The following is a 132,572-nucleotide window of genomic DNA, read 5'->3' on the forward strand; positions in this document are numbered from 1 at the left end:
AAGGACTTTGCCATCCTGCGCTTCCATGCCGGACCACCCTACGAGGACATTGCCTTCAAGATCGTCAACAGGGAGTGGGAGTATTCCCACCGCCACGGCTTCCGCTGCCAGTTTGCCAATGGCATCTTCCAGCTCTGGTTCCACTTCAAGCGGTACCGGTACCGCCGGTGAGGGCTCAGCGCCCTCGGACTTCTGTCAGGGGCTCCCATGCCACGGCACAGACACTGTTCTATGCATGGCCCCAAGGCCTGGCCCAGCACTGGGCATGTTCCTGAGGCTTTTCTCTGTCCTTGCATTTATCATGAAGGACCCTGAGACTTTGGTATAAATAAAATAAGGGTTGTTTTAGGCACGAGATCCTGGGCATGGGCACCCCCACTGCTCCTGTGTGACATCACCATCCATTACCATCCACACTGGCCGGCGCTGGGAACTCCCCTGGGGATTGCATAGTGCTTGGGCTGGGTGTCCTTACCCCATCCCCACAGAGTCAGCCCCATGTATTCCTTGCCCCACTCCAGCCTCCTCCCACTCCCAACATCTCCCCTTACCAGTGTCAGACCAGTCCAGCTGCTGCTCCCCAGCTGGAGTCACAAGGCCTTTGACTGCACCAGCTCAGCACTGCCTTCATAGAGGGGCCCCTCACCCTCCCCCAGGCCCCATTCCTGGCACGTCCTCCCATGGGATCTGGCTTCCCCAGCCTGGGAGCACTGCCATATCCCTCAATCCTGGCTGGGGCATGGGAGGCTTTAGTGCTGCAAGGCGCCTGCTCTGGTGGAGCAGAGAGGGATGCTGGTTGAGATATTTCCTTACAGGGGAAAATCCGGATTCCAGAGCCTGCAGTCCCTCCCACACCATGCCTCTGAGGCTCTCCCTGCCCTGGGCAAGAAGCAGTTGCTCTCCCCAGTATCCTGTTGATGAAGTGAGGGTTCCTGAGGGCCTCTAGTGCTGTTCAGATGGGTTTTGGGCACCTTAGGGGCACTTGAGCGTTGAGCTGGGACTGGCTGGTGTTGGTCCCACCACATGATGACCAAGGGCGCAGCCACTCTCCTCTGGGATCACCCACCATGGCTCCATCCCCCCCAAGCCCCAGGCTATGCCTGTTCAGGCAGGATGAGGGGTTGATTAGTGCCCAGGGGTGCAGGAAACCTCTGCCCTGGCTTCACCAAGAGACCATTTCCTACCTGCATCCACTCTCTCCCCAGTAGAGGCCCATGGTGCAGGGACTTAGGGGTCTGCCCAGCACTAAAACAGAGGCAAGCCTGCTGTGCAGGGGCCTCCAAGCCCTTGGGGGCTGCCCCACGGCTCAGGGAAGTTGTCTTGTCCTGCTCCTGACTCTGCTGGCAGGATCCAGCTGCAGAGCCACCATGGGAGCTGGTGCTCAGGAGGCTCCCATTCCTGTGGGGCTTGGTCTGCCTGCACATGGGGGTGGGGGACCCCAACTGCCGTGGTCCTCCATGTGGGTACCCCCTCCCCATCCCTCCGGACATCCCCGGGGCCAGCAGCTGCACCGGACACATTCCCTGGCCTCTCCTTCCTGGCAGTTATTTCCTGCTGCTGCCTGTGCTGGAGGTTTCGGGGCTCAGCGCAGGAAGTGAGTGAAGGCTGGGTCAGGGAGGAGGAAACGGGGAAAAAACCCAAACCCCAAAGCTGGTGGTTGGTGCCCTCCCTGATCAGCTGCCAGGCAGAGCCTCCATCCCCACAGCCCGTCCCTTTCCCTCCTGGGCACACAGAGAGGTGGGGGAGCTCCCCCAAAAACGTCCCACTGTATCTCCAGCCGGAGCAGGGCCCATGTCCTCTTCCAGGCAGCGCGTTTCCCTGCACGTCTGACTGCAGGGCTGAGCCCCGAGAGCTCCTCCAGGCTTGTGCCAGGGCCAGATCAGGGTCTGGATCCGGCTGAAGCCCCTGACGGCTTTCCCTGACCTGGCTGCTCTCAGTGCTCCTCCTAGTGCCCATCTCCCCGACGTTTCGGGCCAAGCTGGCACGGCGCAGCCCTGAGCTGTGCAGGGGACAGCGGCTGGGCCGGGTCGTGCCCGGGCGGGGCAGTCGGTGGAGCTGCCCCGTGCCCCATCATCCGTGATGGGCTCAGCTGCTCCCGGGCACACCCCGGCCCCACCCGGGACAGCAGCGGCTGCCGAGCCCCGCGCATTCCGCTGCCGGTGGGGCCCGTGCTGCTCCCGGCGCTCGGGGCTCCGCGGGCTGGCCCTGCCTTCCCCCGCGGCTTTCGCTGCCGCAGTCTTTGCTCCAGCCCAAGGGATAGCGCGATGGTGGGCTCTGCAGCCCCTCGCTGCCAAGCCGGTGCCAGGAAAACCTGCCTGGGCATCCACCCGAGCGCCGAGCCGCTGTGCCCCCTGCTCGCCTTGACGGGACGGCCCCGCGGGCCCCGCGGGCTCAGGCGCGCCCGGAGCCGGGGTCTGCCCTCCTCGGCGGAGCGCGAGCAGCCGGACGGAGGCTATGGCTCCTGAGACCATGGGAGGAACACTGCCCGGGGACGTGTCACCCCAGCTGATCTCGCCTTTGGACAGCGCAGCGACATCCCGAGCTCGGAGCCCCGGGCTGGGAAACCCCCGGGAGGCGAATCCCCCGGGCGGGACGGCCGGGGCTGCGGGAGCACCCAGGGACCCACCCCAGCCCTCGGCCAGAGCCGCAGCTGCCGCTCCCTCTCCCCTCTCCGGTCCCGGGGTCGCTGCGGGGCTCGGCGGGGACGCCCGCGCTGCTGGACCCGCCTCAAGCCTGCCCGGGTTATTGTCAGGGAGTTTTACTCGAGTAAACGAGCGAGTAACGGGGCGGGAGCGCAGCCCCGAACGGCCGGGGGGGCTTTGGGCTCCGGCACCGCGGGGGCTGCACCGAGAGACGCTCTCGGATCCCCGGGGAGCTGCCCGGACCGGGGGCGGTGGGGCCGGGGGCCGCCCCCGCCTGAAGGCCCGTCCCGAGCCGGGAGGGAGCGAAGCGGGACGGGGCCGGTTCCGGGGGGCGCGGCGAGCCCGGCCCTTCCCCCGCCCCGCGGCGGAGCCGAGCCGAGCCGGGCTGAGCAGAGCCGAGCCGGGCTGAGCCGAGCGGGCTGAGCCGAGCCGAGCCGAGCGGAGCCGGGTAGCGAGGTAGGGCTCGGGTCTGCGCGGGGAGGGAGGCGTAGAGAGGGGCGAGAGATAGGGGGCCAAGGGACAAAGAGCGCGGAAGGCTGGGACGGACGGAGACGGGATGGGCGGACAGACCGCCGGGCTGGCTGTGCGGGGCTCCCGGGGCTGTGCAGGGCGGCCGGGTCTCCAGCTGCTCCCGGGGCTCTCGGGGCGCTCCCGGCCGGCTCAGCCGCCGGGCTCGCACGCAGCCCCGAGGACCGGGGGCGTTTCGAGGGAGGGGAAGCGGAGACCCCATGGTGGGGGACGGACACATGGTGTCCCCGCTCCCCCCACTGTCTGTCTGTCCCCGGGACCGAGGGTCCGTGACAGGCGTATCTTCGGCCTCCCGTCGGAAGCAGGATTTGCTTTCGGGGCTCCCCGCCGGGACCGGTCCCAGCCTGTGCCGCTGGCTCCTCTGGGAAGAGCCGGAGAAGGACGAGGAAAGGCTCGGGAGAGGGCCGGGAAAGGAAGGGTCTATTTCGAGCTGTCGGAGTGGGCGGCCCAGCAGCCTTGAAGCCCTCGAGATGCCGCGACGCTACGGGCGGAGGCAGCCAGGGCGGGGGGCCCTGGTGCCCCAGGGCTGCCGAGCCCCAGCTTCTGCACTCCAGGACACCAGGCTGCTCCTCCAGCCACCACCTGCCCGGCCCCGGGTCATGGAGATTGGAATGGGGATGGTGCCAGCTGTTTCCCAGTCAGGCAGGGGACCTCTGCCCTGGGCCACAGCAGGAACAGGGAAAACCCCGGCGAGGACAGTTACCATGCCTGGCAGGACCCATCCCGTGTGTCACTGCTTCCCAGAAGTGTCCTCTGTCCTGGGTGTCCTTGGGATGTCTCTGCTCTAGGCCAGGCCAACTTCTTCAGGAGCAGGTCCTTGTGATGGTTGTGGGTCCAGGGAGGAACTGATGCTCTGCCAAGTCTCATCCCCATGGCCTATCCTGTCCTGGCTGATGACCTGGACCTGATTTGATACCCCCGAGCCCCAGGCTGGAGGCAGGTGGCAGTGGGACCACACCCATCCCTGAGAGGTGACACTGTCCTGTGGGACACCTGCACCAGGGGCATCAGGCTGTGGAACAGAAGGGACCATGCAGGAAGGTCATTGTCCTGGAGAGCTCCAGTGAGTGGAGAGGGATAAACACAAACACAAGGGGTGAATGCAAACGCCCTGCAGCCTCCTCTGCACGGCTGCCCTGTGGCTGAGCACCACACCCAGGGGCAGACCCCACTCGAGGGTACCATGGGGTGTGGGGGGAGTCACTGCTGTCTGGTTTGGGGGTCCCTTTGCAGGTGTGTGGTGCCTCTCCCAGGCCCCACCCCGGCCTGATGTTGCCAGCCCTGTCCAGGCCCCATGCCCAGTCCTGCCTGGGGCAGCCTGGGGAAGCAGCAGGCTGGGGCAGAAGCTGATAAGGAGCAGCCTCCAGCACTCCCCATCTGCCTTTCCCTCCCTGCCCTCGGATGTGGCCAGGGCAGGAAGCAGTGCCCAGCAGAGGCAGGGCAGCCTTGGTGTGTCTGCAGCAGGACCCAAACCTGCGGTGCTGCCAGGAGCCCCCCACCCCACTGCCAGTGCCCCACAGGACGTTTTAGAGCTAGCTCCTCTCCTCTGGGATTTTACCCCAGCACCTTGCCAAACGTTGCTCCCACAGCATGTCCATTTTTCTGGGTCCAGACCCCCAAACTCGAGCACAGGGGGTCAGTGGGGGCAGTCCCTGGGCTCAGGATTTCTCTTCTGTAGGACCTGCTGTCCCCACACCCATCCTCCTGCAGTGGCTGCCTGTGATGGGCAAGTGGGGACCTCCTACCCCCGACAGGAGCCCCTTCCTGGGGGCAGCACTGGTGTGTTCTGGCACAGAAGGGGTTCCCTCACTCCCAGCCCTGCAGCTGCTGAGTGGCCCCTTGTAAATATTTGACTCCCTCTAAGTGTTGTTCCCGGCTGAGGCAGCTCTGCCCAGGGGGGTCCCAGCTGCTCAGCCCCCGAGCCCAGAGTCCTCCGAGCCCCGGGGTCCCTGTCCAGGCTGCAGAGGGCACTGAGGGCCAGGCTGTGCTTTTGTCAGGGCAGGAGGTGAAGGGAGGACGGGGAGGGGATGTAGGTAATGGTGGGATTTGGGGCTTCTGGGGCTGCTGCCTCCAAGGTGCCAGGAGGGCAGGGAGACCCCCCTGCCACTGGACACTGTAGAGAGGGGTCACACCCTGCCACAGTGAGCCAGAGGCAGCCAGGAGCACCCTGAGCACCCAGGTGACAGAGACAGCAGGGCAGCATTGCCCCGGGGGCTCTTGGACCCCAGGGAGCAGAGGGAGCACCCTGAGAGCAAGGGAACATGTTTGGGGACAGCACCCTGGGCACTGTGGGCAGGTACCTGGCAAGGGACAGCTGGAGTGGGACTGGCACACCAGGCACTCCTGTGGCACCACGGTGGGGCAGGGGTGACTTTGTCACCTCTCAGAGGACATGGCAAAGGCTGGTGGCTCCTCGGGGTCTCAGAATGTCACGCTGAGGCCTCAGCCCGTGTCTGCAGGGCCGCGGCCTCTGGGGCTGAGGCGGTCCCTGGGGGACCAGTGAGAACAAACAGCGGCGAGTTTTCACTCTCGGCTCATGGAAAAACCAGGCCCACCCTCGCAGTGATTCACCAGCGTGCTCCGCCAGCCCCCCACACGGCACGGGAGAGGGACGGGGCCGAGCACCACCGCCATCCCGGCCCTGCCCCGCTCCCGGGGCCCCGGGCACGGGCAGGGAGCCGGCCCTGGCCCCGGGCGGCACCGGGACGGGGCCCCAGAGGATGTCGCAATGCCGGGCCCCATGCCAGCCCCCCGGGCTGTGGGATCAGGGTGTGTGTCACCCTCGCTCCAGGGCCAGAGAGGGGCTGGCACTGAGGGGTGTCTGGCTGAGGGACACGGCGTGGGGACCCAGAGCCAGGGCTGGCAATGATCAGAGCTGCTGTGAGGTTTAACTTCCATGGGGGACAAAAGACAGGTGGCAGTGCCACCCTGCACAAGGGAGGAGCACCGCAGTGGGGACTTTGCAGGGATGGCGTGTTGGGGTAGGGCTGGGCATCCCACTGGGCATTCTAGTGGGGCACTGGGCTGAGGACCATGTCAGCCAGGAAGGTGGGCTGGGGCAAGTGGGGTGGCAAGAACATCCACAGCCTGGAGAAATGGGGCCCAGGAGGAGAGGAGGGGTGTGGTCCCTGTGGGGGTCTGTGTCCCAGGCTGTCCAGTCCCCACTATTGCCGTGCCTCTGTCCTGTCCCACATCATCCCCTCTGCAGCCTCGACTAATTTGCAGTGGAGGGCCATGTAGGAGCTGGACTTGATGAACCTTGTGGGTGCCTTCCAACTCAGGGTATCCCATGATTCTATGATTTCCAGATGCTTCTCGGCCCAAGCAAGGCAGAGTGGCACTGACCAGGCTGTCCACCACCACAGCCATCCCTGTCACACCCTGTCCTGGTGACAAACCCACAGCTCCCACTGTGAGGGCTGCCAGGAAGGCAGAGCAGGTCGGTCACCCACACTGGCTGTGGTCTGGCCACAGTGCCAGGGTTGAGGCACAGTCTCAAACCTGTACCTCAGGTTTCAACAGCACACTGGAGCAATGGGGCATCTTTACAATGAGCCAGGGGTTTACACTCAGGGACAGGCAGTGTCAGGATCATGCCCTGGTGCTGCCACTCTGTGCCTGCATCCTTCAGAGTGTGTCCCCCGCCGTGATGGAGGCTGATGGCCCAGGGATCTCTGGCTATGGAGGAGGATCTCTGGATCTTTGGCAGGAGGGAGCCAGGCTGTCAAAGCTGAGTTTCCCCCAGCACCCGCTGTGCTGCGATTCAGGCTCGAGGCTGCAGCCCCACGTGGCTCCTGGCCCGGGACAGTTAATCCCGGCAGCTGTAGGGCTGCAGCCCTTGGCACCCTCTGCAGCTGCACCTCGGGGCGGCACCAGCCGGGCCCCACCCTGGTGTCCCTCTCCGTGGGCTGGGGTCCCACACCAGTGTCCCCCTCCATGGGCTGAGGTCCCACCCTGGTGTCCCTCTCCGTGGGCTGGGGTCCCACCCTGGTGTCCCTCTCCATGGGCTGGGGTCCCACCCTGGTGTCCCTCTCCATGGGCTGGGGTCCCACCCTGGTGTCCCTCTCCACAGCCCCTGGAGGAGCCCGTGTCTGCAGGCTCAGGATGGATGATGGGTGGGCCTGGCCACAGGGAGCAGCTCTAAATTCCCTGTGTTGCCCCTGCAGGCCGAGGTGGGATTGGTGCGGCAGCGGCGGGAGCTGCAGCCATGGAGCAGAGCCAGGCGGGTGCCTGAGGCTGCTGGAAGGAGCAGGAGGGGATGCAGGGGGTGCGGGACATGGAGCCCCCCAACAGCAGCACGGCCGGGCAGGACTCGTGCTTCGGGGTGTTCAATGCCAGCGATGGCCGTGCCAGCGCACAGAACAGCATCGCCTCGCCCTGGTTCTCCACGGCCTTCGGCCTCATCGGCCTCTGTTCCAACCTCTTTGCCCTCTGCGTCCTGGTCAGCTCCTCCCGCAAGCTCTCCAGCCAGGCCCGCTCCTCCTTCCTCATCTTCCTCTGCGGGCTGGTGGTCACAGACTTCATGGGGCTGCTGGTGACAGCCTCGGTCATCATCCCCTACCACTTCATCAAGTTCTCCTGGGCCAAGGTCGACCCTGGCTGCCACCTCTGCAACTTCCTCGGCTTCTCCATGGTCTTCTTCGGGCAGTGCCCACTGCTGCTGGGGGCCACCATGGCCGGGGAGCGCTTCTTGGGCATCAACCGCCCCTTCTCCCGCTCCACCAGCCTCTCCAAGCGCCGCGCCTGGGCCATCGTGGGGCTGGTGTGGGGCTTCTCCTGCTTTCTGGGACTGCTGCCGGTGTTCGGGCTGGGGCGCTACACGCTGCAGTTCCCCGGCTCCTGGTGCTTCCTCACCCTCCTGCCCAACACTGGCGACGTCGTCTTCTGCCTGCTCTTTGCACTGCTGGGCATCCTCTCCGTGCTGCTCTCCTTCGTCCTCAACACCGTCAGTGTGGTCACACTCTGCCGCGTCTACCACGACCGCGAGTCGGTGCAGCGGCGCCGCGACAGCGAGGTGGAGATGATGGTGCAGCTCGTGGGCATCATGATCATCGCCACCATCTGCTGGATGCCCCTCCTGGTGAGGCCTTTGTCCTGGTGTGCCTCATCACCACCCCTCTGTGTCTGTCCTGTTCCTCCTTGTGAGGGTCTTTGTGTCACCTGTTCCCCCTTGTGGGGTCTCAGTCTTGGTGTGTTCCCCCCACCTCCCTCCAGTGTCCCTCCTGGGGCTTGGTGTCCCCCACCCTTCACAGTGAGGTCCCAGCTTTCATTGTGTCCCCTCCATGTCCCTGCTAGTGAGGTCCCAGGTTTGAGGGTGTCCCCTTGGTAAGACTTCCCCTGCTGCTGTCCCCCTGCCACCTCTCTGCAGCCCGAGGTGGCCCCTGGTGACAGGCAGAGCAGTGCCCCGAACCGGGCCAGGGCTCCTCCCAGGGGCTCAGTGCCTTGACCTTCATCACTTCCCCATCCTGGGGCAGCTCACAGATCCTCCACTGACACTTTTTTCTCCTTTCTCCCCAGATCTTCATTGTCCAGATGGTCCTGCAGCAGCTGCCTGGCCAGGCCCAGGTGCTGCCCACGGACACGCAGGAGATGCTGCTGATCTACATCCGCATGGTCACCTGGAACCAGATCCTGGACCCCTGGGTGTACATCCTGTTCCGCCGGGCCGTGCTGCAGCGCGTGTACCCCCGGCTGCCCCCCCGGCCCTCCATCGTCTCCCTCAGCCCCTCCCTGCCCCGCAAGCTCACCGCCGGCTCCGTCCTGCAGTAGCACCCTGGGGACGGGCACTGGGCAGGGGGACACGGCCATGCCCCACTCACCCACGCTGGATCCTCATCACCTGCATCCAGGGGCTTCCCCCCTCACAAGCCCCGTAGCCAAGGGGCTGTCAGGGGGCACAGGGCTGCTTCCCCCTCCCCGTCCCCAATAAAGCACAGCTGGTGCAGCTCTTGGTGCCTGCTGGTGACCACCCGAGGGGGGCCCAGGGAGGGCACCTGGGGGGAACCCACACTGCTGACAATCAGAGCGGCAGCCCTTCTCCTCCTGTCTCTCTTTTAATGAGCCACAGCTGCTGCCCACCACATCTGGGGGGTGTGCAAGGGGGATCCTCAGGAAGGTGGGTGGGTTGGGTACCTTCTGCCCTCCATGCCAAGGGACAGATCTAGGTGCTGCTCAGGAGGGTGTGGGGGACAGGATGGGGACCCCCACCAGCACCTCAGCCCCAGATGGGGGGGGGGGTGAGGTGGGGGCATGGGGAGGGAACAAAAGTGAGGGGAAACACCTGCCCCCCCAGCTACTCCTTATCCCCCTTGGCATGGCAGACAGCTGCCCACACCTCGGCCACGAACTCCTGGGGGAAGGCGAACTCGCCCAGCACCGAGTCCAGCCCCTGGGCAAGCTGGGCCACGCTAGGGCTGCCCTTGGCTGCCTCCACCATCGTCGAGGCTGTCGGGGAGAAGAGGGAGGTCAGGGCAGTGTGAGGGGCTGGGACAGGAGCAGGGGCTGAGTCGGGGTCTGGGGCAGGAGCAGGGGAAGAGGCAGGAGCTGGGGCAGGAGGAGGAGCTGGGGCAGGGCAGGAGCTGGGGAAGGGGCAGGGGCTAGGGCAGGGTTGGGGTGGGGGTGAGGGTCAGGGCAGGTCAGTGGTAGGGGCAGGGTCAGCTCTGGGTCGGGGTCCAGGCCCCTCCTCACCCAGCTCGCTGTCACGGATGCCCATGTAGCTCTCCAGCAGATCATCCACCCGCCGGGCCGCTTCTTCCTCGGGGGGGCTGGGCTGGGGGCGAGGCGCGGGGTGAGTGCCGGGCAGCACGGGGAGCACCCAGGGCCACGGGGATGCTGATCCCCACCCTGGCACAGGGTGAGCAGCCAGACGCTCAGAGTGGGGGACTCGGGGTGGGCCTTACCCCCTCCTCCAGCACGGCCGGACCCTGCGTCCGCAGCCGCAGCGTTTCCTTCCCGCTGGCCGCTCTGCCTTCGCCCGGGGATTTGCCTGTCCGCGTCCGCTGCCCGATCATGTCTGTGCCCCGGGGCGGGGGGTGAGGGCACAGGCAGGGCCGGGCATCCCCACCCCTCGCTGCTCAGTGCCCGGCCATCTCCCAGCCCCCCGGGGGCACTGCAGGGTGAGCCGTGGGTGCGATGGGGGGGGTGTCAGGGACACCCAGGGGTGCAGGGTGGGCATGCTCGTGGTTATGGGGTGCTCACAGATGCTCGGGACAACACTCACAGAGCAAGGGGGTGCCCATGGGGGTACGAGCAGGTGTGGGAACCCCCCCGTGGGTGCCCCAGGGCTGTGGGGTACACACACATAGTGGGGATGCAGAAGGGTGCACACAGGGGGCAGTGAACCCTGGCAGGCACCCGGTCACTGGGGAGGGACTGCAGGGCCTCAGGGGGCTGGGGATGATCCCGGGGTCCCCAGGGCAGGAGCAGGGGGACCTTCCCAACTCACCAAAGGCCTTTTTTGGCTGGACCAGGCGGAGGGTGAAGGGCTGAGCCCGCGGCAGCTCCCGCAGCATCCGGGCCACCTCATAGTGCCGGCAGCCCACGATGGTGTGGTCATTGATGGCCTCGATGCTGTCCCCCACACACACTGTCTGCAGCCGGTTGATGATGCTCCCCTCCTTGATCCTCTGGGGACCACGGCGGGACAGGGACACAGCGACCACACGGCACAATGGGGCAGTCAGACACAGCCCCCATCCCGACCCACACACAACCACCTCAGTGGTCCCACACCCTCTGGTAGCCGGGTCAGGCAGGGAAGCCCCCCCAAACATCCCCAGGGCAGGGGAGATCCCCGGGGCCAGGATGGCCCAGGGAAGGACTGATGTGGGGAGTCAGGGAGGAGCCTGGTGCCGGGGGGATGTGCAGGGCATGTCACCTGCAGGCCACGGTCCCCAGGGCTGCCCCAGCCCCAGGCTGCTCCCCAGGGGTTCACCTTGATGAAGGCGTAGCCAGCCCCGTTGTCTGTGATGGTGAGGCCAAGCGCGTCCTCTGTCTTGGTCACCTCCACCTCCTTGGTCTCGCCCCGGACGTGGGCGAAGATGAAATCCTCCAGGCCAATCTGTCCCCCCAGCAGCTTCTGCATGTCCACTTTGTGCGTGTTGAGGGTGCAGAAGAGGATCTGCCCCGGGGAACCCCGTCAGCAGGGACTGGGGATGCCCCAGTAGGGCAAGAGGTGTCAGGGGAGCCACGGCCAGTGCAGGGAGATTTGGTCAGATCTGGGCACTGCTAGAACAGGGGCCCAGGGACCCCCAGCCTGCCTGGGACACTGCACTGCCCCATCCCTGCCCACCTTCCCCCAGCTCCAGCAGCTGAAATCAGCCAGGAACTGGCAGCCATGGCTCCCTGCCACATACAGAGGGTAAACTGAAGCACAGAGCCCCCAAACCCTCCCCAGAGGAGCCAATACGACCCTGAGGCCATAACACTCTTGCAGAAAATTTTGGGGACTACATTTGCAAGCATCTGGGGACTTGGGGGAGCACAGGCCACAGACAGTGCCTGAGGGTGGGTGTCCCTGCCTGGGGCACGAAGACCCCACCCCGGGCCGCAGCCCCTCACCTCGGTGGGCGAGATGTCAAAGACCTCGGCGATTTTGGCGTAGAGCTCCTTGACGTTGGTGAAGCCCTCGATGCGCCCCGTGGGGCTGCCGTGGGCCAGCTGCGTGTGGAACACCAGCCGGGGCCGGCTGCGGGGGGCCCGGGGGGCGGCGGGGCCGGGCGGCTCGGGGGTCCCCGGCTCCTGCCCCACGCCGTTCTCCATGGGGCCGCCCTCGGGGGGCTGCCGGCCGTGCCTGCCCGCCCGCTGCATCCCTGCGGCGCTGCTGAATTATGGATGGGGCTGGCTCCCCGCCGGCCGTAAGGTGAGCCCCGCAGCCGGGAACCTGAGCCGGTGGCGCAGGGCAGCCGCGGGGATCGGGTGAGCTCTGCCAGACGGGAGGAGCCCGCCCCGAGCAGCACCAGCGCAGGCCGGGGCTGGGGGCTGCAGTGATGGGCTCAGGGCCGTCACCCACCGATCCACCCCACAAGCAAGCCCGGGATCAGCTCCAGAGCCCCCGCTGAGCACAGACACACAGAGACCAGAGCGGTTTTCTCCCACATTTATTTGCTCCCATCTCCATCCCCAGCCCAGCGGCAGCAGGAGATGGCAAATGGCAGATGCACAGCGCAGGCCCGGCAAGCGAGGGAGGGGTGGGAACACCCCGGCCCCCGGCCCATGTAGTGCTAAGTAAGAAAATAAGACACTCTCTAATTACACAGTCTGAGATTAATGACAGGCAGCCCCGGGGACACCAAGCCCGACCCCGGCTGCCAGCACAGTGGTCCCACAAGAGCAGGGGGGCTCAGGCAAAAGGGGCAGGAGGCAAAAGCCAGTGCAGCACACCCAGGGTCCCTACAAGCAGGAAGGGGTTGGTCACAGCTCCCCTGCTACAGGGTCCATGGCAGGGGGTCAGTCCCAGCTCTCCCCTGCTCCCTTCCCTAGGAGGGGGTCACAGTTCCAGCTCCCCTCTGGCCCAAAGAGTTTTATTGCTGTCAGGAGCTCGCTGCCTGGTCCCATATACAGAGGGGAAGGAGGGGAGCCAAGCAGGGTGACAGGGGCAGGGGCTGAAGGCACACATCAAATAAAAGCTGAGGCAGGTAGGGGGAAGGAACTGCCCTCATGTCCTTGCAGGGATGGGACCAAGAGGCTCCCAAGCTGGCCAGGGGACAGGAGGCAGCACCAGGACCAAGGGGTCCCCCCACTGCCCCCATTCCCCACAGCCCCAGTTCACCCTGAAGGGCTGTGTTCACTCCAGACCCAAACCCACCAGCGCCTCCCCTGCCCCAGTCAGGCTTCAGGGAGCCCCTGGTTGGCAAGGCAGGGCTAGGGGCCCAGGGGAGAGCGAGGGGGGCTCATGCCAATGCTGACCCTCTGCCCCAGCTGGGCTCTCAGCCCTGTCACCACCTGTCCCCCAAAGCTCAAGGTCCCTGGAGTTGGTGCAGCCGTGGGTTAGGTGGTCTGGGCTGGGGGTCCCGGCTGCAGGAAGGTGCAAGGGGCAGGGGGAGCAGCCAGAGCCTCTGCAGAGACTGTCCCTTGAGTGAGCTCAAGGGACAGGCACGGGGTCCAGCCAGGTCCGGGGTCTGGAAGGACTGGTCCTCTCACAAGTGTTCACTGAGGAGGGAGAAAAGCACAGCTGAGTTACAGAATCCCACAATGGTCTGGATTGGAAAGAGTCCTAAAGTTCATCCAGCTCCTCCCTCTGCCATGGCAGGGACACCTCCCACTGTCCCAGGCTGCTCCCAGCCCTGCCCAGCCTGGCCTTGGGCACTGCCAGGGATCCAGGGGCAGCCACAGCTGCTCTGGGCACCCCAAGCCAGGGCCTGCCCACCCTGCCAGGGAACAATTCCTGCCCAATCTCCCATCCAGCCCTGCCCTCTGCCACTGGCAGCCATTCCCTGGCTCCTGTCCCTGCAGGCCTTGTCCCCAGTCCCTCTGCAGCTCTCCTGGAGCCCCTTCAGGCCCTGCCAGGGGCTCTGAGCTCTGCCTGGAGCCTTCTCTTGTCCAGGGGAGCAGCCCCAGCTCTGCCAGCCTGGCTCAGAGCAGAGGGGCTCCAGCCCCAGAGCATCTCTGTGGGCTTCCCTGTACTTGCTCCAACAGAGCAGCATCTTTGGACATGGAGACACTTCCTGAATTCAGGGACTGGGCTGCACTCTCCCACAGCTCCCTGGAGCAGCTGCACCATCTCTGCCCATTGCTGTCCGCACCTTTCCTGCTCAGCTCCCATCACCACCAGCTGGAGCTCAGCCTGGCAGTGCCATGGGGACACCTGTGCCACGCTCCCAGCCCTGCGCTCACCTGGCAATCCGGGACAGGATCTCCTTGACACGCAGCACCAGCGGCTCGTGCTGCAGGGGGTTGCTCTCAATGGCACTGTGCAGTTTGGCCATGTAGAAGTCCAGGGTGCTCAGCGTGGGGGTCTCCCCAGTGCCTGTGAGGTGACAGCCCAGTGAGCAGGACTAGCAGGTCCCCACCCCACCATGCTCATGTGCTGGGGACTACAGAAGGATCCCAGCACTAGATGCCACCTCCTGGAGTGGCACAAGCCCAGGAACACAAGGATTTGGGCCAATCTGGGGTGCAGCTGTGAATGTGACCCCACAGAAGGAGGGATCCCAGCCTGCCCTGTCCCAGGACAGGGAAGCCAGCTGGCTGTCACATCCCTGGGCTTCCCGGACAGCTCCCCATGTGCTGCAGGATGCCACCCCAGCAGCAGATGGGCACTTACCACCACCCCACTGCCCCAGTGCTCCCCTGCATGAGATGGGGGTCCCCCTCAGTGCCCCTCTGCCCAGGCAGGGGTCCCAGCAGCTCGGGGGCCCCACAGCTGCTCCCAACTCACCAGGGATGGGCAGGGAGGCGAAGCTGGCAGTGAGGGCCTGCCGCACAGACTGGAGCTGCTGCTGCAGGGCCAGGGTCTGCCGCTCCTCCTGCACCAGCTCCTGCTCCAGCTTCTCCTTGGCGCAGTTCATGCTCTCCGTGTGCTTCTGCAGGATGGCGTTCTGCTCCTCGAACTCCGTGTTCATCTTGCGCAGGCGTCGCAGCTCGGCCTCCCGGGCTGCGGGACAGCCCCGTGTGTGGGGACAGACGCTGCACAGCCCCTCCACCCAAACCCCGGCCCACACACGGCTCTCCCCAGCCGCTCTGTGTCACCAATGCCCAGGCCCCAGCCAGGACCTGGTCCCTCCCCACGAGCTTCCCAAGGACCCTCCAGAGCCCCTACCCTTGTTTTGGTCCAAGAACTCCTCGGTGAAGATGGGCACATCAAAGGTGGAGAAGGTGTCGCTGCACTCACCAGCCTGAGGGATGAGAGGGAGGGGTTGGGCAGGGCTGAGCCCACCAGAGGGAACCCCAACACCTTGGGCCAGGCTGATGAGGGCACCGGGACAGGGTGAGGGCTGGCCCTGTCTGGCAATGGGGTGGGAGGAGGGCTATGCTCTGTCTCCCACCCCTCCAGGAACCTGGGACTCACAGCCCCAGACTCCCTCTGCCCACCCACACCTGCAGCCAGCCCAGCAGTGTGACGTGCCTCAGTTTCCCCACACACAAGCAGATCTGACAGGGCCTTACCTTGTGCGGGTGCCCGTTGAGTAGGGTGTTCACGGCCACTGCACCCACATCCTCTGCAGGGGAGGAAGGAGGTCACCCAGGGCCCAGCCTCATGTCCCCGAAAGGCTCTGGCAGCACCTGGCTGGATCCTGCAGCCATTGCTCCCACAACCCACCTTTTTTGATCTTTTTCTCCTGGATCTTCTCCGTGCACATTTTGTAGGCCTCTGACTGCTGGTACTCCCGCAGCTCCTTCATGTACTGCTGCTTCTCCCGCTCCGCCTCGTCCAGGTACCGCTGGGGGGTCACAGAGGGCCTCAGCCTCCTGCCCAGCTCCCACTCCCCAGCACCTTTCTTGGAGCAAGCTCAGGGGTTTGGGGAGCAGGCTCTGGAGCTGCCCAGCCCTGGGGGGTCTCCCCTGGGGGCCAGTACCTGCTTCTCTGAGAGCTGCAGCTTGCTCCACTCCGCTCCCAGCATCTTTGTGATCTCTGGGAAGGGCAGGTCGGGATGCTGCGTGCGGATCTGCTCGCGCCGCTCGTTCAGGAAGCGCACGTAGCCCGTCACGGGGGCTTTAGGGCCGTTGGGAAGGATCTTCTTCCTCTTCTTGCCCTTGGGCCAGCCCCTCTTCTTCACCGGCTGGCACCCATGGGGGAGGGACAGCCCGTCAGGGATCAGAGCCATCACATCAGTGGGACACAGAGCAGCCCCAGGCCCACCTGGGCCATGCAGCCCTCAAGGCAAAGTCTGAGCCATTCCCTGCCTGCGGCCACAGCACAGACTCACGTGGGCTGGTGCAGGGCAAGCGGAGGGGCAGGGACAGCCCCAGGCAGGGCACCTTGGGCCCCACTCCCAGGGACAGTGTGAGAAGGGACACAGGCTCTGGGACTCACCTCCTCCTCCGGCTTCTCACCGCCCACCCGCGCCGACTCTCCCTTCTCCTGTTTGATGGCCACCAGGAAGTTCCCATGCTGAGCCTTGCCTGTGGCATGTCTGCAGCCAGAGAGCACCATCAGAGAGGGCTGGGACACCATGGGGACCAACAGTGACACATCCCCCAGCAGCATGAGCTCACACTCACCAGATTCCCCAAACCCCCTGACTCAAAGAGCCCCGAACCCAGCACCAGCCACAGAGCCCTTGCTCCCATGAGGGGAGGCTGCAGCAGAGATGGCACTGAAGCAGAGCCCAGCACTGTGAGCAGGGCAGCCCTGCACACTAAAGCCACCCTGAGGTCTGGTGGCAGCCCTGGGACTCCTCAAGGACATTTGGATGGAGCTTGGCTCTTGGGGTCAGGTAACATTGACAGTCACACCCCTGCCTGTCACCTGGGCTTGGGACACACCTTGGTGGGGAGTCCCAAGGGACTCTGCAAGGGAGCAGGAGCTGCAGGGGTTTGGATCCTGGTGCCAGGGGCACCACCTGGAAGCATCACCCCCACCCCAGGAGCCCTGGAGGCAGAGGGTGAGGGCAGGGTGCTGCTTGAGCTGCTCCAGCCACAACCACCCCAGCAGGTTGTGCTGCCTGGGACACCTCCCCAACACCTCGAGTGGCTGCACTGCGGGGCCCAGCCCTGTCCCCAGGTCACTGCCACGGCTTCATGGATCAGCAGCTGCTTCACGCAGAGCCTCCCTGCCCCACCGAGCACCCCGGGTGGGTAGAGCCTCCATGTTCCACCACAGCATCACCCTGGGGCTCCCCAAGCCCCCCAGCAACTCCTTCAGCTGGCTCCATCCCCCAGCCCTGTGCCATTCACACCCCAGGGTCCTCAAAGCAGCTCCTGCTCTGCTGGAAATGTCTCACCACGTCAGGGGAGCCACAAAGGGCTCCTGAGTATCACCAAGTGATGCTCGCTTGGGCTCCAAGCAGGTCCCCAGACCTGGGAACCAGTCCAGGCCCAAACACAAGCCCTGCCTCAGACATGTGCCAAAGCCACAGCGACCCCAACCTGCTCAGGATGCACCTTGGGATTTCCCTTGTGTTTGCCACATCATTCACCTGGAGCAAATCCCAATCCCTGAAGAGACCCCAAGCTATGGCTCTCCATTTATCACCCAGACAAGCCGTCCTTGCAGTTATTTCAGGAGGCCCCTTCTGTAAGCCCCCAGCACAGAGCCTGCCACTGCAGTGGCTCTTGAAGAAAAAATGGGACAAGTCCCTCCACCAGCACCAGAGGCAACCAGTGCCCTAACCCCCACGTTCACAAAAAGCCCTACAGGAAGGTGTGAGACCACCTCTTCTTCCAGCTCCCGGGGAAAAAGAACCCTCTGAGGCTGTGCAGGGTCATGGCCAGCCTTTGGCTTTATCAGCTGCAAGAGCAATGTTCCCAGTGATGTGCACAGCATCATCATGTTCACCAGGAACACTGTGACACTCTCCAGCACCAGACAGATCACCCTCCCCCCTTGTGATCCGAATTCCTCAAATGCCTAAGGATGCTTTAAAAAGTAATCTCAGGCAAGATTCCTCCTCAGCCAGTTCACTCTGGCATTCACCTCCCTCCACCTCTGAGGCGCTTCCCCACCCACCAGCCCCTGCATCAGAAGGGCCAAGGACAACTCAGGACAGCACAAATCTCAGAGGAATTCAGCCCTTGCTGCTTCTGATCTCCCAATATGCTTAGAATCACAGAACCATGACATACCCAGAGCTGGAAGGGACCCTCAGCCCAGCCCCTGTCCCTGCACAGCCACCCCAACAGCCCCACCCTGAGCAGCCCTGGCAGCGCTGTCCAAACGCTCCTGGAGCTCTGGCAGCCTTGGGGCCGGGACCATTCCCTGGGCAGCCTGGGCAGTGCCAGCACCCTCGGAGTTTCTGCTGCTCTTTCACCAGGGGCACTGACACACAACAGGGTGGCCAGAGGAGGTGGTGGCAGGTGGTGGCACTTACAGCAGGGCGGCAGACGGCTGCTTGGTGCTGTGGGCCATGGGCAGGGCTCTCGGTCAGCACGCTGTGGGCAGAGCACAGTTGGCACTGTCATCAGGTGGTGGTGCCCCTGCCAAACCCCCCTCAGAGGTGTCTCCCTCGTGGGGAAATCACAGGACCCCTCCCCGAACAGCATCTCCTCCCTAACCAGCCCCTCCCTGGCCTCTCCACCTGCCCCAGCCCCCAGGACCCCGGCACAAGCTCCAGCCTGCTCCCACTGACCCACCCCTCCCTGGGCTGCCATCGCAGCTCCCACGGGCTCCTCCCCCGGCCCCCTGAGCCCTGCCCGGCAGAGCCCCCCTCCCCGAGACCCACGGCAGCCCAACAGCTGCACCCCACAACACTCGGCGCCCCTCGCACCCCCAGGGCCCGCCCTCCCTGCTGGGGTCCCATCGCAGCGCCCCAAGGGCTCCCTCCCATAACCCGCCCTCCACCCCCGACTCCCCGAGCCCCCAGGAGCGCCCCTCACACAGGATCCCCACATACACATCCTCACACATCATATCCCCACAGGATCCCCACACAGGATCCCCTCAGGAGCGCCCCTCCCACAGGATATCCCCACAGGATTCCCTCCCGAAGGATCCCCCCCAGAGGAGCAGCCCTCCCACAGGATCCCCCACAGGATCCCCCCAGGAACGCCCCTCCCGAAGGATCCCCCCCAGGATATCCCCACACAGGATCCCCTCCCGAAGGATCCCCCACAGGATCCCCCCACAGGATATCCCCACACAGGATCCCCTCCCCTCACAGGATCCCGGTCCGGACCCGCCGCCGCCGCCGCTCACCTGACCACGCCCCTCTATTATTATGCAAACGAGGCTCCCGCCGCACGGCCCGCGATTGGCCGCTCGGCGCCGACTCGCGGAGGGCAGCCGGACGCGGGTTGGCTGGGTGTGATGACGTCAGAGGGAAGCGGCGGAAGGGGGGTCGGCGCTGACGGGCGCGGCGCGCGCGCGCTGCGGGCGGCCCGACCAATCAGCAGCCAGCGTGGGGACGAGGAAGTGTTGTGGCTAGGGCAGCATCTTAAAGGGGCAACCACAAAGCGGCGGGGCCTCATCAACAGCGCCTTAAAGGGGCAACGTGACGGCGGGTCCCGGCGCCGCCCCATCCCAGTGACCCCAGTGCGTTCCCATCGCCCCCAGGAACCGCAGTGCCACCCCAGGGCTGACCCTCTGGCTCAGCTAGCCTGCTCCCAGCAGCCCCCGTACCCGCCCAGCAGGGGGTACCCGTGACACCAGTACTTATCCTAGAGTCCCAGTGACCCCAGCACTGCTTCCAGTCACCCCAGTACAGCCCATACTGGTTCCAGTGACTCCATTAAATACACAAGGAGAGGTCTCTCGCGACCTCCAGTCTGCTCCCAGCCTCTCCAGTATTCACACAGCTGGGGATCCCCATGATGCCTGTAGTCACCACAGAGTCCCAGTGACCCTCACACTCCTCCCCAGAGGGTCTCAGTGCCCCCAGTAGTGCTCATACTGGTCCCAGTCACAACAGCACCTACTCAACAGGAGCTCCCAGGTGCCCAAGGAAGCCCACACTAGTCCCAGTGACACCAGTACTCACGCAGGAGGGGGTGTCCCATGACTCCAGTAGCCACCCCAGAGTCCCAGTGACCCCAGTACTCCCCGCACACTGTCCCCAGCCCCCCCAGTGGGGCCCATTGTTGTAAATGAGAAGCTTGACTAGGCCAATATTCAAGCAGCAATCAATTTATTAATTAATATGGTAAAGTATGAGCAATACAGCACCGGGTACAGTGGGGGGAATTTTCCCTCCACCTGCACAACAACAGTTGGGGCTTACAGGTATTTATAGGGGTACTCATAAGCTTTCTCAGCAATTTCTATTCCAAATTTTTACATCACAATTCTATACACTATTGTGATTTAGTTTTTCTCAGGATGTATCCCAGAAAGGAGTATCCCCACATGGTGGGGTCCGGCTTCCAAAAGAAGAAAGAAATTTCCCAGTTGGTGAGATCCAGATTACAGATGTGGGTCCACCTTTTAATTGTAAGGACTGTAAATCTCATACCAGTGATGTCCAGCTTCCCTTGGTTGAAACTATCAATCCTTGAGTTGATCCTCCTTTCTCAAGCTGCTTTTCACTGTTTGTTAGCGCGTTGAGATAAGCATGTTTCCTTTTTATATATTGTAAAGCTACAGTTTCAAAGATCCTTACTACAAGCAATATTCTAAAATGATACTTCAAAAGGTTATTATTGCAAAACTCTTTTTAGCTAGAAGCAGAAAGTTCCTGTCAAACAGCAACATCCTTAAAGCTTTAATTCAAATGCTCCTAAATCAACTTAAGACTTATAAAGGTTAATTGCAAACAAAGAATAGGTTCAAAGGCCTTCTTCCATGCTTTACTCCCTCAGTTATTTATTAGAATTGTCCTTGTGACTGTCCCACGGTCAGTTTCCACACATATCCCAATCACAGATACACAGGTTGCCTGCATGTACCTGACACGAAACACAGCTTTGCATTTCACACCATCACGACCCAGAAGGTCCCAGTCACCCCCACCAAGTCCTACTGACCCCAGAGCCCATCCAAGCAGGGGTTCCCCCACATCTGCAGCCCGATGACCAGCGGGTGAGCAGCATCCCAGTGACTCCACAACCCCTGTACCCTCACTCCTGCAGTCTGACACTCCCCACTGGTGCACACTGGGGCGTTGGGGTGACTGGGAGCAGTGTACTGGGATCACTGGAACTCAGGCAGCTGCAGGCATCATGGGCACCCCGGCATTGAACACCGGCACTGCTGGGAGCAGCGAGGGTGTACTGGTGTCACTGGGATTCTGGGGTGCCTACTGGCAGCATGGGCACCATCGCCTTGCTAGGGTGGGTACTGGGGTCACTGGGAGCACTGGGGAGGTACTGGAGTGACTGGGACATTCCCTTGTGGGCAGTGGGACTGTTACAGGCAGCACTGGTGTACTGGGAGCTGTGTGGGAGCTCTGGGGTCTGCGGGACTGCTGTGGGCAAGGCAGGAGTGGCTGGAAGTGGGGGAGTAATACTGGGATCACTGGGGACAGCACTGGTGTGACTGGGAGCAGTATGGGACCAGCACTGGTGTGACTGGGAGCAGTACAGGACCAGCACTGGTGTGACTGGGAGCAGTAGGGGACCAGTACTGGTGGGACTGGGAGCAGTACAGGGCCGCCACTGGTGTGACTGGGAGCAGTGCCGTGGCACTGGTGTGACTGGGAGCAGTACGGGACCAGCACTGGTGTGACTGGGAGCAGTGCTGTGGCACTGGTGGGACTGGGAGCAGTACGGGACCAGCACTGGTGGGACTGGGAGCAGTACAGGACCAGTACTGGTGGGACTGGGAGCAGTACAGGACCAGTACTGGTGGGACTGGGAGCAGTAGGGGACCAGCACTGGTGTGACTGGAGCAGTACAGGACCAGGGCTGGTGTTGCTGGGAGCAGCGTGGGGCAGTGTGATGTGTCTGGGAGCGGTGCGGGACAGCAGCGGAGCCCCGCGGGGCCGGAGCGGGGCCAGCCCGGGGCAGCCGGGCGCTCCGGTGCCGCCCCCCGCTCTCCCCGCCCAGGACGGCTCCGGGGCCGCGGGGAGCAGCGGAGCGGGCCGGTCCCTCCCTGTCCCTGCCACCTCCTCCCTCCTCCCGCCGCGTCCCTCCCCGTCCCCTCCCATTCCCGGGGAGCCTCCCGCGGGCCGTGCCGCGCTGTCCCGCGGGCTCGGCCGGGCCATGGCGGAGCCCCCGCAGTCCCCGCAGCCCCCGGGCCCGGCGCTGCCGCTGCGGGCGCGGCTCAGCTTCGCGTGCGGGCACTTCCTGAACGACGCGTGCTCGGCGCTCTGGTTCACCTACCTGCTGCCCTTCCTGCACGCTGTGCTGGGCTACGGGCACGGCGCGGCCGGCGGGCTGCTGCTGGCCGGCCAGGCGGCCGACGGGCTCTGCACGCCGCTGCTCGGCTTCGAGGCCGACCGGGCCCACGGCTGCGGCCGCTGCGGGCGCAGGAAGGGCTGGCACCTGGCCGGTGGGTGCAGAGGGACGGCCGGGCGGGGGCTGCGGGCACCGGGAGCTCCGGGGGGAGCCGGGGGGAGAGGGCTGAGCCCGGAGCGCCGGTCTGGGGTGCGCTGAGTGCCCGACATCCGAGGGGGGAACTTTGCTGGGATGCCGTAAGTAGACAGGCATGACCCTGGGGGAGCTTTGCGTGTGTCGGTGTTGCGGAACAACCAGCAGAGCCTTTCTGGGATGCTCTGAGTGAAGAGGGATGGCCCCAGGGGAGACTTTCTGGGGTGTCTCTGTTGGGGGACGTCCAGAGGCCTTCTAGGACGCTCTGAGTGCAGAGGGGTGGCCCCGAGGGACCCTTCTGTGTTGTTCTGTGTTGAGGAACCTTGCGGGGCCCAAGGGTGCCTATCCCGGGTGTCTCGGGTGAAAATGGGTCGCCCAGAGTGGCCTTTCTGCAGCGGCCCGGATGGAAGTGAATGGCCATAGGGAGCCTTTCTGGGGTGCCTGGGGTGGAACGCACTGCTGGGGTGCCAGAGATAAGGGACGGGTGACCCTGAGGAGCTTTGGTTAGGGGAGGGGAGGAGTGTGGCTGTGAGGGAGACTCCTGCGTGCTCTGGGTTCGGGGTCACCCGGGGGAGCCTTTCTGGGGTGCTCTAAGTGGAGAGGATGGCTCTGGGGGACCTTTCTGGGGTGTCCTGAGGGAGTGACCGAGGGTGCCTATCCAAGGTGACATGTGAGAATGGCTGACCCTGGGGGAGCTTTTCTGGGGTTCCGAGGGTGGGACACCCTCCTGGGGTGCCCAGAAGGGAGAAGGGTGGCCCCGAGGAGCCTTTCTGAGGTGCCCTGAGTGGGAGGAACACAGGAGAACCTTTCTAGCATGCCCAGGGTGGGGGACAGTGGGGATGCTGGGTGGGGGGGTTTGGCCCCAACCAGCTCTGTTGGAGGGGCACAGGTGGGGGACACTCTGTGGGGACATAGGGGAGCCTCTCTGGGGTGCAGGATCAGCTCCAGGATACCTTCCAGGGGTGCCCTGGAAGAGGGGGAATAAGACCAAGGGTGCCTTTCTGGGTTGGGGGATCAGCCTTGGGGGTTTCCTAGGGTGGGGAGGAATTGGGGTGCCTTGTGGCATGGAGGTCTCCCTGAAGATGTGGGAGCCTTTCTGGGGAGGGGGACCATCATGTGGCAGTGAGGTGGGGACAGGATCCCCCCAGCTGGAGAGGGGCAGCCCCAGGGGTGAGCAGATTGTGTGCCCTGGGGTGGAAGGGAGCAGCTCCATGGAAGGGAGGGCTGCCCTGGAGGTTTTTTGGGGTGCCCTGTGGAAGGTGAAGGGGCTCTGGTGTGTTGGCAGTGCCCTGGGTGACAGGAGATGGGTCTGGGGTGCTTTGTGAGGAGGGGATATCCTGGGAGGTGCCTTTCTGGGATCCCCTGCAGCAGCGAGGTGGGGACAGAGCTGCTCCATGTGTAGGGGACAGTGGGGTGCTGAGCCTGGATGGGGAAGGGGCACCATCCCACCCCGGGGGGCACCCCGCTGTCCCTCAGGCTTTGTGTGTGTGGGTGGCAGCGAGCGGGGCTGAGAACCACGTGCTCAGACCTTGGAGCTGCAGCAAAACCAAGACCATCAGTAAAATCTGGGCTTTCCCAAAAGCCCAGGTGCTTCCTGAGAGCTCTCAGTGTCCCCGGGGGGGCCCTGTGGCGTGGGGCCCTTGGCTGTGCTGTGCTGTGCACCCCGGGGCCAGCAGTGGGGTACAGCCATGGGATGCACAGGAGGCTCTGGCTCAAGGAATTACTGACGGGTTGTCTTGCATTCTGCCCTGGGTAAAAAAAGGCAGCAGAGTGCAGGGGGACTCATCTGTCGAGGTCCCTCTCTGAGGGGCCACTGTGCTGTAGAGAGGGGTTCTTGGTTCCCTCTCTGAGGGGACAGTGTGATAGGGAGAGCAGTGTGGGTAGGAGTGGGGTCCTTGGTCCCTCTCTGAGGGGACAGCGTGGCCTGAAGGGGGGTCCTTGGTGCTGTGGCTGGTGCAGGAGCCGGCACATCCTGCTTGGCTGACGGGGCAGTTGGTGGAAGAAATGCCATTGATAACAACCCTCGGTAACGACCTGCCTCGCCCAGAGCAGACCCGCGGGGAGGGGAGGACGGTTGCAGTGTAGGTCCTCTTATCTTGATCCCAAATTTATCTCGACCGATGCTTTGTGCAATCCAACGGCAACCTGATAAGGCGTCTGACCTCGCCGGAGCTTGGCTTGGTGAGTCAGGGAGAGTGCTGGAGGGGCAGCTTCACCCCTGCCCAGCCTCAGTGGCCTCGGCGCCCTGGATTTAGGGAAGTGGCCGGAGCTGTTTCCTCCCGCTGCTGCAGCCGGGTGCTGCCCGGCGAGCACAGAGGGGAAATGCTAACTCAGGCCTTGCAGGAGCAGAGCACAGCCCGGGCAGGCTGCAGCAGGGACGCAGACTGTTTTCCAGGCTGCAGCGTGGGTCATTGCCAAGGCGGGGGCTTCCCCGGCGCCCACCTCGGCTGACCACAGAGTGACCATTGGTGGTGGCAAACCCACCGGATCCGGCCGTGCCGGGGCTGCCGGCTTCCCTCGATCACGCTGCAGCGAGAGATGTTGTGTGGGAGCGGGGTGTCTCGTCCGGTGGCAAACCCGTGCTCAGATCAGAGGAAACGCTGTGAAACCGCAGCCTCGGGGCGGGGGAGACACCACGAGTTGCTATCGTGGCATCTTCCCACCGCGGCCGCAGCCCCGGGTGCTCCCACGGGCGCCCCGGGTGTCCCTGCCTGCTCGCCAGCTCTTTTATGGGCTCCAGCTTCCCGACGCAGTGGGGAGGAAGGCTGAGAGTCTCTTTGCTGCCTGTCTCAGCCTGTCTGGCAGTGCTGGCCCAGAATCCCTGCCCCAGGCGCCTGTGCTGGAGCAGCCCGGCGTGCTCGTGATCTGCCCCGCGGGGCCAGAGATGAGCAGCTGGGCCTTTGCAGCCATGGGGCTGCAGGCGTGGGCAGAATGGTCTGGGGTGAGCTCCCATGGCCCCGCTGGGGAGAGCACGGAGTCCCCAGCACCCCTCTGACTCAGTGCAGTCACCCCTGGGCACTTGGGGTACGTGGCTGTTGGGGTGCAGCCCTGTGTCAGATGGGCACAGCTCCACGGGGTGGCCAGTGGGGTGACCCTGGTGTGGACACTGCCTGCCCCAGGGGGTCACAAGGAGGGGGTGACACTCCTGTGGTTGTGTGGGTGGCGATGGCTCATGGGTGGGCACAGGAGCTGCTCTGGGGCTGCAGCAGCCAGGTCCCACAGCTCCTGCCCCAGTGCTCTCCTCAGAGCCCTCACAGCCCAACAGGGCTGCAGAGCCTGACCCTGTGGGGCCCTGGGAGCCTCACGCCTCATCTGGGCCCCCTTAAAACCCAGGGAACAGAGAGGATCTGGGCTGGTTTGAGCCTTCATGGACCTTCCCGTGCCTGTAGTTTGTCTGGGGCACAGAGTCCCTCTGTCCCTCAGAGGTCCTGGAGCACCAGAGCTGAGCACTGTGAGCCAGTGTGAGGACCCAGCACCCCTTGGGGATGGATGGGGCTGGGCTGGCGTGGTCACTGCTACCCTTGGCTTTGCCCTTGGCTTTGTCCTGGCATGCACGGCTGTGCTGTGCAGGAGCAAGGAGGAGGAGGAGGAGGAGGAAATCTCCTTCATGGGTGGGAGGAAGAGGAATCACTCATGAGGAAGAGAGGTTCTTGCAAAGTGGAGAGGGTACCTTGGGGACCTGGCCAAGTAGGCTCCCCTCAGCTGTAGGAACAGCTCTTCATCAGCACACAGTGAAGCTGGGAACATGTAAGACAGTACAGGGGGACATGTGGGACAGAGCACCAGGCTCTGTGTCGGGGCCTGGCGGTCTGTGGAGCTGTTGGCAGATAGGCTCTGTAACTCTGGGAAAGGGGAGGGCGAGGCCAGGCTGGCCTGTGTGCCCCACGCAGGGTCCCTGTATGCAGCGTCCCCACGCTGAGTCCCTGTGCTGTCCTGCCACAGCAGAGGGAGGAGCCTGGCTCTGGCGTCCCTGACTCAGCGGGCCCTTCCCGGAGCCCCCATGGCTCTGTGTCACCCTGTCACACTGCGGGTGATGTCTGAGCGTGGTGGAAGCATGGCTGTCTCTGCCAGCCCCACGGGAGAGGGACGTGGAGACAGACGGGGTGCCAGTGCCCGTGGCACAGCCAGAGCCCTCCCTAGGGTGCCATATCACCATGGGCAGCAGCAGGGAGGGGTTATCTGACTGGATATCTGCACCTGGGGACAACAAACCTGCTGGTGCCTGTGGGTGTGACACTGAGGGTCTGTCATGGTATCTTGAGGGGACAGAGCAGTGCTGGGGAAGGACCTTGACCTGGGGGGTGTCTGTCTGTGCTGGGTGCCAGAGGGAAGGACATTCCCTGTGCAGGATGGGCTGAAGGAATGTCTGGAGCTCCACGTGTCCCATCTGGCTGGGGAAGGAGCCCCAGGGTAGAAGGGGTAGAACCTGTCCTGGCGAGGGCTGTGTGTGTCACGTTGGAGTCCCAGCCTCTCACTGCTCCACTTTCTCTGCAGGCACCACCTGTGTCCTTGTGTCCTTTCCCTTTGTCTTCAGCCCCTGCCTGGCCTGCAGGGAAAGCACTCCACAGTGGGCAGCCTTCATCTACTACCTCCCCTTCATCATCATCTTCCAGTTTGGCTGGGCAGCCACGCAGGTGTCCCACCTGGCCCTCATCCCCGAGCTGGTCAGCAGTGACCATGGGAAGGTGGAGCTCACGGCTTTCAGGTGAGCACAGCCACACCTGGGCTTGGGGGAGCTGCCCTGGGTCCCATCACCGTGTGACACGAGGTCCCTGGGTGCTGTGGCACACCAGACACCTTGGCATGGCAGGACAAGGACTGGGCCATGTGGGTGTCCTGTGGGATGTGCCAAAGGACTCTGGTCCTGGGTTGGTGGCCCAAAGCCTTTGCTGCCAGGGGGAATGTCTTGATGCCAGGCATGTCAGTGTCACAGCCTGTGGGACACTTCCCTGAGCTGGGGACACTTCTCCTTTGGGAATGGACCGTGGCATTTAGGGGAGGGACTGTCCCTCCCAGATGCCCTCAAGGAGAGCTGGACACGGCTCTGGAGGTGAGATGTCTCCAGGGCCAGGTGGGCAGTGCACTTGGCTCATCCCTGTCAGGGTCAGGACGTGGGATGGGATGTTTATTCCATGGAGCAGGATGTTTATTCCATGGAGCAGGGAGGATGTGGGGTAACTGTGGGTCCAAGTGGTCCCACTCGGGGGGTACCAGGTCAGGCAGCTCCTGGCATTCTTGAAGCAGAGGTGAGCTGTGTCTGGAGGGGGAACAGACTCAGACTGACCTGTAGGGATGTTGATTTCCTCCTAGTCATGCCCCGAGGCTTGGACTGGGCACACTGGGAGTGGCAGCAGTAAGGCTGAGGCCTGGCCAGGTGCCTTGTGCCCTCAGAGGTGTCACCTCAGCCATGACTCTGGGGTGCAGAGGCCGTAGCACATCTGGCTTGGAGGGCAGCCGTGGGCAGAGGTGTCCTGCTGTGCTGTCCCCCTGCTTGTCCCTCTGCATGGCCCCAAGGTTTCCTTCTGCTCAGGTATGCCTTCACTGTCATGGCAAACATCACCGTGTACGGCCTGACCTGGCTCCTGCTGAACTTCCAGACGGACCAGCCCGACCGCATGGAGCACCTGGGCCCTCAGGACATCCCTGTGTTTCGGGTGAGTGGCAAGGCACAGTCCCTGGGGTTCCCTCTTCTCATGGCTCAGCTGGGGAGGTACTGGAGGGAGTCAGGGAGCAGTGCCCTAAAACCTCACCAACTGGGCCAGAGCCACATGAGCCCTCCGTGGGGTTTGGGCACCCCTCCTTACCCTCCAGACTGCTGGGGGCTGATGGTGAGGTGCCCCCACTGCTGTGCTCACCCCCATTGCCTCACCAGAACTTGGCCCTCATCGTGGTGGGGCTGGGGGCCGTGTTCTCCCTCATCTTCCACCTGGGCACCAAGGAGAAGCCGTACCCAGCCGGGGTGCTGCCCGAGCCAGAGGAGAGCACCCCGCTGCTGCACAAGGAGCCCCCGGGCCCCCCGCGCCCGCTGCTGCTCTGGAAGGACTGGCTGCTGGAGCCCTCCTTCTACCAGGTACGGCTGGGCAGGGCCCCCCTGGCCTGGGCTGGCTGCTGGAGCCCTCCTTCTACCAGGAACAGCTGGGCAGGACTCCCCTGGCCTGGGCTGCTGCCACGGGGCTTGCCTAGGAGCGGATGGGGATGGAGAGGGGAGCTCGTCTGGGCACCCATCCACCCTCTCAGAGGGGCCATCCCCTTCCTGCTGGGCACCTATGCCATGACAGCTGGGCAGGGCAGGTCCTTCCCACAGGCTGAGCGGTGATGCCCTGGCCCTGTCCCCTCCCAGGTCGCAGTGCTCTACATGGCCACCCGCCTCATCGTCAACCTGTCCCAGACCTACATCGCCATGTACCTGACCAACTCGCTGCTGCTCTCCAAGGTGGGTGCAGGGCAGGTCTGGGGCCACGTGGGAAGGTGTCCTGATGTGGCCTGGGGCTCATCTCCCTGTCCTTGTCCCTTGCAGAAGTACATTGCCACCATTCCCCTAGTGATGTACGTCAGTGGGTTCCTCTCCTCATTCCTCATGAAGCCTGTGAACAAATGGATTGGTCGGAATGTGAGTCCAGAAGAGGTTGGAGTTTGACCCCAGGAAAGGACCAGGGGTCTAATCCTGCCTGTGAGCAAAGCTCCTGGCACACCTGAGCTGGAGAGCAGGGACCCCTCACGGACCCTCTGCCAGCAACCACCCACTGCAGCATGGGTCCTGCTGGGACTGGGTGGTGGGCAGGTTTGGGGATCTGGGTCCTGCTGGGACTGGGGGGGTGGGCAGGGATGGTGGCAGGAGCCTGTCTTGTACATCTCTCAGGCTGGGGAAGGCAATGCTGGCCCAGAGTTACCATGTCCATGCAGGCCTGACTGGGCTGCAGAGCCCTGTGGTGCCCATCAGGGGCAGAGGGGAAGTCTGGTCACACTGGCCTGGGTGGGCACACGGTCTGCAATGCCAGCAGGAGGGACCTGCTCCCCCAGAGTGTCCCCTCTGTGCTGTTGGGTACCAGTGGAGTGTTCCTCCCTCACAGACACGCTCCCACAACTCCCCTTGGGGCTCAACCCTTGGGCTGCAGAACAGCCTGGAACCCAGCAAGGACCTGCTTTTGGGGTCTCCTTGTTTAAATACAGCTTGGACAGAGCCAGGGCTGTCCCTCATGGCTCCTGGGCAATGCTGGCCTCATGCCCTGCCTGCTCCTGCTTGCTCCTCCCTCACCAAGTGCCAGCTGATGTCTGAACTCCCCCTTCTGCCTGTCCCCATCACAGCTGACTTACTTTGTGGGCATCCTGGTGGTCCTGGCCTTTGCCTCCTGGGTGGCCCTGGCCAGGCAAGTAGGAGACGAGATCTACGGGCTGGCAGTGCTGCTGGGGGCCGGCTCAGCCACCATCCTGGTCACCTCCCTGTCTATGACTGCAGATCTCATCGGCACCAACACGGTACGGCCGCTGCTGGGATGGGGCGGGGGCCACGGTGGGCACAGAACCCACGGGCTGGAGCGGGCACTGCTCAGGGTTAGGGGGTGGAGGCGCTGGGAGGGGGCTCTGCTGGGCCCCCGTGCCCTGCTGCTCTGCTGCAGTGAGGGCTCTGCCCATCAGAGGGCACACGGGGCTGCCTGGCCCAGCACGGCACAGGTTCCCTCTCCTCCCGCAGCACAGCAGCGCGTTTGTCTACGGTGCCATGAGCTTCACAGACAAGATGGCCAATGGCCTGGCTGTGATGATGATCCAGAACCTGCACCCCTGCCCGTAAGTGTCTCTGCAGAGCTGGGACCCCCTTGCCTGGGGGCCATGAGGGAACATTTCAGAGTTGGAGCAGGAGACATGGAAGGGAACCAGCTTAGATTTGTAGAATCACACAATGGTTTGGATTGCAAGGGAGCCTAAAGCTCATCTCCTTCCACCCCCTGCCATGGGCAGGGACACTTTTCACTACACCAGGTTGCTCCAAACCCTGTCCAACTTGGACTGGCACACTTCCAGGGATAGGGCAGCCACAGCTGCTCTGGGCACCCTCCCAGGGAACAATTCCTGCCCAATATTCCATCCAGCCCTGCCCTCTAGCAGTGGAAGCCATTCCCTGTGTCCTGTCCCTCCATCCCTTGTCTCAAGTCCTTCTCCAGCCCTCCTGGAGCCCCTTTAGGCACTGGAAGGGGCTCTGAGCTCTCCCTGGAGCCTTCTCTTGTCCAGCTCTGATTTGTCTTAAAGTCTTCTTCATCTTCTCTCCCAGCCGTGGGGGGACCCAATCTGTACCTGGGGATATCTTTGCCCTGGGCCTTTCCCTCCCACCCCAGTGCAAACCAGTCCTGACTCTGATGTGAGGACATGGGACCACTGCCTGTAGCCTGGGACCTCTGTCCCGGCCTCCAAGCACATTCCTGCCTGTCCTCACAGGACCGAGCTCTGCTGCCCTGCCTGTGTCGACTTCTACCGCTGGGTGATGGTGCTGGTCACCGGCGGCATCGCCGTGGCCGCTGTCACCACGCTGTGCTCCATCATGGTGTGGCCCATCCGGATCCGCTGCCGTGAGTGGGGCTGGGGGCTTGGGGGCAGCCCAGTGTGGGGCTGGGGGCACTGGGAGCCCTGCTCAGTGCCAGCCTGGGCTAAAGGCACAGTCTGTGCAGTGGGGGAGCGGTGGGAGCACTGTCAGTACTGGGCTGGCTTGCAGCCATGCTTGCAGGGGAGCCCTCATGGCAGGACACAGGGCAGGGCCGTTGTCCAACTTCCCTGCTGCCCCCAGAGAGGGGCTGTGTTTGCTTGCTGTGCCCTTCTGGGGGGCAACATCCCCCTGGCCCAGTCATGGCCATGCTGGTCTCAGGGCTCCAAGGGGTGTCAGGGTGTGGCAGCAAATATGGCAGCAAATGTGGGGATGGTGGGGAGCCAGCACCTCTGTTCAGTGCCTGTTCTGCCTCTTGGGGTGCCAGTGCCTTGCTGTGGGGTGGGGGAACAGGACAGACCCCTCGTGCTGCTGGGGGCCCTGCTGGGTCAGGCCCCTGGTGCTACAGAAGAGTCCAGGAGGGCCAGGCCAGCACTTGAGGGTCACCCACACTGCCATCTCTCCTGACCTGTCCCTTCCTCCTCTTCCTCCAGGTGCTGTGGGCCTGGAGGGGCTGATCAGCACAAGGACCCCTGAAAGCGTCACTGCGAGCACTGAGGGAGAGAGCCAGACCGTCAACTGAGTGGGGCTGTGTCCTCGGCCTCCGTGTCCCCAGGGCTGTCTCCTCAGGGCTGTGTCCTCGGCCCCGCGGTGCCACACTCTGAGTCTGGAGGGTGCCCGCACTGGGGGCCACTGGGCTCTGGCGAGGGGGTGACCCCAGCCTGTCTCCTTGCACTGGACTCTATTCCCACCCTGACCTCACGTCCCCATCCCGGACTCCGGTGTCCCCGGCCCCGCCGGGCCCATGAAGGCTGTCCCCGGTGCGGTGTCACGGTGCAGGGCCACCTGTCACCTCTCACCTGCACAATGAACACTAAACGGGCCTAGGCCAGGCCGGGGCGGCCCCAGAAGAGGGGAGCGCTCGGCCCGAGGTTTTACCTGCTTTTGTAAGGTCAATACGTACAGACGGCACTTTATAAAGGAGGAGAAAAAGGAGAGAAATAAACCAACCGCAGCGCTGACGGCCCGGGATGGGGGTGGGCTCCGCTCTGGGGTGCGGGAGCCGCAGCTGGGGTTGGAGCAGGTCTGGGGGGTTCGGGCACAGGAGCGGCCTGAGGGGGCCCGGCCCCTCAGCGGCCATGGCGGCCCCGCGCGCGGCGCTGCGGGCAAGGGATTGGTCCGTGCGCGGGGCCCCGCCCCCGGGGCGGGACAGCCAATGGGGGCGGCCCGTGCGCGGAGGGGGCGGGGACTGGGAGAGTGTGAATGGGAGAGTGTGAGAGTGTGTGAGTGTGTGTGAGTGTGTGTGATGTGAGAGGGGGGGTGGGGGGGGTGTGTGAGTGTGTGTGACCGTGTGTGTGTGACCGTGTGTGTGTGTGTGTGTGTGTGTGAGTGTGTGAGTGTGAATGGGAGAGTGTGAGTGATTGTGTGTGTGAGTGTGTGTGTGTGTGTGAGTGTGTGTGATGTGAGAGTGTGTGTGTGTGTGACCGTGTGTGTGTGTGTGTGTGTGAGTGTGTGTGAGTGTGTGTGTGAGTGTGTGTGTGTGTGTGAGTGTGTGTGAGTGTGTGTGTGTGTGAGTGTGAGTGTGAGAGTGTGAGTGAGAGTGTGAGTGTGTGTGTGTGAGTGTGTCTGTGTGTGTGTGACCGTATGTGAGAGTGTGTGACCGTGTGTGTGTGTGTGTGTGTGAGAGTGGGTGTGTGAGTGTGTGTGTGAGTGTGTGTGAGCGTGTGCGTGGGAGTGTGCGTGTGTGTGTGTGAGAGTGTGTGTCCGTGTGTGTGTGTGTGTGTGTGAGAGTGGGTGTGTGAGTGTGTGTGTGAGTGTGTGTGAGCGTGTGCGTGGGAGTGTGCGTGTGTGTGTGTGAGAGTGTGTGTCCGTGTGTGTGTGTGTGTGTGTGAGAGTGGGTGTGTGAGTGTGTGTGTGAGTGTGTGTGAGCGTGTGCGTGGGAGTGTGCGTGTGTGTGTGTGAGAGTGTGTGTCCGTGTGTGTGTGTGTGTGTGTGAGAGTGGGTGTGTGAGTGTGTGTGTGAGTGTGTGTGAGCGTGTGCGTGGGAGTGTGCGTGTGTGTGTGTGAGAGTGTGTGTCCGTGTGTGTGTGTGTGTGTGTGAGAGTGGGTGTGTGAGTGTGTGTGTGAGTGTGTGTGAGCGTGTGCGTGGGAGTGTGCGTGTGTGTGTGTGAGAGTGTGTGTCCGTGTGTGTGTGTGTGTGTGTGAGAGTGGGTGTGTGAGTGTGTGTGTGAGTGTGTGTGAGCGTGTGCGTGGGAGTGTGCGTGTGTGTGTGTGAGAGTGTGTGTCCGTGTGTGTGTGTGTGTGTGTGAGAGTGGGTGTGTGAGTGTGTGTGTGAGTGTGTGTGAGCGTGTGCGTGGGAGTGTGCGTGTGTGTGTGTGAGAGTGTGTGTCCGTGTGTGTGTGTGTGTGTGTGAGAGTGGGTGTGTGAGTGTGTGTGTGAGTGTGTGTGAGCGTGTGCGTGGGAGTGTGCGTGTGTGTGTGTGAGAGTGTGTGTCCGTGTGTGTGTGTGTGTGTGTGAGAGTGGGTGTGTGAGTGTGTGTGTGAGTGTGTGTGAGCGTGTGCGTGGGAGTGTGCGTGTGTGTGTGTGAGAGTGTGTGTCCGTGTGTGTGTGTGTGTGTGTGAGAGTGGGTGTGTGAGTGTGTGTGTGAGTGTGTGTGAGCGTGTGCGTGGGAGTGTGCGTGTGTGTGTGTGAGAGTGTGTGTCCGTGTGTGTGTGTGTGTGTGTGAGAGTGGGTGTGTGAGTGTGTGTGTGAGTGTGTGTGAGCGTGTGCGTGGGAGTGTGCGTGTGTGTGTGTGAGAGTGTGTGTCCGTGTGTGTGTGTGTGTGTGTGAGAGTGGGTGTGTGAGTGTGTGTGTGAGTGTGTGTGAGCGTGTGCGTGGGAGTGTGCGTGTGTGTGTGTGAGAGTGTGTGTCCGTGTGTGTGTGTGTGTGTGTGAGAGTGGGTGTGTGAGTGTGTGTGTGAGTGTGTGTGTATGAGTGTGTGAGTGTGTGTGTGACTGTGTGTGACTGTGTGTGTGTGTGAGTGTGTGTGTGTGACCTCACATGTGTGCTCTGTGTGTACCCTGCGTGTCCCTGTGTGTGTGACCACGCGTGTGTCCGTAGCTGACAGGTGCACGATGCTGTGTTTGTGTGTGTGTGTGTCCGTACCTGAGCGTGCCCGACGCGTGTGCAGGGCTGTGCTGTGCACACACCGGCTGTGAGCAGGAGCGTGCCGGGGGTTTCTCCATAACCCCTGGGATGGTTTGGGCTGGGTGGGACCTCAGAGCCCACCCAGTGCCACCCTGCCATGGCAGGGACACCTCCCACTGTCCCAGGCTGCTCCCAGCCCTGTCCAGCCTGGCCTTGGGCACTGCCAGGGATCCAGGGGCAGCCACAGCTGCTCTGGGCACCCCAAGCCAGGGCCTGCCCACCCTGCCAGGGAACAATTCCTGCCCAATCTCCCACCCAGCCCTGCCCTGTGGCACTGGCAGCCATTCCCTGGCTCCTGTCCCTGCAGGCCTTGTCCCCAGTCCCTCTGCAGCTCTCCTGGAGCCCCTTCAGGCCCTGCCAGGGGCTCTGAGCTCTGCCTGGAGCCTTCTCTTGTCCAGGGGAGCAGCCCCAGCTCTGCCAGCCCGGCTCCATGGCAGGGTTCTCCCGGCCCCGGTCCGTGCCCTGCTCCGCACGCTCAGCCCGGTGTGTGCCCAGAGGACTCGAGCGTGGGTCAGGGGGCTGCAGGGGGCCGGGGGAGTGACAGGGCGAGGCCACGGGCAGGGGGGACTCCCCGAGTGCGGGGGAATGGAAGGGGATCCAGGCGGGAGCCCGGGCGTGCGGGGTGCAGCGAGGTGTCCCGCCTCGGCCCGGCCCGGCCCGGCCCGGCTTTACGGCGTTTCCCCGCTGCGTTATCAGCCCCGGTCCAGAGAGCAGGGGCCGAGCCGGGCTGGGCCCGCGGCCTTCGCACCTGCCCAGGGCCCGCGGTCCCGGCTCTGCCCAGCGCCCCCCGCCCGCCTGTGCCCCCTCGGGCGCCAGGGCAGAGCCCCCGGCCGGGGCGGGCGCTGCCGTGCGGTGTCCGGCACTGCGGGGTGTGCCGGGTTTGCGGGGTGCCCATGGATTGCGGGGTGCCCATGGACTGCGGGGTGTGCCGGGTTTGCGGGGTGCCCGCTGTGAAATGCCACAGGATCGCAGAGTGCCGCGGGCTGGGCTGTGCCGCTCCGGTTGTCAGCACTGCTGCAGTTTGCAGCTGGTTTGGGGGCAGCTGGCTGGTCCCGCACCCCCGGGGCCGGGCTGGGGCTCACCCCGGGCTGTCTCGGGCTGGGGCTGCCCCGGCCGCTCCCTGCGAACCTGCCGCGGCCGCCCGGCCCCGCCCGCTGCCCTTCCTCGGGAGGAGGAGGAGGAGGAGGAAGAGGAGGAGGAGGTGGCAGCGGAGCAGGAGCGGCGCTGGAAGCAGTGGGAGCGGGACAGATCCGCCGGGACGGGGCCCGGCTGTGCCCCCCAGCAGGTACCGCGCGGGGCCCGCCCGGGACGGGGGTCTGGGGCCGCAGCCGCCTTCCCGTCCCCTCTGGAGCCAGACCGGCCGCCACCCGCGCCGGCACCCCCGGCTGGGGCTCGCTGTCCCCGCCACCCGCCGGTACAGGGGTCACCCTTCCCCGTCACCCCGCTGCCCACGGGGGTCGCAGCCAGCACATGATGCCATGGGACAGGCAGAGGGGTCATGAGGCCGGGTGAGCTCTGTTGTCCCGGTCCCGGGTGGCCTGAGCCGTGTCTCTGTGTCCTCCTCGGTGGAGTGACACGTTGGTGACACTGGGATCAGGTGCTGCAGGAATAGACCGTCCCCACAACGTGCCTCCTCTGCCCCGGCTGTCGCACCCATCCCTCATGCCGGGGAAGCTGAGGCGCAGCAGGCGGGAGGTGCTGGGGGAGAAGCAGTGGCGCAGCCTGGAGGAGAGGGGAGGTGCCCAGCTGGAGCAGCCCAAGCTCACCAGGTGGGTGCTGCCCCTCGTGGGGTCACATCCCGCACCCCAGCCCCCCATCCCACCTGTGCCCCTCGAGTCACCCCCTCCGATGCCTCCTTCCAGATCCAGGACCTATGAGTCCCCCTGCAGGGAGACAGAGCAGGCGGCCGCGGGCAGGCAGGGACCCCCATCCCCCTCGGTGAGTCTTGGGGTACCGCAGCTGAGGAGGAGGACCCCAGCCCCAGTCCCAGCCCCGTGGGCTCGGCTGGACGCTCTCTTGGGGCGGGGACCGAGGGAGGGCTCGTCCCGGTACCGTGGCAGGCGGGGCTGGAGCAAGGGGCTGCAGGATGCCCGCGGCCCCCAGCACCGACCCCAGCCCTCCCGCAGCTGAGCAAGCAGGACAGCAGCTACCGCCGGGCCTTCGGGGAGCTCGCCGAGCAGGACGTGCTGCTGGGCTGCTTCTCATGCGCCTGGCAGAGAGAAATGCCCTACCACGGCCGCCTGTACGTGTCCTCCCGCCACATCTGCTTCCACTCCAACCTCCTGCTCAAGGACATCAAGGTGGGGCTGGAGCGGGCGTGGGGCCGGCGGCGCAGGCAGGGGCACAGGTGGCAGTGGGGAACACGGTGACACAGCCTGTCCCCCCTGGCACAGGCCGTGGTCCCTGTCGCTTCCATCTCAGCCCTCAAAAAGACCAACACGGCGCTGCTGGTGCCCAACGCAATCAGCATCCGCACGGCCAAGGGGGAGAAGGTGAGAGCGGGGACAGTGCTGGGCAGCCTCAGCCGGGGCTGTCTCGAGTGCCTCGCTCCCCGCGGGCTCTGGGCCGGGACCGAGGGGGCAGCTCTGGCACAAATCCACAAATCCCCTTCTCGCTCCCCCGCAGTTCCTCTTTGTGTCGCTGCGCCAGCGAGAGGCCACGTACCAGCTCCTGAGGTCGGTGTGCAAACACCTGCAGGTACGCGGGGTCTGGATGTGGAGGAGACTCCATCCATCCATCGCACGGCACCTCCCTTCATCTCTCCTTGTCCAGGGCAGCGGCCAGAGCCCTCGAGACTCTGTGAGATATGAGAAAACTCTTGGAAAGTCTCAGGTAAGGCAGGGAATGGAGGGCAGGCGGGTACAACAGGAGGAGGGGTGGTCCCAGCCCCCTGGATGGGGTGGGCTGGGTGCAGTGGCTGGGAAGATGTGTGTGGGGGGGGAACATGAAAAGCCCCAGCCCGAGGCAGCACAGACCCCAGGACCCTCCCTTCTGTGGGTGACACAGGTCCCGTCAGGTCCTCCCATGTCCCCGCGGCAGTGGGGCAGGTACCTCGGGGACACACGTCATGACTGGGGCTTGTCCTCTTCCAGATCTCGAGCCAGTCAGCCCTGGAGCAGAGCACCCCGGAGCCCAACAGCCTCCCCGAGCCCCTGGGTGAGCGGCCCCGGTGCCCTCCTCGCCTGCCCACAGCCCTGCCCGCGTCCCGCCCGCATCCGTGCCCGCTGGCAGCTCTGGGCTCTGCTCCTCCCCAGACACGCAGGGTCTGGGGGGACCACGCGGCCTTCAGCCCCCCAGCCAGCATCTCCCACAGCTCCAGGGAGTGCAGGATCAGCACTTTGTGGCCCCGTGTGCCCCAGGACACACAGACCCCTCGCTGGGGCATTCATCGAGTGTCTCTGGTCACCTGCAGATGAACCAAAGCCGGGATCAAGGCAGGCAGAGGACGAGGATGGCGAGGTGGCTCGGCTGGTTCCCAGCAGCAGCAAATGGGTGCCCTCAGCAGAGAGACGTGGCCTCTGGGGTGGGTCAGGGGGCTCGGCATGGGGGGGATGGTCTGGGGGTTTACACCCTGGCAGAGCTGAGCATGGACTCTCAGTGCCACTAACACTGCCTTGTCCTGGCAGGGAGGCCCCACGCCGTGCTCTGGGCCTGGGCCACTGCACTTTGGTCCCGGATAAACCCCCAGCTGAGCTCTGTCAACATCATCATCATCATCTACCTGCTGATGTGAGTCCCCAGCACCTGCTCCCAGCCCCGGTCCCCATCCCTACTGACACGGGGTGGCCCTGGCAGGCCAGGGTTCCTACGTGACCCCAGGGTGAGCACACAGTGCCCGTGGCACTGCTCCTTGCCCCCTGTGCCACCCTGTGCCCCTGGCTGACGCCGGCCTGTCCCCAGCATGGTGGCCCTGCTGCTGTCCTCGGGGTACATCGGGCTGCGCATCGCCGAGCTGGAGCAGCAGCTGTCCTTCGCGGGGGCTGGGCCAGGCCTCAACCTGTCACTGCAGTGAGTGGGGGGCGTGGGGGGCTCTGTCCCCAGCAGGGACTCCTCCTCACCCTGCCTCCCCCCAGGTACCAGACGTGAGGCCACTGAGGACCACCACCAGCGCTCCAGCCGGGGCTCAGGGGCTGCTCTGAGCCCTGCCTTGGCCTCTCGGGGGGCTCCGTCACCAAGTGCCTTCCAGCTCCCCACCATGCCCGGGAAGCCCACGGGCTGAGAGGCTCCATCTCTCCCTGTCTGCCCACCCTGAGCAGCAGCAGAAGAGACCCAGGGAGCTCCCAGAGGCGCAGAAAGCAGGGAAGGGGGGCTGGAGTCAGCAGCAACCCCCAGCCAGCCCTCCCTGCCCAGAGGGAGCAGGCAGAGGGGGCCAAGCCCCCGGCAAGGCAGGGGCACAGAGAACAGAATATTCTATTAATAAAGATTAATAAAATCTGTATTATATTAATATTTATTATTTGCTGGGCCAGATGCCACAGGATGAGCATGAACAGTCCCCCATGCACCCCGTTTCCCAGGACACACCAGGACACAGCAGGACCAGGGGCTTTGATTCTGACTGGTGTGGGGAGGCAGCTCCAGGTGCTGATGGCCCAGGGGTCCAGGGAGCAGCAGAAGACCCTGAGCAGCTCCCCGGGGCCCTGGTTGCTGCTGACAGTGGGAGACAGAGGGGAAAGGGGTGGTGAGGGGGGCACCAGGGAGCCCCAGGGCCTGGCCAGCTGCAGGCCCTGGCTCTTACCCTGCTCCTTCCCTGGGATGGGGCTCACCCGACAGGAAGGTGTAGGGTCACAGGTACACAGCGGGGACAATGGGTTCCCACAGGTTCTGAGCATAAACTGGGGGTGGGAGCAGAGCTGGGGGCACAGCAGAACTTGCATCCCACAGAAGGATCCACCCAGCCCAAAGCCCTGGAGCTTAATCCCTTCCTAGGCCAGTTAAGGGACCCTGGGTGTTTCCCCAAGAACCAAGATGGGGAATGCAGGCACTGGCAGCTCCTTTCTCTCCCCACAGAAGGACCCACCCAGCCCAAAGCCCTGGAACTTAATCCCTTTCTAGGCCAGTTAAGGGACCCTGGGTCCCCAAGAACCAAGATGGGGAATGCAGGCACTGGCAGCTCCTTTCTCTATGCCATTTCCTGGGCCATCCCTTCCTCAGATCCACAGCTCAGCTCCGTGCCTGGGGCAGCAGCAGTGGGGGATGCCAAGGTCAGGGATCCTCCCTCTCCTCGTCCTGCTGCTCAGCCCCATGGAGCAGCTCTGCCCCACACCACCCAGCCCGGGGGTCTCCAGCAGCAGGCCTGGTCCCTGCAGCCTCAGTCCCTGGGGGAGGGAGCTGCCAGGGTTCCACGTCCCTCCCAAGGGCTGGAATGAGGCACAGGGCTGTACCCCACTGGAGAGGTGCCCAGGGAGGGGGTGCCCCCCCGTGAGGGTCCCACCTGCATGGGGACAGCAGGACTGAGGGGCTGTGCACCCCCAGCCCCACTGCAGCTACACCCCAGCAGCTGCCCCACGGCAAGGAGGGGCCGTGCCAGGCCAGGGACCCCTTTTCCTCCTTCCTGCCATGCCAAGGGGCACATGGCAGGGCAGGGATGGGGCTGTGCCCTTTCCCCGCAGCACGAAAGCAAACAGGAGCGGGAGGCTGGGAGCAATAAACTGCAGGTGAGATCTGTGCCAAGAAAGCTGGTACCCGGCAGATGTGGGGTGGGGACTCTGGTGACTTGCTGCACCCTTTGCTGTGGAGAAGCAAAGTGGAGCCATGGAGACCAATCCCAGTAAATTCACAACCTGTTTAATGCCAGTTCAATTGCTTTACATGAAAAAGTTACAGCGTGCTCCACGTTTGTTTTCCATCACATGACACCTGGGATACAACGATGCCACAGACTTTGTCACCCAGCTCTGGGAGGATCCTGTGCCCCAGCCAGTGCCCACGGGTCACACACACTGACACATCACCCCAGATCTGCCCTTTTCTCTCTTGAGCAGCCAGTGACAGTGACAGGAGCACCCTGAGACACTTGCACACACCCACCTCCACACGGATACAACTGGGAGCCCCTGCCTGGCAGCAGGGCAGAGAAGGTGACAGGGCTGACAGCAAGGTCAGGGGGAGCAGCCTGTTCCTGCCATGCTCTGTCACCAACACGTGTGGCCACAGAACAGCCCTGGCCTGGCAATCACTAACCCTGGCCTGGCAATCACCAGCCTCCCTGCCAAGTGCAGTAAGGGAAGATACCATGAGCCAACCTTCTACCAAAGCAGACAGAAAAGCGAGATGTGGACACGAGATGCAGTTTGGGAAAGTCCTTGGCAAGAAGGGACAGTGGTAGGGGACAGAGCAATGAGGAGCTATCCCTGCTCTGGGAACACCAGGCAGCAGCTGCAATGCCCACCTGGCACTGCCCACCCCACATCACTGCCACTCCCCCCAGCAACTTCTGGGACTCCTTAAGGAAGTTCTCCCAGCACAGGGGGAGAGGCAATTCCACTCTCCAGTGGAGCCCCAGGGCACTGAGGAGCCCAACCATACACTCCAGCTGGCTGTCCTGCTCCAGAATGGGCTGAGACCTCCTGTGCACCCCCAGCCCAGGCACCCACACCCTCCCAGAGGAGAAAGCCGTGTGTCCTGGGGGTCTGCACAGTGATATTAGCAGGAGGCAATCCACAACAGGAAAAGCCAGAGCACTGCCACCAGCCTCGCCAGCCCCCTGAACAGCCCTTTCCCCAGGTGATGACACCCCCAACAGACCACCTCTTCCTTTACTTCAAACAGATCACCCTTTACTTCAAACCCATTCCCCAGCTGAATGATCCTCCTCAACACCTCCTGGGTGCTTTGGGGTGCTCCCAACCCACGGTGATGTGGAACAGTGCCCACAAGTGGAACAAACAACACAAGACAGGCCGGGGGGCGACTTCAAACCATGCCTCACATCCCACGGCCACAGCTGCACTAAAGCAGTTGCACTCAAACAGTGTTTCAGAAACTCCATGGAAATTCCATTTTGGTGGCAAGTGAGACTGTGAGATGACAAAGTGGCCTGTGGGCCTGGGAGACTCGGAGCTGCCAGGGGGCTCCCAGCACCAGCTCCTCACCAGGGACTCCCAGAATGTGTGACACAGGCACAGCACCACCAGCCTGATCCAGGCACTGGTGTGATGGCACGTGTGGTCAAGGCTGTATTGGCCTTCTCACACCCTGGCTCACCCTAAGGATACTGGTGGTACTGGGGACAGGCAATCATATTCCTACCACCTGGTTTTAGAGAAAGAAGGGAGAGCAGACAAAACAACAAAGAAAAAAAAAGAAAGGGAAAGCATTACCTATGCAATCTACAGAGAGAAGACAAGTCTATATACACAGCCAGGGAATTCCACACGGGAACAGGAAGCAACGCTAGGAGAGGGCAGGAGGCAGGCAGGGCCTGGGCAGGCACAGAGGCACAGGTCAGATGGAACAGGCTGTGCAGCCTCACAGCTTCTCTTAAATTAAAAGCACCACACACACACAGAACATTTGTGTTACACCCCATGGGCTCCAACACCAGCCAGAACTCTCGTCCCACACAACCTAAAAACCCCAAACCACACACCAAAACTCAACAGCAGGGCCCTGTGTGGGACTTGGAGATAACAAAAAGCAGCGCTGCAGCCCTGCTTCAGCAGAACCCCTCTTCTAGCCAGAAGAGGCCCTGCTCACCCCAAAAATCAGATCTTTAGGATTTATTTTTTTTCTCAAACACATCCCAAATGCTTTTGGCCTCAGGGAGACTCCAGAGCAAGCACCCACACAGCAGCACCAAAGGAAGCTCCACATGCACAGGTGGTTGGGTGGGTTTCTTTTTTTATAAAGTCCTTGCCTCTGCTCTCTGGTAACTCCCAGGATCAGCCCTGAACATGAAATAGCAACTGCAGAACTTCCCAAATCTGCTCCCTTAGAGGTGAAGCTTTTTCAAGTCTCCTCCAAAGTCTAGAGCCCCAAAGTGTGTTTGTTCAGAGGCAGCTGTCAAGCATGCCCAAAAAAAATCAAGGTGTCTTATGGAATGATCATGTCAAGTACTACAGTACCTGTCTGGGGGGAAAAATAAAGGAAAAAAAGGAAAATAGGCAGTTCTCCAGTTTCTTCCTGGAATGGGGATGCCAGGCTATGAACAAAGCCCTTAGATGCCCAGCCTGGAGCTGTGCCCCTCGCACCAGCTGTACCGGACCAGTCTGGCTGGCTCCTGCCTCCAGAGATGCCACTCTGGGGCACAGGGCAGCACGTGAAACCCCTCCCACAGCAGCAAGGACATGCTCCTCTCTCGCAGGAGGCACACCATGGCAGTGGGGATGGCCTGGGTCCAGTCTCAATGGTCCATGTCACACGAGTCCTGCCCAGTACCATCCTGACAGCTGGAGGATGCTGGGTTAACATTTCTCTTGTACCCGTTTCCCTTTATGAAGGATGAATCCAATAACCTTTGGCAGTTCCCTCCCCTCCCCACCCCATCCCAAATACTGCCCAGCCCTGTGGGTCACAAGCACATATTTAATGAGCTGGGTCCTCCTGCAGTCCCACGGCTCTCCCTCCCCTTGGCTGGGCTCTGGAGGTCCATGCACGCCGAGGGAGCAGTCTGATCCTGGAATGTCAGGCTGTAGGTTCCCGGGCCACAGGGAGGGGGTTTATCGTATCCTGGTGAAGAGGTTGAGCACAGATACAGACTCCTGGCAAGGGAAGACAAAGCAGAGGGTAAATAGCTGTTACTCCACCTGCTTCTGGGTTGGTTTGTTTTTAATCTGGTATCTCTAGCTCAGCGCATGATTCCAGCTCACAAATCAAAGTCCAACACCATAAATATTCCCATGGGTTTCTTCCAGTTGGTAACATCTGGCAGCTGGCCAGAGTGCCATTCCCAGCACTCTGCAGGCAGCTGTACTCCAGAAGAACTGGGGAGCCCCCAGGAGCAATGCCAGCTTGCCCAGCCCCCTCCTCCAAATCCCTCTGCCAGGCACCCAAGAAAGCTCTCAGAGCATCAGACACAAGCTGCTTTTGGTGATGCCGAGTTGTCACCGGCAGAATCCATGAGCCCATTTTCATCCAAACCCCAATTTTCAGCAGTTCTGTAAAGAGGCAGGGGATAATCATGGAATCACAGAATGGTTTGGGCCTCAAGGGACCTTGAAGTTCATCACCTTCCACCCTCTGCCATGGGTTGCTCCAAGCCCCATCCAGCCTGGCCTGGAATATTTCCAGGGATCCAGGGGCAGCCACAGCTACTCTGGGCACCCTGTGCCAGGGCCTGCCCACCCTCCCAGGGAACAATTCCTGCTCAATATTCCATCTAACCCTGCCCTCTGGCACTGGGAAGCCATTTACCCTTGTCCTGTCCCTCCAGGCCCTGGTCCAAAGTCCCTCTCCAGCTCTCCTGGAGCCCCTTCAGGCCCTGCAAGGGGCTCTGAGCTCTCCCTGGAGCCTTCTGTTCTCCAGCCAGACACCCCCAGCTCTCCCAGCCTGCTGCCACCCAAGGGCTCAGCTCTGCTCTGCTCAGCAGCCCTGGACCAGCCTGGAGAGGGATGTTGTGTCACACCAGCCTTGGGCACACAGGACGACCTTTCACTTAAATCTCAGCAAAGCTGAATCCTTCACTGCCTCAGCCCTTGATCTGCAGGAAGGGATCAGGGAGGAGCAGCCGTGGCCTGAGCTGCCCCAGGCAGCTGCCCCATGCCTGCCCTTACCTTCGTCGAGCGAGTTTTACTGAAGACGTTCCAGAAGCGTAAGGTTTCGTCTCCAGCTCCTGTGACAATGGCCTCCCCATCAGGGGACATTGCCTAAGGACAAGACAACAACCTTTAGCACCTGTCACATTTTTGAGGCTGAAAACAAGACTTTGTTGGAATGCAGGAGAGATTTAACTGTCCTTCCTCGTGGTGAGAAGCCAGCTACCTCTGCTTCCAGGTGCCTCATGCAGCCCCAGGTGCAATTTGGGCACTGGCACCTAAGGGTGCAGCTGTGGAACACATGGGGGGAGTGTTGTGGAAAGAGTACTTGTGTTAAGAAATCCAAGCCATGTGTAACTGAGGCTGTTCCTCCCAGGATTATCAACCTGCCTGAAGGCAAGAAGATGGTATGACTGGATTTTCTGTCTGTATTGATTGCTTCCATTGGGATCTACCTCCCAAAACATTATCAACATTTGTCAGTTCTGTTGTGAACTGCTGACACCCCCATGTAACAGTAACAGCAGATATGAGATGGATCAGGATTACCCGCAACAAATGTTTAATTCCCTGGGCAGCAGTCATCAGTGAAGAGGTGTAAAAGTCTTCTGGGAGCAAGGAGAGAAGCATGTGTTCCAGAAAATCACAGAATCCCAGAATGCCTTGGGTTGGAAGGGATCTTAAAGCTCATCTCGTTTCTCTCCCTTCCACTGTCCCAGGCTGCTCCCAGCCCTGCCCAGCCTGGCCTTGGGCACTGCCAGGGATCCAGGGGCAGTCACAGCTGCTCTGGGCAACCCGTGCCAGGGCCTGCCCACACTCCCAGGAAGAATTTCTTCCCAATATCCCATCTAACCCCACCCTGTGGGAGTCTGAAGCTATCTCCCTTGTCCTGCTACTCCAGATCCTTTTCCAAAGTCCCTCTACAGCTTTCCTGGAGCCTCTTAGGCACTGGAAGGTCTCCCTGAAGCCATCTCTTCTCCAGGCTCAGAAGAGTTTTCTTAGAAGAAAACTCAGATGTTTCCTCAGGAGAGTTTGGCAGGCTTTGCTATCATTAACAAAGCCTCACATTTCCATAGCAGCAAATCCAAATGTTCCTTGCAGGCACAAAAATGCAATGGAGTTTTCCACTGCTCATGGGGAGCGTTCACATTCCCGCCCAGGCAGCTTATGGTGCCACTGGCACTGCTGCTTTGGGTGCCAGCTGAGCACACCCACAGCCAGGTGAGCAGCCAGAGCCACGGCCATCACTCACCAGGTACAGGACTCGGTAAGAGTGCCCTGTGAGCTTTGCTACTTGAGTGAGCGAGGGGTATTTCCAGACGAGGATCTGGTTCTGGGAGTATCCGTGGGTGCTCACCTGAAAGGGAAGAGGGCAACATGCATCACAGAATCATGTAATTGCTCAGGCTGGAAAAGACCTCCAAGATCATCAAGTCCAACAGACTACACCACTGCTCTCGGCAGCCCATTTCAGTGCCTGACCACTATGAAGAAATTTTCCCAATATCCAATCTAAACCTCCCCTGGTGCAACTTGAGGCCATTTTTTCTTGTGCTGTCACCTGTTACCTGGAAGAAAAGCCTGAATTCCACCTGGCTCCACCCTCCTGTCAGAGGGAGAGAAGGTCCCCCCTGAGCCTCTTTCTTTCCAGACTGGAGCCCCCTCAGCTGTTCCCCATCAGCCTTGTGCTCCAGCCCCTTCTCCAGCTCTGTTCCTTCTCCAGACATGCTCCAGCCCCTCACTGTCTTTCTTGTTGTGAGGGGCCCAAAACTGACCCCAGCACTTGAGGTGCCTCAGCAGTGCCCACAACAGGGTGTGCAGTCACTGCCCTGGTCGTGCTGGCAACACCCTCGCTGGTACAAGCCAGGATGCCCTTGGCCTCCTTGCCCAGCTGGGCACACCTGGCTCAGGCTCGGCCACGCTCCCCGGCACAGGGCAGGACTCACCAGCTCGTTGGCGTGTTTGGACCAGGCCAGGTTGCACACCTGGGAGCCGGTGTCGATGCACTGCAGGGGCTGCCCCGTCAGCGTGTTCCAGAAGCGGATGCAGCGGTCGGCCGTGCCCCCCCCCGAGGCCAGCAGCCCGTGCTGGTGTGGGGACCAGGCGATGGCCTTGACTGCTGCCAGGTGCTCTGTGTATTGCTGGACAGGGCTCAGGCTGGAGTGATTCCAGACAAGGAGCTGGCAGAGAGAAGAGACACGATCAAACTTGTGCCTCAGTCATGTGTCCTTTGCACCCACAAGGCACAATGGGACTGATGAGGACAGCTGGGCAACAAGCTGAATTCCCACAGCTCTGCTCAGACATGCACAGCTCCACTCTGCACTTCACAGAATCATGGAATGGCTTGGGTTGGTTAAAGCTCATTCAGTTCAAATCCCTGCCAAGGACAGAGACACCTTTTAGTAGACCAGATTGCTCTTAGCCCTATCTGACCTGGCCTTGAACACTTCCAGGGATGGGACAGTCACAACCACCCTGACACCACACTCAGGTGAGGAGCTGTCCTACCCCAAGGCCACGTGGCAGGAACAGGCTCTAAGGTAAGGGAATAAATCTAAAGAAACAGCGTCACTGAAGGGGGCCTCAGACCCTGCTGCTGCCTTTCTGGTTGTATCATTCCAGAACACACCCAGAAATCTGCTCAGTTCATTAGGAGTTATTCTGAGCAGGAGGAACTCGGTCCAACCATGCTGTCACACAGGCTCTGGGCACATTCCCTACCTAGCAACCTGCTCCAAAGGGCTTGGAACCCGCTTTTTTGTGACAGATGCTTCTCCCATATGGTGCTCAGTGAGCTGCAAGCCTGTGCTACAGGTATGAGAACTCACAGAGCTCTACCTCAGCTTCCTGCTGCATACAAACATTACTGCAACAAACGTGACCATACACTACCCAAACAAAGCCAGGAAGGGCAGCTTAGCAGTGGCTTTGTTGAACTCAACCCCCTGAGCCAAGCTAGAAATTTAATTAGCCAAATACAGCAGCAAAATTAAATTTGCCTTTTTCATTTATTAGGAAGAGAAGACTGAGTAGAAGCTTAGCATGATTTTTGTTTGGTCATAGTCCAACAACCAAAACAAAAGTCCTTTTCAGAGAGGCCAAACATCCTTAAAGAATCACTGAACCATTAAGGTTGGAAAAGACCTTTAAGATCAAGTCCAACCTTTGACCTAATCCCACAGTGCCCAGTAAACCATACTGCAAAGTGCCCTATCCATTTGTTTTTTGAACAGTTCCAGGAATGGCAACTCCCCCACTGCTCTGGGCAGCCCGTTCCAATGCTTAACCACTCTTTCAGTGAAGAAATTTTTCCCTAATCTTAGAATCATACAATGGTTTGGGCTGGAGGGGACCTCAAAGCCCACCTAGTTCCATCCCCTGCAATGGGCAGGAACACCTTCCACTAGACCAGGTTGCTGCACATCCTGTCCAGCCTGGCCTTGGACACCTCCAGCCATACAATAACATCCAACCTGAACCGCCCCTGGTGCAACCTGACAATATTTCCCCATGCCCTAGAAAGAAAGGGGGTGTGACATTTCCCATGACCCCCTGGCAGGAACGTACCTTATTATCGTTCCCTCCAGAGGCCAGGAGCTGGTGGTCCGTGGACCACTTGAGCCCACAGACCTCCTGCCTGTGTCCCTGGAGGCGCCGCTCGGACTGCAGGGGCGGGGTGCGGATGTCCCGCTGCAGGATCATCCTGTCCCGGCTCCCCGACGACAGCTGGTCCGCGTTCCACGCCAGGGCACCTGCAACAGGGCAGCTTCAGAGGCTGCTCTGGGAGTCACTGAGGCTGCAAAACACCTCTAAGGTCACCGAGTCCAACCCTCAACTCAGCACCACGTTCACCACCAAACCACGTCCTTGAGTGCCACATCCCCACGTCTTTTAAACACTTTTCAGGGATGGTGACTCCACCACTGCCCTAGGCAGCCAGTTCCAATGATTTGTAACCCTTTCTGTGAAGAAATTTTGCCAATATGCAATATTAAGCTCCTCTAGCACAGCTTGAGGGCATGTCCTTTCACCCCTGGGAGCACAGCCTGACTCCCACCTAGCAGCCAGTTCCAATGATTTGTAATCCTTTCTGTGAAGAAATTTTCCCAATATCCAATCTTAAGCTCCTCTAGCACAGCTTGAGGGCATGTCCTTTCACCCCTGGGAGCACAGCCTGACTCCCACCTGGCTCCACCCTCCTGTCAGGGAGCTGTGCAGAGGCTCCCCCTGAGTCTCCTTTTCTCCAGGCTGAATCCCCCCAACTCCCTCAAATGCTTCTGGTGCTTCAGTCTCTTCCCCAGCTCTGTTCCCTTCTATGGACACACTCCAGTCCCTCAATGTCTTTCTTGTTGTGAGAGATCTAAAACTGACTCCAGGATTTGAGGTGGGACCTCAGCAGTGCTCAGCACAAAGGGACGGTCACTGCCCTGGTCCTGCTGGCCACGTTATCAAGTCCAACCCTTCCAGTCCTGCAGCAGCTGGTAAGCAAAATGCAGCCATCACAGCTGGCAGGGTTAAAAAAAAAAAATCTAACAAACCTCAAACCACTCTTACAGACCTCCCTTACATCCACTCTCTGGAGTCCTAGATCAGGGCACAAATAGAGGTTCCCTGAACAGACTGCAGGTATTACGAACCTCACCTCACAGTACAGTAAAGCACAGGAACAGATCTTGGAATGTGCATGGATTTTCCAAATCTCACCCCAGAGCTTAGATTCACAACATCTCTGAGTAGAAAAAAAACAGCCCTCCAAAAAAGGGAACTGGAAATCTCAGTATGAAGCTGCCAGCAGGGCTGAAACGGGAAGCCAGCAGCAGTGAAGAGATGTTGTAACCAAACCCAAAAAGCCTCAAGCAAGTAGGAAACACCTGCTGCAACACCCCACCATCATCACACCCAGATCAGAACACCAGAGTTATGAGATGACAATATTTTGAACCTGCTCAGGAGGACAGCAGGGGATAAGTATCAATCCTGTTACTCTGAGTTTTCTCTATTTCCAGCAGATCCCTGGCTAACAAAGTTCCATCAGGAAGGAGAGGCCCCTTAGAACCCTCTGTTTCCCCACTCCTTACCAACTCTGGCTGTGTGTCCCTCCAGCATGGAGAGCTTCTTTCCTGCAGCTGCATCCCAGATCTGTACAAAGCCCTTGTGAGTGCCAACGGCCACCAAGTTCCCCTGCACAAACAGAGAGCCAGGATCAGTACAGCCAGGAAGTACAGTCAGAAAACTGAAAGTTGAGGAGAAGACTTGACATAAATCCCACAAGATGGAAAGCATCCAGAGTTCTTCCATCTTACACGTTTTTCCCTACTGAGGGGCCCAAGCAGCCTGTCTGGAATATATTTATTGTAACATTTTATTGTCAAGAGCTGAAGAAGCAAACTGGCTTCTTCTCCCTCCCACTCCTCTTAGCAACGCCTCCAGAACCTCAAGATACAAGAGGCTGCTCTCCATCCCCTCTCTTTTAGCAGAGAAAAACCAGCTCAGGGAGTTAACTACAGCTATGATGACAGTGCCTACGTGACCCATGTCTCAGCTGTCCTTGCTGACAGTGTCACACTGACCCGCTCTGACCAGCCCACGGACGTCACGGAATCGCCTTCCACAGAGAGGTCACACAGCCGCGTCACCTTCAGAGAGAAGAAGGGGGTAAGAAACGTGGCTTTGTCACACAGCACCACTGGCTGTCTCACAAACCAGAGCTGTGCTTGGGATAGAGCGTGACAAGTGCTGAAGCCCTCACACAGCACATTCCATAGCCCTGGAATGCTGGAAAAACCCTACATCAATGGGCAATTCAATCTTCAGACACTCATGACCATTTACCTGACTAGTACAAGCACTCCACAGGTAAACACAAGTCCCAAGGCCAACGCTGAGGACGTTAAGAGAGGACCAGTCCACCAGGTTCAGGTAGAAGTCATCCTGCAGCTCTGGAGCATCCAGCACTTTGAAAGGAATCTTGGAGATTTTCCGAGTTGGTTTTCGAGGTGATCTTAGCAGCTTCTGACTGTTTACAAAAACACACAGAAAAACAACTACAGGAATCTGCACATCATAGCAGATGGGAGGCACAGGTGCAGCCACTCTTTATAGAGCACTCTGAAGTTTCTATAGAAATGCAGACACAAAAAGGCTGCACAAGGAATTAGGTTCTGCTTCTACAAAGGAGCTACGAAGCAGAAAGGTAAACTGATTACTGAGAGCTGACCAAGACATGTCAAGCACATAGACAGGTTGGGCACCTGAAGAAATTCTTAGAATTTGACTGTTTTATTTACTATCTCTCCAGATTTCCAAACCCAATTCACATTTATTTTAGATCTTTCGACAGAAGTCCTAGAGAACCTCACTGAACCCTCTGTCCCTTCTGCCCCAGCCCTTCCCTTCTTTTAGTTTGCAGTGTTACCTTTTGTTGCTGACAGGAGACAGGGAATAGGGTGAGACCTCATTGCCATCATCCGGGCTGGAGCGTTTTGTGCTGAGTGAGTACTGCATAAAGAAACATCTTGTGAGGACCCTGGTATGCCCGGGGCATCACTCCCAACATTCACTGGTGCAAAGCTGGTTCCAACAACCAGTTTTGCCTTTCCCAGGTGCTCCAAAACCATACAAAACCCTTCAGCAACACTCAAGTCCAAAAGCCTGATTTGGCCACTCACCACACTGTCCAAAAAGCCTGGCTCCACCCAGCTTTCCTGCCAGCACAAACACAGGAAGCACACTGCTTGCTGCACACTCAGGTTCCCTTTGCAGGCCATCACATTTCTTCTCAACAGCTTATCTCAGCCAAGCCCCAACACCAAGTCACTGCATGAGCAGCCTGGCAGAGCCCTGTGTTCTGCTCTGTGCCACACACACAACCTCCACTGGTGCTAATGCAAGTAACCAACTTACAGTGAAGAGAGATTTCTTCTCTGGCGTGGATGGCTGCAGCCTCCTGTCCTCTGTCTGGGGGTCCTGCACCTTCTCGATCCCTGCTCCCAAGAGTTCATTCTTCAGCAAGGCAGAGTAGGCAAGGCCATCTGTAAACCCAAACAGGCACTGAGCAGAGAGCTCAGAGCAGGAACAGCAGGGAGTGTCAGGATCACGTGTGCCTGACCCGGAGAAGGGAAGGCTCCAGGGAGAGCTCAGAGCCGCTTGTAGGGCCTAAAGGAGTCCCAGGAGAGCTGAAGAAGGACTTGGGACAAAAGCCTGGAGGGATAGGAGAAGGGGGAATGGTTTCAAGTGCCACAGGGCAGGGATGGATGGGAGATTGGCAAGGAATTGTTCCCTGGCAGGGTGGGGAAGCCATGGCACAGGGTGCCCAGAGCAGCTGTGGCTGCCCCTGGATCCCTGGCAGTGCCCAAGGCCAGGCTGGACAGGGCTTGGAGTTACCTGGAATAGTGGAAGGTGTCCCTGCCCATGGCAGGGAGTGGAAGGAAATAGGCTTTAAGGTCCCTTCCAACTCAAACCAGTCTGGGATTCTACAACTTGTACTCTCACAGAGTCTCTTAATAAGCCTGGGGCCCCCATTTAGAATCAAGATTAGCAGCAAGTTCCCCCTCCTTCCACTCCATCGGGAAAGTGATTTTATGACACAATAAACCAAGGCATAGAGACAGCCTCTTGCCTCCAGACACCCACCAAAAGCAGTGACCTGGTACTCACTCATTACATGTGGGCATTTCCCAAAACGCTGGCATGAGTTTTGGCATAAGCATGGAAGTGCCAGCATGGTCTTAACTTCCCCAGCAGTTTGCAAAAAGAGCTCTGGGCAGTGCCAAGCAGTAGAAGGGTGGTCTCACCTTTGCCAGTGTCTGATGTAGCATCCTTTGCTTTTCTGTTTTGGCTTGGTGATTTTTCGTTTTCCTGAAATGGAGAAACATGCCATCACCATACAGAAACCTCAGGGTATATGGTGAAATAGCAAATGCAGGGAGCATATGGTTTGAGGACACACACTCAGTGGAACTCTTCTGGGGCTGCAGAAGAGCATGGTGCAGAAGGAAAGCAGAGCAATCATGCCAGCCAAAACAAAAGGTACCACTTCCTCAGTTCCAAGGCTGAGCTGTAGGAGAAGGGAGCAAAACTTACATTTATTCTGTGGAAGTTGATGCTCCAGTTGGCCCCAGCTCTTGAGGGAATGAATCTGTCACCATGCTTACTAGGAGAAGACATTGGAGAATTGGAAGGTGTCAAGGTTCTTCTCATCTCTGCTACCTGAATTAAAGAAAGAAAGACACTGAATTTACTCTTGTCAAGCCTTAGAGTTGGTTAGTTTCTTAGGCCTCAATTTTTTATGTTACATGTGTAGTTGCTGAGATTATGTATTAAAAAGGTATTACTGAACACCACAAAAATATCTTCATCCCTTTTTGCAACCTGAACTGAGGTTATATATTCAAAAGCTCTCTTAAAGTCAAGCTATTTGGGTATTCATAGAACAGCTGAGGAGTTCACACCTGCTCACAACCCAACAAGACTGTGGTTTGCTTTGAGGAGGTGCCAGGTCTTTCAAAAGCTCAAGGAAAACAGTCACAAGTGACACAGACAACATAACAGTGAGCCTGAGCCCATCTGCACTCACACAAGGCATTGTGTTCTCATTCTGTATGTTGATTTGGCGTAGGAGACGTCTCTCATAGTCCTGATCCATGGTGGGAAGCTGGCTGGAGAGATCAGCCGGCTCAGGAATTTATGTTTGCAAAGTCCAAGCAGTAACTAGTGTGCTGCAACAGACAAGAGAAGAACAACAAAATGTTACATTCCTCCCTGCTGAAACAGCCTCTCCAAAGTCTCCTAAGCCTGTTCTTTGACCTTCAGACCACTTTTCCTACCCAGAGCATTGGTGCCAAACTTGTGTGACACTGAAGAATGCAGGCAGCTGGTATTTTGTGTCCGACAGGACACTCAGTCCCCACCCCACCTGGAGCAGGGACTGTCCCCGGCCCTGCAGCAGAATTTGGCAATCCTTCAGGACATGAGCATGAAAAATCCAAGTACTGGCACCAGTTGCACAGAGAGGTGTGGCTGCCCCATTCATAAAAGTGTTCAAGGCCAGGTTGCACTGGGCTTGGAGCGACCTGGGGTACTGGAGGTGTCCCTGCCCATGGCAGGGGGTGGAATGAGATGGGCTTTAAGGTCATTTCCAAACCAAAACACTCTGGGATTCTGTGATCCCACTACAGCCTGTCCCACTGCTCAGGTCAGGGGCACAGGAGCAGTGATGAAGGTGGGACATTTTTAGCCATGTCAGAAGTACTGCAGACTTTTAACAGCACCCACTGGAGGAACACACTAGGGATCTAGTCATCCCAGTGAACATTCCATGTCTGATGCCTGCACTATCCCAAATACTCCTCCTGGCTGGCACAAAGCTCGCTCACTCGTATAGCTATACAGTCTATAAGCAATGTTAACATCATTTAAACACATATTTAAAGCATATATTTTAGGACAGGGCTGCTTCATAGCTGAGATTTGCCTGGTAAATTAACATGTGCATGAATAAAAAATAAATGAGCTGACACTTGTGTGAGAATACACAGTCACAGCCCTTGCCAAGCCCCAAGGGCAGAGAACAGCACCCCCAGGGTCCAGCCTTACCCACACACCTCGTGTGCCTTGTCCACAGCTGACATGGGCACAAAAACACCACAGGAGACATCAAGTTGGTCTTTCAACCCAAGATAAACATGTCCAAAGGCAAAGGTACAGCTAACACATAAGCAAATTCCCACAACACACAGGCATCTGGAGGCTGTGCAGAACATAAAGGGTTCTTCATTCCTGTTATTGCATAAACATTTATGGCACCTGGCCAGAGTCCCAGCTGCACAAATGGAGGCGCCTCAAGATACAAACTTGTGGTAAAATCCTGGAGGCAACTGCACACAAAGCTGTGCTGGGAGGAGGCCGCCCAGGGAGCAGCTGCACAGTGCCCCGCTCAGGGACAGCCCTGCACTGCTCCTGCTCCCTCCCGGGAAAAGGCTGCCTCCAGGAACCGCAGCCCTGCCCGGGCTTTACAGCCAAAAACTGGGGGCACCGAGCTACAAGGGGTCCAGCAGTACACGCTGCAGGTCAGTGAGATGTGATGGAGTTTTAGAATACTTTGTGAAATAAGCTTGGAAACAAGGCAAAGCACACAGACTCCACACTGCAGAGCTGATGGCCTTGCACCTCAGAAAATTACAGGAATGGGGTGACATTAAGGTGGTGACCACTGGGGTTCCACAGGGCTCCATCTTAGGGCCAGTTCTCTCAAATGTCTTTGTAAGTGACTTGGGGGCAAGGACTGGAAGGTCTTGAGTGGGTTCACTCGGGAGGAACTGCTGACAATCTCAAGGACAGAGAGGCCACACAAAGAGACCCTGACAAATGGGAGGATTGGGAAATCCCCAGCCATGTGATGTGTTCTTTGAGCTATGCCACTTTTTAGTACCAAAAATTGGACTTCTTACAAATGCTGAAATGCTTTTCTTCCTTAACATTAAGGATGCCAACACTTTTACAGGAGCATCCCTGAAATAGACAGTGCCAAGCTGGTTCTGATCACACCTGCTTACCTCTACCACCTCCTCCCACAAGCTTTTCTCTTTTTTAATTTAACACATTACTCCCATATGTTCTTTCAGCGTCAAAGCTGGAGAAAGCTCCCAAATTTAACAGAGATCAGCTTCCACCAAATGAAGCAAAGAGTCAGAGACGACATAATTGCAGTGAAAAGTTAGAAAAGTCTGTGATGCTATTAATAAAGCAGATTTAGAGAATAAAAATTACCGCATGCCATATCAAACACTCTCCCTCATTTTGAAGTTTACTTACCACCGCCCTTACCGACCCACAAGCTACCAAATGTGTGTCTCAAATGAAACAGTTCAACAAAATTCCCCCTCCCCCCTTTTCTTTTTTTGGGGTGTTGTTGTTTAACGCCATGAGTAAGAGAGCTCAGCCTGCAGAACCCACACGAGGAGCGTGATCAGCCAGGGAACACCACACATTTTAAGCGTCCTCCCAAAATGGCTCAGCACAGTATTCGTGAGATCCAGATCCAGTTACACAGCAAAGAGACATTTTAAATTCTGCATCTGAAACACATTTGACTATCGAGCTTTTCAGTTCCCATCTGCCCAAATTTCACCTACAACTTTCACTCAGAAACACAGCACAGATTGTTCAACAGAGAGGCAGAACACAGCAGTGAATGCTCAGCGCCTGAGTAGTGACATGTTTTTACCCCAAAACCTGTGCCACTAGCACAGGCCCAGAGAGCAAGCAGCACCTCTGGTCTGTGGTATGCTTGTGCTGTCTCTACATTTGTCTGTGGGAAGTGAGTGGAAGTGAGTCCATTTCCCCCAAAGCAAGTAAAAAAGGCTTTGCCAGGAGGACTTGGGGGTGCTGGTGACAGCTGCTGAACATGAACTGGTGTGTGCCCAGGTGGGCAAGGCAGCCAGTGGCACATGGCTTATATGAGCCACAGTGTGGCCAGCAGGACCAGGGCAGTGACCGTCACCGTGTGCTGAGGGCCACCTCGAATCCTGGCAAGAGTTCTGAGCCTCTCACAAGAGGGCTGGAACATGTCTGGAGAAGAGAACGAAGCTGGGGAAGGGGCTGGAGGACCAGGAACAGTTGAAGGGAAGCTCAGCCTGGAGAAACAAGAGGTTCAGGGGAGACATTCTTGCTCTCCACAACTCCCTGACGAGAGTGCAGCGGGGTGGGGGTCGGGCTCTGCTCCCAGGGAACAAGGGACAGGACAGGAGGAAACAGCCTCAAGCTGTGCTAGGGGAGGTTTATGGGGACATCAGGAAGAATTTCTTCAAGGAAAGCATGATCCAACACTGGCACAGGCTGCCCAGGGCAGTGGTGGAATCCCCATCCCTGCAGGGATTTAACACCTGTGTGGATGTGGCACTTGGGGACATGGCTTAGGAGCGGCCTTGGCAGTGCTGGGGGAATGGTTTGAGTTGATGTTAAGAGGGCTTTTCCAGACTGAATTATTCTGTGAGCCTGTGATATGTGGGCTTGAAGTTGCCATTAAGTTAAAGAAATAAAAGATCTTGAGGAGCTACACATGTTACAAATTCTTCAGACATTATTTTGTCACTAATTATGCAGTTTATGCTTGGAGAAGAAAGGTGGGATTGGGTGGAGGGGTTTGGATTCCGTGAGAAGAATTTGTATTCTGACTTTATGTTTTTCATGCACGTTCTGTCCTGTCTCTGAAGTGGCTGGATTCTCTCACAGCTCATTACCTTCAGAACAATACTTACAGGCAGAGTTACAGAGCTGAACAAGTGCCTTTTGTTCGTTTTATTGACCCAACCTTCATGCATTCAAACACAAAAGTGTTTTTTCTTGGTATGGACGTGGTTTTAATAAGCCAGCCTGCAGAACACCAGGCCTGGCAGGGAAACAAGGGCAGTAATTTTGCAAAATTATTTCTGTGGTTTGAGGCAGGCTGTACCTGTTTGGATTCTCCAGCACACACTGAAGGAGGTGTAAGAGATGCAGGTTGGTTCTGTCAATTCAGACACGCTCTGCTAAAGCAGTTCAAGAGCTGGGTGATTGCTGACCCTTTTTTATTCCAGAAATTGTTCATGTACCTTCTCTTCTGGAAGGTATTTGGGTGGGTAAGCATTTAACAAGAGAGGTGCTGATGAAAGTGAGAGACTTGGAATACCAAAGACAGGATGTAAATGTAGATGTAAAGCTGAATACATTTCCTAATTTACATAGGGCCAAAGGGGGATAAAGAATGCCTTGGTAACTTAAATACCATCAATGTTATTTTGCTTCGTTGATGCTTTATTTTGAAGCATCTCAAGTCTGAAAAAAGGTTGCCTGGAGCTTTTCTTACTAGTAAGTCCTAAATAGATCCCAAATTTACAGTCAGCAGGTGCCTACCCACACCCAGAGATGCTGCCTGCTCTTTGGGCCTGTATTAAATGGCAGAGGCTTTAAGGTAAAAGCATGTCACTACTCAGGTGTTAAATGTTTCCAAGCTCTCTGGAATACTCCATCATTTGCCAAGGGGAAAAGTACACAAGTACTTAGTCCTCCAAGTCATCACCAGCAGGGCTTGAAATCAAACCTAGATGTCCTGCTTCCCCAAATCCAAAGTTTTCACCCTCTTTTGATTTCACTAAACCAAATCACAATACTTGCAAATCAAAAAGGCCAAGCCCTCAGCTGGCAGCAGAAGTGGCAGTTCCTCTACCCCTGGCAGCTGCAGTGTCCTGCCCCTCGTGCCAGCTCCAGGTACTGACCACGTCACACAAAACACCTAACCTGGCCCCAAAGGGTTGTTTTTGGCTGGTTTAGTAAGCATCTCCTCCTCCTCAACCTGGAGTACTGCAGAGTATTAACAGTTACAGATTCCTTTACAGCCTCTTGAACAAGCTGTAAGGGAAAAGAGGGAAAAAATATCACCAACAAAAAAAGCTAGGCCATAGGTTTTAGCTGTGTAATAGTCAAGACTATTAGAAATGCATTCAGAATGCCAAGGCTTCACAGGACAGACACTGGGAATGAGGAAGATACTCTGTGCTTGGGCAAGCTCAAGCAGAACTTGTCCACATTTAACCCACAGGAACATTACACCAACCAAGCAAGCCTTTCCAGGAACTGGCCTCCTTTCAAATCAGCAATAGCACAAAAAGTTAAAGTTGTGTGTTTTACCAATATTTACCTTTTTCAAGTTAGAAGGATATAATTTGTTACCCAGCAATTTACTAGGGTATAGTGTGAGAATCATTTACAAAATCAGCCATTTACCCCTATGCAACAGGAGCAGCTAAAGCTTTATTTCAAAACAAACTACAACCTTTGCTGCCTTGCCCTCATCAGAGAAGCACATTCACAGCTTTGTACGACAGAGATCACATTAATTACAAGTAAAAAATTACTCCAGTGTTATGGTGTCAGACGGGATCTTCACCATTAGTCCTCACATTCCTGAAAATGCAATACTCCACCAAAATCCAAGATGCTGGACTATGGCAAGAGCCATCACACCACAGCAGTATTCTTCAGAGCATGAGATGTAGGTGACTGCTCTTCACTGAAGATCCTGCAAAATTCCTGCCTTTTTCTGCCTTTCCAAAGCATCTTGCCAGGCACCTCCTGCCCTGGGCACTCAGAAATGCCTTTATGCACTCACTGCCATCAGCCTTACCATGCCCCTGTTCCAAAAGTGCCAACTCTTGGTGACCAGCAATACACACAAACTGAACTCCAGTTTCATTTGAAGGCAGAGTGCTTCAAGGGCAGAGCCAAAACATTGACTGTATCTCCTGCTTGCACTCAGCCACCCAGTCTGGAACAAAAGTACAGAAAGCTGGAAATATAAGTGAAATGCACAGTGATCCGTGCCTCCTTCACTTCCCATAGCAGAAAACATCTCTTCTTCCCCACAGGCAGAAAACATCCCCCTTTCCTCACAGACATGGGCCCAACCTGCAATCCAGATCAGAGGTGACAAACATTCGACCTTCTGTACCTCCACCTGCACTCACAGAAAAGCTTCAAGACTTCCCACAGCTCTCCATGACAACTTCAGAAGGTCAGGTAAAGCTTCACGTTCACCACCCCAAAGCAATGCACAATCCCACCACAATGACAGAGAAACTCTGACTAGCAAACCTCAAAAATTTAGGGCACTCTGATGACTGAGGCTGCAGGAAGCCTGCAGGAGCCAAGGATGTAATGCTCATGACACAGAGCTCTGCTTGTGGCCTGGACTATCACAAGCCAGCAGAAACTCAGGGTTGTAAGACCTTCAGAAAACAGCAAAATCTGTCTTTGGGAGGGCCTTTACCAAAGATAAACACTGCCAGCACTAATCACAGAATCCCAGAATGGTGTGGGCTTGAAGGCACCTTAAACCTCATCTTGTTTCATCCCCTGCCCCAGGCTGCTCCAAGCCCTGGCCAAACTGGCCTGGAACACTGCCAGGGATCCAGGGGCAGCCACAGCTGCTCTGGGCACCCTGTGCCAGGCCTGCCCACCCTCAAAAGGAGCAATTTTTTCCTAATGCCTAATAAATCTCAGTACACGATTACAAGCCCAAGAGGTTTTCACCAGGATTTCTGTATGCACAACAGCTGCTCTTAAATGCAAGTGCTCCTCTTCAAGAGGATGCTCCATAAAGCCCACCAGGAACATGACTCTTGCTGCCTTTCACACAGATGATGCTCAGGTATCACCATTGCTTTCAGCATAGATGTTTTTCCTAAATCCCTTTTTCTCCACAACTAGAGGAAAAAAAAGAGAAGATGACAGTCAAGTCTGTACTCCAAAGACCAGGCTATTTTCAACCTTTCAACTAAAACTCCAATACAGGTGATGGCAACTACAGTGATCAGAACCAGCAGCCACCCCACTGATGCAGCCACACAGCAGCCAGGCCCCTTGCTGAGGGGTTCCAAATCTGCCTCAGTCAGTTTTTAACAAGCCAGGAGAATTGTAGGGCTGTTATTTTACCTTCATAAATGACGTTTTCATTCAATACACATTGAAGAGGATACTCCATAAAGCCCACCAGGAACATGACTCTTGCTGCCTTTCACACAGATGATGCTCAGGTATCACCATTGCTTTCAGCACAGATGTTTTTCCTAAATCCCTTTTTTCTCCACAACTAGAGGAAAAAAAAGAGAAGATGACAGTCAAGTCTGTACTCCAAAGACCAGGCTATTTTCAACCTTTCAACTAAAACTCCAATACAGGTGATGGCAACTACAGTGATCAGAACCAGCAGCCACCCCACTGATGCAGCCACACAGCAGCCAGGCCCCTTGCTGAGGGGTTCCAAATCTGCCTCAGTCAGTTTTTAACAAGCCAGGAGAATTGTAGGGCTGTTATTTTACCTTCATAAATGACGTTTTCATTCAATACACATCCCACTGCAGAGTACCATTGTCTCTTTGCAATGCAGAGCTTATCCAAGCAGACATGACAACCACGCACTCAGCAGGGGATTTCTCAGAAAATCACCACTATTAAGCCCCTTTTTTATTGCTTGCAGGTGGTGATTATTTCACCTTTTCACCATGATGCTCTGTAAATAACAGGGACACACTTGTTCCCAGGAAATACAAAATACAGCATGAAGCCCTCAGCAGCACAGGAAGCCTTGCACTGGAAAACAAAGCACAACACATGGGGTCACTTTGATGGTACCTCTTGCCCATGGGCCAAAAGGACCCTAATTAACAGGAAGTCTCCTTAAAGAGGTTTATCTGCTACAAAAGCAAAACAAACAAGAGGCACCAGCAGGAACACTTCTGTTTCAGAGATGCAGTAATTGGCCAAGGCATCTGGTGAAGCAGCACCTGCAGCCCTGGGCTGTGCTGGCCATCACCTGGCTCGGGGGTGCTCCAAGGGCTGGGTGAAGAGCAGGTTCAGCTCCAGCAGGTCTTGCCTGACAAACACCAAGTGCTGAGCAAGTTCTGCTGCTCTCATTTGCCAATGGAAGAGGCTCCTGCTGGTCCCCGTGTGCTCAGGCAGCACAGCCCAGACCCCATCCCTTCTGCAGGGGCTGGAGGCTAATGCCTGCACTGGGGAAGGGGCTGGGTATGATTTCCCCAAGGTACTTCTTGCCAAGGAAAGGACATGCACTAACCTTACAATGCTCTGCTTTGAGATTTCATCTCAGTCCAGGTTTAACCAGTGCCAAACACGTGCCTCTCACGAGGCAGGGCCCGATCAAAGCTCACAGTTCTCTCCACACTGCCTGGCCTCCAGAACTCCCCTTGGATACAGGAGCTGAGCTCTGGGTAGTCACTGGCCTCCACAGAGGGCCAGTTACAGCCACAGCACTTCTGCTTCCACCTGGAGGCAGTTTTCCCCACACAAACACGTTTTGTACAAGATGCTGGACAGACAGGAGAAACAAAGGTTCTGCTTTCAACCAGCATATAATGGCACCTATTTTGGTAATCACCTAAAAGACACTGACTTATTTAATTATTATGCATAGATTCAAAGAATCATTTAGGTTGGAAAAGCCCTCTAAGACCAGAGTTCAACTGTTCCCCCAGCACTGTCAAGGCCACCACTAACCATGCCCCCCCAAGTGCCAGATCCACATGTCTGTGAAATCCCTGCAGGGATGGGGACTGCACCACTGCCCTGCATATCCCAGGAAGTGTTACATGGAATCACAGGGTGGGACAGGTTGGAAGGAACACAGTGATCATCTGGTCTCACCTCCCTGCTCAAACAGGGTCATCCCTGAACACGTGGCACAGGATTGTGTCCAGACACTTCTGGAGTATCTCCAGTGAGGGAGACTGCACACCTTCCCTGGGCAGCCTGTTCCAATGCTTGTCACTGCACAGGGAAGTTCTTCCTCATGCTCAGCTGGAACTTCCTGGCTATCAGCCCCTGCCCCTTCCTCTTGTCCCACTGCTGGGCCCCACAGAGCAGAGCCTGGTCTCTACTCTGAGCCCTCCCTGCAGACACCGAGAGAGAGGATGAGGGCTGAGCTCCCCTCTCAGCTGTGTCTCCTCTCAAGGCTGAATAGACACAGCTCACTGAGCCTTTCCTGAAGAGAGAGCTGCTCCAGTCCCTTCAGCATCTCCACAGCATCCACTGGACCCACTCCAGGAGCTCCATGCCCCTCCTGGACAGCACTCCAGATCTGCCTCACCAGGGCCAAGCAGAGGGGCAGGATCACCTCCCTCAGCCTGCTGGCAATGCTGTTCCCAATGCACCCAGGCTCTCGCTGGCCCCTTGGCCCTGGGACACACGGCTGCTGCTCCCCAGGACACCCAGGGCTCTCTGCAGCTGCTCTCCAGCCCCCAGCCTGGACTGGGGTCACTCCTCCCCAGGTGCAGGATCCTGCACTTGCCCTGTTGAGTTCTAACAGTTCCTCCTGCCCACCTCTGCAGCCTGCCAAGGCCCTCCTGCAGGGCTGCACAGTCTGGGGGGGATTGGCCACTGCTCTTGCTTTGTGTCAGCTGGGGAGGCACCAACCCCTTCATCCAACCACTGAGGGACGAGTTAAACACCACTGGGCACAGGACTCAACCTGGAGGGGCTAACAAAAAGGAAGTGGGGATGGAGAGAGTGAAGTACTTGGATCTTAGGGACACAGAGTTCATAGAAGTTTTTTAGTAAGGATTTACATGTTGGTCTCTCCAGACTCAAAGAGAACTGGCTTACAAGCAGTAAAAAGGACAAGAAAAGGCTAAAGAGTCTGCATTTTATAACAACTTACAGAACCTTCAGGGCTTTTTGTTTGCTTCTGTTCAGTAGTTTCTATTCTCTGTCTAAGCACACTTTTCAAATGGCTACTGACTTTAATAACACCCAGTTTCCCTTCAAAAAATCCACAGAAGACAGCTGTCCAATTATCTTGTACTTACAAATGGGTAAAGACAGCTAAAAGCAGCAGTTTTATAGATACACGCTCTGGTAAGGCTTCCAGTAAAGGAGAAGTCAGTGCACTACAAGCAAAGATTAAAAATTCACCAGCCCCTGTCCTCAGAGCTTCACTGAAAGGTCAGGCATCCAAAACTCTGCTTCATCATAACACCTATAGTACTGAAGATGCAACGATGTCCCTGGACAAACTACAAAAATAAACTATAGAACTTACAAAACATGACAGCCACAGTCAACAGCCCCAGAAAACTCTGCTTCTGTATTAACTATAAAAATAATAATAAAAAATCAGACTAATACAAGATTATAGAATCCCACAATGGTTTGGGTTGAAGGGATCTCAAAGCTCATCCCATCTCAGCCCTGCCATGGCAGGGACACCTCCCACTGTCCCAGGCTGCTCCAAAACCATCCAGCCTGGCCTTGGGCACTGCCAGGGATCCAGGGGCAGCCACAGCTGCTCTGGGCACCCCAAGCCAGGGCCTGCCCACCCTCACAGGGAACAATTCCTGCCCAATCTCCCATCTGATCCTGCCTTCTGTAAGTGGGAAGCCATTCCCCCTGTCCTGTCCCTCCAGGCTCTTGTACAGAGTCTCTCCATCTTTTTTGTTGGCTCCTTCAGGTTCTAGAAGTCTGCAACAAGGTTTTGTTGATCACAGCACAACTGCCCTTAGAAGAACCTTCAGCAAAAAATACTGGGATGTTATCATGAAATACAAGCAGGGAGAATCAGCACCTCACAAGAAAATGGGCACAAAGCCTTCAACAGAGCTACAAATCAAGAGAAAACAATCCTGCATGCCATGAATCCAACAACACCTCCCCGAGGTGACGCCAGTGTGACCTGAGAAACCTCCCTGCCCCAGCAGCACCTTCTCGCCACCTGGAGAACCTTCAGCTCAGGCTGATCCTGCATACAAATCCCTCGTGCAAAATGTCAACAACGGGTTCCAAACACCCTGATGAAACACACAGCGACAACAGCTCCCTCAGACCCATCGGGTGGGCAGGGGCACATCCATCCGAGCTGTACATAAACAACACACTGCCGGCCAAAGCTTCTGCTGCTGCTTGGCAGATCCGCACCACTGCAATCTCTGTTACCGTTTGTGTTATCGACCTGATCAAGAACCAGAGTTAAACCAGGCTCCGACTTTTTGCGTCTTTCCCCAGCGGCCGAGGGCACACGGAGGGAGCGAAGGGCTCACACCGCGAGCTTCCAGCGGCTCTGCACAGCCCCGGCCCCGGCTGCAGGTGCTGGATGCCCGTTACCAAACACACCGGAGCGTTGGGGCTCACCGGCCCCGCCGTGACGGGGCCCAGCCCGCCTGGGCCCGCAGGAACCGGCACAGACCGGGCCCGTCCCGGCCGCAACGGGCGGGGAGAGGGAAGCGGGGCTGCTCGGTGACCGGCTGCCGAGGGAGAGAGGGAGGGAGAAAGGGACTAAAGGAGGCAAGGCACCCCCGGCCCCGCCCGGCCCGGCCCGGCCCGGCCCGGCCCGGCCCGGCCCCTCCGCACAGGCCCGTGCCCCCAGGGGGGAAAAGTGCGAGGCCCAATCCTGCCGCGGGCCCCGCGCCTCGCCACGCCGTGTGGTGCCAAGCCGCGCTGCCGCGGCCGTACCTGCTCCGGTGCCGGTGCCAGCAGCCGGCCCGGCCCGGCCCAGCTCCGCCTCCTCCGTCAGCGCCCGCCGGCCCCGCCGCTCCACAACATGGCGGCCGCCCCCGCCCCCGCGCGGGGCACGACGGGAGCGCGCCCCGCCCGCCGCTTCGAACACACACAGGAAGCGGCGGCGCGCGGCGCCATGGCAACGGCCCCGCTGACGTCACCGCCGGGACATGACGTCACGGCCGCGCTCGGGGCTGTGTGTCCCGCCCGGGAGGGCGCCGGGCCCGGGGCTGCCGGACCCTGAGGGGCCCTGAGTCCTTAAGGGGTGCTTGGGTCTTTGGGGGGCTCCTTAGTGGAAGGTTTTGGTCCCTGAAGGGGTTGGTGGGTCCTTTAGGGGGCTCCTCGGGGCCTTGGGGGCCCTTGGGCTCTGGGGTTGTTCCTGTCCCCTGCAGAGGGTGTGGCATTCCTGGGCCCCCCAGAGACTGTCTGTGCCTCAGCGTAGGAGCCCCACGATCTCACAGTGTATGTGTCTCTGCCATTCCTGGTCTCTGATCCCCATTGCCCTTCCCGGTGAGTTGTGGGGCAGTGGGGGGAAGCCAGGTGTGTGTCCACCCCCCCCAGGAGGGCACTGGGGCTGCTGCTCCCCCAGAGCTCAGCCCCGCATGGCCTGGGAGGAGCCAGGAGCAGGCGCTGCAGGAGGACTCACTGTGCCCTTCTCAGCACTGGCACCCCCAGCTCCTGCCCGTGCCCCAGAGGGGCTGGTGCCAGGGGCCCGGGGTGCCTGTTGGGGGTCAGAGGGGTGTCTCCCTGCAGACTGTCCATCTTCAATGCTCTGGTGACCCAGTGACCATCTCACTGTTACCCTGCCCAGCACAGCACCCGTTCTGGCCCTACTGCAGCAGTGCAGCGAGCTGCATGCAATCCCTGATATTAACCTTGGACTGCCGGGTTATCACTCATGCAGCTCAGCCTCCCATAATAATCAAGCTTCTCTTTAAGGCTCCCTTGTATGTTATTTTCAATAAGAAACAGCTGATAACTGCAGTCCTGAGAAGGAACAGAATAATTCATAGAATATCCTGAGTAGGGATGCTCAGGGCAGCCCCTGGCCCTGCACAGCCACCCCAACAGCCCCACCCTGAGCAGCCCTGGCAGCGCTGTCCAAACGCTCCTGGAGCTCTGGCAGCCTTGGGGCCGGGACCATTCCCTGGGCAGCCTGGGCAGTGCCAGCACCCTCGGGGGCAAGAACCTTGCCCTGAGCTCCATGCCAAGCCCTGGCACAGCTCCAGCCCTTCGTGGACTCCTGGCCCTGTCCCAGAGCAGAGCTCAGCCCCTGCCCCTCTGCCTGCCCTGGGCAGGAGCTGCAGCCCCCAGGAGCCTCCCCTCAGTGTCCTGTGCTCCAGCTGAACGAGCCAAGGGCCCTCAGCCGCTCCTCAGAGCCTTCCCCAGCTCCGTGTCCCTCCTCTGGGCACTCTCCAACACCCTTATGGTGATGGATCTTTGGATCCTTCTGATCTTGAGGTGCCCAAAGTGCCTCCAGAACTTGATGATTCCCTCTAACAGATCCTGGGCTCAGGCCATGAGGAACTCAGCAACTTCCCTGCAGGCATTCCCACATTCTCCATTGTCTCAGGAGACCTGTGGGATCTGCCGTGCCATGGCACATCCAGAAAACAAACAGACTTTGGGAGAGTAGGCACCACTTTTGGGGTACCATCCAGGCCCTGCCATTACTCCCTGGTGTACGGAAAAATTCAAGATACCAGAGGTTTATGTCCAGAAAGGAGACAGAGGAGTCCTGTAACTTTATTCATGAACAAAGGGAGAGACCATGGGGCATTTCCCATGGGGCCTCTCAAATTGTTGGGGGATGCAGCCTCCTTTTTATCCTAATTTTCATAGTCACATCACCCTCTCCATTTCTCCACTGGCTGAGGTACTTGGAAACTACGAACTTCCTGAATGTATGTGCCCCTCTAATATGCATCATGCCTTTGTTTAACGTAGGACATTCACAGTTCTATTGTCTTTGTTCTTCTTCTCCAAGTTCAGGAATTTAGCAGGACCTTGGCTGAGCAGCAGTCCTTGTGAATTAGTAACACTTTCTAAAACTGATAGTTTCTCCAGTTACTTTCTTATCTACAAGTCCCTGGCCCTATCTACAAGCAGATTCACAGTCTGTCTGTAAAGACACATTCATCTTATTCCTTTCACCAGGCACGGTCAGGCTGGCACTGCCTGTCTGTGGTTGGGTCTTTTGTCACTCTGGTGCCAGTCCCTGCCCAAGCTGAACCCAGTGAGCTTTGTCCAGTATTTTCCAGCCTTTTCTAGCCTTCCTGCAAATCCAAGGCAGATTGGGATTTTGTTGCTGCAGTTTTCCTTGTTTCTGTAGCACCAGTCCTTGCTCCAGCTGAGCAGTGACACTTTTCCAGCCCAGCCTGGAGGTGGGAAAGGAGTGGGTTGTGATGGTGTGGTGGTGAGGGTGGGGGTGATGGTGAGGGTGGGGATGATGGGATGGTGTGGTTTGGTGAGTTGGTGAGGGTGGTGGGGATGGAGATGGCAGAGCTGTGCAGAACGGTGTGGAGAGAGCGGATGGGGATGGGAATGGGAATGGGAATGGGGATGGGAATGGTGGTGCCGTGGGCGTGGGCATGGGCATGGGCATGGGAATGGGGATGGGAATGGTGGTGCCGTGGGCGTGGGCATGGGCATGGGCATGGGAATGGGGATGGGAATGGTGGTGCCGTGGGCGTGGGCATGGGCATGGGCATGGGAATGGGGATGGGAATGGTGGTGCCGTGGGCGTGGGCATGGGCATGGGCATGGGAATGGGGATGGTGGTGCTGTGGGGATGGGCATGGGGATGGGATGGAAATGGGAATGGGGATGGTGGTGCTGTGGGCATGGGGATGGGAATGAGGATGGTGGTGCTGTGGGGATGGAGATGGGCATGGGGACGGAAATGGGAATGGGGATGGTGGTGCCGTGGGCAGGGGCATGGGCATGGGCAGGGCGGTGCGGATGGGGATGTCTGCACGGTGAGCTGCAGGCAGCGATGGGGGTGCTCGTACGCTGCCGTGCAGAGCCGCGCCGCGCGGAGCGGAGCGGCACCACCCCGTCCCGCCTCCCGGTGCCGCCGTGACCCCGCCGCCGATCACTTCCAGGGCGGCCCCGGCTCCCGATTTGAAAATGCGGGAGCGGCTGCTGGTGCTGCTGTGCGCGCTGGCGCGGCGGCGGCGGCGGCGCGCCGGGGCCATGGCCGGGAACGGCAGCGGCGGCACCGGCGGNNNNGGCAGCGGGAGCGGCGGCGGCGGCGGGGGCTGGGACGGGCCGCAGCGGCGCGCCTGGCTCCGGCACTACTACAGCCAGCGGCAGAAGCGGCTCATGACGGTGACCGGGGCGGGGCCGCGGGGCACTGGACGGGACGCGGGGAGAACCGCACGCGGGGACGGGGCCGTGGGGGACCGAGCGTGCGGGGCTGCGCGTGGAGATCGTGGGGACACAAAGGATGGGAGGGTGACTGGAATCACGGGGACACAAAGGGTGGGGGATACGGGAGACGAGCGGAGGTCACGGCGACATGGGGGATGGGGGGATGCGGGACACAGGATGGGGGACGGAAAACACGGAACACATGGACATGGGGGATTTGGGGCACGGGGTGCACAGGCCACAGGAGCAGAAAAAATTGACAGGGGCTGCAGGATGCAAAGGACAGTGGTGGGAAGGATGGGGAGTACGGGAAAGTCACAAGGGGGACATAAAGGGTGGGGGACATGTGAGGCCCAAAAGACAGGATGTGGAACAGAAAGGACACATGGACGCAGAGATCACAAAGGATGAGGACCGTGGGGGTTCTGTGGGACACAAAGACAGGGACACAAAGAATGGGACTTGAAAGACATGGGATGTGATTCTGGACACAAAGGATGGTGGATGCAGCGGACATGGGGGTGACATCAAAAGTGGGGGATACAAGGGATCCCTGGCTGCAAGGACAAGCTGTGGGGGAACATGAGGAGCCTGCTGGCCTGGACAGCGGCTGAAGGTGACTAAAGCCTCTTTTTAGCTTAAAAGAGGCTTTGTAGAATTTAATAACAGAAAAACAATTCCTGTGGAGAGGCCAGGAGCTTCCCCTTCCAAATCATGATTCCCACCTTTGAGGGATGTTCTCTCCCCCTTCTAAATCAGGACTTAGCCCACAGTTCCCTCGGCAGCTGGAAATCCAGCAATGCTCATTAAAATACAAAACCCCAGAGAGAATGGCCACCCCAAAAAAGGCCTTTTCCAGAAAACTCCATATGCAACACCTGAGCATCTTGTCTGGAGTCACACCTACTGCCTGGTGGGTTTGCAGGGAGTGTTCCCAGGTACAGGAAGATTTGACTGGTGTTAAACCAGTCGGGACCACTGGCCACCTGGCACTGGCCATCCTGCCTTGAGCAAGTCTCTTGAGCTGGGTGGTCTTCAGAAGGGGGTCCCAGTGAAGTGCAGGGAAGCGCTGTCTCACACCGCTGTTGTCTCCCCCCTGCGCTGCAGCTCCTCATCGCTCACCGGAGGAGAACCAGCTGCTGCTTCTACCCCCGCGCCTGGCCCAGCCTCAGGAGCACGGACTGGTGGGAACAGGTGGTCCTGAAGGAGTTTGGGCCCCAGGACTGGCTGGAGAAGTTTCGGATGTCCAAGGAGACCTTCTTCTACATCTGCAACCAGCTGCGGCCTGGGCTGGCTCCGCACAGCGCCCACTTCCACCCCACCCTGCCACTGGAGAAGAGGGTGGCTGTGGCCCTGTGGCACTTGGCCACCAACGTGGAGTACCAGACTCTGAGCCCGCTCTTTGGCGTGGGGCCCTCCACGGTGCAGAGCTGTGTCCGGGAGGTGAGCTATGCCGTCGTCTTGCTGCTGAAGCCGCTTTACCTCCGGCTGCCTGACGAGAAGGAGCTGGAGAACATGGCGCGCATCTTCTGCACGCGCTGGGGCTTCCCGCACTGCATCGGGGCGCTGGACAGCCTGCACATCCCCATCCACCCGCCCCTGCGCCTCACCGCCGACTACTGCAACGGCCAGGGCTGGCACTCCATCCTCACGCAGGCCACCGTGGATGGGCTGGGGCAGTTCTGGGACGTCTCCACCGCCTTTCCAGGCAGCATGGAGAACAGCGCGGTCCTGGAGAGCTCCAGCCTGTGGGTGCTGGCCAAGGAGGGCCGGCTGTGCCCCAACCCTCCCAAGCATTTCATGGGGAAGGCACAGAAGTACGTGCTGCTGGGCGATGCCACGTACCCCCTGCAAGACTGGATCCTCAAGCCCTACCAGGAGGACGAGAACCTGACCCAGCGCCAGCTGCAGTTCAACTACCGCCTGAAGCGGGCCCACAGCGTGATCGAGAACGCCTTCCTGCGCCTCAAGGCGCGCTGGCAGATCCTCCTCAAGTGTGACGATTGCAGCCTGGAGCTGCTGCCCACCCTCGTCCTCGCCTGCTGCATCCTGCACAACGTCTGCGAGGCCCACGACAACCCCTTCAACGAGGAGTGGCTGGAGGGCACCGAGCCCACCGAGCTGCCCAAGCCCTGCCAGCCCGCGCCGGCCGCCATGGAGGACAACCGGGCTGAGCAGGTGCGGGAGCTGATGTGCCAGTACTTCGAGAGCTGCGGGGAGGGCTGATGGGCCCGGGGAGCAGCTGCCCTGCACATCCCTGCTTGCAGACTCACCGTGGACTCTGGCAAACCGGCCCCGGTGCTGCCAGCTGTACCAGAGGGCCCAGGGTGGGGAGGGGCGGCCGTGTCACACTCGTCCTGGGTTTGCTGTCGAAGTTTCAGGCAGTGGAATGTATTTTGTTCTCATTCTCTCTCCCAGGATCTGAACTGTTTGGTGGTGTGTTGTGTGCTGCTGGAGTACAGTGGGGATTAGGGCTGGGAGGGGGCGGCTGCTGGGATCTCTCTGTCCTCTGTCTCAAAGCCTCTCCATTAGACCAAAATCAACAGGAGCCTTGAAATAAGGCAAAACTCCTTTGGAGGTTTGAAACTTCCTGCGTAAACATACATGGGAAGGAAGAGGCGGAGCAGTGACTTGCAAGGGCTGACACCAGCCTGGAATTAAACTGCACCCACAAACTCAGGGATGTGCTACCCTGAGGTTTGTCCAGCTGCGTAAACACACATGGGAAAGAGAGGGAAGGAAGAGGCAGAGCAGTGGCTTGCAAGGGCTGACACCAGCCTGGAATTAAACTGCACCCACAAACTCAGGGATGTGCTGCCCTGAGGTTTGTCCAGCCTAGCACCCCCCAGCCCCTCTCCAGAGGGGTTTTGCTCAGCCTAGCACACCTGGCCTCTCTCCAGACAGGTTCACCCAGCCTGGAACATCCTGACCCCCCTCTGGAGGGGTTCGTCCAGCCTGGAACACCCCTGATTCTTCTCCAGTGGGATTTTGCCCAGCCTGGCATCCCTGACCCCTCTCCTGAGGGATTTTGTCCAGTCTCGCACCCCAGGTCCCCCTCAGGGTGATGTTTGCCTCAGGGCTCTGGCACTGCCTGAACCCTCTCTGGTGGGATTTCTCCCAGCCTGGAACACCCCCAGCCCCTCTCAGGGTGGTGTTTGCCCAGGCTGTCAGCCCAGCCCCTCTCCGGAGGAGTGTGTGGCTCAGTTCCCGAGTCCCCGCGGCCCCGCCCGGCTCTGCGGCCGCTGCCCGGGCCCGGCCATGCTGGACAGCGCCCCCTGGCGGCCGCCGCGCCCTCAGGCGGAGGGGAGGCAGCGCCCCCTCGTGGGCGCCTGCCGTGCGTATGGCGCAGGCGCAGCCGGCGGGCGGTCACGTGGCGGAGCAGCAAGATGGCGGCGCGCGGTGAGTGCAGCGCCGGCACTGCCGGGCCCCCCCTCAGCCCCCCGGGATCCCCCTCAGCCCCCCGGGATCCCCCCGGGCCCGCGGCTCCTCTCGGGCCCCGCTGACTCGGGGGCTCCGCGCAGCGCGGCCGCGACAGGCGGTCTGTGTCCGTCCCGGGTATCCGGTGAAACCGAGTGTCCGAGCACACGCGCGTGGGGTCAGCCCCGGCCCCAGCTCCGGTTCTCCGCCGCAGGCCGGGCCGCGGCTCCGCCCGCCCGCCCTGCCCCCGGCCACGGGACCCGCTGGCGGCTGCGGGCGCGCCTTGACTCCCTTCCCCGGACGCAGGAGTGTGACCGAGGAGCCCCCAGAGCCCGCAGCGTGCCCGGCCCCGTGCGCGCCATGGTGACGGAGCAGGAGGTGGAGGCCATCGGCCGCACGCTGGTGGACGCGGCGCAGCCGCTGCCCGCCCGGTTCCGGGCCCTCTTCACCCTGCGGAACCTGGGCGGCCGCGCGGCCGTGGAGTGGATCAGCCGCGCCTTCGGGGACGGCTCGGCGCTGCTGAAGCACGAGCTGGCCTATTGCCTGGGCCAGATGCAGGACGAGGCGGCCATCCCCGTGCTCATCCGCGTGCTGGAGGACACGGCCCAGGAGCCCATGGTCCGGCACGAGGCAGGTACGGCAGCAGCTCCTGCGGCTCCGGGGGCAGGGGAGGGCCCTGCCTGGCCAGTGGGGCTGGGGGTGCTTCCCCCACTGTACAGAGCAGCTCGTGGGGGCCTGGTCCGGCTTGGATGTCAAACCCTGAGTCACGTAACATCTCACCACCTTCCCTGGCCACACCTGACTGTTCCTGCTGGACAGGCTTCTCCCGTCGTGTTTGTCCTGTTTGGAATTGGTCAGTCCCGCCTGTGTCCACGTTGGCCCCATTTGGGATTGGTCAGTTAGGCCTGTGCCTGTGCTTTAGAGCAAGGCAAGGCATTGCCAGAGCACACAGCAGGGTTCTCCTCACACAGACACCCTGATAACATCCTGATGCCTCCTTCAGGTGAAGCCCTGGGTGCTATTGGGAACCCTGACGTGCTGGATATCCTGAAGCGCTATTCCCAGGATCCTGTGGTCGAGGTGAGCTTCCCGAGGGGTCATTTCCTCTGGGATGCAGCACTGCTGGTCTCGGAGGCGGCTCCGTGCTGGCCAGGTGGGTGGGGACATGGCAGTGACATCCTGCTGTGTGCTGGGCTTCTCCTGGCGCTGTCCAGTGCTGTTCTGCAGCCGGGGCCGTGTCCCTGTCCCCACAGGTGGCAGAGACGTGTCAGCTGGCCGTGAGGAGGCTGGAGTGGCTGCAGAGCAACAAGGAGAGGCCAGGCAGCAGCCCGTACCTGTCCGTGGATCCTGCTCCCCCCGCTGAGGAGACGGATGTGGCCAAGCTCCGGGAGATCCTCCTGGATGAGTCCCAGGAGCTGTTTGAGCGCTACCGGGCCATGTTTGCTCTGCGCAATTGCCTGAACCCTCTCTGGTGGGATTTCTCCCAGCCTGGAACACCCCCAGCCCCTCTCAGGGTGGTGTTTGCCCAGGCTGTCAGCCCAGCCCCTCTCGGAGGGGTCAGTGGCTCAGTCCCCGCGGCCCCGCCCGGCTCTGCGGCCGCTGCCCGGGCCCGGCCATGCTGGACAGCGCCCCCTGGCGGCCGCCGCGCCCTCAGGCGGAGGGGAGGCAGCGCCCCCTCGTGGGCGCCTGCTGTGCGTATGGCGCAGGCGCAGCCGGCGGGCGGTCACGTGGCGGAGCAGCAAGATGGCGGCGCGCGGTGAGTGCAGCGCCGGCACTGCCGGGCCCCCCCTCAGCCCCCCGGGATCCCCCTCAGCCCCCCGGGATCCCCCCGGGCCCGCGGCTCCTCTTGGGCCCCGCTGACTCGGGGGCTCCGCGCAGCGCGGCCGCGACAGGCTGTCTGTGTCCGTCCCGGGTATCCGGTGAAACCGAGTGTCCGAGCACACGCGCGTGGGGTCAGCCCCGGCCCCGCTGACTCGGGGGCTCCGCGCAGCGCGGTAGCGGCAGGCGGTCTGTGTCCGCCCGGGTATCCGGTGAAACCGAGTGTCCGAGCACACGCGCGTGGGGTCAGCCCCGGCCCCAGCTCCGGTTCTCCGCCGCAGGCCGGGCCGCGGCTCCGCCCGCCCGCCCTGCCCCCGGCCACGGGACCCGCTGGCGGCTGCGGGCGCGCCTTGACTCCCTTCCCCGGACGCAGGAGTGTGACCGAGGAGCCCCCAGAGCCCGCAGCGTGCCCGGCCCCGTGCGCGCCATGGTGACGGAGCAGGAGGTGGAGGCCATCGGCCGCACGCTGGTGGACGCGGCGCAGCCGCTGCCCGCCCGGTTCCGGGCCCTCTTCACCCTGCGGAACCTGGGCGGCCGCGCGGCCGTGGAGTGGATCAGCCGCGCCTTCGGGGACGGCTCGGCGCTGCTGAAGCACGAGCTGGCCTATTGCCTGGGCCAGATGCAGGACGAGGCGGCCATCCCCGTGCTCATCCGCGTGCTGGAGGACACGGCCCAGGAGCCCATGGTCCGGCACGAGGCAGGTACGGCAGCAGCTCCTGCGGCTCCGGGGGCAGGGGAGGGCCCTGCCTGGCCAGTGGGGCTGGGGGTGCTTCCCCCACTGTACAGAGCAGCTCGTGGGGGCCTGGTCCGGCTTGGATGTCAAACCCTGAGTCACGTAACATCTCACCACCTTCCCTGGCCACACCTGACTGGACAGGTTGGCTCTGCTGTTCCTGCTGGACAGGCTTCTCCCGTCGTGTTTGTCCTGTTTGGAATTGGTCAGTCCCGCCTGTGTCCACGTTGGCCCCATTTGGGATTGGTCAGTTAGGCCTGTGCCTGTGCTTTAGAGCAAGGCAAGGCATTGCCAGAGCACACAGCAGGGTTCTCCTCACACAGACACCCTGATAACATCCTGATGCCTCCTTCAGGTGAAGCCCTGGGTGCTATTGGGAACCCTGACGTGCTGGATATCCTGAAGCGCTATTCCCAGGATCCTGTGGTCGAGGTGAGCTTCCCGAGGGGTCATTTCCTCTGGGATGCAGCACTGCTGGTCTCGGAGGCGGCTCCGTGCTGGCCAGGTGGGTGGGGACATGGCAGTGACATCCTGCTGTGTGCTGGGCTTCTCCTGGCGCTGTCCAGTGCTGTTCTGCAGCCGGGGCCGTGTCCCTGTCCCCACAGGTGGCAGAGACGTGTCAGCTGGCCGTGAGGAGGCTGGAGTGGCTGCAGAGCAACAAGGAGAGGCCAGGCAGCAGCCCGTACCTGTCCGTGGATCCTGCTCCCCCCGCTGAGGAGACGGATGTGGCCAAGCTCCGGGAGATCCTCCTGGATGAGTCCCAGGAGCTGTTTGAGCGCTACCGGGCCATGTTTGCTCTGCGCAATGTGGGGGGCCAGGCTGCTGTGCTGGCTCTGGCAGAAGGTGAGGGCCTGTCCTTGCTGTGGCTCTGTCCAGGCTAATCTGGGACGAGCCCTTCCCAAATCTAGGACTGCCAGAGCTGCTCTCACGTGTTTGTGTCTAGGGCTGCTGTTCCCTGCTACATTACAGAGTGCCGGGTGGTCTCTGCTGTTCCAGAGTCCCCTTGCCACCCTCCAGACCCCCTTCCCTGAGGGAGGGAGGGCACGGCTGTGATGGTGGTCTGGAACCAGCTGGTCTGACCCATCGTCAGACCTGGCCTGGGGTTTTTGGGGTCATGCTCTCCTGGCCTGGAAGGTCAAGGGCTGCTGGTGTTTGGGAATAGTTCTGGAGAGGGGAATGTCCCTGAGTGGGAAAGGGGCAGACCACAGCCCAGGAACTGTTTGGACCCACCCCAGCCCGAGGGAAGTGGGTCAGGCTCTCCAGCCATCTGGGACTGTTGAGGTCCCTGAGGTGGCATCTGTCAGCTCCTGCTCCAGCTGCTTGGTCCTGGAGCACTGGAATCCCTGGTCATGCTGCCATCCCCTGGAACATCATGTGGTGGGGCAGGACCTGGGCAGGCAGGGAGCAGCAGCTCTGCTGGGGGGTGGGTGCTGCCATCAGAGGAGGCTCTGGGACTGGGCTGGGATCAGGGAGCAGGGTGGGATCAGGGAGCAGGGTGGGATCAGGGAGCAGGGTGGGATCGGGGAGCAGGGTGGGATCGGGGAGCAGGGTGGGATCGGGGAGCAGGGTGGAATCGGGGAGCAGGATGGGATACCCCTTCCTGTACATGGGGCTGGGGCGGTGACCCTTGGCATCCCCAGCTTTCAGGTGGGGGCTCCATCCAGGCATCCTGGTGGATTTGGGGCGTCCCGGCTCACTGTGCCCTCCCCGCAGGGCTGCGCTGCGGCAGCGCGCTGTTCCGCCACGAGATCGGCTACGTGCTGGGGGGGAGCAGGGTGGGAGCAGGGTGGGATCAGGGAGCAGGGTGGGATCGGGGAGCAGGGTGGGATCGGGGAGCAGGGTGGAATCGGGGAGCAGGATGGGATACCCCTTCCTGTACATGGGGCTGGGGCGGTGACCCTTGGCATCCCCAGCTTTCAGGTGGGGGCTCCATCCAGGCATCCTGGTGGATTTGGGGCGTCCCGGCTCACTGTGCCCTCCCCGCAGGGCTGCGCTGCGGCAGCGCGCTGTTCCGCCACGAGATCGGCTACGTGCTGGGGCAGCTGCAGGACGAGGCGTGCGTCCCTCAGCTGACGGCCACGCTGCGCAGCCGCGCCGAGAGCCCCATGGTGCGGCACGAGTGCGCCGAGGCGCTGGGCTCCATCGCCCGGCCCTCGTGCCTGCGGGCCCTGCGCGCCTTCGCCGGCGACGAGGAGCGCGTGGTGCGCGAGAGCTGCCAGGTGGCCCTGGACATGTACGAGTACGAGAACGGCGCCCAGTTCCAGTACGCCGACGGGCTCTGCAAGCTGCGGGCCTCCTGAGCCCAGACTGGGGGCACTGAGCGGGGTGTGCCGCCTCCCACCCCCTCCTGCCCATGGTGGATCCGTGCCTTGCCACGCAGAGCCAGAGGAGGGACTGGGTTTGCTCTCTGGCACAATTACAGCCACCTTTTCCCTCCAAATCCAGGCTGAGCTGCTACTTGCCTCCCCAGCACTCCTCGCCAGCTACTGTTTCCTGGATCTGCCCCTTTTCCCTGCCAGGATCAGCGCTGCCTGCCCGCAGCATGGCTTGGGGCTTGGACCAGGTGGGCTCTGCTTGGCACGTCAGAGCCTGCTGCAGCTCTGCAGGGCTCAGGCCTGCCCTGGGTTGGCGCTGCCCCGTCGGCAGCTCCATTCTCCACAGCTAAGCTTTGCTGGGGGCTAGGATGGGCTTTGGGCACCCACTCTGTGGGCTGTGGTGTTAGGATGCTTCAAAATTGCTCTCGGTGATGGTGCCGAGCGGGGCCCTCCTCGCCCGCGCAGTGGGTTTGGCTTCTCCTGTTGGGACAAGCTGGAGCTGAGCCTGTGGCAGCCTCTGCCCTAGGGTGGGGGTTATTTCATGGCAACGTTGGGAAGATATGGCTGGGGTTTCTTCTGCAGGGAAGGGCGCTGCCATTAGGGTGGGCAGGGTGAGGCAGAGCCTGCCTGAGCTTTCCTCTGTGTTTAACCAAGGCCAGGAGGGCTGAGGCTGCTGCTGGCACCCAAATCCCTCAGTCAGCCCAGCCTGGGCAATGGGGTTTGGGGTTTGGCAGGGAATAAAGCACTGGCACAGGAAGCTGGAGTGAGTTGAGCTGTGATTTACCTGTGCCCAGGTGTGGAGTGCACCCAGTGGGGTCAAGCCCTGGGCACAAGGCTGGGGGCTGCCAAAATTAAGTCATAGAACCATTGAGATGGGAAAGAACCTTTAAAATCGAGTCCAGCCACATTGGGAAGAGCAGGGAGTGGGGTCCCTGATGGCATGAGGTGAAACCCCCAGCCCTGGGGAGGAGGATGATCTGTCTGGGGTGCCCTGGTAGGTCCCACTGCCCTGCAGGGCCTGGCATCCTGCTGGGCATACCTTTTCCCCTTGTCCAAGGGCTCCCTGTGAGTCACTCGCAGGCTCAATCCTCTTAGTCCCTGAAGCCAGCTCAGCATCCTTAGAGCTCTGGTGCTCAGGGTCACAGCCAAGGGGCAGCCCTGGCCATGGCCCAGTCTGACCCAGTTCAGGACCCGATGGAAAGGTCTCTTAGTCAAGATGTGACCAGTTTTGGTCACCTGTACACACTAAGTCAGTGACATGTGGGTAGGGTGACGTGTATGTGATGGGGAGGGTGAGGGGCTCCAGGCTGCACTTCCCCAGCACCGGGGACAAACAACATCTCATGTTTTCACACTGTTTGGAGTCAGCTGCTGTTATGGGTTGCTTGTGCCCCTTCCCTCACCCTCCATAGCCCCTGGGTGATGGGCAGGACCTAGCTGGCACTTTGGGCTCTGGGGTGTCCCTGTGTCATATCCATCCCCAGGACAGTGAGATGGGTGACTTCCCCCAGGCCACGTTGTCATTTCCACTGTTCCCTTGGCACGTGAGCTCCAGCACCCTGCAGTTGCCAGGCTGTTTGTCCCCACTTATCACCTTGGCTGCCCCCACCTTTGCTCTCCAGCTTTTCCATGCGTGACTTGCTCAGACCTTGCAGGGTTCTTTCCCAATCATTATGTGCCAACATTTGTCTCTGCACCCCCAACGCCTTTTAAGACAAAATTGGAATAAAATGCATTTCTGAGGCTGGGATCTGGGCAGGGGTGACCTGGTGCAGCAGAGCTGGGAGGTGCTGGAGTAGAGCAGGGCGCAGCCTTGAGCTTTGACTTGGCACTGAACTCCACCAGCACCTTCAACCTGTGCTGGGAAGGGTTTGGGATTTCTTCAAAGCTGCTGCTGGTCTGGGCTAAAACCTGCACCCTCTTGGTGGGGGGGAAAATTGCTTTTGGGAGAAGCATGGACTCGGCCCCCCCACTGCAGGCTGCTCTGCCTTGGGGAGGTGACACTGGGTGCTGGGGTGACACGAGGCCACGTGGCAGCCATCTGGGAAGGTGACAGCCTCTTGTCGTGGGCTGCTTCCCTGTACAGCAGAGGGGGCCCGTGGGAGCCCCGTGGCTGAGGCTGCACCCCCATCCCCTCTGCCCATCACCTCCAGCTCCTGTGTCCTCTGTGATCTCAGCCATCTGCTGCAGGGATCCGGGGCCTGCTGAGGGATTTAACCCAGCCCAGGGGAGGGAGAAAGACCTTGGGCATCCCTCCCCATTCCTGTCTTTGGGAGTTCTCCAGCTGCTCCAGTGACTCCCCCTTCCCAGGGGGGCAGGGGTACCAGTGGTGCTCCCACAGGGGCAGGATTTGGGGACCCTGACCCACATTGGAGCCTGCTGGTCACCTCCCATGCTGAGGCAGCCAGGCTGTGCCTGGATTAGCAGGTGCTAAGCTCCTCAGCAACACAGCTCTGTCGCTGGGTGAGTGGCACTGCCACCAGCTATAGGGACACTGCTGTCCCTGTGAGCTGCCAGCACCGAGGAGCTTTGTGGACCCTGATGCCACTTCCCCCCTGCAGTCCCCTGCGTGGCAGAGGCTTCAGTGGCTTAGGGTGGAGTGCAGGGATAGCTGGCCATGGCCCTGGCAGGGGGTATCCCCCTCCCTGGCACCGGAGGGGCACAGGGGCCACGGCACTTGCTGCAGTCCCCCCCTGAGGAGGACGGGGTGCTCTACGTGGACTACAAGCCCCCTGCCCTGGACAGCATCCACCTGCCCCGCTATGTCCTGTACCTGATGATGGCAGCAACACTGGTGCTGGTGGTGGCATATGCCATCGTGGGGCACCTCATCAAGGACCTGGTGCACGACTTCGCCGGTGAGTGTTACCCACGGCGGGGTCGGGCTTTGGGGTGGGCAGGGGGCCAGGGGGATCCCCCACCTGAGACTGTGCTGTGGGAGGGCTGGTGCTGCTGACAGCTCCATCTCTGCCCCTGCAGACTGGGCATTTGGGCCCAAGCCGGAGGAGAAGGCAGGGATGGCCGAAGGCCCGGTGCTGGAGGCAGAGTGGCTGGAGGACGACGAGGTGCTGGTGGAGCAGAAGGTGGAGGATGAAGGCAGCGGCCTCCTGCCCGGCACGGACATCCCGCTGCAGCTGCTCGCTCCACGCAGCTCCGTCTCCTTTGCCAACTCCCCCGAGAAGAGGTTCTTCTAGGGTCAGGGGACACCCCTGCCACCAGCAGCACCCTGCAGCCCTGCCTGACCATTGTGTCACGGCGTGGCCCTGGCCAAAGGCACTGCCCAGCCCTGGCACAGAGCCTCCCCCTCCCTGCCCAGCCCTGGCGCTGCTCTCAGGGCTTCTCTTGGGCTATCACACCAATAAAGCCACTTGCCCCAGCCCTGCTCACCCCTTGGCCCAGCACAGCGTGGGGGGTGGCAGGGCTGGGGCATCCCAACCTTTGCCCTTGGCACAGCCATGCCACCCCTGGCCATGGGAACATGGGTGTATAAAGGGGGTGCTTGGGGGTGCAAACCCAGGGTGGGGGCACAGCCGATGGTGGCAGGGGGCATGGACACGGGTGCACACATGCACATGGAAACATGGACACCCCTCTGGATGGGCCACGTCAGCGTGGGCACATGGGTAGGGACAGATGGATGGACAGCTGGATGCTGAGGCTGGCTGTGTGCCCTCACCACCCCCTCAGTGCCTTGGCACTGCCAGACCATGCTCGGTGGCACCCAGAGGTGGCCCCAAACCAGTCTTGGGGGACAAAGCACCCTGAAGCCTCACTTGGGTTCTGGATGAGGGCACTGGGCATGGGGGCTGTTTGATGGACCTGCAGCCCCTGTCTTAAACCCAGGTTGAAGCTGGATCACTGTGCCCCCAGTCTTCTCAACCCCTTGAGGAATTGCCACAGGCAGGGTGGCCCTGCCAAAGTCCACTGTCCTTCCCTGGGGTGATGGTGGCCACTCTCTGCCTCAGCTTTCTTTGTGCCCTGGTGGATGGGCACCCTGCCGTGGTCTCCCTGAGCTAACCCTGTCAGTATTTCACTCTTGACAGTATGCAGGCACACACTCCCTGGGGACATGGTGGGATCCCACCCGAGATTGTCTGGGGGCAGCTGGCTCGTGCCCAGGGGAGGGCTGGGGGTGGCCTGCCATTGCCCACCCCTCTGTGCTGCCCCATCCCCATGGGATGTGCCCCACCCCTGCCAGCTGGGATAGGGGGAGCCAGGCAGGGTGGGCGCTTCTCCACCCCATCACCCGTCTGTTCTTCCACATGTGCACCCACCCACCTGCCTGTCTGTCTGTCTGTCTCTGCCTCCATCCACCTGCCCACCCTGGGGGTGGTCCCCAGTCCTGGGCACGGGGATATGCCTGTCCTTTGCCACTGTGCTCCCGGAGGTGGTGGCCGCTGGGTGCGGTGGGGTGCCGGTGCCTGAGCCAGGGGAGTGGTACCACCTGCCAGGGGTGACAGCAGTCACGTTGCCATGGTGCTTGGTGCCACTTTGTCCTCTCGGGGCCAATAAAGGCGCCCGTTGCCTTGGGTGCAGAGTGCAGGCACGATAGCAGCAGGTGACAAAAGCTCACCGCCAGGAGCAGGAGCCAGACGCGCCTCCGCCCAAAAATGCCGAAGCTCTTGCAGCCCCTCTCGCTCCTGCTCGTCCTCGCTTCCACCGCCCAGGGACAGACTGGTAGGTGCCCCCATGCCCCTCTGTGCCCTGGGATGTCTGGGGAGGTGGCCAGGCCTCCCCTCAGGCATCAGATCCACTCCTGGGAGACCTTTCCAGTGGGACCAGTCTGTCCCAGTCCTCCAACAGTAACTTTTGGGGGTAGAGCAGAAAGATCTGGAGACACCCACCTGCTGCCCCAGTGCTCCCCACTGCACCAGGGACAGGTGAGCTGTATCGGGAGTGGCTTCCTTGGGACATTGGGAAGGGGGAACAGTGAGTGTCTGCCAATGTCCCATCCCGTGGGGGGGTCCCATGTCCTGGGTGGGGGGGGTCCCATCCCCTGATGGATGGAGCTCCCCTGAAGCTGTCCCCATCCCTGTCTTTTCCCTTGCCTGTCCCCTGGCCATGCAGTCACGGGCCCCAAGGTGCTGCAGCCATGGCTCATTGGCCTCACGGCCGTCGTCGTCTTCCTCTTTGCTGTCTTCGTCGTGCTGCTCGTTAACCGGCTCTGGAGTCTCAGGAAGAAGAGGTTGGATTGGTGTGGGGGGCGGGGGGCGCTGGCCAGGGGAAAGCTGCGTGGGAGGTTGCCATGGGCTGGGGCAGGGCTGTCCCCGGGCACCGTTCAGCCTCTCTCCCCTCGCAGGAAGGAGAAGGACACCCCGGAGACCCTGGAGACTGACAGGTACCACAGCCGGGTGTGCGGGGCAGCACCGGGACCCCCCCACATCGGGGCTCGGATGCCTCGAGGGTGGCCACGTTCCGGCTGCGCCCTCGGCATGGTTGGAGACGGCCGTGCCGCGGTGCCGGTGCCGTGCCCGGCTGACCGACGATCCGTCCCTCCCGCAGGCTGGAGCGCTCCGGCCACGTCAACCAGGCAGCTGAGGACTGGGATGAGCTGAAGGACGACAAGCAGCAGAGCAAGGCCGCGGCCACGTCCCTCTGAGTGCCCCCCGCCGCTCTCTGCCCGGCCCGGAGCGCCTCTGAGGGGCGCCGCACCCTCACCCCGTCCGGGGGCGCGGATCCGCGCCGGGTTTCGGCGGCAGCCGCGGCCACCGTGGCACCTCCCGCCCGCGGCCGGCCCGGCTGTGACCAAGACCCGGCGCGGATCGCCCGCTGGCCGGAGCCGAGCCGGGAGGGCGGCGGCCGCGGGGCCCCCCCGTGCCCCCGACCCTGGGCCGGCGGGGTCCCGCCCGGGGGGACAACGGCAGCCCCCTCCCCAGACGTGCCAACTAAAGGTTTCCCCAGCCTACCCCGGCGTCCAGCGTGTCGTGTCACCGTGCGGGGAGGGGCCGTCCGGCACCCCGGGTGCCACTCGGGCAGGGGACAATGGCAGGTTCCAAACTGCCAGACCCCGGCGACCTCGGCAGGGCGGGAGGGGCTGTCCGGCCACATCGCTGCCGGAGCAGCCCGGACCGAGGGGTGGGCAGCGAGGGGACACGGGGGGTGGGGGGGCTCGCCCCGAGGCCGTCCCGAGCAGCGCTTGGGGACAGGGACCGCGGGCAGCGCGGGGCTGAAGCGCCGCTTCGGCCAGCGCCGACCTACGGGTGACGACAGTGGCGTCACTCCGCCGGGCGGTGACGTCACGTGCACGAGGTGGTGACGTCCCGTGGCCGAGCTCTGAAGCAGGGAAGTGGCAGCAGCTCCGAACTCCCGTGTGAAGCACGGCTGCCCCCCCATGTCCCGTCCTGCCCTCACATGTCCCGTCCTGTGCCCCATGTCCCGTCCTGTGGCCCCCATGTCCCGTCCTGTCCCCCATGTCCCGTCCTGTGCCCCTTGTCCCGTCCTGTCCCCCTTGTCTGTCCCGGCCGTGCCGCCTGCGCCCCGCGGGCTCCCGGCTCCGTCCCCGGCTCTGCCGGGCCACGGGCGGCCACGGCTGCGGGTCCCCCCGCGGGGTGCTGGCTGTCCCCGCCGGCAGGGCTCTGCTCTCCCCAGGGCCCCCGGGCCCTCCGCCTCACCCGTGTTCTCCCCCCTCGGGCACCGTGCCTCAGTTCCCCCGGGGCAGCGAAGGAAGGGCGGAGGCGAGCTGGAGTTGAAGCATAGCTTGTTTAATTTTTATACATTTTTTTTTTGTCCTTTTTTTTTTGTTTTCATTTTTTAATCTTTTTTTTGTGTGTCAGTTTTTTCTTTTTTGTTTTTTTCTTCTTTTTTGTCTCTTTTTTCTCTTTTTTGCATAGGGGAGGGGGGGGAACAACAACAACAACAGAAAAAAAAACAACGGGAAGAAAAAAAAAACCCAAATAAACAAAACAAAAAAGAAAACAAAACAAAAAAAAAAACCACCCCCAAAATCCGTATCAGGGTCAGTAAGTGTATGTAGGCAGGAGCGGCGCTATCGGTAATGGCTGCGTACAATGGTATAATCAAATATCGTGAAGCACCAGGGAGGCGAGCGGGGGCTCGGGGGTCGTGCGGGGCCGGGCGCGGGGGGCGCGGGGGCCCGGCCCCGGCTCGCGGCCCTGGTGTGTATCGGCTGCGGCAAAGCGAAGCGAGAATCCGGCGAACGAGTAAAATATAACTGCGGGGAGGGGGCAGCCCCGGCCCCGGGGCGGCGGGGACCCCCAAAAGGCGGGCGGGGCAGCCGGCGGCGCGGAGGCACTGCGGCGGGATTTTTGGTTTGGGTCAGAGGCGCGGTCCGGCCGGCTGCCGCCTCGGCGCCTTTTTGGGGCGGTTTCTGTCCTTTTGCCGCTCTTTGCCCAGGGGCAGGGGCAGGGGTGGGATTTCCCCCAGCCCCGGCTCCACCTCCCGCCTGCCAGCGGGGCACGCGGGTACCCAGAGCGGCACCCATGGACCGGGGCACCCTGGGCATCGCCTGGGCACCCGGGGGGGCATTGGCGGGTACTGCTCGAGGCACCCTGCGGGACACCCAGAGGAGCACCCGTGGGCATCACCTGGGGTGCCAGGGGACACCCAGAGGGGCATCATCTCCAACACCCGTGGGACCCCATGGGCAGCAGGTGGGGCACCCCCGGGTATCACCTGGAGCACCCACAGTGATACCACAGGGCACCCAGAGGGTCTCTCCCGGGGCACCCATCACCGCGGGCACCCATCCCAGCCGGTGGCGGGATACCCGGGGGGGGCAGAAAGCAGCAAATTCCAAACTCCGAGTACAAAAAAAACCAACCAAAACAAAACAAAACCAGAACCAAACAAAAACCAAAATTAAAAAAAAAAGAAAAAGAAAAAGAAGAAAAAGCCCAAACGCCACCAAACAAGACATATATATATATATATATATATACATATATATATACATATATATATATATATATATATATATGAGATTTTATATATTCCTTTGCGATTTGAAGTACCTTAACTGTGTGAGGGCCCGCGCCCCCCCCCGGCCCTGCAGCCCCATATATATATATGTGGAGATATATATATATATATATATATATATATATATGTACAGGTTATTTGTTTTATTTATAGGTCACAAGGACTATTTTTAATTAATTTTTTAAGCCGACGAGCCCGACTAAAAACCCTCTAGGAGAGACTGTAGTGCATGAAACCCCCGCGGTGATTGTCGAGCGGAGCCCCCTCGTATCCCCATCCTGCGGGGGACCCCCCAGAGCTTCCCCGGGGATGGGCTGTTCACCCCGCCTTTCGCTCACCCCGACCGTGGCCATCGAGGCCGCCAGAAGATAATAAAAAAAAAAGAAGGGAGAATGATTAAAAAAATAGAACTAATAGAAATGAGTGGTGTCCCCCTCCCCCGCGGGGGTGTTGCATATTCCCTTTGGGCAGAGGCGGGGGCGCGGCCCGGGGGTGTCGGGGGAGCAGTGCAAAGACCCCGGGGCACGGGGGGTCCCCGGCCCCGCAAGGGAAGCCCCCGGCACGCCCCCCCAGTGCCGCCCGACGGGCGGGGGGCGTCGAGTTGATTCTTTTTTGCCTTTTTAAATTTGGTTTAAGGTGCTTTTCTTGCCGAGGGCGGGTTTTGGGGGGCTGCGGCCGCAGCCCGGCCGGACTTGCAGCCGGCCCGGGGGGAGGCAGCAAAGAGGGGCAGGGGACGGCCCCGGCGGGGTCCCCGCGGGGACAGGGGGCTCCGGGGCTTGCTCGGGGCGAGGGGGCCCAGGCCCGAGGGGCGCCAGCGCCCCTCGCCTCCCCGGGGTGCCCGAAAGGGCTGCCCCGGTGCCCCCCGCTCCCTCCCTCCGCTGTCACTGTCACCGTTTAAAAATCCTTTTTTTTTTTTTTTTTCCCGCCCCCACTCCCTCCTTGCATTGTCCTTGCAGAAATCAATACTGCACCTTGCATAAAGAAGCGTCTCCCAAGGCTCCCCCGAGGGTCTGGGACCCTCAAACCAGCCTCAACTGCGGGCGAAACCCGGCGGGACGCGACCACCCCGTCACCCCCCACTAATACTTTTGGACACCAAAAAAAAAAAAAGAAAAAAAAAAAAACCACCAAAACCAAAACAAACAAACAAACAAACAAAAATTAAAAACTGTTGACGACGACGTTTCTTCATGCCCGAGCAGCAGCGATGCCCGTGCCACCCGCCCACCGCTGTCACAGCCCGCGTCAGTTCTCAGCCGCAGGGAGCTCGGGGGGTCTCCAGCCGCGGAACGCTGGGGTTTTAAGGCAAATTCAGGGTTTTTAGGGGGTGTCGGGCCCCTGCTCGGCAGCGGGCACAGCAGGGAGAGGCGGCAAGAAGGCACCTCCTGCCGCTCCCTGCCGCGCCAGGCGGAGCCGGGGCGAAGCCGGTGGGGTGCAGGCGGGGGGAGGCTGCGACCCCCCACACCAGCCCGGGGGCACAGCTACATTCACACGGTTCCATTCCTGTCACGAGAGCAGCCGGGCTCGGCCCTCCCGGCCCTGCGCCCCGCTGGACACCCATTAACGAGTGGGGGTCCCCGGGGGGAGCCTTGGGATCGGCCCTGCGGGCTGGAGCCCCGCTCGCCCCGCACGGAGCCCGGCACTCCCGGCCGGCCCCGCCGCGTCCCCCCGGCTCCTGCGCGGCCCCCGGCCCGGGGGGCCCTGCCGCCTCCCGCCCCGCTGCCTTTGGTTGCTGGAAGCGGAAAGAACAAATCAAAACCCCCCAAAAAGGGAAGGAAAACAAAGAAAAGAGAGGCAAAGCAAAGGGTGGCCGCCCCCCCGGCCGGCCCCCCCCGCAGCTATTGCATATTCCGGTGTGTTGGCGCAGAGGATGCATCGGTATTACCAACTGGAAGACGTTTCTGAGGGGGAAAATCGGTTAAAAAAGAAGAAGAATAGAGAGAAAAAGGGACTTTTCCGGCCGAGAAGAAGCCATGCAGGAGGCGAGGGGGGGGCAGCGGCCCCCGGCCCCCCCGGCCCCCCGGGAGCCCCGGGCATGCAGCGACTCCCTCGCACTGATATCGGGTCCAGTAATACTTAGGCTTCGAAGGCAAGGCACATCATGTGGTATAAAATTTCGTGCAAATTAGGAAAACATGGATTTTTTTTTTCTTGTGTGTTTTTTTTTACGGATTTTTTTTCTCTTTTATACAGATTTTTTTGTTGGTTTTTTTTCCTCTTTTTTTTTTTTTTCTCTTTGCTGAAGGGGAAGGTAGAGCCGGTTAATAAGAGTCTGCCATGCACAGCATCAGCCAGCCGCGGCTGGGTTGAGCCAGGTCACCAGATCCTGTTAAAGCACCATGCAGTTTATTTGTCTTTTTTTTTTTTTGTCTTTTTTTGTCTTTTTGTCTTTTTTTATGTGTTTCTTTTCTCAGATCTTTAAAAAAAAAACAGGTTTCCCTCTCCGCCAAGCGCTTTTTTTGTTGTTTTTTCTTTTCTTTTTTTTTTCTTTTTTTCGGTGGGTTTTCTCCTTTTCTTGTCCTTTTTTATTATTTTTCTGTCTCCCGGGATTTCCTGCGTCAGCCCTTTCCCCGGTGTCTCGCTGTGCCGTCCCGGGGGGTGGGAAGGGGGGGGATGCGATGCCGGTGGTCCTCGGGGCGGCTCTGGGTGGGGGCCAGGCGGGTGGCGACGGTGACATCCCACGGTGGCTTCTCTCCATCACCACCCCTCGGGTGTCCCCTGGGCCGAAGATCCTTTGGGGACCAGTCTCCTCATCTCGCTGGCGACCTTCGAGGCACCTTCGTCCTCTTCCTCCTCCTCGCCTCGGCCGTGGCGGGGGCTCCTCTGCTCTAAGGCACTGCCACGTCCCCGCGTCCCCTTCCCGGCCCCGCTGTCCCCGCACGGGACGGGGACTGCCAAGCGCTTCGTCCCGCGCTGCCCGGCCGGGGGCTCCTCCGGGGGCCGGGGCCCCTCCCCGCCGCAGTTCAGGCACTTGACGCGGGGCCGGGGGCTCCGGGGGGCTCCGGGGGACTCTGGGGACTCCGAGGGGCTCCAGGGGGCTGGCTCTGCCGTCGCTCGGGCTTCTTTGCTCCATCCTTTTGTATCCAAAAAAAAAAACAACCCAAAAAAAACCAAAAAAAAACCAAACCCAAAAAAACAAAACCACCAAACCCAAAAACCCCAAACCAGATGTCCCGGCAAGCCGGTGCCGGGGACTCCACCTCCTCCTCCTCTTCCTCCTTTTTTTGTGATTTTGTTTTCTTTTCTCTTCTTATTTTTCCTTTTTTTTTTGTTTTTTTTTTTGATGATTCCCTCTTAAAAGTGCATTTCCTACAAAATGTGCAACACGAGCGCACCCTGCCTCCCACCTGGTACCTGTCCACAGGAATGCATAGCTCAAACACACGGACGCACGCCCCCCTCGCCCGCAGCCCCGCGGACCCCCGGCCGCGAGGACATGCCGGGTGACACGGGGACACGGCTGGGGACACACGGGGCCCGGGCCGGTGCAGGCTCGGGGGAGGAAAGCGACCAGAGAGATGGAGACCGGTGCCTCGGCGCGACGGTGGCCACCGGGCTGCGACAGTCCCCGTGCCGTGTCCCCGACGCAATCGGGGTGCCACCGCCGCTGCGCCGCTCGGGGCCGAGGTGGGAGCGTCCCGGCACCGTGTCCGCGCGGGACCCGCGCTGCCACCGCCTCTGGCCGTGCCCGTGCACCCTCTGTGGTCACAAGCCCCCTCCTCCTGTGCCACCCGCTCGAAGCGCTGTGCCAGCGCACGGCCGTCACCGTGTCACTGCGGCACGGTGCCACCGGCCCCGGCGCGCTCGCACAGCGCGGGGCTGCGGCAGCGGGAGGGCTTCCCCACCCAGCCCCGGGAACCCCCGTCAGTCTGGGGCCGGGGGGGGCGGCGGGGAGGTTTTGATCTTTTTTACTCACATAGAGGCAAGAACGAGAGTCAAAGCCGTTTGCATATTCGGCGAGCGGCGGGCGGGGCTGGCGCCGCGGCCCCGCGGCCGCTCCGGGAGGCATCGCTGGCACCGCTTGGGTCAGGTCTCAGCGCGGCGCCGGCCGACGGGGTAAATAATAGTGTTTTTTCTTTCTTTTTTTTTTTTCTTTTTTTCTTTTTTTCCTGTTTTCTGGCGCATCGCCGGGGTGGGGGGAAAGGTCCTCCTGGGATGGGTTGTTGGTTTGTTTGTTTTTCGTTTGTGGGGTTTTTTTCTTTTTTTCCATTTTAAAACAGTTTGACCCTTTTCCTTCTTCCTTTCCCTTGCTCTTTCCTTCGGGTGTGGGTTTTGCTTGTCGTCGTCGTCGTCGTCGTCATGAGGCCGCGCTCTCCGTCGTCACCGCAAGGCTGGGCCTGGTGCTCGGGGACGGGGATGTTCCTCTGGGGGTGCCTAAAGCAGAGGAGAAGGGAGGCGAAGGGGCGGCACGGCGGCGGTTATCCCAGGTACCAGGACTGCCGGGAGAGAGGAGAGAGGCCGGCGTTAGTGCTCTGCCCCCGGAGCTGCCCCGTCCTCCCGCCGGTCCCCGGAGCCCGACACAGCTGTCCCCGCGCTGTCCCTGCGCTGTCCCCGCGCTGTCCCCGCGCTGTCCCTGCGCTGTCCCCGCGCTGTCCCCGCGCTGTCCCCGCTCGGCGCAGGGGGCTGCTGTCCCCACTCCTGCGCTGAGTTTGCCCGTCCTCCGCACCACGGCCACCCGCGCTCCCCTGGGGCCGGTCCCTCTGCACCCTCACGGCAAAGGACGGCTGTCCCCCGTGCCGCCTGGGGACAGGTAGGGGGGGCACGGCCGGGGACCCCGCGAGGTGGCCCCCTGCCACCCTCCCATTGTTTCCCCCCAGCCCCAAGTTCAAGTTCATTCCCGATTACCTCATGTCTGGTTTCCGTTGGAAACGAGACAGCTCGGGGCCGCTGCTTCCCTTAACCCTTCCAGGCCCCGCCACACATGACCAGAGCGTGGCAGGTCTCAGCTGCCCCTTCTGGGACACCGCCTACTTCCCCCGTGCCTCAGTTTCCCCAGGCAGAGCATCCTCGAGCCCTGGAGAGCCTCCCTGAGCATGGCTAGGGACACCCATTCACAGGGACCCTGGGAGTCCTGGGACTGCAAGTGGCTCTGACCCCTATCTCTGGACAGGGACTCTGGCCCCCTGCTCCTCCAGGGTTCTCCTGGTGCTGCCCAGGTCTCCTCTTTAGGGAGCCAAGGCCCTTGGGGTGCTGCCCACCCCATGTGCAGGATGGGGAAACTGAGGCAGGGTGGGGGTTGTGATCAGAGCCGGGTCCCCCGTGTTTTTCCTCTGGAACGGCACAGCACCCTCGGGTGTCCCAGCTCATGGTTCCCAAATCTCACAGCCTGGCATAGCACAGCACCCCCAGGTACCCTGTGTCACTGCTCACGGCCCCCAAGGCCACACCCCAGCACAGCACAGCACCTTGAGGACTCCCCTCAGCCAGGGCAGCACCCCAGGGTGCCCCAACATGGCACCATCCACACCCCATCCCTCTGTCCTGTCACCTGTGCCACCTGCCAGGCAGGACTGCAGCTGAGGCCAGACCACTCATGCCACGAGTGAGGCCAGAAGCTGCCACCCCTGTCCTGGCACCGTGGTACTGCCTGTAGCACCAGCGCCAGCTCCAGAATCCAGGACTAATGGAAAGCCCCTGGAAAGGCACACACGATGTCCCACTGCAGCTGGAGTGGCCATGGGCACAGCCGAGCAAGAGCAGTGCCCGTGCCCACACAGAGAGGGACCCACGGCCCTGGAGCTGCTCCTTTGGGGATGTTCTGGGCACCCAGGCAGGGTGGTGCCAGGTGGTGCCAGGCAGGACACAGCCAGAGCACGGCAGTGACCTCTCTCTATGATGGAGGACTCGTGGTGGCCCTGAGCCACCACAGTGCCCAAAGCCCTGGCACCAGGTGCCCGTAGTGAGGATGTCACGGCAGCAATGCCCATGGGCCACGGCGGTGATGCCAAGGCAGTGATGCTTACAGCAGCAAAGCTGGCAGTGGCAGTGCCAGAGCCGCAGTGCCATAGTGGTGATGCCCATGGTGGCACTGCACATGGAAATAACCCCACAGTGGTGATGTACACAGCAGTGGTGCCCCAAGTGGCACTGCCCACAGCAGCAACACCCACGGCAGTGATGCCATGGCGGGGACGTCCACAACAGCAATGTCTGCAGTGGCCACGCCAGTGGTGGCAATGCCCACAGCGGTGATGCCACTGCTGTGGTGATACTCCCTGTGGCCTCAGACATGGTGGCAAGGCCACAGCAGCGATGGCCACAGAGGTTACATCCACAGCAGCAATGTCCCACAGCAGTGATGCCACAGTGGCGATACCCACGGTAGTGCCCCCAGCAGCAATGCCCACAGGAGCAATAAACATGGCAGCAATGCCACGGCGGTGGCAAGGCCCACGGCAGTGATGCCATGGTGGCAATGCCCTCAGCAGCGATGCCACGGCAGTGATGCCACGGCAGGGGCACCATGGCGGGGAGCCCACATCAGCAATGTCACATCAGCGACAGCCACAATGGCAATGCCAGCACCGGCCATGCCCACGGTAATGCCCACGGTGATGCCATGGCGAGGGTGCCCGGGGCGAGGGCAGGAGGGTCCCCCCAGCAGCATCCCCGCTCTCACCTGTGCCTGATAGATACTCCCAGGATCCCTTGGTCCTAATCCCACGAAGGAACGGTTCGCAGGGGGCGTGCCTGGTGCAGAGTAGGCTGGGGAACAAATGAGAGCTCATTAACGGGGCTGCGGGTGGCACTGCCATTGTCCCCCCAGGGGCCAGGCCCGGCCCTCTCCCTGGCACTGCTGGGACGGAGCTCCCTGGCACCCGGTGCTGGCAACCAGGAGACATCCCTGGCTGTGACCTGATGGCAGGTGAATGAGCCCAGGGGTGCTGCACCCAGGGGTGCTGTGCTCAGACGGTACCACCCCTGCTTCAGGGCGATGACTGAGGCTGGAGGGGCGAGGTGCCCCGGGGTGCAGGCGCAGATGGTGCCCCTGGCAGTGCCCGCACTGTGGCTCCCGGAGCTGAGCTGCCAAGGCAAGAACAATGGCAGCCACCAGTTCCACTTGGCCACGTCACCCTGCTGCCACCTCCATCCCTCAGCTGGGGATCCAGCAGTGGAACTTCCAGCCCTGCTGAGCTTCTGCGTTCAGCCCTGCTGGAAGCAGAGTGCTGCCAAGGGGAATAGGGGATTTGGAGCCAGTTGCACCCCTCGGGGACAGCCAGTGTCCTCCTAACACATCCTGCCCTGAGCCTGCAGGAACTTGTACTCTTCTGTCCCTCCCCAAGGCTGTGACCCCTTATCAGCCAGGCTATCCCATGCTGTCCGCCCCAGACTGTCCAGGCTTTGGCTTCTCCATGCCATGGGATCTCCACGCCTGCTGACCAGCTACTGGCAATCAGCCACGGCCCATTACCCAGGGACAATGGCTCGATCAGGCAGGGCTTGGCTCTGTGGAGGCATGGCAGACGCTTGCAGTACCAGGATGGGAACAGGAACAGGAACAACCCCCTCGCAGAGTGTGGCGATGGCACAGTATCCCACCACTGCAGCACACACCCCCGTGCCAGTCTGGGGCGACACCAGCTCCCCTCTGGCTATTGAGTCCAGCACCCAAAACCCTCCTGGCCAAGGCACTTATGGCCCCTGAGGTGGAGGGAGGGCAAAGAATTCATCAGCCACTGTGCTAACAAACTTCCAGGGCTCTGGGAGACCCGCACACAGTCCCTGCTCTGGTGTCACCTCACACCCCCAACAAGACCAGAATCCCCGGCGCCAGCATGAGCATGACAGCCTACACAACACACCAGGCACACTGTCCTTAGTCCCAGTGCCACCCGCGTGCCAGCTGCTCCCCATTCCCGGCAGCACGGCCACCACCATGGTGGGATAAACAGACACGGAGAGGCCATGGCCTCCCCCACAGCACTGCCCACAGCGAGGGTCTGGGCAGGACTTTGCTTTGGAGAGCCCTGCCATGGCTCCACTCACGCTCAGAGGGACAAGGGGCCCGAGCTGGTCCCCAGGACCAGCACACCTCGGTTCAGCGGCCGCAGCGGCCACCTGCCCAAACCCTGTCCGCTCCGACCTGCCTGAGACCCAGCAAACTCATGGCGTGCCAGCTGCCGCCCTCTCCCCGGCTGCGGGGAGGCCACCTCCGCCAACATCCCCCCAGCACCGGGACAGGGGGACACCCTGGGGGGCTGTGAGAGGAGGGGCCAGCCGGGCCGGGGAGCAGGGTGGGCGCGGCGGGTGCTTACTGGGTGATGTCGGCGAGGTCGTCCCTCCCTCGGAAGTTGTCGTGGTGGATTTGGTGTCAGGAGAGACGGCCAAGCGGGGCATGCCGGGGGGAGGTGGCGGCGCCAGCATCTGCGTGGGCAGGTAGTGGCTGGGCACTTTCACTTGACCACTTCCATTTAACTGGGGACAACACAGACAAAAAACAAACAGCACAAGCCATTAGGATGCACGCGCACACCAGCACGGCTGGGGAGCCCCGGGGACACCCTCGGCATAGGCACGGGGTGTCCCTCACTGCAGACATGAGTTTGGTGGGTCTCAGAGCAGCCCTGAACGGTCGGCGCTGGCAGCAGGCAGGAGATGACGGCGGGACAGGAGGGCTTGGGGGGCTCTGGAGGCCATGCTCCGTGGGGGCCATGACCCAGAGTGGCGCACACTGCAGCTGGGACCCCTCTCTACAGTGACAGGAGGGTCTCTGAAGCACTCCCTGGAGGGGTAGGGACACCCAGAGCCTCCAAAGGCTCCTGCACCAGTGCTCCATGCCCAGTCTGGCCATGGGCTGCTCCTGATCTGGCATTCATCAGCCCAGCACTGAGCCATGGCACAGGGGAACAGTGGCCATGCTCCTCACCGTGGCATCAGCCCCTGATGGTGATGGGAAACAGGCAAGTGGTGGGCAGAGGTCAAATGTGCTCCCCAAAAGCTCTGCATCTGGGGAGCACAGGACAGTATGAGAGCCGGAACACCCGCAGGCTCTGGCTTTGGATATGAAGGGTGCCCTTCATGGCGTGTGTAAGGTGCTGGTGATGTGGGGTGTGTTGTGTGTTGGGGGTCTGGGTGTATGGGGTGATGGTTTGGCTGCTGCACGCACTGGGTGCTGCATGTGCATGGTGCTGGTTACGGAGATTGGTGATGGGGGCATGGGGTGTGGGGTGATGACCGTGTGGAGTGTGTGGGGTCCCACATCTGTGGGATGCACTGGGTGCATGGGGATACAGGGCACTGTGGCAAGGGAAGGCCCACAGCAGCACAGTGTGGCTCTGTGCTGGGACACTGGGGACACGGGTACAGCTCCAGAGGAGCTGACGGATCACCCGTGGGCTCTGCAGGTGGATGGGGCACGTCAAGCCCATCACTCTCCTGGACACGCTGGCAGACAGTGACTCCAGGAGATGGTCACACACCCTTGGCAGACACCTTGCTCCCCCAACACCCCAACACCAGCTGACGGCTCAGCCCCAGCACCCCAACACCGGCAGTGCCCCGTGCTGGGACGGGGCACAGCACCTCCATCGCCGCAGACACGAGGTGCCAACACGGAGCAGGCGCAGCAGCGCTCCCGAACCAACGCACGGCACGGCTGCAGCTCAGCCCCAGAGGACATCCCGCCGGTGCCACCGACGACCCCGATCCCCCCCGTGCGGCGGCAGAGGTGACAGCGGCGGCGCCGGTCCAGGGGACTCTCCTCGGGCAGCCCGGCTGGCAGCAGCCCCCGGTGCCCACGGCCAAGGCTGCGTCCTTACCGGTCCGGGCTGCTGGTTGGACGGGTCGCAGGCCAGCGAGACGAGATCTTTGAGCGGGTCCTGCGGGTTGAGATGAGGCGGGTACCGGATGGCCGTGTGCGGGAAGTAGGTGGAGGCCGTCTGGGGAAGGATGGAAGTGGTGGGGAAATGCAGCGCAGACGATGGGTGCGGGCTTCGGGCGATACCTGCGGGTGACAGCAAAAGGGGACACACACCTGTGTCACTAGCTAGTGGCTGCCGCAGCCCCCTGACCCCTCAGCGCTCGCTCTGTGCCTCGGTTTCCCTGGCAGGACACTCACCACTGTGCACAGCGATGACGGGACGGTGGTGCTGCGTGAAGCTGCTCAGCCGGGGCGAGGAGTCCTGGGGTGATGGGCTGTTGAAGGGGGACTTGTCCATCTCTGTCTTCTTCACAGTGGGGGAGATGCCTGGGGAAAGCAGGGTGCAACGTCAGGACCTGCCATGGGACCCCAAATCCCATGGCTACTGCCATCTCAGTGCAGTGTTGGGGGAGCTCATTCTGGGGGCAGGGGCACCCTGGGGTCAGGGTGGGCATGGGGAGGGTGGTGCTGTGAGCATGTGTGTGTGCTGGCAGGAGGATGGGCACCTTTGGGGGCACACTGTGTGCACGAATGTGTGTGCATGTGTGTATGTACCAGCACAGCACCGTACCTGTGTGTGTACTGTGCATGTACACTCCTACAGGTGTGTGTATGCAGGTGCACACAGTTCTGTGCCTGTGTGTCTGACCCTGGTGGCAGAGTGGTGCCCTCACAGATGCCACTGTGGCTCTGCAGCCCCTACATGGCACCCATCTCCCCTGGTACATGGGGCTGGGGGCTATAGGAGCTCCTGGGGACGCAGAGAGATGCCAGCATGGGGGTGACCACCCCAGAGACTCCTGGCAGCAGTAGTGGCTGCCCAGGTCCCTGAGGCCACCCCAGGGCATGGGGCTGAGCAGGGGGGCTGGCAGGCACATTAATCCCCTGCCGCCGTGGCTTTAGCTCTGGCCATTTGGCCCGGGCCTGGTAATGGGTTTAGCCCTTTCTCAGTCGGGCGTTAGGAGGATTTCCCAGAACATCCTGTACAGGATTGCCAAGCCCCCCTCCCCCCGCCAAGGCTGCTGAGCCCCCCCGCCAGCCACCCTCACCCCTGCCCGGGTCAGGCCACTGGCAGGGGACAGATGCCCTGGCACAGCTCCCTCCTGCCTCCATGCACCATTTTGGGGAGGGGGCTGCACCTTCCCCAAGACCCCCCCTGCACCAGCCCCACGGGGCAGGAGGGGGTACAGTCCCTGCACACACGGGACACACTTTGGGGGCTGGATCTGCATCCCCCAAACCTCCTTCCAACAGGATTGGTGCCTCCAGCCCCCCAGCCGGGCACCCCAGGCTCTGGCAGGGCTAGGGGGCTGGTGTGGAGCCCACCCTGCTGCTGGGGGAGGCAGGAGAAGAGACAAGGGAGGAGGAAGAGGAGCAGCTTCTTTGCCTGCACCTCGGGGTGTGGGAGCTGCTGTGCCAGCCCTGCAGCATCGCTTTAATTAGCCCAGCCCCCCCTTTCTTAATGAACAGCTAATTGGGGCTTGTCTAGACAGGAAAGGGAAAAAAACCACCAAGCCAGAAAGCTGTCCACAGTGATGTGGGGCTGGGGGAGCTGACTTGGAGCTGGGAGAGGCTGGCGTGGGGCTGCCAGACCAGGCATGGGGCTGGAGGCTGGGTTGGCCCTACAGAGAGAACCCGTGTTGAGGTGGTGGTCCCTGTAGCAACACCACAGTCCCCACAGAGCCCTGCCCAAAGTGGGAGGCCACAGACACACCTGGGCACCTATGGAAAGCCTGTGCCTACATCAGGGGGGTTTGACAGCAACCCCACAGACCCCATGGAAAAGCAGCAGGAATGTTCTGGGGGACTTGAGGGTGGCACCACAGCCCCCATGGCCAGCGTGTCCTGACCTTAAGGCCCACAGGGACAGTGGGGCATGGACAGTGCCCAGATGGCCACATGGGGTGGTCGTGGTTTGCAGAATTCTGGGAGCAGGACGGGGGCCCCAGGGCACTGGTGAGGAGGTGGCACCTACCCCCTTCCATGTCTTCTGTCCAGTTGCGGCTGCTGCTGGTGGGGGAGTTGGAGGAGGTGTAGTACTCGCCCCCAGGGCTGGTGTCAATGTCATCCTCCATGGACCCCGACTTGTGCCGTTTGCTCCTGGGGACAGGAAAGGGTCACAGAATCATGGGATGGTTTGGGTTGGAAAGGACCTTAAAGCTCATCCCATTCCACCCCTGCCATGCACCTCCCACTGTCCCAGGCTGCTCCAAGCCGTGGCCAGTCTGGTCTGGGACACTGCCAGGATCCAGGGGCAGCCACAGCTGCTCTGGGCACCCTGGGCCAGGGCCTGCCCACCCTCCCAGGGAAGTGAACCCACCTAGCCCTGCCCTCTGGCAGTGGGAAGCCATTCCCCCTTGTCCTGGCACTCCGTCTCTTGTCCAAGCTTCCTCCCCAGCTCTCTTGGAGCCCCTTTAAGCATTAAAGAGGCTCTGAGCTCTCCCTGGAGTTCTCCAGGCTGAACAGCCCCAGCTCTCCCAGCTTGTCAGGGGTCAGTGCCAGCCCGTGGCAGGACCTGGCTGCCCCTTGCCTTCCCCACGGCCGTGCTCGGGCTGGCCCCAGCACCACCCTGGCACAGCTCCAGTGGCACCTACCCGCTGGAGGAGGTGCTGGGCAGTGTCCTCCTCATGCCGGTGCTGGAGGGGTTCAGGTCATAGGCCAGGTGGCCCTGCAGCTCCCCCAGGGAGAAGTTTGGCCCTGTGCCCGTCACCACCGGTGCTGCAGGGAGAGAGGGGGGTCACTGGGGCTCGGTGGGGAGGGGAGTCCCAACCCACTGTGGGGTGGGGGGGCTGTTGGGACACTGCTGTGCCCAGGCAGCTGAGGGTTGGGCTGTGGCATCACAGTCACACTCACTTCGGGACACCTGGATGAGCTCGGTGACACTGAACACCCCCGAGGTGACGAAGCTTTCCTGGAAGTCTGTCGAATCTGTGTGGGAGACAGGAGGGTGTGCTGAGGGGGCAACAGGACCACCCCTCCCATCCTGCACTGCCTGTGGCGATGCTTGAGAGCACCCCAAACCCCATCTGTCCCCCTCCTTAGCCTCCACTCCACTGCCTGCTCCAGCAAGACACCACCCCAATTGATTCTCTCTGCTGAAGATGCCCTGGACCTGCTCAGTGCCTCAGTTTTCCTGTGGCTGAGAGTGCTGGCAGGGCTTGAGGCTTCACCCTCACCATGGGACCTCCATGGCAGCTGCTGCTCCCAAGGGCTGTGGTCTACGTGAGACTCTGCTGGCTGTAGGACAAGGCTAAGGCTGTGCCCAGCTCATTGCAGGGGCCAGGCAGTGGCTGGCAGCATGCCTTTATGTCATGGGTCCCCCCTCCTCTGCCATGACAGGGACCCTGGGGACAGTCTGGGGTGTCCCTTGTCCTTTGCCCAAGCCCTGCCCTCTGCACTCACCCAGCGTGATGGGTTTGCTGTCCTCCTGGTCCGAGCCAATGCCTGTCCGGGGGCTGCTGCTCTGCTCTGCATCTGCAAGAGGCAAAGCCCAGGGTGAGCCCCTGTGCCAGTGGCAGCCTCTGTGCCAGTGTGAGCCAGGGTTGCCACCAGCTGACTGCCCCCGCATTGCCCTGTGGGGGGAAACTGAGGCATAGGCTGCCCAGCAGCTCTCACCACACAGCAGGGCCACCACCAAGCTGGCATGTCCCCAGCCACTGAGGAACAGTCACCAACCAGCCCTGCCAGCGACAGGAGCAGGGACAGCGCCACACGCAGGACCCTGGCACTGCTCCCCGCAGGAGGGGAGCCCCAGGGCAGGGCTGGGTGATGGCCACCTGGCCCTGCTCCTGCCTCCTCTCCTCTCTCCAGCCACAGCCGTGACCCAGTGCTGCCCCACCAGGCAGTGTCACCACAGCATGGCACAACCTGTGGCACCCTGTCCCACCTCTGCTCAGCTCCTGCAGGGCAGCAGGGCTTGGGACAGCACCTGCTCTGACTCCTGGAGCCCTGTCCAGCCCTGCTCCCTCTTGGCTAAAAATATCCTGGCTCAGACGCTGAGCTCAGCAGCCCTGGCACAGCCTGGCACAGCCCTGATCCTGCAGTCAGGAGCATCCTTCATCACCTGGCTGCTCCCAAAGCCCCTCCATAACTTCTGCCATGTATTTCTCCCCCATACTCCTTCATCCTCCTGTTTCTCCATACTCCTCCTCCTCCTCCCACCCCCCGGCCTCCGGCATTTCTCTCTGGCAGCCTTGGCAGATGTCAGGAAAGGGCTGAGACAATCCAAAAACACCAAAAAAACCACGCAGCTGCAACTGCCAGCCCATGTGCCCGCCTTGGGATTTTTCCCTTTCTCCCTGTCTTTCTCCTCCTTTTTCTTCCCTCAAGTCCCTTGCACTCACATGTGGCTCCCAGACTGGTTATCCTTGGCTGGGCAAGTTATCCATGTGGGCTCCATGACACCCCTGCGTGCTGCCCACCAGGCAGGCTGTCCATGGGGACAGTGGGACTGTGCCACCTCCCAGCCCGACACCCCCGTGTGCCCACATCCCCCAGGGACTGCTCAAGGCCGATGCCAAATCAGCCATTTTGTCTCCCTGCCCAGCTGCTGCCATCCCCTCCACGCATCCCGTGCCAGCCTGGCACCACGCTGGCAGCACCACGGCATCCTGCCCTGATGCTGCTCACCGCCAGCAGACCCCCCCGTGCCCGCACCCCAGGCTCCCTCCAGGCAGCCATTTTAGGGAGCAGAAACTCCCCCTGGAGACGGGCGCAGAGTTTTTTCCTTCCCTTCTCTCCATTTCTCTTTTTCTAGCTCTATTCCCCCATTTTGAAGCGGCTGCGTGCCCAAGCACTGCGGTGTGGGTGGTGGGAGCGAGCGGGGCACGAAGCAGCGGGGATGGGGGAGTGGCTGGGGACCCCCCCGCACACCCACGGGCACCGCGTGGCCGGACACGGCCCCTCCTCGCCTCTAAAAACAACAAATCTGGCGGCGGCTCTGGAAGTGGTTAGCGTGGAGCCCGGCCAAGGCGCGGGACGGAGGCTGGCGGTCAGAGCCTGAGGCCGGCCCGGCTCCCCACAGCCCCCACCGTGGCCTCAGGGCTCCCTGGGACCCCCCTGCCCAGCCCTGCGCTGCTCGGCCTCGGGGTAGCTCCCAGGCCGTGCCCTCGCCTGGTGCCTCCGAGGTGCCCACACACCTTTGACTCAGCCCAGGGACCTGCACCGCTCGTCCTGAGGTGCCCACATGGATCTTTGCCCACAGCAAACCACCCCAGCCTGGTCCCCGTTCCCCCAGGGCACTCGGGAGGGCCATCACTCGCCCTGGGTGGGCCCCACGTCCCTGTACCTCCAAACCATCCCACAGCACCACCCTGACCCGGCAGCGCCAGTGCCCCCTCACCGACCCCTGCTGCTGAGGGACGCCTTGGGGACCCCAGCCCGGGCACTCCGCTCCCACCCGCAGCAGCCCGAGCAGAGCCGGGACTTTCCCGAGCTCGGAGATTTGGCAGCAGCGCGGCCCCTCCCTGCCCCCTCGTGTCCGGCCTGAGGGAGGCGGTGGGTGCGAGGCCGGGGCCGGGGCCGGGGCCCGGCACCCCCGAAGCTCCCGTGGCTGGGCGGGTGAGCTCGCCAGCAGATTTTTGGCTGCCTCCTCGGCGCGGGGCGGCCGGGCCAAGCGCTGCTCTCACCGCCATGTGACGGCCGCCTGCGCCGGCTGGCGCGCTAAAATGGCGAAGGGAGCCCCGGGCTCACGGGCCGCGCTCCACACAAAGGGTGTTCGCGGGAGACTCCCAACCCAGGACCCAACAAGTGGCTCGACTGCACCAGAGAGGAGAAAGAAGCCTGTAAAGCTCCCCCATGCCCCCACTGCTGAGTTGATCCTGGACCCTCCACCCCTCCGGGAGGCCAGGATGGGGGATGGAGGTGGGGGTGGTCCTGCTGCCAAACCGTGGGGAGCTCAAGGGGGAAGGGGTTCAGTGCGGGGTCGTCTCCGGCGAGGCAGAGGAGAGTGCTCAGTGCCCAAACAGGTCGATCCAATCTCTTTTAAAAATAGCCAAGTGTGTGCCCGGGGGGGCGCGGGCTGCCTGGGCTCCGGGCCGCGCTGGCAGCCTGGCCCCGTGCCACCCATTGAATTACGGCTCCCGCACCCCGGCCCCGCTGGCTGGCACGGTGCCGCCGGGCCCCAAGCGACACCCGCCCGCGGTCCCAGCGCGTGGGAACGACCCCCGGGCAGCAGGGCCGGCCCTGGGGGGTGTCACTGCAGGCCGGGTGCCCCCCGGGGCTGGCGCAGCTGCGGGAGAGCCCTGGCTCGGTGCCCGAGCCTGACGGTAACAGGGCACGGTGTTACCGGCAGCGGCGCGGGCGCAGGCGCAGAGGCTGGAGGATGCCGGGGGCTGGGGGAGCTGCTGGCGCCGGTGTGAGCAGTCCCAGCCCCACATCGAGGGCAGCAGCCTTCCCCCTTTTCCCCAGCTCTGCCAGCCGAGGACAGGGGATGGGAGAGGGTTCAGCACTGCTACCTGCAGGCTTCTGCCCCGTGCCTCAGTTTCCCTTGGGGGCTGGCTGGGGGGGGGGGGGGGGAACTGCCCCCCTGCCTCATGTTCCGTGGCCCCACAGCGCGAGCACCTCCTCAGGTGTCACTGCACTCCTCCGGCTGGCCACGGCAACAGCGCGGATCAGTAGGGCCCGGACTGAGCAGCCTGCTCAGGGTGGAAGACCTCTGGAAACCAGAGGGAGCCAACGTGCCGTGGGGCAGATCCCGCTGCAATGGCTGCGGCGAGCGAGGCTGCGTGAGGGTGTGATTTAGGGGCTCTGCACTGTCAGACCCCCAGAACTCCTCATCCCAGTCTCACAGTGACCCCAGGTCCGAGCGGCGCTACCCGTTCCGCTGCCCGTCCCACTGTCCATCCCTCTGCCGCCAGAGCGGGGTGGCCCTTACATAAACCCGGAACAGTCCTGCTTGTGTAACCTCCTTTATATAATACCCTGAACCGCCGCGTGTGCCGGGTAAATCCTGGCTGAGCCGGGCCGGCCGGCGCGCCGGGGCGCGGGACCCCCCTCCGCCGTGCCCGGAGCGCTGCGGGGCCGCGGGGCGAGGCGGCTCTGCTGGGCCTCGGCCACCAGCGCTGCGGGGGCGGCAGCTCCTCCTCCCCCTGCCGAGCGGAGCCCCGGGGAGGTCCTGGCCGGAGGCATCCCCCGAGGTGGCGGGGCGGTGGCGGGGGGGACGGACGCGCCCCGCTGCCACGTACGCCGGCCGCGGCCAGCTGGCCCGGGCGGGAGCCTGGGAGGCGCGAGCACGTTGGCCGGCGCTGCGAGCGAGCGGCGCTGCGAGCGAGCGGGTTTGTCCTCGGCCGACCCCGGCCGGCACGGGGAGATGGCAGCGGCCGGGGGGAACCCCCCCAGGAGGGCGGCGCGGCCGCCCCCTCGCTCAGCCCTGCCAGGCCTGGGCTCCATCCAGGGCTGCCAGCGTCCGCGGAGGCGAGCGGGGACAGATGGCAGCGGGGAAAGGGATGGGGAGAGCGGGACAGACAAAGGGAAGGCTGAGCCCCCCCTTCCCCGGGACTCTCCCCTGCGGGGTGCTGGCATCCAGCCCCTGCGCACTGGGCTGGGGGTGCCTGGGGGCGCAGTGCAGGGAGGGAGTGGAGAGAGGAGAGACGGATGGGAGAGGGAAAGGAGAGAAAGGAAGGGAGGGAGGGAGAAAGGAAGGAAGAAATTAAGGTGGAGAGAAAGGGAAAGGGACAGGGAAAGGGAAATATGCTGCCACTATCTTGCTGCGCCAGCAATTCCAGCCCGTGGCAGAGCCCCACAACACAGCTAGTCTCCCCCCCGAGTCCAATGCACACCCACCATGGCCCCTCCGATGCTCCCCCAAAACCAGCCCCTGCACCGCCACTACGCAGGGCTGAGGCAGCAGTTTCAAGCCCTTCCCCAGGACTGGCCAAGACCCCAGTGCAGGGGCCAGTGTGACAGGGGACCGTCCCCATGCCCCAATTGGCAGTGCCAACCCTGGTCGGGGGTGTAGGGGCACACCGGGGGCTTGCCGGCGTCTGTTCCCCCCCTCCCGCGGCCACGGGCGGGAGGGAGCACCGTGGGCATCTGCCGCCCCAGCTGTCCCTTGCCAGCGCAGCACGGAACCGGGCACCCGGCCAGGATGGCAACTGCGGCCCCGGGGAGGGCACGGCGCTTGCCAGCGCGGGGGGACGGCGGGTGGCGAGGGCGGGGGACGGCAGGTGCTCGTGAGAGGAGCTCGCTCATCTTTTATTCATCGGGTGCCTAACGGTGCGCGGAACCGCTCTGGCCCCTTGTCCCCTCGGGCGGCGCAGGACGTGGCACCCCGTGCCAGGTCCCCGGCAGGCACGGCTCACGCTGCCGGGGCCGCCGGGCTGCGCAGGGCGCAGCTCGCTTCAGCGGTGACGCGAGGCCGGGGCTGGCAGCGGGCACTGCGGGGAAGCCGTCCGGCTCCGGCACGCCGCCGGCTCGGCGCACTGCGGGAGAGCCGGGGAAGCCCTGACCTCCCCAAGGTCGCCGGCACATCGATCCGGAGAGCTCGAGCACATGGAAACCGCCCCGGCCGTGCCAGCGCCAGGCTCGCAGCGGGGCCGGGCGCAGGAGCAGCGGCACCCCGGGCAGTGACGCTGCAGAGGACAGGGGTGGCGGGGGGGTGGCACCCTGGGCAGCCCCCTCCCATCCCGCCTCTGCAGCACGCAGCCGTGGGGGCAGGAACCCAGCCCCTGCGGATTCTCTGCTGTCTCGTACCCTTGTGCTCTTTCCCGGGGGGTCTCCTCCTGGGCTTGCTGGGCTCTGCCTACCCCGTTCCCCTCAACCCCGGCCTCCCTGGCTGTCTGGCCGGGAGCAGAGATACCGGCAACAAGGGGAGGGTTTGCTCGTGTTCATCTGAGTGCTGGGGGGTTCTCCAGCCTGCCTGCCCGCCGGTGCCCAGCTCTGCGAATGACAGATCCCAAATATTGTGAACCCCATCAATCTTCTCGTGACCCTGGCGATAAATATTTGCGCGGGGGCTGGCGGAGCGGCGGTGCCCGGGGAAACGCCTGCCCCTCCATCTGGAGGGGCTGAGCAGACGCTTGGCACGGCCGGCCTGGCACGGCCGCAGCGCGCCTGGGACGAGAGCCCTGGCACAGGCTCCCCGGCAGATTGGTGCCATCTGCCTCGCACCGCACCCAGCGGTGAGGCTGGTGGGGGGAGATAAGGGGCTGCCAGGCGGAGGGAGACGCAGATGCTGGCACAGCGCGGGGGTCCCTGCCTCCCCCCATGTGCTGTCCACTGGCGGCGGCATGGCCGGGGCTGCCAGGAGCTCGATGCCACCCTGGGGCCCACTGCCCGCTTGCCCTGGGCACCCATCTGCTCCCGCCCCGCTCGGCCCGGGGGCTCAGCCAAGGGGCACTGCCGGGAAAAGCTCACTGCAGGGCAGAGCCCGGACCCCCTGCCCTGCTGAGCATGCGGCTGGGGAGGGGGGCGCAGAGAACCTCAGTGGGTGTGAGGGGCCTGTTCTGCCTCTCCCCGGCTCGGGGAGCCTGGGTGGGAGCAGGGTGCGGTCCAAGGATGGGGGCTGCCAGCATGGGGATACAAGGATGCATAGATGGGGCTGCAGGGATGGAGGCACCATGTTGAGGGCTCAGCAAGGGAGCCCATGGAGGTGGGGAGCACTGGTGGGAGGTGCAGGGAGGGGGGCACTGTCCCCCGTCCCCCAACCCCCCCCCGTCCCTGTCCCCAGACTGGCTGCTGCCGACAGGAGCTGCTGGGAGGAATCTCTCCGTAATGCTCCGAAGGTCCTGGCACCAGCGGCTGGGGAGATTGATTACCATTTTACTGCAATGCTTTTGACTTTCACCAGCGACCTCCGAGCTCCCCCCAGCCCCCCGTGTTGTTTCCCCACCTGCCCAGCACCATCAGCCCTGCAGTGCCCGGCCCCCCCCGCCGCACACCCAGCTCTGGGCTGCAGCGCCGTCCCCTCCCCCACTGCGGTGTGCACAGCCCAGCCCTCACCCAGCCCCGCACTCATCCCGCACCCCTCCTGCATCCAGCCCTCATCCTGCATCCAGCCCTGCTCCCATCCCGCATCCAGCCCCGCACCCACCCTGATCCCATCCTGCCCCAAAGCTACCGGGGGTGCCGGTCGCAGGGCTGGGTGCAGGATGGGAGCAGGGCCGGTGCTGCTCCGGGGAGGACCCAGGCGCCCGGCACTCCCTGCACCCCACGGCCCCCCCCGGGGCCAGCAGGGCTGGGACGGGACCTCCCCGCAGCCCGGCACAGGTCCTGCCTCAGTTTGCCCACCCGGGGACACGGAAAGCCGAGGACAGGGGGAAGATCCGAGGCGCAGAGCTCGCCTTTGACATGGGCCCGGGGGGGGTTGTCTGGGCGCTCAGCCCCTGCCAAGGCTGCCCCAGAGCGCGGGTGGGGAGCGCAGGGCCGGGGGCTCCTCCATCCCCCCCATTCCCCGGCGTTGCCAGAGCAGCGGCTGGGAAATTGTGCTGACACCGGCAAAAGCGGGCGGCGGGGGCGGGGGAGCGCGGGCGCACGTGCTCGGGCTGATAACGGAGCTGCGGGGGCTGCGGGGAGCCCGGCCCGCCCGGCCGGGGGGGCCCTGCGCGGGACAGACCCTCCCAGCCCCCGCCCTTGAGGCTGGGGATGCTGCGGGCGGGCAAGTGAGAGGAGGCAGGAGAGGGCAGGAGCGGGCAGGCAGAGGGAGCAGGAAGGAGGGAGGAGGCAGAATCAGGCAGGAGGGGGCACGTAAGAACGGGCAGTGTGCCGGGCAGGAGCAGGTAGGAGGGAAGGAGGGCAGCATGTCGGGCAGGGAGAAGCTCACTGAGCCCACAAGGCTGTGGTGCAGTGATCCCCGGCACCCCTGGAGTGCTGTCACTAGCCTGGCCATGCCGTGCAGGGTGCCATCGATGTGGTGGCTTCTTCCCTGCCTCAGTTTCCCCACCAAGGTGGGAGGCTGGAGACCCCTCCCATCAGCCACAGCCTGACTGAACATGCCCACTGTGGGCTGGGGCCAGGCCATGCCGAGCACCCAGCACCCTGCAGCACCCCAGGGGTCTCACACTAATGCTCCTGGCCCATGCTGGTCCCCCTTAACCAGGGCCAGAGCGACCTTAACAGTGAAAGTGAGAGGCTGCCAGGCCTTATCAGAGAGTATTTACAGCCGCTGTGTTCCCAATTAGACAGTCAGGTGACTGCGGCTGCTGGGGACCCAGACACCGGGGTCAAGGTCGCCGGTGGAGGGGCGGGGGGTGGGAGAGGGGCAGCCACCTCCTGGGGACAGTGGCTGGACACGGCGTGGCCAGGGAGGCACACCAGGTGGCAATGGGGACCCCATTGCAGAGGCTGTGGGGGTTTTGGTCCCTGCCTTCAGCTTGGCCACTGTAGGGCTCCCAGTCCAGCATCAGGGTGCTCCCAGTCCAGGCTACTCCAGCCCAGTGTGACACTGCACCTCCAGCTGAGCCAGCACAGGGTGCCCCCAGCCCAGCCCAGTATGCAGCAACCCCATCCCAGTGAGTACAGGGTGCCCCCAATCACAGCGTGCAGCAGCCCAGTTCAGCCCAGCATGGCCACGTCTCAGCCCAGTACACGACACCCCACTCCCTGTCCGGGTGCACAGGACACCCCCAGCCTGCACCCTGCACCCCTGTTCCCAGCACAGCACCCACCCTTCCCAGTGCCCTGCTGGGTCCCTTGGTGCCACGGAGCGGGTGAGTCACGTGCGTGGGCACGGGTGCTGGCAGCACACGTGTTCACACACCAGGGGCACGGCTGGGCGGGCAGGTCCTGGCTCACACGCGTGTGCAACCAGGGATGTGCCCCACACCAGCCCAGCGTCCCACCTGGGCCCTGGGGCAGGGTCTGGCCCTGGCTATTCCCTGCTGGAGGCTGTGCCCCAAAGCCACCAGGGCCTGGTAGTCCTGCCAAGCCCTTCCCTGGGTAGTGGGGGAGGTCACATGCTTGCCCTGCCTCAGTTTCCCCAGTGACACCCAGCATATCCCACGGTTGGCTGGGCAGAGCGTGTGCCCACCACGACTGACAACACTGGTACCTGATTTGCTGGCACTGCTGGCACCAGTGGCCTCTGTGGTGTCACTGTCTGTCCCTAGGCTCTGGCCAGTCCAGGCAAAGAGCCACAGCCCCACGTTCCCCCTGCCGTGGTGCTGATGAGGGTGGGCTCACGGGGCCGGGGGACATCACCTCGTGCTGTGGACAGGGGCAGGAGGTGCTGCCAGGAGGGGACCAATATCCTGCCACCCTTCCTGCACACCTGGGTAGCCTGGCCTGGCCAGAGGTGGCCACGAGACCCTTGATTCCCCCTAGGGCTGCAAGTCACAGACCCTGCTGTCCTGCAACCGCCCAGCCCCTGGCCAGCATCTTCCCTGGCTCCTGCGGGTGCACCAACACGCCTGGGGGTGCTGGTGGATGGATGGCAGGGTGTGTGGGGGACCCCAGCTGCTGGCAGGGTGTCTGTGCTAGCATGACACCAGCCGGGGACAACAAACCTGCCCAGGTAAAATCCCTGCTTCTGAGCTTCCCCTTCCCAGCATGTGGGGAGGTGACGTGAGCTGGTGGAGAGGACAATGGTTTATGGACCCAAAGGGAGAGCTGCTGCCTACGCTGCACTCTGTGACTCAGTTTCCCCCTTTGACTGACGGCTTTGAGAGCAGGTTTGACCCTCCTTGCTGCAGTGAAAGCAGCCACTTCTCCCAGCAAGTCCGTGGCACCCTGAGGCAGGTGAAGGGCTGGGACCAGTATCCACAGCAGGAGCTGCCCCCACCAATGCTATTGCTATGCCCCCCCCAGCCGGCCTTGCTGCCCCGTCCCTGCTCTGGCATCAAAGGATTGGCACCATAATCCATGGCAAATGGGCACTGCTGGACCTCTTCCAGCTCCAGCCCTTGGGGGTGCACCAGGAACAGGCTGCTCCTTCCCTGCCCAGGCTGCCCACCCACTCCTCAGCCAGGCACAGGATGTGGGGTTAGCTCTGGGTTTAACCCCCAAAACTCCATGCTGGGAATGCCCAGAGACAGGAGCACCCTCAGGGACCTTTGTGTGCTCCTGGGCAGCTGGGATCAGCCCTGGCTGGGGGAGAGGGGCCAGGGTGGGGGGCACCCACCCACGAAGCAGTTTGGAGAGGGAGGCACTGCAAGGTCTGCCGTGGGAAAGGTGTTCAGGAGCAGTGTCCCCAGCTGGAGACGGGGATGGGACAGACGGGGAGGGAAAGCTAAAGCAAACCCCCGGAGCTGGCTGTGGCAGGGCACAGCCAGGCTCTGCCCTGCAGGCAGACGAGCACCCACCTCTCTCACGGACGAAATACGCCAGGTAGAGGTCGAGCTCCTTGACAGAGACGCTGATGTGGTGGGGCTGGACGCAGAGGATGGGGTTGGTGCACTGGCCCGACTTGACCAGGCGCTCGCCGTCGGTGCTCTCCAGCGGGATCCCTTTGAAGAGGATGACCATGACCAGGTCCAGCCGCCACACCTTGTCCGCCTGCCGCAGGCAGTCGATGCGGCGCATCTTGCCTTTCTGGTCGGGGTTGGACAGGACGCAGCACGAGGGCTTCTTGCCCGTGATGGAGAGCACGAAGTCCTCGCGGCACTCGGGCCGGATGTCCTTGCGCAGCTTGGCCAGGAGGCGCGAGGCCCATTTCTGCTTCACCTCCGGTTTCTCGCTCAGCAGCTCGTCCTTCACTGCCCTCTCCTCATCCTTCGTCATCCTCTTCTCATGCTTCTTGAAGTACTTGCGCTTGCGGGCCTGAAGGTTGAACCAGGTGTAGGCAAAGGCCCTGACGTGGGGGAGCAGCGCCTCAATGAAGGGGTGGAACTCATCCTGTGGGAGCAGAGGGACAGGGGGTCACTCCTGGCTGAGTCCCTCCAAGCTCCCTCCCGAAGTGGCTGTGGAGCCCTGGGGACCTGCCAGGCTCATTCCCACTGGGCTGCATTCCAGTGCAACCAGAAGAAAAAGCTGTGGCAGAGGCACATGCCCACCAGGGTTCGGATCCTCTCACCACCCAGCGAGGTTACCCCCATTCCAGCAGACCTCCATAAATCCCACCGGCTGCAATTTCCCCAGGCCAGCAACCTGCAGGTAGTGGCTGGGCAATACTGGAGCCCGTGCCACAAGGGGAGAGGCTCCTGCACAAGGCTGGCCACCTCAGCAGCACCTGGACCCTCTCCCCTTTGCAGGATCTGCATGCCAGGATCTGCTCCCACCAGGTGCAGAAATCCCACCTGAAATCCCAGCTGACGCTGCGCCCACCGGAGCCGCTGTGCAGGCGTCAGGCGCTGCCAGACCACAGCACCCCAGTGCCGGGTGCCCCACGCCTGCAGCATGCCGGGTGCTCCCACTCGAGCTGTGGGTGCCTTGGACCTCTCCACTCCCTCTGGACCAGTGAGAAACTCCCCCAGTTTGCCCCAGTTGCAGCCAGCTCGGCGGCTGGCGCCTGGCCCGGCACACAAGACGTGCTCTGACTGCCTTTTTCCATTTGGTGAGCGCTGCTGGATGAGTCCAGCCCCAAAAAGAAAACAAGGAAAATGCATCCCCAACTCTGGCCCCTCCTTCCCGCATCCCATTTTTTTTTCCAATTTGGAAAATCAGTGCTTCCTGGCTGGGGGCCCACAACCCCACCATGGGATGGAAAGGTGTTGGGAGCCTTCCTGGTGAGGAGCAGCACAGCTTGGAAGGCAGCAGGCAGAGGGTTGAACCTCCCTGTGTGTAGCCAGGGCAGCACCAATCTGCCCTCCAAGGACAGGATTTGGCCCTTGGGGTCCCTCATGACTGTGGGGAGGAGGAGGAGGAGGAAGGAGCTCAGCTGGATTCCTGCCAGGGCTGAGAGGGGGATGGCTGGTGACAACTGCCACTGCCATGCCACAGGGTCATGCCTGGGGAGAATGCCAAAGGCAAGTGCTGCTCTGAGGTGAGGAGGTGGCCACAGGCAGGAGCTGGGAAAGGACAGAGCTGTGGCTGTGGGATGGGGCGAGCACTCCAGATCTGGCCCCACTCATCCCAGAGCAGCGATGCCATTCCCTGGCTGAAGCAGCTGTGTCCCAGAGTAACCCTGCCTGGAGGGAACAATGTCCCCTGAAACAGGCTCCCGGCAAGCATCGGCCCCATACAGACCCTGCTACTCCCACTTGTTCTCAAGTCCAGCACAGATCCCGTTAACCCTAAATCTGCTCCCCCAGCACAAACCCTGACAACAGCAAGCGTGGGTCCTTGGGTGTCTGCTGAACTAGTGACCCCCTGAACCAGACTCTGCTGTGACCTGGCACAGACATCCCAGTGCAGACCCCACTGTCCCTGCACCCAGCACAGACACCAGTAACTGCCAAGCCCCAACCCCAGCACAGCCCCAGTAACCCCCCAAAGTCCCTGCACACACAGATCCTTCTTCATGGGAAAGACCCTGCCACCTCTGGGGGTCACCAGCTCCTCTCTGGACCCAGAGCTGTGGCTCCACAGGTGTCCCTGCCATGCCCAGCAAGGGACAGGGGACTCATTGTGCCCATAGGGACCCCAAATTTGCAGGCAAACCCATCCTAACCCTGGGACCCGTCCCTGCCCAGGGGACTCATCCTGCCAGAGGAACCCTTCTTTGCCTGGAGGACCCGACTGTGCCTGGGGAACCTGTCCCCACCGGCTGCTCCCGGGGACGCCACAGGGTCTGGTTCCCTCTTCCCTCCCCAGCAGCAGCCGCTAATTCAGTGCAGCTGGGCAAGGGCTGGGCATGTGTCTTAAATCAGGGAAGAAGGTCAAAGAAAAGTAAGACAGGAGCCGAAAAAAGCAGCAGTGAGTTCCAAAAACAATACTTGGCCGGGGCGGTGGGCGGCTGATCTTCCTTGGTGGCCGGTTATTCAGACGAGCTCGACAAATTGCTGCCATCCCCTGGCCTCGCCACCCTCCCCAGGCAGCCGGCGGCAGGGCTGGCCGCAGGGCCGGGGGGACACCGTGCCATTGTCCCCATCCCTGCTCTCCCGCTTGGGGAGTGCCACCCCGGGCACCGCTGCAGGGAAGCGTGGCAGGAACCCGGTTATCCGGGTTGGGGTGGGTGAGGCAGCACCCTCGGGCGCTGCTTGCACTCGCTGTGGGGGTCGGGGGCTGCTGGGTGCTCTCCCCCGCCACGGTGCCCTCCTCTGTGCCCTCCCTCGCCACGGTGCCGAGAATTCGCAGCTCTCACTTGGACCCACAACTGAGACCCTCCAAAAACCCGCTGCGTGCAGAAGTCCCCGCAGCCCTCGGAGCCCCCGAAGCCGCGGCAGCCCCCCCGCCTCGCCCGGGATTACGGCAGGCCGGGAGCTGCTCCCAAAGCCAATCAGCCCCTCGCCAACTTTCCCTCCCGCCCGGCTTAACCCGCGCAGCGATGCCGCGGTTAAGCGGCTTTAGCGGGGCAGGCGAGGGCGGCTGGGGGGCATCGGGACAAGCACACGGGAACGGCTGCTGCGGGGCTGAGGGACACGCCAAAGGACCCGGGGACCCTCCCCAGCCGTGCAGGCAGCGAGCCCCGCAGCCGGGCACACCATCCCGGCTGGCACCAGCCGGATCCACTCGGGAAGGCACAGGCAGGGATGCACTGTCTGTCTGTCCGTCCCAGCCCCAGATTCCCACCGGGTTCCCCCAGCCCAGCAGCCCGAGCGCCGGCAAAAGACTGGTTAAGTGTTTCTCCTGCTGTTTTTCCTTTGCGGGGCTGGGAAGCAGAGACGTGCTGCAATACCCCAGACGAGGCTGCTCCCGGGGCATTTCCGGATGGGAATCTGGCAGCAGAGCCTGCGCTTGGGCCTCATCCAACCCAGGCTTGTAAAGCCCTGCAACCCAGGCAGGAGCACGCCTGCGCCGGGTGCTGCCGGCCCCGCTCCGGGCCCCCCTGCACCCCCTTCCAGGGGCTGCTGGAGCGCTGGCTTTCCATGCCAGGTGCTGTGAGGGGAAACTGAGGCACGGGTCAAGTCCGGCTCTGTCTTGCGGCGGAGCGGGGAGAGGAAGGAGGGATACTCTGCGTGGAGCTGGGCATGCCACGGAGGATTAACTCCTCCGCAGCCCGGGGTTTGGCAGCGCCAAGGATTGGGAAGGGGCACAGCTGAGGCGCTGCCTCTTCCCGTGCTCCTGCTGCCGGCTCGGCAGCACTGGGGCTCCGCACTCCGGGGACAGGGGGGACGCTCCGTGCCACGCTGGGACACGGCACCTGGCACTGGCACCGGCCATGGGCTGGCCACCCTCCGAGCATCCTCCGCTCCAGCGCCTTGTCCAAACAGGTCGGGCTCAGTGAAACAGCCTGAATTTTCCAATGAAAAAAACCCGTTTCCTCAGGAAATTCCCGAGCAGTTTTCACGGGGGAGGCGCTGGGGTGAGGGGCGGAGGAGGAGGAGCGGGACGGGAGGGGTCAGACACCTCGGCAGTTGGTTTTGCTCTGCCACCAGCGCGGCCTCGGCTGCAGGGAGGAGCGGGATGCCATCCCCACCGCGGGACAGCCTCGCTGCACGGCAGCCCCGCAGGGAGCACACATCATGAAAGGATGCCCAGCCGCCCCTCCAGCAGCCGCACACCTCCGGACGCCGCCGGCTCCCACGGCCGCCTCCTGCCAGGTCCCGCGGCCCTGCGAGCCCGGGCAGGGGCTGGCAAGTCGGGCTCCGTGCCCCCACGGGAAGCCTTGGCGTGGTGGCAGGCGGGGATGCGACTACAGAGGTTCTGGTAATCCTGAAAATCCCGGTACCTTAAAAGGGCACAGCGGGGACTTGCTTTCTCCTCACCAGAGCCCACAGATGCCCTTGGCGTGGAGCGGAGCCTCCGGTAGCCGCTTATAACTGTTCGCCGAAGCGGCTCTGGGTAATGAGTTAACCTGGTAATGAGACCTGTTGCCGAGACAGATGCAAATGATTGGGAAGTGCTCATTAGAGGGGATGGAAGGAGGCACTTAGGCCCTGAAAGGCACCCAGCCCTTCCCGGGGCCGCCCTGCACCCTATTAGAGCCCATTTTGCAATAATTGCTCCAGAGGAGGAAATCTATTTGGATTCATCATAAAGTATTTATTAACAAGAGCTTATTCATAATTTTTGCTGCTCGCCGGTGTGGCGCGGCCGGGCGTCCCGGCCTGCTCTGCATCGGAACGCGTTTCCCCGGCCGGGAAGGAGCGCGGCAGCGCTGGGGCGGGGCAGCGAGGGGGCACGGGGGCAGCTGAGGCTCCCGGGGCAGCTACGAGCTGCGCGGGCCTTGCCTGTGCACACGCGGCCCCGCGACACAGCTGCCCGTGGGGCAGAACACTCTGTTACAGCCCGCGTTCCCCGAGCTCCTGGCTGACCCGGCCCCTCCCTTGCAAAAGCCCTCCTGCAGCCCACGCCGGGGCACGGAGCCTCGGCGCCCAGGGCATCTGGCTGGCACCACGGCACAGGTGAAGGCAGGACGCTGTGCAGCCTCCTCGCAGTTTCTCTCTCCAGGTCCTGCGGGTTTTTTTCCCCCCCAGAGCCAAGAGCATCCCCCAGCCAACACCCACGCACGGCTGCGGGCTGTGGGTGGGCTGGACTGCTCCCACTGCGGGTTCTGGTGGAAGGGTGAGCAGAAGTGGGGCAGAGAGGGGCTCCCACGCCTCACTGGCTGCCGTGATGCTCAGGATCAGCCCAGGAGAGAGGGGTGGGCTCGTACAGCCCCTGGAGCTCACCACGCACCCGGGACCACGGTGACCACGCGTCCCTCACTGAGCCGCCCTGGGGTCCCCACACCTGGCGCTGCCCAAAACCTCCTCTGAGCCACCCCGGGGCCGGGCCGGTGCCCACCTGCCCGCGCCTACGTGCCGGGGCGGGAGCGGTGCCGGCGCTCGCCCTCGCAGGTGCTGCGGCTGCGAGCGGGGGCGCGGGGAGCGCGCCGGGGCCGCGGGTCACAGGAGGCCGCGGCGGCAGAGAACCTGCCAGTTGCTTTGGAAAACATCAGGAAGAAAAGCAGCTCTCTTGGCAGCCCCGGGCTCCGGTGCCAGCGCTGCCTGGGCCCCCGCCAGCCAGCACAGCCCGCCCCGCAGACGGCAGCTGGGGGTGGCCCAGGTGGGATGGAGCCGGAGGGGGCTTCTCTTCTCCGGCGGCACGGTACGTGCCCCGACACCGTGCCCAGCACCGCCCCTGGTCTGCCTGCGTGCACCCCCGCCCCAGCAACAACTGGCACTGCCGGTCCCCGGGTTTCCTGAATGAGCCCCAAACTGGGGAGCAGCGTGCCCAGCATGCAGGGAGGGGTAGGGATGCCCCAGGGATGTACCCGCCAGCAACACGGGTGGTGGAGGAGCCAGGAGGGTTCTGCTGAGGGAGACTCGATAGTTGAGAGCCAAAAGCCACTCACTGCCTTCCTTGGACTCCCCAGGTGCCTCAGGTTCCTCAGGTGCCGTCTCTGCACGTCCCCTTTGGGGTTTGGGAGCCGACGGCTCAGCCACTTTCCCAGGGTGACCCCACCTGCCCCCAGGGTGAGGCGCTGCCTTTCCAAAAATAAGGAAACTGAGGCATGTCACCTGCCAGGCCAGCCCACAGACCAGGCAGGATGCGACAGTGACTCAGGGTTCTGCTGAGGGAGACTCGATAGTGTGAGAGCCCAAAGCCACTCACTGCCTTCCTGAAGACACTTGGACTCCCCAGGTGCCTCAGGTTCCTCAGGTGCCGTCTCTGCACGTCCCCTTTGGGGTTTGGGAGCCGACGGCTCAGCCACTTTCCCAGGGTGACCCCACCTGCCCCCAGGGTGAGGCGCTGCCTTTCCAAAAATAAGGAAACTGAGGCATGTCACCTGCCAGGCCAGCCCACAGACCAGGCAGGATGCGACAGTGACTGCTGAGGTCTGGGAGAGGTCTGGAAGCAGCACCGGGGGACCCAGCCCATGGCCACAGAGATGTCCCCTCGTCCTGAGAAGCATCCCGTGGCCAGCAGCACCAGAGCCACGTGGCTTCCCAGCCGAACCCCCCCACGGGGCTCCAAGGAAGGGAAATGTTTTATGGAACTGGAAAAAAAAAAAAAAAAAGCTTTGCCAACGGGTCCTGGCACTGCTAGCTCCTCCGCCCTGCCCTGCGTCAGCGTGGGGCCCGGGGGTGGCCTGTCCCCACCATCCCTGCTCCTGGCACACGGCGGGGGCTGCAGTGTCTGAGACCCAGCACTTTGCCCATCCCAGATGCCAGGCTCTTAGCCTGGGAGCTGCCAGGATGTAACCTGGGAACAGAATTTGTTCCCAGGAGCACAGAGGGAAACTGAGGCAGGAGATGTGTTGGGGCTGGCAGCACCCTGTTCACTCTGGGGAGGGGGCACCACCAGAAAGGGTCCCCCCAGCCCCCCCGTGCCAGGCCCAGGGCTCTGAGCCCGGCTTTAGCCCCTGACGCAGGAGGTTTTATTTCCCTCCCAACATATTTTTAGCCCTGCCTGCTTTGTCCTGGCCTTTCCGAGGGGGATGAATCGTGCACCATTAAAGGTGTGGGGGTGCAGAGGGGTGTCCCCAGCTCCCTGCTGGGGGGATTGGCGCTGGGGGTACCTCTGCACCCCACGATGGGCAGTGCTGTGATGGGTTTGTGGGGCTCACTCTGCTGCAAATCCAATCCCTGGAGCAAGTCAGTGGTTAAAAATAGCCCCGGCCTTTTGCCGTGGAATCAGCGACCTCGCAGGGGGATCGGCCACCCTGGCGGCCTGGAGGTGAAGAGTTCATGGCCCCCCTACGGCCCCAGCACCTTTGCTGTGCCATGGATGTGCCAAAGGCTCAGCCCCTCCTCCAGCATCTCATCGGCGCTTGGGACAACCTGCCAGGACCCTCCACAGAGAGAAGGAGAAACTGAGGCACGGGGTGGTGCCTGGAGATCAAAGGGGCTGGGTGTGTCCCCACAGGGTCAGCTCTGAGCCTGGCCAGACCCCGCACACCGAGCACTGAAGGATGGGACCAGTTCAAACGGGTGGAAGGGGAATGTTCATCCGCCTTCGGCAGCTCAGCAGAGCCTTCCTGGGCAGATTCAAAGGCTGAGCCCGGCTGGGTCCTATTTCGGGAGGGTTTTGGACACCTCCCAAGTGACAGAAGTGGGTGGGGGCTGACCTGCACAAAGGGACTCTGTTCGGGCCGCTGGGCTCGGCGGTGCCCGGCGCGGAGGCCGGTGGCCGTGGCCGGTGCCTTGCTCCCCACATGATGGGCCAGCAGCTGGGCTGGGCAGGGGGCGAGTGCCCTCCTCCCGTGCCGGTGCCGTTCCCCACCTGGATGTAAGCTGAGGCCCGGGGCGGGACTGCCCTTGCCTCCCGGGTGCTGCTGTAACCGCTAAGTGACACTGCCATACCGCGGAGACGGCCGTGCCAACCTGCCTCGTGACGTGGGCTCCAACAGCCACCCGCCCTGGGCTACTTGCCCAGGCTGGCCCCGAGCCATCCTCTAGGGGAGTCCAAGGTCCTGCCGTGGGGTCGGTGCTTTGGGAGCCAATACCCCTGTCACAACTCCACGACGGAATGGGAAAAACCCTTGGACAGGCCAGATCCCACCAGCTCGATGCCCCACAGGGCACACTGGGGTACCAGCACCACTGGCCCTGCGACTGGGAGCCCTCCTGCATCACCTCAGCCTCCCCCACTGGCCACCTCAGGGCCTGGGGGCTGCAGAGAGCTCGTGGGGCTGCGCTGCCACGACCAAGCCGAGCACACTGGCACGCTGCCGGCAGAGCTGTGAGTGCCCACGGGCACCGGCAGCAGAGACCCCGGCATGGGGCGTGAGGTCCTCACGAGGGTGATGCTGGGTGAGCTCCCGGCCCTGTCCCCACACGGGACGCAGCAGTCACGGCTCGGCCCTGGCTGCCGCTGGTGACTCCTCTCTCCAACCAATTCCCCACCGCAAGGCGAGGAAGGCGGCGAGCGCGTCCCGGTTCCCTCCGGCAGTACCTCAGGATGCGATGCAGTCATCGTTAATGCATCTGGACTCATTTATGGGGATGAGAAAATGTTTCCAGGTTTCCCACAAAGTCCCATTAAGATCCCAGTCCCACTCTATTTTTAGTGCCCTCATCAACAACGCCTTTCCCAGCCACCCCGGCGCTCCAGAGCCCCATGGGGCTGGCGGGGGCACCCTGGGCACACACCTGCCTGGCTCTGCAGGGAGCTGAGCTGCCCCCAGACTGGGCAGCTGGAGGGGGCAAACCCTGGCCCCGCACTCCTGACCCAGCAGCTTTGCACCCAGGGGTGCACCCTGGGAGTGGGGGTGCCCCAGCCTGGCATTTGCCTGGGAGCAGAGAAAGAAAGAAAGATGGTGGGAAGCAACAGAAAAAGCCACCCCAGGTCATTGCATCAGCGGAGGCTGCAGGACCCCACTCACCACGAGGGATGGAGAGTGTCTGGGTCTGAGCATCGCTGCAGGTGTAGGGTCACACCCTGCAGCAGCAGATTGTCCCCTGGCGATGGCCAGTGGCTGTCCCAGCCAACCCGTCCATCAGCAACCCCCAGTGCCCTGGCAGCGTCTCCTCCCAGGCAGCGGGTGCCCACAGGGCTCTCGGTGCAGCTGGCAAGGGCGCCAGGATCTGCCCTCGGCGCTGCGCCCTCCCGGCTATCTATAGCCATGACCTCAGCGAGAACCGGGGCAGGACCCGGCCGCGCATCGTCCCTTCTTGGCAGGGCCACCGCCTCGGCCCCCGCCCGGCACAGAACTGCCGCCAAGCCGAGGCTTTTATCCCGTACGTTCGCTAATCCGGCGGGATTCGATGTCAGGGGCTGCCCACGGGAGGCTCACAAAGGCCGTTTCCAGGGGTGCCCAGCCAAGCCACGGAGAACGCCAGCCGGGAAGGGCAGCCGGCGGTGCTGGGTGTCACCGCGTTAGGTGACAGGCGCTGACCCCGGGGGCCGGACGGGAGGGAATGTGTGTGACCCGGCTGCGAAGAGGTCGAGCAGGGGACGTCCTTGCGTAGGCAGGGGTGACATGAGGACACCCCGCAGCTGCGCCCCGCAGGCGTCGGGGTCACAGCCTCCCGCAGAGCCGGGGGTCGCGGGGAGGACCTGCTCGCTCTGCGCCGCCTGCCCCGGGGGAAGCGGGAAAGGGGTGGCCCAGAGGAGGGGAAATTCCCCAGCTTTTTTCTCCAGCAAACTCCTTGGCTTGTGCAATTAGAGAAATTTGTTTAACAAACTCCCGGGGGAGCGGAGCGGGAAGGTGGGGTGGCGCGGGGCCAGGGCGCTGCTCACACAGGCCCGCTCCCTCCCGCCTGCGCCTTTGATCAGCAGCGCGCTGCGCAGGGGACGGGGCCGCTCCCCGCGGCCGGGGCCGCGCTGTGCCACGGAGTGCCCGCACCCTGCGGACACGCTGCCCGTGGCAACCCTTTGCCACGTGTCCCCTCGGCCGCCGCTTCGCAGCCCCCTCCGCTCATCACCCCCACTGCCATGCCCCTCGTGCTCGCCGGGGTGGCACGACCCTGGCACCCCGCCACGCTCAGCCCCAGCCCCGCGGCCGCAGGTGCGCACACGTGCGCGCCCCGCCGTGCCCGCGCCCGGCGCAGGCTCCGGGCGCGCACCCGCCCGCTCGCTCCCGCTCTCTTTCTCATGCGATGCCATTTCCATCAAAAACTCTTTACTCGGCACTTTTCCCCTCATTGGTATTCACGCCGCGCGCTCGCTGTCCTGGCGCACAGGTTACTAAAGGAGATTTTGCGGCGCAGCGTGGCGGGGGTCACATTTCAGCCTGCGCCGTCTCGCTTTCCCAAATCGCTGGGCAGCAGCCAGGGACGGCGGGAGGGGGTGCAGGATCCGGCACATCACAGCTCCCGCCAGGCAACCGTGGGACCAAGCGGCCTCGTCGCCTGTGGCAGCGGGGCGAGGGGGCTGGCGGCGGCTCTGCAGCACACAGTGATGGGTGGCTCCCTGGGGACAGCCGGCAGGTCACCGGCGCTCGCCGTCCTCCCGGCAGCCCCACGTGCCTGTGCAATGTGGGAGCACCTGGAAAAGGGGGTCTGAGCAGAGAGGGGGGCACACACTTAGCGTTGCCACCACATGCCAGCACGCAGATGAGCCCTGGGTGACATCCACCGTGGGACTGTACCCCCAGAATGACATCCTGGGGTGTGGAGGGAGCAGTGGTGCCTCTCTTTTTGAGGGCTGGTTTGGGGAAAGGGGAAATGTCTGGGTGGAAAATCAACATTCTCTCTCATGGGCTTTTTTTTTTTCCTTTGAAAGCAAAAATATTTCTTGGTTTTTCGTGATCAGAAACACGTTGGGGGTTTTTTTGGACAACAGCCGGTCAAATACCATTTCCCCGTGAAGGGAATGCAGGGGCCCTTTGCAAGGAGAGCGAAAACCTTCTTAAAAAACAAAATAAAACCCCCAGTTAAAAAAAAAAAAATCCACCCAGCTATGGACTTGAATGAGCTGCCAGGGAAGAGGGGTCAGCAGGAGGGCCGGATCCCGGCGTTCCCGTGCCAGGCAGTGCTGCTGGAGTGGTGGTGGTGGGGAAGACAACGTCCACGGCAGGCAGCCCAAAGCCCAGACCTGGGGATTTTGCCCAAAACGCTGCCCAGCGCTGGCTGCCGGCCGGGGAAGGAGGATTAATGCGCTTTTAGAGCAGCGGTGAGTTAACCGAGAAATCAATCCTTGGCAGTGGCTGGCCCCAGGTCCCCCAGCGCGTGAGCGCTGCCGCACCTGAGCCATGGGATCCTTTCCCAGCTCCTCTCCAGGACTTGGGAAGCTCCGGGTCTTGGCGGCCGGCGCAGGGCGTTGGGTCCCGGCCAAGCTGGCACAGAGCGCCCGGCCGCGGGGGATGCCTGCCCAGGGCCGACGTGACGGACGGCGAGCTCAGCCGCCCGCCCGGGTGCGAGCCAGGCCCCGGGATGCCCGGGGGTACCCTGTGCATCCCCTTCCTGCAGCTGGCATGTCCCAGGGGTCTGCATACCCCCCTCCAGGGTGAGACCTCAGAGTGTCTGGCTGCCAGGGCAGGCAGGGAGGCTGAGCTCAGGCTTTTGCCTGCACCAATTTGTTGCATCCAAAAGCATCTCGGTACTGAAAATCCATGAGGATTTGGCACTGGGCACTCCTGGCCTGCCATGAAGCTTTGCCCCACTCAGACTCAGCCCCACCAGCAGCCCTCAGCCATGTGGTGTGGACGTCACCAGTGGTGCCACATGATTCTGGCAGGGCTGGCACCCACTGATGCCCCGGCTGCTCCCATCGCCTTCGCCACCCTGCCTCGACCTGCCCGGCACACCCCAAGGTGCTGCGGGAGAAATCCTCTCCCCATGGGTCCCTAAGGAGCACATCCCCACCACCCCAGGACCTGCCTGCACTTCCCAGCTTGGGTGCAAGGACTGACGGGGACAGCAGCCCCCCAGCCCCTCCCACGGGCAGCCAGCCCCCTCGGAGATGCTCTGTGCTGGCACCGCCATCCCTGCGCCGAGGAGCCACAGCACGGCCGGGGGTGGCAGGCAGCGTGCCAGCTTCACAGGGAAGGATTTTACCTCCCTGACAACTCTCCTTCTTCCCCTCCAGTGAGGGACTCTGGGGATGCTCCCCACCACCGTCACCATCCCCATCCTGCCACCAAGGGCTTGGCTTGTGGCTAGAGCAGGTGCAGGCACAACGGCAGTGATGGGGGGAAACCGGGCACCCCTTGGGCTGCGGGGACATGTCCAGGGGCCAGGCACAGGGATGGCTGGCACAGGCACCATCGGGCAAGGAAGGTGGGTGAGCAGATAGGGCATCCCTTTCCCTGGGGCCATTCCCAGAGAGCCCTGCCTGGCAGGCACGTGCCTCCACCACCTCCAAAGGCAGGACACACTGACCCTCCTGTTCCCTGTGAGTACCAAACCCCTATTCAGGCCTTCCTCACCATGCACGGCCCGGGGTCAGGACAGATCCCTCGGTGCCACTGTGGCAGCTCTCCCCCAGGGCTGCCCAGGCTCCTCAGGGAGCCGCCTTTCTTGCTCTTTGCTGTGCCCTGATAAGGGCTGGCTGGGCCAGCCCTTGCCATGGTTCCTCTGCCCAGCGAGCCTTGCCACGCCAGCACCGCCTTGGCCACACCGTCCATGCCACAGCCACCCCTGCAAGGGGGGAACACCGCCGGGTCAAAACAAGATCAGGGTATGGCTCCTAGCGCCCATGCCCAGCCCTGCCAGGCTCAGGGGAATAGAAAAGGGAGCTATTCCCAATTGCTCCAAGAGCTCCGGGCACGGCTCTGGGCTCTGGCAGCTGGGCTTTGTTCAGCAGTCTGCAAAGGCGTGCGCGCACCCGCAGCGCTGGGCACGCGGTGGGATCACTCCCTGCCCTGGAACGGAGGGAACTGTGGGCATGAGGGACCTGAACCACGGTCAGGGAGGGAACCGTGGGCATGGCAAAGCTGTCCAGGGAAGGGAGAAATCGGCAGGTACCTGGAGAAAGATCTGCTGATTTACTGCACGAGGCCCCAGACAAGTTCAAGGTGATGAGGGGGAGAGCGGCGCAGCGTGAGCGCCGGCCAGCAGCCCCTCACACAGCTGGCTTTATCCTCCCCGTCCGTTCTGGCCCTCTGACCCGGCACAGAAACCTCCCTGAAAACAGGACCTGTTTTTCCCGGGTGAGGATTTAAGATGGGATCGGGCAGGAGCAGCGGGGCAGGGCTCGCCAGGGCAGGCGGGCACGGCGGGCGCCGCGGGGAAAGCGAGGATCTCCCGAAGGTTGCATTTAAAGAACAGCCTCATTGTTTTTCCCAAACAATACTCAGCAGATGGGAGAATTGAAAGTGTGTTGCAACCTTCCCTCTCTTCCCCCGCCATGCCCGGCTTGCTGCTCCCATCCTTTGGCAGCCGATCTGAGCTCCCGGCTGGAAACCAGTTCTCCGGAGCTACTGGTGGAGGGGGTGAGCACCGGTGCTGAAAAGCCCCGGCGCTTTTGGGAAGGGGGCTTGCCAAAGGATGCCCCATGAGACGTGCCCAGCAGCTCCCCGCATGCCTGCAGCAGCGGTGGCAGCCGAGGGATGTGTGGAGCCCGGCCGTGGCCGGGGAGAGGTGGGATCCCCTCGGATGCCTGGAGATGTGGCTGTGACCGTGCCACGTGGCTGCAATGCTTCTGGCAGCCCAGCTCCACCCCCCAGGCCCGGAGCTGTGCCCGTTTGCTGGTACCAAGGTTTGTGCCAGGCCAGCTTAGCCTGACGCCCCTCGGATCCCGAGCCACTGCCTGTGGCACACACGGGGGTCTGTGCCTGGCCACTTGATCTCGGTCAGGCAGTGCAGGTGCACTGCCTCTGCCATCCCAAAATCAGCTCTGTACCCCTAGCATGGAGCCTGGCAGAGGGAAGAGGGTCTCTGACCAGACCCTGCTGGGATGCCCGGCTTGTGGCAGCCTTGGAGGATGGCGCCCATCTCACTTCATTCCCATCCTGCAGGAACCAGGGTGGGGGGCTGGGGGTGTGCTGGGGGCACTGCCAGGTACCAGGCACGAGCCAGAGGTGTAGGAGCATTGCCAGTCATAAAATTTGCAATATTCCCCCACAAGAAGTATCCCAAATGTTCCCCCACTGCGGATCCAGGAGCCAAGGATAACTGTTACCACTTTGGAAATCCCTTTGGCTGCTGGGCAGCAGCTCGCAGGGGACACACGTGCAGGTCCCTGGCAGGTGCTCAGCTCCAGGGCTATTTTGGAGCTGGGCAGCCGGACACCCCCGGCCCCCGCCCCGCTTCCCCGTGGGCAGGGTGAGGCCTCGTGCGTGGCGGCGGTTCCGGTGCTGCTTCCCTGCTAATCTCGGCAGCTCCCTCCTGACTTCCCGGCCTGGCCCCGAGCGGGGACAGAGGTGAGCTGCGGAAGCTGGAGGAAGTCCCCAAGAAGGGACACGGAGCTGGGAGGGCTCAAAGCCACCTCTAGCCCGACGGAGATACGGCCGAGGCCGTGGCCAGGAGCGTGTCCCGGGCTGTCAGCCCTTTGCCGGGGCTGTTTTGGTGCCGCTGGGCTCGCGGCTCGGGCCCGTTCGGGCCGGGAAGGGCTCCTGCCGCCCGCGGGGACCCGGGGCCGGCGGTGCTGCTGCTGGGGAGATGCGCAAAGGCCAAGGCAGGGCGGCTCCCGCGCACGTTCCAATGTATCCACATCACCATCCGCAGCTCCCGAGCCCGGGCGAGCCTGCCCGCCGCGCGGGTGGGATGGGAACGGGAACGGCTGGGCTGGAGCTGGGCACGAGGGCCGGTCCCGTCCGAGCCGGGCTGGGTCGGAGCTGAGCCTCTGTCGGGGTGAGGGGGAGGACACCAGAGCCTGCCCCGTGCCCGGGCAGCGGACAGAGGATCCGCGGAGGATCGGGAGGAGAGCCGGGAACAGCGCGGGTTTGTGAGGAGAAGGGCTCCTGGCAGCCCCGGCCCGGCCAGCGGCCGCACGGCTCCCACATCACACCGGCACTGCGAGCTGGCAACAACAGGCGTGCCAGCCCAGCACCAGCTGGACACTGGAGGGCTGGGACCCCTGGGAGGGATGCAGCCAGGGTGGGAAAGGCGGGATGGCAAGGAAAGGGAAAAAAAGAAAGAAAAACAGGGAAAATAAAAAGAGAGAAAAGCAAGCAAGAAAGAAAAATAATAAGGGAAAAAAATTAAAAAGAAAAATTGCGAAGGTAAAAAAATTAAAAAGTACAAATAAAAAATAAAGAGAAAAAGAAAGAAAAAGAGTTAAAAAAAGAAGAAAATAAAAAGAATAAAAGAAAAGGGAAGAAAGAGAAGTAAATAAGCCAGATTGAGGTGTGACCCTTGCCAAGTCAACCACACAACAGGGAGCACCACCTCAGGGTCATCTGAGCAGCCCTGGCACTGCCCACCGTGCCCGTGTCCTCAGCAGCCTCACGCTGCGGCCGGGGGAAGCCGGGCCCGGACCCCGCGCTGCCCCCGCACCTCGGCGGAGCCCCGCGGAGCCCCCCGGAACCGCACCGAGCCCCGAGGCACAGCCAGCCCCGGCCCCGAGGCACAGCCAGCCCCGGCCCCGGGGCACAGCAGCCCCGGGCGCAGCCCCGCGCCGAGGGAGGGGGCGGCAGGGGCGGGGGTCTGCAGCAGCCCCCCCTCCCCAGAGCAGAGCCCGGGGGCGCCGCACGAGGCCGGGCCCGGAGCGGGCAGCGGCTGCCAGCAGGGAACAGGTTACGAGGCAGAGAAAGCTGCTGCTCCATAATTAAATAAATATCAGCGATCAATAAGCACAAGGCAAAGGCAGAGCCGCAGTGGTCGCGCTGTGGGCAGGGCGGGGGGGTTCCTGGCTCTCCCCCCGCGGCCATCCCGGCTCTTGGGGCATTGCAGGGACGCCCCCCTCGCCCGCACCGCGGGCCCGGGCACGGCCGCCCTGCCGCGTGCCACCGGAGCGTGGCCTGGGGTGACATCGGTGTCCCCACGCGCGGCTTGGGGCTGCCCCTCGTCACCCCGACACCCTGACGGGGGCTGGCATCGCCCCTGGCCTCGGATACCGGGGGGTGCCCCCACATCCTGCCGTGCACGGCCCCCCCGGCCCCCTCGCCCGCCAGCGCGGCGTGGCACGGCCGGGCGCGCATTGTCCCGGGGCTGGAGGGCTCCCAACAAAATGCCCGTGCCCCCCCAGCCCTTGCACCCCACCATGTGCAGCCAGGCTGGGGGAGGGAAGGAAAAAGTTTCACGCTACGCAAGAGGCGGCACGGCCGAGCCCGAGGCTGCAGCGCCGACCCCCCCGGGCTCCCCGAGCCCACCGAGGACCCCCCGCACCCCACGGTGTCCCCCCGCACCCCCAGAGCCGGCGGCTTCCCCGCACCACCCACCTCCGGGCGCAGCCACCAAAAAATAAAACCCAAACCACAACGCAATCTTCCAACCCCCCCACGCCCCAAGTGAAAGTGAAGGCTGAAAAAACCCAAAAAGCACCAGAAACACCAGAAAAAAACCCTGCAAAAGGCGAGGGAGGGGGACAGGAGGGGAACGCGGCTCCTTGAGCAGCCTGCACGGCCCCAACCCGCCTTTCTCTGTTATGATTATTTTTAGGGAGGGAGGTGTTGCATTTTCTTGGGTTTTCTTTTTTTTTTTTTCCTTTCTTTTTTTTTTCTTTTTTTTGGTTTTTTTTTTTTTTTTTTTCCTTTTTTTTTTTTTTTTTTTTTTTTTTTTTCTTTTTGTATTGCAACTGCTAAAGTCTGTTCCGGCGAAAGGAGCAAATTGGGGGGAGGGGGACGCGGGGGGGGTCCCGGTTACCTGGGTCAGGCAGAGAGGAGACGAATACATCCCGAGCCGTGCTGGGAAAGTGCCTAATTGCAGGGCTGAGACTCGAGGCGTAAAAGTTACTGAGTCATTTCGGAGGCTGGAGCAGTCCGGGCGTTTTTTCTCTCTCTCTCCTCCGGAGCGGCTCTGCGGGGCCCGGGGGGGGGCAGCCGGGCACGGGGGGGCGGCCCCGCGGGAGGGGGGGCCGAGGAGGAAATAAAAAGATTCCAACTTCCACCCCCCCGCCAAAAAAACTAAAAAAAAAAAAAAAAAAAAGCGCTTTTTGTTGTTGTTGTTTGTTTGGGGTTTTGGGGGGGCGGTTTAAAGAGGCAGGAGGGTCATCCTCGCCCCGGGGGTGTCGGGGGTCCGCACCCAGCCTGCAGGCACGGGCGGCGGGGAAGTTAGAAGGGAAGCGGCTCCATCCGAGACCCAGGCAGCGGAGAGAGAGAGGAAAGAAAGAATGAGAAAATGAAAAAAAAAAAAAAAAAAGAGCGAGGAATGAAGTGACGTTATGAAAAAAGCCCATCCCAAAATATTACATCCCATTTAAAGATGTAGGAACCCCCTTTGGCTCGCAGGGCCGAGGCGCTGCGGGGCAGGGGGGGCGGGGGAGGGACGGGGCCCCCGCGGACGGCGAATCCCCCCTCGGCCAGCGCGGAGCGCGCCCGCCTTTGCTTGTTTGGGGGGCTTTATTTTTTAATTATTTTTTTTTAACTAAACGGAGCCAATCCGGCGATGGGAGAGAAAAAACCCTGCAGATTCATGTGCAACTTCTGAGCAGCGGCCCTGGCGCGGGGGGGGGCAGCGGTGCTGCTCCCCGCACCCAGCCCCGGTGCGGGGGGGCCGCCCCGCCGCATCCCGCTCATCCCGGGGCGACGCTTATCCCACCCCCCGCCTTATTCAACCACCGGCAGCACCGCCGTGCCACGGGGGAAGAGCGAGCCACGGGCAGCCCCGCAACCCCCCCTCGTCCCGGGGAGCCCCGCGACCCCCCCCGCACAAAGAGAGCGGGAGGCGGAAAAAGCGGAGCCGCAAACTCCAAACCGCAAGTTCTCGCTCCGCAACCCCCCGGCCCCGGCCGATCGCGGGCGCTAATGACGCTAATTAGAGAGCGCGCGGGGAGCGCCACGGGCGGAACACAAAGGGGATCCCCGGGCACCTCCCGGCCCGGGGGGGCCGCGCCCCGTTCCCCTCCCGCACCGGGGGTCGCCCGTCCCTTCAGGGACCTGCCCGCAGCGCGGCTGCTCCTGGCGCGGGGCTGCGGCTCCGGCGCTGCTTATTTCCCCCCCCGCCAAAATAAGAAAACCGCTTTTTTTGGCCTTCCCCCCTTGTTCAATGGGACGGGGACGAGCCCCCGCAGCGCCTCTTCCCGCACAACAAATTTCCACTCTCAACTTCTGCCGACCCCCGCGGCCCATCCCCGCCCGGGGTTGGGGCTCGCCCCGCACGCTCCCCCCGCAGGGACATCCCCGTCCCCGCGGGATGCGGCGGCTCCGCGCAAACTTGGCCGGGCGGGCCCGCTCCCCGCATCCTCCCGGGGCGGCCGCGCTCCCCCCGTGGCCTGGCGGGAGGAGAAGCGGGCGAAGCCCCGCACAGCGGGGCCGGGGGAAATGTTTTTATTCTCCCACCGAGCGCGGTGATTCCCGTCTCCCACCCCAGCACGGGCAGGGCGGCTCCGCGCAGCGCGGACTTGAGCGCGACCCTCCCGGGCGTCACTTCCAAGTTCAAGTCGGTGCGGCTGGCGGCCTCTCCGCCCCTTTTTTAGCGGCCATTTTCAGCTCCATCCAGTCCTCCGCTGGCTGCGGAGGCTCCCCCCGCGCCGCGCCGCGACCTCCCCGCCGGGCGGCTCCCGCCGCCGCCTCCGCCCCCCGGTACCGGGGGCGGGTGGGCAGGGGGAGGAGAGACGGCGGAGCTCNCGCCGCCCGCTCCCCCCGCCCCGACACCGTATTAAACTCGCCCCGCCGCCCCCTCCCCGGCAGCAACTTTTGCTCGTGGGGGCACCCGCAAACACACGCACACGGGGGGGTGAAGGGGAGAGGGGGGAAGTAGAAGAGAAAACGAAAGTGTCATGGGACCTACCATCGCCAAGTGCAATTAACGGGCTCCAAGTTGCTGCGAAGCGCAAAGCAAAGAGGATGGATGGGCTGCTTTGGGATTTTGGTCTAAAACGTGTGTTTTCCACCGCGCCGAAGGAGGAGGAAAAAACCGCTGCCCCGCCAAAGAATTAAAAAATTAAAACCCCAATAATAATAATAATAATAACAATGATGGTAATTATAGTAAAAGTCCTCCGAGGCCAGCGGCACAGCACAGTGTCCCCCGCGGGCGGTCACCCTCGCTCCGGCTCCGCGGCGCTGCCGGGGGCCATGCTCCGGGCGGGGGGCCGGGCTGCGGGGCGGGGGGCGCGGNNNNCCGCCCCCGCCCCGGGCATCCCCCGGGCACCCCCGGCCCGCTCAGCCCCGGCCGCCAGCTCGGGCATTCCCCGGGCACGGCCCCGGCTCCGCGCCGCGGAGACTCGGCCTCACCCGGCTCACGGACACCGCTCCCCCGGTCACTCCGGTTCCCCGGGGCGGACACCCCGCTGGTCACCCCCCGCCACCCCTGGGTGCAGACCCCTGCCCCCCGGCCTGGCGGCAGACACCCCCGGCTGTGCCCCCAGCCCTCTCGAGCATCCCCCCTCCCCCAGGGCTCCCAGCCACGGCTGCCCCCCCGCTCCGTGTTCTGCTCCCTTCGCCCCTTCCCCAGGAGCAGCCCCGATGCCCCCGCTGTCTCTCAAGGCCACGGGCTGCTTTGCACCGGGGGCTTTGCCCCCTCCCCAGTCCCGCTCAAAAGTTGGCAGCGACCCGGGCACTGGGCTTGGTGCGGCTGTGGGGAAGGGCTTGTGGGGGGGGGAGAGCGATTCCCTCGTTTCTATCGACCCCTTTTGTGTCTGGACCTGGATTTTTAACCCTTGTTATCGAGTAATCCTTTAATCTCTTAATCCTTTCAAATAACCATATTTTTCTATAGGAAGGCAACAAAAATTAGATATTTTTTCAGTTTGCTGAGGGCCGAAGCGTGCATCGTGTGCCCGGATTTTTCGGCACGCTCCGTAGTCCTGAACAAACAGGAACATAATCTCCGTCTGCCTTGAGCTCAAATGGTTTCAGTGTGATAAATAATATGCTAAATAATTTATTGTATATTTTAAAAATAAAATTAAAGCAAAGTACTCAGTCATTTCACTAGTTTTTATTCCATTATTTTCCCCCTCTTTTATATATATATATATATTTATTTTTTTTTTAGGGGGGTACTCTGAGCCTGATAATTTTTACAATCTCAGCTCTAATTTAGCAGGGATTTTGGATACACGGGAGGTTTATTTTATCCATCCCCCATATCCCCTTTGCCTGCTAAACCCACCACATGCATACCAAGATACTGGACATTAATTTGTACATTCACAGGATATTATATTATATGCATACATGTATAGATATGCATATATTTACTGAGTTATTTGTCAAACACAAGTACGGCCATCGGCCTTATGGAAATGAGATCTAATTTTATTCCAGCTGCCTATAAAAAAGAAAAGAAAAATTCTTTAAATTTAAAACCTCTCGAACTTTTTTCACGTTGTTTTTTGGTTTGTTTTTTTTTTTAATCGCCATCTGTTCCCCCCCAAAAAAGCCACTTCCCTGTTTTAAAGCTGAAAAAAACAAAAAAAGGCTGAAATGAGCAGTTCCCTCGCCTGGTCCCAGCTCCAGAAGCCTCGAGGAATGTAAACTCGGCGGTAACTCCGCTCGCCGAGCACAGTTTGCATTTTCTGCCCGGCTCTGAGCGCGATACGGCGCAAAAATAAACCCTGGGAAGAATTTGCCAATTTTTAACCGCTTCCAAGGCCGCCGTGGTGCCCGCTGGCAGCTCCCTCTCTCCTGCCAGGGTTTTTTTTTCTCCAGTGATTCCTCGTCCCCCCTGGCCTGGAGGGTTTGGGGGGACGTGGATATTTGGGCTCAGGCCGTGGGAGATTGCGGGGCCGTGCCAGGCTGGCAGTGCCCGCGTGGGTGAAGAGGGAGAGAAAGAGAAGGTTGGGATTTTATTTTCCCTTCTGCGAGGCCCGGGGGTGCAGGGTGATGGGGAAGGGGTTATTTATTTCTTCATGATAAAGAAGTTATTATTTATAATAAATAATTGTTTGTATTTATTTATTATAAATAAACAACTGCGGTGGTTATTTATTTTTGTAATGCTGTTAAAAGTATTTCCTGGGTGATTCAAAGCCGGGGCTGAAGGGCTGCTGGCCTTGGTTTTGAGATATCCCCGTGGGCTTCCTGTGGCCCAGGGGCACACCTTGTGTGGCCCCAAATTCATCCTGCAGTGTGTCCCCCGAAATGATCCCATTTCTCCTCTGGCAGTGGGGACTCATCCTGCAGCAACCATAGCCCTGGCCGAGGCTGGAAATCATTTCAGTGCAGAGTGGCACCTGCCCTGGCACTGGCAGGGCAAAGGGCACCCCAAATCCTGGCCCCTGACCCAGGGGTGCTGCAGGATTTGGGGTGCCGTGGGCCGTGCTGCCCGTGGGGCTGGAGAGCTGCCACCAGACCCTGCGGTGACTGTCCCCACTCCCCCTGCTCCCTGCAGCCCCTCAGCCTGAACCCCAGCTCCTGGTGTAACCCCCAGGCAGAAAAACACTAAAAATACAAATATCCTAATTTTTTTTGTTTTCCCAGGCTTGCTGTAAACAGTGTTTTGAGGATGGGGGTGGAATCCAAACCCAATTTAATTTTCCTGTGCAGGCCATCCCTGCTGCCTCAAATAAAACCAAAAGAGTGGGGTGGATTTGGGGCGCAGTTCTGTTCCTCCAAGAGGTTTTTCGCAGGGATTAAAGCCTGGAGGTGGAAGCTGAGTTACCCCGATCCCAGGGAGTGGCTGGATCAGGCCCTTTGTTCATTCCATGGGTTTTTATCCCGGCCTGTTTGTGTGCTCACGACCCCCCGTCTATAAAACCAGTGCTTGGAACAAGTGGAAATTTGTGGCCCCCCCCCCAAAGCTGGATTTTATTTCTAAAGGGCATTTCATGGTTGATTTGTGCTGCTAAGACACCTCGATGCCAACTTTTGGGCTCAGCCAAGGGGGTGCAGATACCCATGGAGCAGCACAGGGCTGGGTGCCCCCCCATCGCCACGGGAAAACATCCCCCAGCCTCATTAACCCTTTTTTGGGGCTCATTTTTAGCATTTTAGCAGGGTTTGTTCCGAGGTCCCATTCTGCTGGGCGCAACAGCACGGCTGAGCCACGTCCCTCTCTGGAAAGAGGGAGAGAAAGGGAAATCATCTATGTTGGGATAGTTTTGTTGCTGCCTTTCTTTGCTTTTAAAATAACTTTTAAGGAGAATATTCTGGTTTTGACCAGAATTTATTTACTTTATTCCTGCATATGGCTCTTGGCCTGGGTCCCAAACAGGCAGAGGTCTGGCCTGGCTCGATTCAAAGCCAAAACGTGCAATGAAAAGAGATTTTTTTTTCCCTTTTCTCTTTCTTTCTAAAGCAGGTTTTTAACTAGTGAAATTGTTGCTGACAAGGAGGGGATTTCAGTTTAAAAATTGCTAGCAGATTTCGGGGAATTATTCTGCAGGAATTTCAAGGGGTTTTAGGATTTTTTCTGTGGCTTTTTATTGGTTTTTTGGCCGCAAGTTACATGTAAAAAAAAAAAAGAATCCCCAATTTTCCCCCCCACTCTGTATTTTTTCCATTGGCTCAAACATCACCTTTTCCTCCTGGATTTGCTGGAACCAGCCCTCCAAGAGCTCCTGTAGCCCTTTCCCTGCTCTCACACAGTGTGGCACAAGGAGCCGTGACCTCACCGGAGCAAAGCTTCCCCAAAATTACCTTAAAACTTGGTTTTACATCAAAAGGGGCTTTGGGGGGGTTTGCTGAATAGCTTCAAACACCACCACAGGCCCATGGTGCTGCTGCCCTCCCTGTGCTGGGGGCATGGGCCGGGACTTCTGCAGCCACATGTGGATGGAGGCACCAGGAATTCTTGCAAACACCGAAATTTCACTTGTTAAAAAAAAATTCCCAACAACAACCAAACCCCAAATGCAACCAGGAAATGTTTCCTCACTTGGTGTTTTTTGTTTTTCTTTTGTTTTTTTTTTTTTGGTTTTGGTTTGGTTTTTTTTGTCCATAAAAAGACATAAATCAAATCTGGCCACTCTCCCAGGGCTGATTTGTCGTGTTGGTGTTGGGGAATTTGGGGAAATTTCTGGAGTGGGAGGAATGGGGAGGAATATGGCCCTGGCTCTTTGTTTGGAGCGAGTGAATCCCAGTTTGGTTTTTGTCTCACTTGCAGACATAGCTGGGTCCTGCCGCTGTCCCCATGTCACGGTCACGCTGCCGTGGCAGCCCCTCGGCCCTTGCAGCTCAGTTTAGGGAGCAGGAGCACCCCAGTGCCAGTGACACCCCGGTGCCACCTGGGCACAGGGATGTGGCTCTGCACCAGCACACCGAGCCCAGCAGCGCCCCAGTGCCAGGGGGCTCCCCAAAATGTTTGTGTGCCAAGGGCAGCAGCAGCCAGGGGTGAGGGAGGGGACAAAAATCCCCCCAAATATGGCTTTGCTGGAGGGGAGGGCAGAGGAGCAGGGAAGCTTTGGGGAGCTGAAAGTGAAAGTGGCGGGCAGTGGGTGCGGCGAGCACCGCGAGTGTTTTGGGGACCCAGCTGGCACCCTGGGCCCTGGGGGATTCAGTCCCCACAGCTGGCCCTGGTGAGGGCAAAAGCAGCTGCTGGTGGTGCTTTGGAGCCCCAGCAGAAGTGGGAAGGAATCCTGGGGGAATTTTAATCAGTTGCCAAAGCAAACAGAAGCGCGGGGAGGTAACGAGGTACCTGCTCCCGCGCCGATCCAGCACCTCGGGCTCAGCCCCTCCCAGCCCCCTTCCCACGGTGTGTGCCCGGCGCTCCAGGGCGATGCCAGGGCAAGCACCCGGCAGCAGCCATGGAGAACCACCGTGGCCCACTGCAGCAGCTCCGCAGCGGGGCCAGGTGTGGGGCTCACACTCCCAGCACAGCCCTGGAGCCCGGAGCTGGCCTCGGACCCTCCAGCAGCTCTTAGATGAGGCCTTTGCTGTGGGAGGAAATGGTTTCTCTGAGGATTTTGTTTGCCAGAGGAGAAAACTGGGCTGGAATTTGCAAGAAGAAAGTTTGAGGGGAATGGCAAAGAATTATTATATTAGTTTTCCAGAAGGAGCTTCCAATTGTGGCGGCACACAGCGACGTGTCCCGGAGCGACACAAACCGGGGCAATACCCAAAAGTGGTATTAGGTGAAGGGTCCCTTTCCCAGGAAAAGTTTGGCAACTCGAGACTCTGTTGCCAGCCTCTGTCTGCAGCTAAACCAATTACTGCAGACAAATTGGCATGGACGTTCGCCTCACTGAGCTCTCGGCCGCACAAAGGGCTCGCCTGCCCTCCTCGCTTTCCCTCCTCGCCTTCCCTCCTTGCTGTCCCTCCTCACCTTCCCTCCTCGCTTTCTCTCCTCGCTTTCTTTCCTCACCTTCCCTCCTTGCTTTCCCTCCTTATTTTCCCTCCTTGCTTTCCCTCATTTTCCCTCCCTTTCCCCCTTCCCTGACACGATTTTACGAGAGAGGAAAATTACTCGGATGCTGAGTGTACTGTAAGTAATAAGGGCTTTGAAAATAGGCTCCTAATTAAAAATGATACCACTGCTCGTTTGTTTTTAAGCACATATTAAACTTTCTTCCCTTTCCTGCTGCATTCAAATGTTGGGGTTGCTGGCTTGGGTCTTTTTTTGTGAAAACTGGCTTTCCATGCCGTGATTCTGGTTTGATTTGATTCCCCCCTTCTGCCCCCCCCGGGGTCTGCTTCGAATTAACGAAAGCCAAATCCAAGAAGCTGGAAAGGGATATTATAGAATTTTCCATGTCCTTATTATTTTTTTTATTAGCGGGACCAGGCAGCTCGGCAGAGCAGGGAGTTTGTGGCTGGGGGGGCTGCGTGAGGCACTGCTGGGGGGACAGCAGCCCCCACCTGCAGCTCGAGGACCTCAGCCTCGGGGGGCACGTGGCCCGAGTGTTTGGCACAGGGCATTGAGCTGCACCAGGAGATGGGATGTTCTGTCTCAACGCGGGGTTTGCAGGGCCACCCCCCCTGCAGCACCCCAGGCTGGTGGCAGGGGTGCCCAGAGCTGGCGTGGCACCCGCACCATGGTGCCCTGGCATGCACCAGCCTGGGCACAGGGGGCAGGCGCTGGGGATGCTGTAACCTGCCAGGGGCTCCCTGGGGGATGTGGTGGCACTCGGGGATGCGGGTGCTGCTGGCTGTGACAGTGCCCTAAGGCAGGTGCCCAGTGGGTGGTGGGTGCTGTGAGACCCCGTGGGGTCAGTGCCGGGGCCAGGAACCCTCTGCAGGGTGGGGGGCCTTGGACAGCCCTGGGAAGAGGGTACAGGGGCTGTGTCATGGTCCTGCTCCAGCCTTGGCTCACAGACCCCAAGGATGGCAGGGCCAGGGGCTGTGGCATTGCCGAGCTGCGTGGGGACAAATGCCTCACCTTGCCCGCCCTGTGCCAGGGCGAGGGAATTCGGTGGCTTTGGATTTGTTCCCCTCCCGTTTCGCACTCGGGGCGCTCAGAGCAGGGCCTGGAGAGTTAACAGCAGCCACGCCAGCTCTTGGCCGCCGGCACATGCTCTGCCCGGCCCTGAACCGCCGCCAGCTCCCGCTCCGGCAACAACAGCCCCCATTGTGTGCCAGGCGCCCCGCGCCAGCACCCAGCTGCCGCCCGGGCCGAGGGTGCAGCGCAGGCCACAAGTGGACTTTGTATCCCTGCTTTGGGCTGCTGGGTGGTGCTTTGCTGCTTGCTTTTTTTTTTTTTTTTCTAATAGGAAGCGAGGAAAACAGGGCGTTCGGCTCCCGGCGTTTCGCCCAGCCGCTCTGCAGCGAGCCGGGAGGAAAATATTTTTTTAAAGACAATTGCTTGGCTCTTTTTGCCTTTTATTTTGGTTTTTTTTTTCCTCCTTTATTTTTCCTTCTTTTGGCCTTTCATTTTGCTTTTTTGCCTTTCATTTTCCTTTTTTTGCCTTTTTTTTTAACTTTCCCCCTCTTTTTCTTTTCACCTTTCCTCCCATTTTTTGCCTCAGCTTTTTCGCCTTTTTTTTTCCTTTCTTTTTTTTTTTTTTTTTTTCCCTTATTTACTGCCTTTTCCCTGGTTTCTTGGGTCTCTCCCCATGGTGGCCCCGGGTGCATCGCCTCCGAGGGGCTGTGTTTACCCAAGTGGCACCATGTTTGTCACCGGGGCTGGCTTGCTC

General features: G+C 61.3%; 12 protein-coding genes across 23 annotated transcripts in view; 8 read left to right on the forward strand and 4 right to left on the reverse strand.

The window, feature by feature from the left end:
* The window catches only part of CACTIN (cactin, spliceosome C complex subunit), a 5,760-nt gene extending 5,405 nt beyond the window's left edge, over positions 1-355 (forward strand). Inside the window, exon 10 of the mRNA XM_039696740.1 lies at positions 1-355. This exon is cut by the window's left edge and continues 320 nt beyond it. Coding sequence (XP_039552674.1) covers positions 1-171 — 171 coding nt within the window. The 3' untranslated portion in view covers positions 172-355.
* Positions 356-3,042: 2,687 nt separating this feature from the next.
* TBXA2R (thromboxane A2 receptor) lies at positions 3,043-9,096 on the forward strand. Of its 2 annotated transcripts, none has more exons than XM_039696855.1 (3): positions 3,043-3,098; positions 7,337-8,250; positions 8,688-9,096. In XM_039696855.1, exons 2-3 carry the CDS (start codon positions 7,429-7,431, stop codon positions 8,937-8,939), a joined length of 1,074 nt encoding a protein of 357 aa, XP_039552789.1. In that variant the 5' UTR covers positions 3,043-3,098; positions 7,337-7,428; the 3' UTR covers positions 8,940-9,096. The 2 variants fall into 2 exon arrangements, with proteins under 2 accessions (XP_039552789.1, XP_039552790.1); XM_039696856.1 differs by lacking the exon at positions 3,043-3,098 and adding an exon at positions 6,477-6,609.
* Positions 9,097-9,462: 366 nt separating this feature from the next.
* GIPC3 (GIPC PDZ domain containing family member 3) lies at positions 9,463-11,978 on the reverse strand. Its single transcript, XM_039696860.1, has 6 exons — positions 11,730-11,978; positions 11,104-11,289; positions 10,615-10,795; positions 10,070-10,182; positions 9,858-9,939; positions 9,463-9,614 (listed from the first exon to the last, which is right to left on the reverse strand). The coding sequence occupies exons 1-6, from the start codon at positions 11,976-11,978 to the stop codon at positions 9,463-9,465; spliced, it is 963 nt and encodes a 320-aa protein (XP_039552794.1).
* A 273-nt stretch (positions 11,979-12,251) lies between these two features.
* Positions 12,252-19,019, reverse strand: HMG20B (high mobility group 20B). 2 transcript variants are annotated; one of them, XM_039696859.1, is made up of 10 exons: positions 18,964-19,019; positions 18,140-18,200; positions 16,144-16,243; positions 15,686-15,889; positions 15,430-15,550; positions 15,276-15,328; positions 14,929-15,004; positions 14,548-14,763; positions 14,004-14,136; positions 12,252-13,319 (listed from the first exon to the last, which is right to left on the reverse strand). In XM_039696859.1, the coding sequence occupies exons 2-10, from the start codon at positions 18,175-18,177 to the stop codon at positions 13,307-13,309; spliced, it is 954 nt and encodes a 317-aa protein (XP_039552793.1). In that variant the 5' UTR covers positions 18,178-18,200; positions 18,964-19,019; the 3' UTR covers positions 12,252-13,306. The 2 variants fall into 2 exon arrangements, with proteins under 2 accessions (XP_039552793.1, XP_039552792.1); XM_039696858.1 differs by having other exon boundaries at positions 18,927-18,974.
* A 2,558-nt stretch (positions 19,020-21,577) lies between these two features.
* Positions 21,578-31,866, forward strand: MFSD12 (major facilitator superfamily domain containing 12). The gene is made up of 10 exons (XM_039696841.1): positions 21,578-22,191; positions 26,724-26,934; positions 27,760-27,883; positions 28,102-28,299; positions 28,570-28,662; positions 28,747-28,839; positions 29,535-29,705; positions 29,920-30,014; positions 30,660-30,790; positions 31,356-31,866. Exons 1-10 carry the CDS (start codon positions 21,639-21,641, stop codon positions 31,442-31,444), a joined length of 1,758 nt encoding a protein of 585 aa, XP_039552775.1. The 5' UTR covers positions 21,578-21,638; the 3' UTR covers positions 31,445-31,866.
* Positions 31,867-34,979: 3,113 nt separating this feature from the next.
* Positions 34,980-38,461, forward strand: LOC120496419 (GRAM domain-containing protein 2A-like). Of its 4 annotated transcripts, XM_039696851.1 has the most exons (11): positions 35,237-35,554; positions 35,644-35,815; positions 35,909-35,984; positions 36,173-36,346; positions 36,440-36,538; positions 36,672-36,878; positions 37,139-37,202; positions 37,459-37,569; positions 37,673-37,775; positions 37,947-38,054; positions 38,120-38,461. In XM_039696851.1, exons 1-11 carry the CDS (start codon positions 35,545-35,547, stop codon positions 38,130-38,132), a joined length of 1,137 nt encoding a protein of 378 aa, XP_039552785.1. In that variant the 5' UTR covers positions 35,237-35,544; the 3' UTR covers positions 38,133-38,461. The 4 variants fall into 4 exon arrangements, with proteins under 4 accessions (XP_039552786.1, XP_039552784.1, XP_039552787.1 ...); XM_039696852.1 differs by lacking the exons at positions 35,644-35,815; positions 35,909-35,984 and having other exon boundaries at positions 34,980-35,331; positions 36,672-36,743; positions 36,819-36,878; XM_039696850.1 differs by lacking the exons at positions 35,644-35,815; positions 35,909-35,984 and having other exon boundaries at positions 34,980-35,331.
* A 1,350-nt stretch (positions 38,462-39,811) lies between these two features.
* FZR1 (fizzy and cell division cycle 20 related 1) lies at positions 39,812-63,874 on the reverse strand. The gene is made up of 14 exons (XM_039696846.1): positions 63,740-63,874; positions 52,320-52,461; positions 51,827-51,952; positions 51,538-51,601; positions 50,648-50,775; positions 50,160-50,242; positions 49,577-49,760; positions 49,315-49,380; positions 48,823-48,925; positions 47,312-47,496; positions 45,688-45,921; positions 44,994-45,098; positions 43,760-43,852; positions 39,812-42,748 (listed from the first exon to the last, which is right to left on the reverse strand). The coding sequence occupies exons 2-14, from the start codon at positions 52,386-52,388 to the stop codon at positions 42,707-42,709; spliced, it is 1,482 nt and encodes a 493-aa protein (XP_039552780.1). The 5' UTR covers positions 52,389-52,461; positions 63,740-63,874; the 3' UTR covers positions 39,812-42,706.
* Positions 63,875-66,710: 2,836 nt separating this feature from the next.
* On the forward strand, positions 66,711-69,811 carry LOC120496418 (protein ANTAGONIST OF LIKE HETEROCHROMATIN PROTEIN 1-like). 2 transcript variants are annotated; one of them, XM_039696848.1, is made up of 2 exons: positions 66,711-67,114; positions 68,264-69,809. In XM_039696848.1, exons 1-2 carry the CDS (start codon positions 66,914-66,916, stop codon positions 69,380-69,382), a joined length of 1,320 nt encoding a protein of 439 aa, XP_039552782.1. In that variant the 5' UTR covers positions 66,711-66,913; the 3' UTR covers positions 69,383-69,809. The 2 variants fall into 2 exon arrangements, with proteins under 2 accessions (XP_039552782.1, XP_039552783.1); XM_039696849.1 differs by lacking the exon at positions 66,711-67,114 and adding an exon at positions 67,156-68,069 and having other exon boundaries at positions 68,264-69,811.
* Positions 69,812-70,510: 699 nt separating this feature from the next.
* LOC120496368 (deoxyhypusine hydroxylase-like) lies at positions 70,511-72,024 on the forward strand (the record flags this gene model as incomplete). The annotated part of the gene is made up of 4 exons (XM_039696741.1): positions 70,511-70,555; positions 70,880-71,207; positions 71,577-71,653; positions 71,827-72,024. Coding segments are annotated over exons 2-4 (549 nt in total), but the record flags the coding sequence as incomplete, so codon positions are not given.
* Positions 72,025-72,181: 157 nt separating this feature from the next.
* On the forward strand, positions 72,182-76,196 carry LOC120496420 (deoxyhypusine hydroxylase-like). Its single transcript, XM_039696854.1, has 5 exons — positions 72,182-72,329; positions 72,765-73,092; positions 73,480-73,556; positions 73,730-73,967; positions 75,111-76,196. Exons 1-5 carry the CDS (start codon positions 72,189-72,191, stop codon positions 75,422-75,424), a joined length of 1,098 nt encoding a protein of 365 aa, XP_039552788.1. The 5' UTR covers positions 72,182-72,188; the 3' UTR covers positions 75,425-76,196.
* Positions 76,197-77,337: 1,141 nt separating this feature from the next.
* Positions 77,338-82,212, forward strand: SMIM24 (small integral membrane protein 24). Of its 3 annotated transcripts, XM_039696863.1 has the most exons (4): positions 78,630-80,116; positions 80,507-80,624; positions 80,739-80,777; positions 80,942-82,212. In XM_039696863.1, the coding sequence occupies exons 1-4, from the start codon at positions 80,050-80,052 to the stop codon at positions 81,036-81,038; spliced, it is 321 nt and encodes a 106-aa protein (XP_039552797.1). In that variant the 5' UTR covers positions 78,630-80,049; the 3' UTR covers positions 81,039-82,212. The 3 variants fall into 3 exon arrangements, with proteins under 3 accessions (XP_039552795.1, XP_039552797.1, XP_039552796.1); XM_039696861.1 differs by adding an exon at positions 77,338-78,297 and having other exon boundaries at positions 78,419-80,624; positions 80,739-82,212; XM_039696862.1 differs by having other exon boundaries at positions 80,739-82,212.
* A 3,383-nt stretch (positions 82,213-85,595) lies between these two features.
* Positions 85,596-125,634, reverse strand: NFIC (nuclear factor I C). Of its 4 annotated transcripts, XM_039696842.1 has the most exons (12): positions 125,348-125,634; positions 123,263-123,522; positions 106,472-107,003; positions 96,639-96,710; positions 96,090-96,164; positions 95,831-95,954; positions 95,212-95,336; positions 93,435-93,563; positions 93,136-93,320; positions 91,633-91,792; positions 89,997-90,082; positions 85,596-87,813 (listed from the first exon to the last, which is right to left on the reverse strand). In XM_039696842.1, the coding sequence occupies exons 2-12, from the start codon at positions 123,290-123,292 to the stop codon at positions 87,796-87,798; spliced, it is 1,536 nt and encodes a 511-aa protein (XP_039552776.1). In that variant the 5' UTR covers positions 123,293-123,522; positions 125,348-125,634; the 3' UTR covers positions 85,596-87,795. The 4 variants fall into 4 exon arrangements, with proteins under 4 accessions (XP_039552776.1, XP_039552777.1, XP_039552778.1 ...); XM_039696843.1 differs by lacking the exon at positions 123,263-123,522; XM_039696844.1 differs by lacking the exon at positions 91,633-91,792 and having other exon boundaries at positions 125,348-125,632.
* Between the last annotated feature and the right edge of the window lie 6,938 nt (positions 125,635-132,572).

Source organism: Passer montanus, unplaced genomic scaffold, assembly GCF_014805655.1.
Source record: "Passer montanus isolate IOZ18808 unplaced genomic scaffold, ASM1480565v1 scaffold114, whole genome shotgun sequence".
In the NCBI taxonomy this organism is placed as follows: Eukaryota; Metazoa; Chordata; class Aves; order Passeriformes; family Passeridae; genus Passer; species Passer montanus.

Excerpts from the sequence above, each read along its gene's own strand:
- TBXA2R (XM_039696855.1), top strand. The coding sequence starts at position 7,429 with ATGCAGGGGGTGCGGGACATGGAGCCCCCCAACAGCAGCACGGCCGGG. Across the intron at positions 8,251-8,687 it reads TCTGCTGGATGCCCCTCCTG|ATCTTCATTGTCCAGATGGT; the intron begins GTGAGGCCTTTG and ends CTTTCTCCCCAG.
- GIPC3 (XM_039696860.1), bottom strand. The coding sequence starts at position 11,978 with ATGCAGCGGGCGGGCAGGCACGGCCGGCAGCCCCCCGAGGGCGGCCCC. Across the intron at positions 11,290-11,729 it reads TTGACATCTCGCCCACCGAG|ATCCTCTTCTGCACCCTCAA; the intron begins GTGAGGGGCTGC and ends TCCCCGGGGCAG. Across the intron at positions 9,940-10,069 it reads CGGCCGTGCTGGAGGAGGGG|CCCAGCCCCCCCGAGGAAGA; the intron begins GTAAGGCCCACC and ends CCTCGCCCCCAG.
- HMG20B (XM_039696859.1), bottom strand. The coding sequence starts at position 18,177 with ATGGCCCACAGCACCAAGCAGCCGTCTGCCGCCCTGCT. Across the intron at positions 15,551-15,685 it reads TGCAGCTCTCAGAGAAGCAG|CGGTACCTGGACGAGGCGGA; the intron begins GTACTGGCCCCC and ends GTGACCCCCCAG. Across the intron at positions 14,764-14,928 it reads GTTCTTGGACCAAAACAAGG|CCCGGGAGGCCGAGCTGCGA; the intron begins GTAGGGGCTCTG and ends GCTGTCCCGCAG.
- MFSD12 (XM_039696841.1), top strand. The coding sequence starts at position 21,639 with ATGTGTCTGGGAGCGGTGCGGGACAGCAGCGGAGCCCCGCGGGGCCGG. Across the intron at positions 26,935-27,759 it reads GTGGAGCTCACGGCTTTCAG|GTATGCCTTCACTGTCATGG; the intron begins GTGAGCACAGCC and ends CCTTCTGCTCAG. Across the intron at positions 28,300-28,569 it reads TGGAGCCCTCCTTCTACCAG|GTCGCAGTGCTCTACATGGC; the intron begins GTACGGCTGGGC and ends GTCCCCTCCCAG.
- LOC120496419 (XM_039696850.1), top strand. The coding sequence starts at position 35,002 with ATGCCACAGGATCGCAGAGTGCCGCGGGCTGGGCTGTGCCGCTCCGGT. Across the intron at positions 36,539-36,671 it reads GCACGGCCAAGGGGGAGAAG|TTCCTCTTTGTGTCGCTGCG; the intron begins GTGAGAGCGGGG and ends GCTCCCCCGCAG. Across the intron at positions 37,570-37,672 it reads AGAGAGACGTGGCCTCTGGG|GGAGGCCCCACGCCGTGCTC; the intron begins GTGGGTCAGGGG and ends TTGTCCTGGCAG.
- FZR1 (XM_039696846.1), bottom strand. The coding sequence starts at position 52,388 with ATGGATCAGGACTATGAGAGACGTCTCCTACGCCAAATCAACATACAG. Across the intron at positions 49,381-49,576 it reads GGAGTGCTTGTACTAGTCAG|GTGACGCGGCTGTGTGACCT; the intron begins GTAAATGGTCAT and ends TTCTCTCTGAAG. Across the intron at positions 45,099-45,687 it reads CCAAACACGCCAACGAGCTG|GTGAGCACCCACGGATACTC; the intron begins GTGAGTCCTGCC and ends CTTCCCTTTCAG.
- LOC120496420 (XM_039696854.1), top strand. The coding sequence starts at position 72,189 with ATGCTGGACAGCGCCCCCTGGCGGCCGCCGCGCCCTCAGGCGGAGGGG. Across the intron at positions 73,093-73,479 it reads CATGGTCCGGCACGAGGCAG|GTGAAGCCCTGGGTGCTATT; the intron begins GTACGGCAGCAG and ends TGCCTCCTTCAG. Across the intron at positions 73,968-75,110 it reads TGTGCTGGCTCTGGCAGAAG|GGCTGCGCTGCGGCAGCGCG; the intron begins GTGAGGGCCTGT and ends CCCTCCCCGCAG.
- SMIM24 (XM_039696861.1), top strand. The coding sequence starts at position 78,057 with ATGGCCCTGGCAGGGGGTATCCCCCTCCCTGGCACCGGAGGGGCACAG. Across the intron at positions 78,298-78,418 it reads CCTGGTGCACGACTTCGCCG|ACTGGGCATTTGGGCCCAAG; the intron begins GTGAGTGTTACC and ends CTGCCCCTGCAG.
- NFIC (XM_039696842.1), bottom strand. The coding sequence starts at position 123,292 with ATGTATTCGTCTCCTCTCTGCCTGACCCAG. Across the intron at positions 107,004-123,262 it reads CTCCTCTCTGCCTGACCCAG|GATGAGTTCCACCCCTTCAT; the intron begins GTAACCGGGACC and ends CTGCTCCCACAG. Across the intron at positions 96,165-96,638 it reads CAGCAAACCCATCACGCTGG|ATTCGACAGACTTCCAGGAA; the intron begins GTGAGTGCAGAG and ends TCTCCCACACAG.